Source organism: Pelophylax lessonae (assembly GCF_965119305.1).
Source record: "Pelophylax lessonae genome assembly, chromosome: 2".
NCBI lineage: Eukaryota > Metazoa > Chordata > Amphibia > Anura > Ranidae > Pelophylax > Pelophylax lessonae.
The window spans coordinates 250,027,211-250,171,389 of record NC_138769.1 but is presented as its reverse complement, the minus strand read 5'-3'; the positions used below and the strand labels follow the sequence as shown (position 1 = coordinate 250,171,389).

Here is a 144,179-nt window from a genome sequence, read left to right as displayed (position 1 = left end):
CACCTGGAACGCACCCTATTCATTAATGCATTCCAGCAATCCGGAAATGCTTAGACCGAGAGAGACGAGGAAAAGTTTTAAACAATCATCTCACAGTGCGTCCCTCAATGGGGTGATGCCCCCAATAGGGTTTCCTTTTTTCAAAAATTGAAGGTTTTTTTTCCCATGTCTCAGATGTGCAATTTGTGTGCAGCAAGTTAACCACTTGCTGACTGCCCACAGTAATATTACTGCGGCAGTGTGGCTCCCCTGGGTCCAGTCACGTAGTACTACGTGACTGGAGGGGGAAGGGGTTTCAGCAGCGCACGCACCGCCGGAGGTGTGCTCCTGCTGTGTTTAGTTACAGCGGGAGGCGGGCTGCGGGAGGAGAGGCGGCGATTGCCGCCTTCCTCCCATGATCATCCGGTAAACGGATAGAAGGCCCGCCTGCATATGTAAACAAAGCAGGTGGATCTTCTGTGAGAAAGTCAGGGACAGATCTGAAGTTTCAGCTAAGCTGAAACTGCGATCTGTCTGTGCCTGTCACAGAAACCCCCCCCCCCCCACACACACACACGCACACACAGTTAGTAAGCATACAGGCATACATTAATCCCTTTGATCACCCAGAGGATTAACCCCTTCACTGCCAATGGCATTATTACATATTTTTAGCACTGATTACTATAGTAATGTCACTGGTACCCCCAAAAGTGTCAAAAATGTCAGTTGGGGTTCCAATCTGTCCGCCACAATGTCACTGCTATTACTAGTAAAAAAAAAAAACAATAAAAATGACATAAATCTTTCCCGTAGTTAGTAGAAGCGATAACTTTTGAGCAAATTGCAATTTTCTTTTTACCAAAAATATGTAGCAGAAAACAAATTGGCCTAAAATGTTCAAAAAATTAGATTTTTAAATTTTTTTTTTTTGGGAATGTCCTATAGCAGAATGTGAAAAATATTGTTTTTTTTTTGTTCAGAATTGTCACTATTTTTTTGTTTATAGCGCAAAAAATAAAAACTGCACAGGTGATCAAATACCACCAAAAGAAAGCTCTATTTGTGGGAAAAAAAGGACACCAATTGTATTCGGGTACAGCGTCGCATGACCATGCAATTGTCTGTTAAAGTAACGCAGTGCCGAATCGCAAAATAGGGCCTGGTCATTAAGGGGGCAAATCCTTCCGGGGCTGAAGTGGTTAAAAAACGTACAATTCAACACTGCCACAATTGTGTGACAGGTCATCCTTGCTATCTGGGGGCAAGGCCCACTTTACCAGGATGGCATCTGCTGAAGAGGTGACTAATTGATATTGGGTATAGTCTATCTAATGAGATGTACTTGTTCAGCATTTTACGTAGGCAAAACGAAACAACGCTTATGGCAAAGGTTACGTGACCATGTAGGCTATGTAAAAGGGGGCGATTTGGAAAGCCCCATAGCTCATCATTTTGCACATGTTACTGTGACATACAGCCTTTACACACAGTGCTGTTCTAATCTGCTTTTCAAAAATCACCAATTTAAAGGGAAACATTTTTTGATTTTTTTCCTTTATATGTTACTGTGAGATAAAGCCTTTAGACACTGCTGTGTTCTAATCAGCTCTTCAAAAATCACCAATTAAAGGGAAAAATAAAAATTTTTCATTCATATATCATTCAAACTCCAGCAGGGTCCTCGATTTAAAAGTGCTGCCCCTACCAAGATGGCCACAGAATGTCACAAGGAAAGACAGCCTCTAATCAGACAGGTGCTCTCCCTGAGTTGCCTGAGGAGGCCCCAGAGGAAGAACATTCCTCTGAATCTCAACTCCATCAACATAACAGCAGGACGCCACCTGCTGGATGGAGTAGGAACTACACATACCAACAAGCACTACACCATCACCAAGTCATCTGTCACCCATCAATCAACTAAGACAACACTGGAAGAAGAGGAGAGGAGGAGGGTGTCAGAAATGAACAGCACCAGGAGTGAGGTTCTCATCAGATCTACTACCACCATAGGGTAGATACCAGGACATGTAGTGTACAGGGAGCTGGACTATCTCTGTGGCACACACACTGGGGTTGGGGTAATGTAGGTTACCAGAATAGCTCACATTGCCCTCAGTAGTCACCAGTATGTCAATGTCCTTCAGCCCCCCCCCCTTCCCTCCCTAGAACCATATAGAGCCCTTTAGTTCAGTGTGCCCAAAAAGCCTCCAGCCCTAGCCCCCCAGGTCCCCTCCCCTTCATACCACTGACACAGATGCCAAATTCTCCTCAGATTTTTATCACTGACGCAGCAACATTTTTTCCTCCCATTGTCACTGACGCAGACACAAGCAGTTATCACCCACTGGCCATAGGAAGTAATAGCTGTGGGCCTGAGACCTAAAGTACTGTAATTTGTTGGAGATCCAGGGCCTGTGCCCCAGGTTCCAGGGCCTAGCAACAACCCAAGTGTTATGCATTGGCCATAGCTCCAAACGGTCCCTGATTTCAAGGGACTGTCCCTAATTTGGAACAAAGTCCCTCTGTTCCTCTTTCCTCCTCATTTGTCCCTCATTTTAGTCTGATCTATATAGTTTTCTTTATAGTACATCACGGGACACAGAGCTGGTAATAATAACTAGTTGGGTTATACGCCACCTATAGGTGAAAGGACACTGGCAACCAATAGACAGGAAGTTCCTCCTATATAACCTCTCCCATACAGGAAGAACATCGTTTTTTTCGCCAGTGTCTTGAAGGTGGTGGTCATGGCTGTTAAAGCTCTCCAAGTTTCGTGTTGTACCAGAAAAAGGGGCGATCTAATCGGATCCATTCAAATGGCTAAGCACTAAAAGGATGGTACCCGAGCCTCGGCAGCCAAAGACCCGAGGTTCAGCCTGTAATGTGGCCCTTTGGGCGCTGGACCCAGGGAAATGGAGCCCTGGTTAAATACTTACCCAAGGCGATTCCAGCAGGATGCTCTACAGGTCCAAGGGGGACCAGATCCTTGATGGTCATGGATGGAGCCCGCTGTGATGGATGAAGTTTGGGTCCTATTCAGGGTCCTGCAGAGGGACTGGTAAGTGTTCCTTTTCCGTTTTTGCAAAAAAAAAAAAAAAAAGACGTTGGGAAAGGAATAGCACAACATTTTCTTTAGCCGCAGTACAGTTTTTCCACCAAAGATGGCACTTTTCGGCAGGTTTGTTTGTCTGCATTACAGATCTCAGTTAGCTTGGTCCATGTGCTAAAGCGCGCGCGCGCGCCCCCCGGCGCATGCACAGTGCGGAGCGGTGCTCATGAATGACGTCACGGGCCAGCACGAGAACTCAGTTTTTTTCAACTGAATGCTGCTAAGGCAGAGGAGCTCAGGATTTCTGGCTGGACGGTCGGCTGATCAGGGGAAGCAGTGCAGGTCTAATAATATCTGTTTGGGCATGTGTCAAAGTAAATGGCAAAGAAAAGGGTGTTTTTTTTTTGTGTGATAGCTGTTAATGCTGGATCACAGTAGATCTACCTTGGTGCAAACTTTTTTAATTCTCTATGTTTAAAGCAATGTCTTCCAGAAAAAGAAGCGGGAGCACAGCAGGGAAAGGGTCAATTACCCCCACACCAGGATTCAATTCTCCTTTTCTGGTTCCCACTGCATTTTCTTCCCCAGAAAGACCTAAAGTTACTGGCCAATCTGAGCCTTTACATCTATCAGATATTGCTGCTACCTCTGATGCTCCTCTTTCTCCCTATGTTACTAAGGATGACTTGGCCTCTGCCCTGGCTAGCCTAGAGGGTAAAATAGCCTGGATGACTCCTTTTGTTTATCAGGGTGGGAAGAAAAGGGATAGGTCCCCCTCTCCTGCACCTGGGCCCAGCAAAGAGGTAAGGCCTATAGCCCTAGATCCTATGGGGGTTTATAATCTAGAACCAGATTGGGCAGTAGAAGATGATGAGGAGGTAGCCATTGGTAACATGGAGGAGTCACAGGCTGAACATATTTCTTCTTCAGAGGATTCTGATTCTGAGGAACCATTTATGGCATCTCACTCCCAAAGATTGCTTACTCAACCCCTTACTGAAATGGTGCGGGTTGGGTTTAAATTGCCTCCTTTGGAGGTATCTGATGCGTCTTGTTCCTCGCTAGGCTCTTTACGTTCTCAGCAGGGTGTTCAGGTATTTCCTTTTCCCCCTTTGCTGCAGCAGTTGGTGTATGCAGATTGGGGTTATTCAAGCCTCCAAAGAGATTTTCTTTGCTATATCCTATGGAGGAGAATTTAAAAAAAAGCGAGCTATGCCGTCTGTTGATGCTGCCATCTCTTCTGTGAATAAGAATTTAACCTGTCCGGTTGATAATGCCCAAGTGTTTAAGAATCCAACAGATAAGAAACTGGAGTCCTTATTTAAGGCTTCCTTTGCTGTTGCTGGCTCTACTGTTCAGCCAGCTATTGCAACTATAGGGGTCTGTCGGACCGTTTTAAGAGGCTATCTAAGGATCTTCCTATTCGGAGTGAATCTGAGGATGATTTAGCAGAGATTTCTCGAACTTTGTTGTTTTTTTTAATTAATGCACTTAAGGATTCTATCCAACAAGTATCCCTGGTGGCCCTCCTCTCTGCTCATATGCGCAGACTTCTGTGGCTGAAAAATGCCTTGTAAAAAATTGTTGACAACTTTCCCCTTTCATGGGGAACATCTTTTTGGTGAAGATCTGGATAAATATATCCAAAAAATCTCAGGGGGGAAGAGTGCATTATTACCTGTTAAGAGAAGGAATAAAAACCCGCCTTTCAAGGCTCCGAGTGTCACTGTCCCTACCAATGCAGCATCATCGAAGCAGTTTCGACAGCCTCAGCTATCTGGTTTCAGAAGGCCTCAAGGTCAATAGAAGCCCTGGGTCCAAAAGCCTGGTAAAACAGGTTCTAAGTCCACCTTATGAAGGGGCACCCCCACTCACTTGGGTGGGGGGAAGACTTTTACAGTTTTCAAAAACGTGGGAACGAGTGGTTCAAAACAGATGGGTCTTATCAACTGTAGCTCGGGGCTACATGATAGAGTTTCGAGAGTTTCCTCCCAATCGGTTTCTGGGCTCAAATATTCCTACATGCCCAGAAAAAAGGAGGCCTTAGAGCACCTGTGGATCCAGGGTGTTATTGTGGAGGTTCCAGTCAGCGAAAGATTTACAGGGTTTTATTCAATCCTCTTTAGAGTGCCAAAACCAAAAGGCGAGGTGAGACCCATTCTGGATCTCAAGGCTCTGAATCGGTCTTTTCGCATGGAATCAATCCGCTCGGTAGTAGCCTCTCTAGGAAAAGGAAACTTTATGTCCTCCATAGATATCAGGGATGCATACCTTCATTTGCCAATCTTAAGGCCCGTTTAAAAGTTTCTGCGTTTCGCAGCGGGGATGTGCAATTTCCAGTTTGTGGCCCTGCCTTTCGGTCTTGCTACAGCTGCTCTAGTGTTTACAAAGGTTTTGGTGTCAGTGTTGTCTTCTCTAAGGCATCAAGGCATCTCAGTAATAGGATAACTGGATGACCTGCTGCTCAAGAATCATTCAAGCCCAGGTTTGACACAAGATGTGTCTCTTACAATCCAGTTCTTAGAGAGTCTGGGTTGGATTATCAACAGAGAAAAGTCGGCCTTAAGGCCTTTTCTGGTCCTGGAATATCTAGGTCTAGTTTTAGACACCGCTCAGGCAAAGATTTTCTTGCCATCAGAGAAGGTTCTGGATCTAAAGAAGCTAGTTCGGTTTGTAAGAGGGGAAAAGTTTCCCTCCATTCAACTGTGCATGAGGCTGCTAGGCAAAATGGTGTCCTTCTTCGAGGCGATTCCTTATGCGCAGTTCCACTTCAGACTTTTTCAGAACAATATTCTTTCGGCTTGGAACAAGAAGGTCCAAGCCTTGGATTGCCCAATGTTCCTTCCCCCAAGAGTAAGGCGGGATCTGATTTGGTGGTTGGTTCCCACCAACTCAATCTAGGAGAAATCTTTTCTGCCAGTAGCCCGGAAAGTGGTAGCCACAGACACCAGCCTGCTGGACTGGGGTGCTATCCTGGAGGATCTGTCTGCCCAGGGAACATGGAAAAGACTTTACCCATCAATATTCTGGAAATCCGAGCTGCCCGTTTGGCACTGAATTATTGGACGTCCAGAATACAGGGATTTCCTGTCAGGATTCAGTCCGACAACTTGACCCTAGTGGCTTCTATCAACCATCAGAACGGCACCAGGAGCCAGTCGGTTCAGAAGGAGGTGAATCATATCCTATCGTGGGCAGAGAGGTATGTTCCATGTCTTTCAGCAGTATTCATTCCAGGGGTGGACAACTGGCAGGCAGACTTTTTAAGTCACCAGCAGCTGTGTCCAGGGGAATTGTCCCTACACCCCAAAGTGTTTCGGCTGATCTGTCAACTTTGGGGTACTCCTGATGTCGATCTATTGGCATCCAGGTTCAATAACAAACTGGACAACTTTGTTTCCAGATCCAAGGATACGATCGTGATCGGAATAGATGCTCTGGTGACTCCTTGGTGAGCGTTCAACCTGATTTATGCATTTCCACCAGTTATGCTTCTACCTCGGCTGCAGGATACAGGTGGAGGAGAAACTAATGATCCTGGTGGCCCCCAGTATGGCCCAGGAGGCCTTGGTACGCAGAAATCGTAAGGTTAGCAGTGGGGAAGCCATGGTTGCTGCCATGTCATCCGGATCTGCTATCTCAAGGTCCCATATTCCATCCTGCTTTTTGGTCTGGCTATTGAAACCAGAATATTAAGAGACTGGGGTTCCAGTCACATTGATCAATACTTAAAATTGGCATTAGGAACCATTAAAGGACAAGTCACCACCTTGTCAATTATTTTCCAGAGACCTTTGGCTACGCACTCTTTGGTACAGACTTTTTTGCAAGGTGTGATTCGCATGGTTCCACCAGTTAAACCACCCCTATATCCTTGGGACTTGAATCTGGTTCTCATGGCCCTGCAGAAGCAGCCTTTTGAGCCTATCAGGCATATTCCCTTACTACTGTTGTTGAGGAAGCTGGTCTTTTTGGTTGCTATATCCTCAGCTAGAAGGTGTCGGAGTTAGCGGCTCTTTCTTGTAAAGAACCCTTTCTAGTTCTGCATCAGGATAAGGTAGTTTTTGGTCCTCATCCTTCTTTTTCTCCTAAGGTATTTTCTGGTTTTCACTTGAACCAGGACATTGTTCTACCTACCTTTTTTTCTAATCCTCAGTCTACTGAGGAAAGGTTGTCACATTCTCTTGACGTTGTACGTGCGGTTAAAGTCTATTTAACCAGGCAGCAACTTCCTCCACTATTTCTAGGTGCATTAGTCCGGTCATTTCTCAAGCTTATGGCTTGAAAGGTAAGGTTCCGCCTTTTAACTTAAAGGCCCACTCTACCAGAAGGGTAAGTGCTTCATGGGCAGTGCAACATCAAGTATCTTTGGCCCAGATCTGCAAAGCGGCTACCTGGTCTTCAGTTCATTCGTTCACAAAATTCTACCAAGTAGACATTGGAGCCTGTAAAGGGGCTCAATTTGGTAGTAGCGTACTGCAAGCAGCTGTATAGTCCTAAGTTTTTTTCTTTGCTCAGGGGCAAATTTGGGACTCTGTGTTCCCTCCCCTCAAGGGCATTGCTTTAGGACATCCCAAATAGTTATTATTACCAGCTCTGTGTTCCATGATGTACGATAAAGAAAATAGGATTTTTCCTACAGCTTACCTGTAAAATCCTTTTCTTGGAGTACATCACGGGACACAGAGCTCCCTCCCCTCTTTTTCTGGGATCTTCATTGGTTGCTTCAAAAACTGATGTTCTTCCTGTATGGGAGGGGTTACATAGGAGGAACTTCTTGTCTATTGGTTGTCAGTGTCCATTCACCTATAGGTGGCATATAGCCTAAATAGTTATTATTACCAGCTCTGTGTCCCGTGATCTACTCCAAGAAAAGGATTTTGCAGGTAAGCTGTAGGAAAAATCATTATATTTACCTTTCAAAAAGTGTTTTACAGTTAGAGTTGCCACCTCCTCCCTTTAAACCTGAACACATTAATTACACAGATTCTGAGGCTAATTTAATGCAGATAAGGCACCAAGTGAATTTAATTACCACCTTAATCATTCACAGAACCTGTGTAATAAATATGTGTTCGGTTAGAAAGGGATGAAGTGGCAATTCCCAGTGCTAAACGTTTCATCCAATTTCTAAATTGCTGCATTTGTAAATGTCAAAGTCAGTATAAAGGAATAATAGTGGTACAAAAAAGCACTTGTGGGTTGAAGTAATCATTTTTTTTGTATCACTCTCCTTTAAGGGCTGTAGCCGGTGTTGTGTCCTACGCCTACATGCTTCTGATAATAGGCGTCCCTCATTCCCATCTCAAAAAGTTGGGAGGTATGAAATAGTACCTGGTTTGAACAAGGGTTACTACAAGAAAACCCAAAGAAAGTGAAAAAATCAAGAGTGAGACAAAAACTGATCAGATACAACAGATTACAAGTGGTTGGGTTCCTCTTCAACCTGCCACAACCTTCCACTAAGAGAAAGCAAATCTCTAGTCTCTAACAAAAGATGTCAGCCTTCAAACTACCTCTCTCATATGTTTAAGCAGTATTCATTCATTTTAAAAAGCAAAGAAGACAAAAAGCATTCATCTCCTTCATGAGGATTTTCCCTATTGACCCAGAGCCAGATAATGGAGACTAGATCATGAACAATCTGATGGTCATCAGTGAATAATTTATTAGTTTACCAGAGGTCATTTTTCAAATGCCTTCCAAATATAGGCTTTCCCTCTGTAGAGGACATGTGTCTCTTTCAGGGCTGTAGATAAGTGGGTATCACCAGTCCTTCTATACAGGGCCCAGGCCAGAAGGGGGGGCACAGGCAGCAGGATGGACCAGATGTGAGCAGGGGAGGTGACCTATGTGGCAGGGGGGCAATTACTGCAACCGATCCCCTGTATGGCTCTCTTTGCAGCAGCTGAAAACTATTTTTTTTCCTTTCCCTCCCGACGGATTTCAGCTGCTGCAGGGAGAGCCATACAGGGAATTGGTTCCAGTAATTGCCCCCTGCCACATGGATCCCCCTCCCTGTGCACCATACGTATCCCCCTGCTGCCCAGTGTGCTACCCCTACCCCCTCAGTGCTAAATACGGGCACCATATAGTAGCCGCCAATGATGGGCTATGTGAGGTGTGGGAAGCGCCACCATCTAAGTGCAGTTAACCTTTACCAAATAAAAACAAGGATGTTTAAAAAGATTGCACTCACATTTATTTGTAGAGTTAATACATGTAGCCTAATGGAAGACTTGCAGAGCATGGCAGGGTTGCGGCTGGGTCTTTAGAATCAGGCTGCGAAAGCCGCTGGAAGGGGATGTCTGTCTGGCTGTGAAGGTGCTGTGGATGGCGGCAGGTTAGCCGCAAGGCAGAGACGACAGGAGTCTGTGACCGGGCATCCATCCCCTCGTTCCATGCCTCCAGATGATTATCACAGACTCCTGCCTTCTCTCCCTTGCCGCTGACCTGCCTCCATCCACAGCAACTCCACAGCCAGACAGACATCCTCTTCCACGACCCTGCTGAGCTCTGCAAGTCTTCCATTAGGATACATGCTTTTAACTCTTCAAATAAATCTGAGTGCAATCTTTTTAAACATCCTTGTTTTTATTTGGTAAAGATTAACTGCACTTAGATGGCAGTGCTTCCCACACCTTTTTTTTTTACACAGATCCTAAGGTTTTACAATCGTTTTTGGGGCAGCTTCAGCCAGATCTTTAGTGCTCATTATACTGACCCTGGAAAAACCCTTCTCCCAGTAAATAAGTCCATATCCCACACACCTCCCCCTACTTTATACCATAATTTACTTGTTTTTGTCCAATGATGGGCTGTCTTTCAGAATTATTTTGTACCTTTGTTTTTTTTATACTTTTAGTTTTATGTCATACATGTCTCCTAAATGCAGTATCATATCTAATATTTAGGCATGGACCAGCCATGGCCTCTCTATTGGTTTGATTTACTAAAGGCAAATAAACTGTGCACTTTGCAAGCACAGTTGCTCCAGAGCTTAGTAAATGAGGTAACTCTTGGCTTTGCAAAGAATACCCAATCACATGCAAGGAAAAAAACAAAAAAACAAAATTTTTGCTTGCACATGATTGGATTATGGAAATCAGCAGAGCTTCTGCTCATTTACTAAGCTCTGGAGCAACTGCACTTGCCAATAAGGCTCATGCACACAGGACATTTTTTCAGCTGCTGTTAGGGGTGTCTGAGTTTTTTTTTTTTTTTTTTTTTACTGCCTCTAAACTCCCCTCCATGTTAGCCGATGTGTCCATGCACAAATAAACTTTCAGAGGCATGTGAAGGTGTAGCACTGTACCCTAAGGGCTTGCTGTATGATGACTTGTTGGGCCTCCTCTGATTACCAGCAAACAGTCACTTAGGGTACAGTTCACACATTCAGCTTTACTCCAAACGGCTCGTTCCTCAATAAACAGTCCAGGGGTGTTGGTTTTTAGTATTTATTGTGCAACTTGGATAGGAGAAGGGAATAGCGGGATACTCCAACTGGAACTATTTACATTGGATAAGAATAACTCTCACTTGGCCTCTCCAGGTTGCTTGTGGAAGCAGTCACACTGCTTAAACCATACTGCCACATGTATGGAAAGGGTAAAGTCTCCTTGCTCTTTCTCCAGCAATAGACTTGGTAATCTACCTTCTCGTCAGGACACTCACCAGCATCCCCTTTACTGACACCCGTCCACTGACTCTTCTAGCTGCAGGGATGGCCCCCATCAGGTCAGGCCCCTTGACACAGATCTGTACTCACTGTACTCCTGAATCAGATCCTCCAGTGTCTCCCCTTTCAGTCAACTACAGAGGACCTTCGGGTTCAGTTCCTCTCTAACTCTTTAGGCCCTCAGGTCAACTACCTAAGGCCACATTGCACCTCAGAGGAGGAGGCAGCAGCCCCCTCTCTCTGGGACTCCGCTATCCAGATGAAAGACCCTGAGCACATGTGCTCCTGGCATTTATACAGTATCCCAGCATGCACAGAGGCACTTTCCTCTGTCAAATCACCAGGGCTGTACCAAACAGCTGTGTACCCATTTGTTAGGTTTCCTCCCACTGTTCAATATGCCTCCCTATCGGACCAGTGTGAAACACTCTGCAGACAGACTGATTTACAGTCACTAGCAGATGCTGCTCTCTGGTAGGCAGAGAACAATATAGATTTACCTGCAATCCCTCTGGTAAGCAGAAAGGATTCAAAACTATACTTTCTCTCTAGCACCTATCTAGGAGGGTGCTACATCCGCATAAGCATTTAGGAGCTGTAGAAAAAAATGACAACCTGTGCGTCCAGGAGCAGAGGATGTTGAGCTGTAAAAACGCAAAATGCCACAAAATGCTGCTGAACGCGACTAAATACTGTAACAACTTTTAGCCACGTTTAACCACTTTTGGCATTTTTAGACATTTTTACATTATATGGAGAGTTTTTACTGTAAAAACGCACAAAATGCTAACGCTATAAAACACGCATAAACACGCATAAACACCCATAAACGCTAGTCAAATCTGTGACTAAAAGCACGTTTTTACAGATGCTTTTTCCTGGCAGTAGCACTGGCGATTTTTAAATGTCCTGTGTGCATGAGGCCTCCTTAGGCTCATCCCTAGTAGTCAATTACAAAAGGAATGGAGCTTATAAGGTAAGGTGACACTAGTAACCCTGCCCTTCACTAGCCAATACAACTGAAATGAAGCCATAGGAGAAAATTCAATATAGAGACAAAAATATTATATAAATGGCCTGGAAATATCTTGGAACTCATGAGAATAACTGGAGTCAGTGGTTACTCAAAGAGAATGTTCACCCTAATTTCCCCACACATTTTATAATATAAAGCAGCTATAAAATATTTTAATGTGTTATTTATTGTATTATAAAACACACATGATTATACAAAAGCTGTATCTAAGTAGCTTCACAAAAACAACTAACCAATGCATATTATGTACTTGGATGGGTCTTTTTGCCACAGCCCCGGGTAAGGCTTGTGGCTGCCGCCCCTTCTTTTTAGATACTGGTAATTAATTTAATAATTACATTTTTTATTTTAATTTTTTTTTTTTTTGTTGGAACCATTCATTATTTTCATACATGTTTTCATTTATTTAGATTTTTAGATCTCTTTGCATTATACTCTTGAAGAAGCTGGTAGATATTGATTTTTAGATCTCTTTGCATTATACTCTTGAAGAAGCGGATAGGGTTCCGCAAAACGTGCCATTTGGCCTCACGCAAAGTTCAATGACCTCCTTTATATTTTTTTTTGTATACATATTTAGGGATGGAGGCCCCCACTGTGATTGCTCCGGGTCACTAAACTGTTTTTACATGTTATGTACTTCTCTGTGTATGACAATAAAATATCCATGTTCTTCTTAAGAAAACAATGATTTCCAGATAATGGGATCATCAAATGCACCATGAGTCCATCACAGTACTGTACAGTTTCCAAGTATTACTTTCTCTCCAAGTTAATTCTTTGAAGAGAAATGACTGAGTCTCATATTGTGCTGCACGTGCTTTCATCTATTGTGTCCTGTTAAAACTGTCCCAATCCTCTTAACAGTGCAATCACATCTAAGACCTTGGAACATTTATAGAAACAGGTCACTAAATTGGCATCTAACTTATAGAATGAGATATCATTCTTTCTTATTCACATTAATATATTGTATTATTTTTACATAACAGGTTACTTTTCTTATTCAATTGAGTGCTTCAATTAATTACATTACCAGGATCTTAGAGTTAGGTAACCATATAATTCATACTGTATTATAAAAGATTAACAACTTTGTATTATAAGCTGGGCATTATGTAATACATCTTAATATATAAGAAGTCAATAGCCATCTAAAGTGCTTGACGTGTATTCTCAGGGCACATGGGTATTTTGTAAAACATTGATTATAGCACGTGTGGGTATGTAGCTTTACTAATAACTTTGTGCACTGCTATGAGGATTTTTTGTTCTAATTTATTTTATTCAAATTGCAGTTAAGCAGTTTTAGCTCTGTCTCCAGTGTATATAAATTCTGCAAAAAATAAGAACTGTAAAATGTTGCAGGCTTTGATTTAAAGGGAACATTTAGGGACAAAAATACTGTGCTGCTATTGTTGACTTGCAAGGAAAAAAGAAAATCTGTGGGCATAAACTCACAACATTCCAAAAAGAGAAAGTGGATAGGTCCTTGTGTTTGTAGGGCTGCTTGTCTTAAGGCCCGTACACACGATAAGAAAATCTGCCGATTTTTGGATTGTTAATATGGTGCTTTCGACAGCCAACTCCGACTTTTCGGCTGACAAAATCCTGATGTGCAGGCTATAACATTTTTGTTGTCCGTAATACAACGTCCGATTTTTGTCTCATTAGTACAGATTTCGACAGAAAAATATCTTAAGAGCAAGACTAGGCATGCTCAGAGAGAAAGAACACATACAAAGCAATCCAACACATGACATCACTTCTGAAGTAGAATTCTGTCCTACGGGAAAATTTGTATGAAAATAACCTCTTCACTTTCCACATCAGATTAGCATGCCACAAAAAACGGACGACAGATCGTTCAATAATCTGATCGTGTGTACGGGGCTTAATGCCCCATACACACGTGCAGATTATCTGAAGACTTTTGTCTGTAGATTTACCTTTTCTATGTAGTGCAAGGGCCTGCCGGATTGCATACAAATTGAAAGTGTTTAGGTTTGATCTCATATTATATGGTTTTGGTAAGTCTACAGACAAAAGTCTTCAGAAAATCTGCACGTGTGTACGGGGCAGGTATATTAGACCATGACATGAATAGGCAGTTTGTCCTTCCAGTGTTTTACAGCACCATTACTGATATACATGCAACACTTCACTTCCGAAGACTTGCTGGTAGGTAAATTGGCCCTAGTAAATGAATGTATGCATATGAGGATTGGACACGATTGTAAGCTCCTAGAGAGCAGGGACTAAGTAGTGGATATACAGTGTGTAAAGGTAAAAAATAGAGCTGCTGTAAGTATAAAATAGAAGTAACATATCTAATTTACATCTGCTACAGGCAAAATTCTAAAGCCTGGTACATTCGGGTAGAATGAAAAAAGGAATGACAGCTCCAGTTGGAGTCGTTGTACTAACGATCCGACGTTAGTACAGCGATCTTTCCCACTGAGCTGTTGTATTCTGACAGGGGTCTCCCTGCCAAAACATTCAGATCAGCGCTCTCAGCCATTGGCTGAGAATGCTGATAGGGAGGCGGTCTGCTGCTGGTTTTTTGTTTCCTTTGGACCGGCTGACATACACTCGGGCAGAATGTCAGCAGGTTTTTGTTGAACAGGCCAATGTCTCACGACATTAGGCTGTGTGTACTAGGCATAACTCTTCTGGGTAGTGTTGGTTCTTTCCTCTGCTTTCTCATTCCCCCACATTTCTTTTAGACCATTTCCATAATGGGTAGCTGCCTTGGCTGACAGGAACGTGTGAAAGGTTGTGAACAAGCTCAATCCCTTACAGTAAGCACATGAGCATTACTTGGTCAGAATGGTCAGCATTTGGCTATACCAGAGGTTGCATAAAGTAGTGAAGGGTTACAACATTGTCCAGATTCTACGGTTGTCTTTTGACTTGTTTGGAATTTTTTTCACTTTCTTTCCCAGGTGTAACAATGTCAAGATAGGAAATGGGGGAGAACTCTTTCCAAACTGAACACAATGGCAATAAAAAAGTGAAGAACGGTTAGAACCAGCTTAAAACACACTTTTTTATATTAAGGTTTATCATGTTGGACATTGCGCACAAAATCCATGGCAGAGGAGGAGGAGGAGTGGAGGCCCCAGTAGGTATGTTTGAATTTCACCTTTTACTGCAGAGTGGTCCCTAGCAATACCTATACTAAAGCTGGCCATCCATGGACTGAAATTTGGAAGGTTCAAAAGGAACAAGCCAAATTTCAATCCATGTATGGCAGTTCCTGTTCTATGGCCTATCTTCTCATAAATGGGCTTGATGGAAAATGTTGCTTCAATCAGTGTATGCAGCTAATCGACTGCAGCACTGATCAGTGTATTCAGATTGTGCAAGTCCTGCTTTTAGAATACAATAACACAGTAAGGGAGATTCCCACATCTACCTTGAGTGTGTGGATGGGGGAATTGGTTCAGTTTTAGTCACGTATGGCCAGATTTAGTCTCTTAATGACAGTGTATTGGCACAGGTGTCACCTCCTTCCCCTGTTTTATTCCATTGTTCCCCCTCCTAAGAAGATAAGAGAATTAAGGTATTGGCAAATCATTTGTATGACAAATTGCATTGTTGCACTAAAACAAACAATGGGATCCATCTCTATGATTAAGTCCTGTGGGCAGGACGAAATGCATTACAGGGGCATGGCCTGGCTAAACCTCTGTCTCACTTCAGTGCACTTTGACTGGGTCTCTCAGTGTGCGGAGACCTAATTGTTTGTTTTAGTGCACTTTTGCCTGACCTGGGACGAGCTCTTTTGATACGGGCACCCATCAGCTGTGTGGGACATTTGGGAATTCTTCAGTGGTCCTTCAATTCAGGTCACAAGCTGCATTGTTGTCAGGAGAAGGAAATGTCAAAACATAGTTCCACATAGTAGCTTTCTAGTTTGCAGAGGCACAATACTCACTACAAGAATTACATTTTATTATAGCTGAAATTTTTGCAAAAATATTACCCTCTGATTTTGTATGTACTATGCTGTCTATATACTGAGAGAGGGGGTGAGAGAGAGAGGGGGTGAAAGAGAGAGAGAGGTGGTTGAGAGAGAGAGGGAAGGTGAGAGCGAGAGGGGAGGTTAGAAAGAGGGGGGTGAGAGAGGGGGTTGAGAAAGAGAGGGGGACTCTCCTGTCCCCCCATGCTATACCATATTACATATGCATATAATGTTATAATGTAATCTGTATAATTATATCAGCAGGGTTCCTTGATCACTACATCAGCCGTGGTTAAATAGTCAGTGTCCTTGTAGCAAGGTACAATGACAGCCCGGGACTCCGATCCTCTCTGCCACCATAAGTGAGCTACTTCCGGGATCGGAGACTGCCACTGCCACCGCAGCTTTTTGTTTTTCTCTAGTTATCTTTGGCTGCAGTCTTGCTTTAAACGTGCAGCAACAAATGGAAGATCCAGTCTCATCTAGGGTAGCTAAAGATCATTTGCACTAAACACATTATTCTTTATTATAACCGTATATATAGAGAGTAGTGGTTAATAATTTTTACTCTGAATGGTCTAAGGTTATCAGTGGTGTACCCCAAGGTTCAGCGTTGGGACCCTTACTTTTTAATATCTTTATAAATGATATAGGGTCTGGGAATGAAAATACCATTTCAGTCTTTGCAGATGACACCAAGCTATGCAGTGGAATAACTTCCTTACAGAATGTCTCCAACTTACAATGCACTGTTTCATTTGGCAACTATGTGGCAAATAAGGTTTAATGTGGATAAATGTAAAGTTATGCACTTGGAGGCTAAGAATATGCATGCATCATACATACTAGTGGGAGCACAACTGGGGGAATCAATGATGGAGAAGCATCTGGGTAGATCATAAGCATTGTCGTGCACAGGGGGTGTGTCAGGTACAGTATGCCTGGGCTCACCCTAATCACTATGTGGGGTGCCGATTTCCCCTACTGCCTGGGCTCCCCCCACCCCACAGTGCTTCTAGCATCCCCCCCCCCCGCTGCTCCGGGGGGATGTTTTGGGATGGAAAATGGGGAAAGGGGCTAGTAAATGAGTAATTTACCAGCACCTTCCTTTTCTAAATAAACACAGTGAACACACTCGCTCACTGTGTCCGTCCATAACTGAAGTCTGTGTTTACTAGGCTTCAGTTTCTCAATGAACAGGAAGCCGCTCAGCTCAGACCAATTCATTCACTGCCCAGTGCAGCTGAGGCTGCAGAGAAAGGCATGTGTGTTTGAGCTTTGGGGTGCACACCATAATCCAATAGGCTGTGCACAGCTATGATCATAAGCTCAATAATATCATGCAATGCCAAGCTGCAGTTTCCAAAGTAAGCCAAGTCCTTTCTTGTATAGAAAGAAGTATAAATTCCAGAGAGAGAGATATAATTTTGCCCCTGTACAAATCATTAGTAAAACCTTATCTGGAATATGCAGTTTAGTTTTGGGCTCTAGTTCACAAAAAGGATATCGGGCAACTGGAGAAAGTGCAGAGAAGGGCAACCAAACTGATAAGAGGCATGGGGGAACTATAGGAAAATAATAAAATAAATTAATTTACAGTATTCTCTCTTGAGATTATGATTAAGGGGGGATTTGAATCAACATGTATAAATGTGGTCCATATAGAAAAAACTTGGTGTTGAGTTATTCAATTTAAGGTCATCACAGGGCACAAGGGGGCACTCTTTACATCTGGAGGAAAAAATATAAAATCTCCAAATATTGAAAGGTTTCTTCACAGTAAGAGCTGTGAAAATGTGGACTAGTCTCCCCCAAGAGCTGGTACTGGCCAGCTCGGTAGATTTCTTTAAAAAAGGCCTGGATTCTTTCCTAAATGTACATAATATAACTGATTATACTAACTTTTAGGCCTCTTGCACACTGCAGCTTAAAAAAGCTCAGTACAGCTTGTTTTTTTTTTTATGAGCTAAAATACAGCCGATTCATTGTAATGTGCCTATGCACACAGGCGCGTAAATAAGCACCGCGCATTCTTCAGTAAGAACAAAATAGAAAAATCTGCTTTTTTGGACAGTAATTTATGCCTAATGCGCGCAAATACGCGCGGTTACGAACAAATGAACGCATACGAACATACTGTTGATCTGAAAAATGCTAATTTGCATATTTTACAAGAACCAGAGAATGTGAATTTGTGCAAACAAAATGCACGCGAATGCACGAAAATGCGTGCATATCAAGACAAATACACCTGAAATTTACAGCTGAGAAAGGAGATGCACAAACAGGAGTATCGTGTGTAAGAGGCCTTATAGGTAAAGTTCATCCAGGGATTATCCTATTACCTTTTGGAGGATCAGGGAGGAATTTTTTCCCCTGCTGGAGCAAATTAAATCATGCTTTGCTGTTTTTTTTTTTTTTTTTTTTTTGCGCCTTCCTCTGGATTAACTGTCGCTATAGGATTGTGTATATAAGATTGCATATTTTCTTTTTTTTTTCTTTTATTGGTTGAACTGGATTGACTTGTGCCTTTTTTTCAACCACTAAAAAAAAAAAAAAAAAAACAAGAAAAAAAAAATTAGGTATTGACTTTTACAAAGGCTTTCTGATAGTCTAAATACTACATTTTATATTTAGAAGAAACCTGAGATAGATATGTAGGTAGAGCAAGCTTAAGTACTATTTTGATGTCTCTTACCTCCGTTCAGGCTATTGATTTGTGGACTGCTATAAAACAGACAACTGCTTGTAGATGCACGTTCTTTTTTTTTTTTCCACAATAGATCTTTATTAAAAGTAAGTAAAAATATTACATTATATATGGTAATCTATAATTGTACAACAAAAGTGTATACAAACAAAAATACTAACAACATATATAAGCGCAATACATTTCTGATAGTAATGGTTAGAGTGCATGAGTTTTGATTGTAAATAGAAAAGAAAAAAAAAAAGAAAAAAAATATGGTATGAAAAAAGGTGGACTAAAATACATAAATAAAATCCAAATGAAATCAAATAAAATAAAATATCATAAATGGCCTCATTATTAGGAGTTATAAATGACACATAGGTAAGGGACAATATAATGTTGATATGATAATATCAATATATAAGGGAAATATGTTACTGGTGTTGTTCTCTATATACAAGTTCTTAAATGAGTGAGCCAGCAATCCAAGAGAGGTGTAATGTGGATAAGTGAGAGTGATGATACTCTAGTGAGCCATGCAGCACCTATTTACTTATTGTTTCATATTTTTCAGACAAGGTGAACAAAAGCCAATTACTCCATGTTTTGTGAAATCTGGTGGTGGACTTTTTGCATGGCCAGGGTTTTTTTCCATATAATAGATACTGTTTACCTTTGCCAGCCAATCTTTAATTGTCAGAATATACAAGGATTTCCAGTGAATTGGAATTAAAGCTTTTTCTGCATTTAAAAGGTGCCTAGATAGTGACCTTTTGTATTTCCTATATGTAAAGGAATTTATGTGTAATAGACATTAGGGATGATTGAAGGGTTTGGGTCGACCATCGGTTCGACCCGAACATTGGGTGTTCGAAATTCGGCCGAATTCCGAACTTTTTGCGGTAAAAGTTCGGAATTCGGTCACCAGAACCCCCCAAAATGCAATGGGACAGGAAGTGGGCTTTAAAAGCCTGTGATTGGCCCAGAAACGTCAGTAAAAGCCAATGAAGGGGCAGGAGTCTGCTAGGAACGTGATTGGAGTGACTACGGGGACCAGAGGCCAATCAGGAGTAAGCAAGAACAGAGTCCTTCAAAAGTCTTTGTTTATGTAGTGCCAGAGCAATACACAATGCCTTTAATGCAGGGTCATTGGTGTCAGTTATAGGAACCACCGTACAATGTCACCACCACCAGCTCTGGCACTACATAAACAAAGACTTTTGAAGCACTCTGTTCTTGCTTAGTTGGATGTTTTGGATTATTTATGCAATTTATGCACTTTATTTATTTGCACTTTATGAAAGGAGGGTAACACCATCCCTGCGCTACTGAAATTCTAAGAAAAATAATCATTTATTTTTGTGATGAATTTTAATTTATGTACAGTTGTCACTGAGGCTTTATCAACTGTGCAATGTGAAAATCACCTGCAAGACGCACACTGCTATGCGACCCAAAGTTGTCGCTAAATAAAGCAGATGTGTGTGACGCAGAGTAGCAAAGCCTTTTGCAGTGGACTTAAAGCCTCAGTGACAAGTTAACGCCTATTCTTGTTGTAAGCGTTAGGTCCACTGCAAAAGGCGTCACACACATCTGCTTTATTAGGAGCAAAAGAAAGGCGCGGTTAAGCAAAAAGTCATTTTTGAAGGTTTGGCATGCTATAATTCTGGTTCTGGACATGCTACAGAGCTGAAACTTCACAGGTACACTTTTAGACCCCCCAGACACTTAATCCAAAGAAATCTCATTTTTGTTTTTCAATAACTTTTTCAACAATTGGCTCTCTATCAAAAACGACAATTTTTAAGAACTCTTTTTTGCCTGATTCAAGACCCAGAACCCTAGGCACTTTTTAGGGGCAATTATTAGGTTTTAGGGCTTCAAAATGGTGTTTTTTGATTCCCGAAGTTCGGGTCCCATTGATTTCAAAGGGCTTCGGGAATCCGAACCGAACTTTCAGGAAATTCGGGTGTTCTGATCGAACCAAACTTTTCAAAAGTTCGATCATCCCTAGTAGACATGCCGCAGGATTTAGATCTAATGTGGTTTCACTAATATGTCTGATACATTTTTTAATCTGCTGCCAAAAATCAAACACTGGGGGGCATGTCCATATGTAGAAAGGTGCCCTTGCTTTTGTGCCATCTCCAGCCTCTGTCAGAAGCCGAGGGAAACCAATTTCTTATTTTTAGTGGCGTAATGTACCATTGTGTGAGAACTTTGTAGGAAATTTCCTGCATTTTTGTGCTCAGGGAACACTTGTGGGCAAAAACACATCCTTTTTCCTGTGTAAGCCAGGAAAAGGCTAGCGATGTAGTTTTGCTGGTATGCAACGTGTTATTGCAGGTAACTTCTAATTGTGTCATGGGTTAAGTAAAGGATGCTCTGTGCTGGTTATTTTGAAGAAAGTCATGCAATTGTACATATAGCCAATAGTTAAAAGAGGTACCATCAAAATCCCTCTGGAGAGAACTAAATGATTTTAATTTACCTTTGTGGAAGCAGTGATAAGCCAACAGAGGTGTGTCTTGATCGATTCTTTGTATATTTTTGTTGTGAATGCCTGGAGGAAAATCGGAATTATCTGCGATTGGTGTTAAGGGGCCAGGAACAGATGCCAGGTTATGTGATGTGGTGACTTTATGAAAAATGTTAAGCGTGATTTTAATTAAAGAGTATTGTTTAGTAGTTCCTAAGGTGTTTTGAGCCAATAGTCCAGGGGAAAAATTGTAGGGTGTGAGAGGAGCATGAATTTTCTAGTTTTACCCAGTCTTTATTATTGGCATGGCAGTGCCAGTCTATTACTCTTGTGATGTGTGTGGCATAGTAGTATTTTTTAAAGTCCGGTAATCCCATTCCTCCTTTTTTTTTGGAAGGGTAAGATGGTAGAAATTAGTCCTGGGTTTTTTTTGTTTGCCCATACGAAGTTGCGTTGTAAGCTGGTTAAGTGATTAAAAAAAAGAGTTAGGGATTGTGATTGGGAGGGCATTAAAGTAATATAATTGTCTAGGTAAGATTGTCATTTTCAGAATGGCTGCTCTATCAAACCACCATAACTGTTTAGAGTTCCATCTTTTTAGATCTGCTTCTATACCTTTTAATAGGGGTTTAAAATTTAAATCAATTAGGAAGTTAAGTCTGGGGTTAGTTTGATACCGAAATATTTCAAGGCTTTTTGTTCCCATCTATATGGGCAATTTTCCCGAGTGAGCTGAAGTAAATTGTTGGGTAGGGATAGGTTAAGAGCTTTGGATTTGCTGAAGTTATTTTTAAAATTTGAAATATAGCTAAAGGTCTTAAAGATCTTATTTAAATTTGGTATAGAAATGTGGGGTTGTGATATGAATAGCAGTAAGTCATCTGCGTAAGCTACCGTTTTATCATCTCTATTGTCTAAGTGGAAGCCGTAAATAGCTTTTTTGAGATGTATTGTCCTGATTAATGGTTCAAGTGTTAGGATGAAGAGGAGGGGGGAAAGTAGACAGCCTTGTCTCGTCCCGTTGCGTACGTTAATTGGGTCTGAAAAAAATGTTGTTAATTTTAATCTTCGCTTGTGGGTTCTGGTATAGGGATTCAATCCAAGTCAACATGTTATCTCCAAAACCAATGAATGAGCAGGTGGGGAAAATGTAGTCCCATGTGACTCGGTCAAAAGCCCTTTCTGCATTAGTGGACAGTAAGAGCCCCCCAATGTTTGATGTCTTTGCTCTGTAAATTAGATTTAGAGCCTTGATTATATTATCCCTGGCATCTCGTCCAGGTATAAAGCCTACTTGCTCTGGTCCTTTAACTTTGGATAAAAAGGGTCTTAGTCTATTCACTAGGATCTTAAATAAATATTCTTATGTTAATTTTTGTAAAAACAAGTAAGTGTGTGTCTCCTCACGAATGGTTTATGTAGGCTAAATGTTTTTTGATTTCTGAGTAATTCATTACAGACTGGAATTAATCATTGCCCAATAAAACAATATTTTCTATGCAAACAATGCTGTAACTTTTGCCATCTCATTTGATTTACAGGAGAGAGAATGTGACCTAATCTTGGAGTTAGTTTGGTAAAGGAACAGCAAGGATGCTGATCATGGACCATCTGGGAAAGAGGCAAAGTAGAACTGATCGTGACTGTGAGGAAGAAAGAAGAGAAGACATAATAACAGTTATTCACGAACTGGGTGTCGGGAGGGATAGAGGCAAAAAAATAACTGGATGTGGACTAAAGTCAGAGAGGACAAGTGGAAGCATATAGAACATTGGAGAACAAGACACAGCAGGTGCTAAGCGGAGAAAAAAGTAGTGAGGCTGACTGTGAGCTGATTATGTACAAAAAGAGAGGATTGGTAGGCTGGAGCTGCTTGATAGAGGCCTCCTGTTGTCCAGGCTGTTAAAACAGTTCCCAAACATGAGGGCCCAGGAATACACAAGCTTTTCAGAGATGGTGAGCCAGCTGGTTCCAGAGTACATTTCCTACACCAGTTGTTTCTCAGGCTCTTGGCCTAGATAAGAGTACTTAATTGACTTCAGAGGCCTCTGCTTTTCTTGTAGTTCCAGGTTCAGTTCCTGAGTGTCACATCCACACCTTGAACCTGTACCACACTGATGTCCAGGTGACATGGCTGGTGCACTTCCGGAACCTTTCAAGTCATTTACTGACTGGCCGTAACTGACTGAATGTAACAGACCACCACCACTCCTATCCCAAATCAGCTGCTATTTGGGGATTCCCCAGTTATTGGCTGAGCACCAGTTTTACACTAGTCAAGCATATTGTAAGGCATACTGCTGTTGCCCTACTGCATGTAATCATATAGCAATTATATCCACTTTGCATGCTAATATCTTCAACACACATTAATCAGGATATTTCCCTCTTTCTTTTCTGTTTCAATATTTTTATTGAAATTTCAGGAGTTATAACAAGCAATGGTTTGCCCATGCAGGGGCAACAACGAACAGGTATGTAAATAATAACTAAAATAACAATGAACAGTTACCAGGACCATAGAGGACCAGGTTAAAAATGAGGCAGATGACAGACTATTTTACTCCGTACCCTGGAGTACAACAGTTTACATTACTAGCCTTCATATCAGGAAGGAAGAGAAGAGGAAGGAAACAGAGAAAAGAGAGGAAAAAAAGGAGAAAGAAAACAAAACAGAATTGAAGAGGGGCCCCAAGAGAGGACGAGTACCACGGATGCGGGACCTGTACAAACAAGGTTTAAAGCCTACCATAACTAGTCAGGGGCAGGGATGGGAAGGAGTGATTTATCCACAGTTCCCAGATTTTCAAAAATTTTACATGCAAATCCTTCAATATTCTGGACATCTGCTCATCAACCATCGGAGCTGTCATTATGGTTTTCACCCCCTGGAAAGCAACAGATGGAGTCTTCCAGGCTTGGGCAAAGGCTCTTAGCAAAGATAAAAAGGTATGTGGTTAATTTCTGCTGGGGTGCCAAGAGGCCCAGTATAGGGCAATGAAGAGCCAGCCTGGCATCCTTGCAGGCTGTTATATGAAATAACATCTGCAATAGGCCAAAGTCCCTGGACCAGAAGCCGATCAATTGTGGGCAAGACCACCATATATGTAGGACATCCCCACTTTGACCACAATCCTGAAAACATCTGTCACTGCTGCCAGGATAAGGGTGAGCAAGCCTAGCCAGGACCCAGTACCACCGCAGGAGCACTTTTTAAGAGGCCTCTAGGGTGGTAGAGTTGAATGAACATGGTTGTCCAAGCCTTACTCCAGTCCTCCCTTTCAATACCAGATCCAAGGTCTTGCTCCCATTGTGTAACATAGGAAAGGGTCCATAAAGATGACCTACTATTAAGAGAGTCATAAAGCGATGAGATAAGACTAGGGGAATGTAGACAAGTATGCTCTAAAGACGTCTTGCAAAAAGGAAATGTATAACTACGACAAATAGACAAAATCCAGTTGTGCAATTGTAAATAGTGGAAGTCTTCCTGCCTGGGAATCTCGTACATCTCCTGAAGGGCCTCCCAGGATGCATATGAACACTCAGTTAAAAAGTGATGCACTCTGGTGAAGCCATGGGAGGCTCACCAGGAGAAGGAGGGAGGTTGCTCCACCATGGTACAAAAAGGAGATTATTAACGATTGGTAAAAGAGGCAATAAAGGGGATATTACGTTTCTGGAATATCTAACAGAATCCCACAGCTTCAGGCTATGAAGTATTAGAGAGACGTAGTCTATGAGGGAGCCAGAGCAACGCTTCTAAAGAAATCGGGGCACACTTAAGTAATTCCAAAAGCACCCATAATCGACATCAGAGGTGGCATGTAGCATGGAAAGTTGAGAAATCTGAGCTGCCAGATAATACTTGGCCACAATAGGAGCTCCCAAGCCGCCTTGTAATCTATGAGTGTAGAGCATTGACCTGGGAACTCTGGGGCATTTGTGAGCTCAGATAAACTGAAGGATTCTGTTCTGTAAAAGATGTAGAAAGATGTAGAGAGAAATAGAAACAGAAATGTAGAATTAGAGGGCTTTGGGCAGGATTGTCATTTTGACAGTATGGATCTGACCTAGAGAGGTCAGTGAGCACAGCAGAGGATGGTAGTTGGCTGCAAACAAGGTGGAGTAGGAGGAAGTGAGTTTAATCCCCAAATAATCTATGGAATGGGGTGCCCATCGATAGGGGAACTGGGTCTGTAGGTGCAGGACCAGGTGATCAAGAAAGGTGATGTTCAGCGCCGTGGTTTTAGAGAGATTTATACGGAGGCCGGAGATAACAGAAAAGTTATCCAGCATCACCTGAAGGTTTAGAAGAGTAACAATAGGATTGGTAAGGATCAGGAGGGCGTCCTCCGCAAAACAATTCATCTTATAATGGTTATCTGCGTAAGCAACGGCGGAAATGTTGGGGTTTTCAAGGAGAGCCATGGCCAGTGGCTCCAGTGCAATAATAAAAAGTGCTGGTGCCCTGTCTCATGCCCTGAAAAATCAGAAAAGGTGAGGAAAGAAACCCAGTGTATTTAACAGAGGCTGTGGGGGACAAGTATAGGGCTGTAATCCAGGCCAAGAAGTCTCCTCTAAAACCCCACCACGTGAGCGCAAATTCTAAGTAATCCCAAGAGAGCGAATCAAACGCTTTGTATATGTCGGGAGACAATAAAAAGCCTGGTATCTTGTGTTGGTGTAAAATATGGATCAAGTGTATAACCTTGCGAATGTTAACCCTACCTGCCAGCCTGGGACAAAGCCCACCTGGTGTAATGTTCCGGTACCTTTGGTACCCTAATTACTCTTTCATAAGTGTATGCGCCCCACCATTCTCTTTTGGTAAGGTGCGCATACACCTTTAAGACTGATGCTGTCATCACTCAGCGCCGGACTGGATGGCTATTTAGATCGCCGGCTCTCACTCACATGTGTTCGTTCAAACACCCTTGCACCTTGATGCTAACTTGGCTTGAAGCTCTCATGCTTGCAAGCATACCTCGCTGACGGAACCACGCTGCGCTGATCCCTGTATCCCGCTACTGGATCATCCGCTCTTCCTGAACCTCCCCTCGGCTACATTGCTATTAGTGATAAGTACCCCTTAGGGGAGACCTCTATAAACTTTATACTAAAGCTTACACTATCTAGCTCTGCATAGTAAGGACTGTTACCACATCTGCATATCTAGATTGCTAGCTCTTGAGCCTACTGCCACCTATTCCTGCACTGGGTTGATCTCTCTTGTATGTCCACCTGCTACTCTGTCATCTGCTACCATACATGATTGCTAAACCTATCTGCATCCATCTGCTACTATCTTACCTTCAAGTGTCTGTCATCTACCATCTCCACCCAACCTGTCTCTTCAGTCTATTATCACTGTGTTACTATATACATAAGTCACTCTAGGAAACATCTTATTGAGTGTGTGTATTTATTTGCTGAATTGAGACCTTCCACACATGATAAGTCATTGAGGGTTGGGAATGGTATCTCAGCGTTTCTCTTACATGACTACTGAAGTGGAATATTTCTGCAGCTGAAAATCCACACCATACATAAAACACAGGAGCGTTACAGATTGAACGAACCTACAAATGGATTCAGCAGAAATAACCACTCAGGTGACACAATTAAAACAGCAAGTAACTGCGTTAATACACGCACTTGCTGAATTAAAAGAAGACAATCAGGCTCTGTCGCAGCAGGTAATTAGACTGACACAACTTACCTCTGCTCAGTCCCCTGAACCCAAGATAAATCCTCCTTTGGTATTTACAGGCGATCGCAAAAAATTTCGCGAATTTAAAAACGCATGTGAGTTACTTTTTTTGCTAAAACCTCGTACCTACCTTACTGATCACATTAAGGTTTGTACTATTATTTCTTACCTAACAGGTGATCCTCGAGCCTGGGCAGACTCTCTTTTTGAGAAAAACGACCAGCTTCTCAACTCCTATGCCTTGTTCCTAGCAGAACTCACTAGCCTATATGATGATCCCAATAGGCAGAGTACTGCCGATCTTCAATTAAGATCCTTGAAACAAGGTAGGAGACCTGTAGAAGACTTTGTCGCGGAATTCAAGAGATGGACCCTTGATTCAGAATGGAATGATGCATCTCTGAAAACCCAATTTAGGCTTGGCCTATCAGAAGCCGTTAAAGACGAGCTCGCCCGAGCGGATCTGCCAAAAACCCTGGATGCATTGATACAACTCAGTATCACCATAGATAGAAGACTACGTGAAAGAAAGGCTGAGAGAATGGGAATGCCATTATCCAGTTCCTCTTGGATTTCGGCCGTTGACCCCGTTCCTATGGAGGTAGGAACCATACGCCCACCTCTATCAACTATGGAAAGAGCCAAAAGACGATCTGAAAATCTCTGCTTGTACTGTGCATCTCCGGATCACAAGATAAACGTCTGTCCCCTAGTCAACAAAAAGAAGGGTGAGTGTTCACATGTCCTCCTAGGGGGATTGACAACTTCAATCACTAACCCTTACATTTCTGTTTGTTTGACATTACAGTGGGACCAGAACAGGATTACTACTAAGGCCATGATTGACACAGGATCTTGTGGAAATTATATTGATATATGTTTTGCTGCTTTAAATAAAATTCCTATTATTTCTAAACTTAAACCTGTCTCAGTAAGTCTTATTAACGGTGTTCCGTTATCCTCTGGTCCGATCACTGATCAGACACAAGCACTCCTAGTCACTACTAACGGGTCTCATAGGGAGACCACTACCTTCGATCTAATACCTTCACCCCACTTTCCCATTGTGTTGGGACTTCCCTGGTTGCACACACATCAACCAACCATAGATTGGAAGGAACGGACCCTGGCCTTCCTCTCTTGCTATTGCGAGGGTACGTGTAACCTCCCGTCTTTCGGGAAGATCCTGTCTGTGGTGACAGATGAGATTGCACCACTATGTTATCAGGATCTCTCTGAGGTTTTTCTTGAGAAAAATGCTCAAGCACTACCTCCCCATCGAGACTATGATTGTAGCATTGATCTGCTCCCAAATAGCAAATTGCCGTTCGGTCATGTTTATCCTCTTTCACAGGATGAACTTTCCTATCTCAAAAACTATTTGGATGAGAATTTGGAAAAAGGTTTTATTAGACCTTCCACTTCTTCCACAGCAGCAGGACTCTTTTTTGTCCTCAATAAGGACTCAAGTCTCAGGCCTATCATCGACTACAGGCAATTGAATGCTATCACAATAAAAGATCGCTATCCACTACCGCTTATCCCTGAGCTCATTGAGCAGGTGCGTGGAGCTACCTATTTTTCAAAATTGGACCTGAAAGGAGCATACAATCTCATTCGAATCCGTGATGGACACGAGTGGAAGACTGCATTCAGAACCAGATACGGATTGTTCGAATATCTTGTAATGCCATTCGGGCTATGCAACGCCCCTGCAGTTTTCCAACGATTTATAAACTATATTTTCAGAGACTTACTAGATGTCTGTGTTGTGGTATATCTGGACGATATACTTATATATTCACGATCCCTGTCTGAACACATAAGACATGTAAGACTAGTATTATCGAGATTGCTTGCACATAACCTTTATGTGAAACTGAAAAAATGCTTGTTTCATAAAGAAGAGGTACTCTTTCTAGGCTACATCATATCCAAAACAGGAATCGAGATGGACATGAGTAAGATATCCTGCATTCAGGATTGGCATACACCAACCACACGCAAGGCGCTACAGCGATTCCTTGGATTTTCAAATTTCTGCAGGAAGTTCATTAAAAACTTCTCTGCCATTGTGAGACCTCTCACACAGCTCACTAGCATAAAAAAAACATTCAAATGGTCAGATGAAGCAAATAAAGCTTTTCACTTGTTAAAGACAAGGTTTACTTCTGCACCCATATTACGCCATCCAGACCCATCCCTCCAATACATTCTGGAGGTAGATGCGTCAAACATGGCAGTAGGAGCAATACTCTCCCAACGACCAACCCACACTTCACCACTTCATCCAGTCGCCTTTTTTTCTAAATCCCTAAGCAGTCCCGAGATAAATTACCCCGTGGGTGAAAAGGAACTGCTTGCTATAAAATTGGCTCTGGAGAATTGGCGACATCTACTCGAAGGCACCCAATTACCAATAATTATATACAAGGACCATAAAAACCTCCAATATCTTCAGACTAGCAAAACTCTCTCGCACCGACAGGTACGATGGTCACTATTCTTTTTAAGGTTTAACTTCCTAGTGACCTACACACCTGCAGATAAGAACAAAAAGGCGGATGCACTATCACGACTAACTGAAGAAAACTACTTTGAAATCCCTTCCGTTCCTATAATACCTCACAAACGCATTATTGGAGTTGTCCGTTCCTTGAAGGAAGAGGTTTTGCATGGTATAAGTTTGGATTCACCCCCACCACAACTAAATACTGATGCAGAAGGCTTCCTCTACTACAACGACAAACTTTACATACCACCTACCATACGCACCAAGATCTTGGAATTATCGCATGATGTGCCTATGGCAGGACATATGGGTATGACAAAGACTCTTAATTTGATTACCCGGCAATTCTGGTGGCCTGACATGAAAACATCTATACAAAAATTCGTCTCTTCATGCAATGTCTGTGCCAGGTCCAAAATTGACACTACGAGACCATCCGGTCTACTATGCAGTCTACCAATACCCCAAACTCCATGGGAAGTTGTGTCCTTGGACTTCATCGTGGAATTGCCTCCTTCCAAAGGATTTAATACCATCTTAGTGTCAGTGGACCATCTGACAAAAATGGCACATTTCATTGCTATTCGCAGACTACCTTCGTCCAAACAAACGGCAGAACTCCTGATGAAACATGTCTTTAAGTTACATGGTATCCCAAAAACTCTTCTGTCTGACCGTGGATCCCAATTTATTTCTAAGTTCTGGCAAGAACTATGTCACATACTACGGATTGAGCGGAAGCTCACTTCTCCTTACCATCCGCAGACCAACGGACAGACTGAAAGAGTCAACCAATGCATCGAGCAATATTTACGTTGTTACACTTCTTACCAACAGGATGATTGGGTGGATCTTCTCCCTCTGGCAGAATTTGCCTACAACAACGCAACCCACAGTACAACCAAGCAGAGTCCGTTCTACTTGAACTATGGGTTTCATCCCTCTATTCTTCCACCACGCATCCTTCCTTCAAATAACCCAGTAGCCTAAGACTATCTTACCCAAATAAAGGATTCTCTGGGTTTACTTAATACTACCATTGCACACGCTCATAGTCAACAAAAGAAGTACTATGATCTTCGCAGAAGACCTTCTCCTCAGTACACTATCGGGGACCTCGTTTGGCTCTCAACAAAAAATTTAAGACTGAAAATCCCTAGCAAAAAGCTTGGACCTCTCCCAATCAAGAAACTTATTGGAAAAGCTGCAGTTCAGCTTACATTGCCAATAGACCTAAAAATACATCCCATTTTCCATGTGTCGCTACTGAAGCCCCATGTTCCGGACCAAGGAATAAGGCCTACTATTCCACCTCCCCCTCCTGTACAAGTTGAAGGTGGAGAAGAATACGAGATAAAAGAGATTCTGGATTATCGTATCCACAGAAGAAGACTTCAGTACTTGGTTAGATGGAAGAACTATGGGCCCCAAGACGACACCTGGCTAAACACCTCTGACATACATGCCCCTAGATTAATCCGCAATTTTCATGCGAAGTACCCAGACAAACCAGCTCCAGAGGCCTTCAGGAGCCGGCCTTAAAGGGGGGGTACTGCAATATTCCGGTACCTTTGGTACCCTAATTACTCTTTCATAAGTGTATGCGCCCCACCATTCTCTTTTGGTAAGGTGCGCATACACCTTTAAGACTGATGCTGTCATCACTCAGCGCCGGACTGGATGGCTATTTAGATCGCCGGCCCTCACTCACATGTGTTCGTTCAAACACCCTTGCACCTTGATGCTAACTTGGCTTGAAGCTCTCATGCTTGCAAGCATACCTCGCTGACGGAACCACGCTGCGCTGATCCCTGTATCCCGCTACTGGATCATCCGCTCTTCCTGAACCTCCCCTCGGCTACATTGCTATTAGTGATAAGTACCCCATAGGGGAGACCTCTATAAACTTTATACTAAAGCTTACACTATCTAGCTCTGCATAGTAAGGACTGTTACCACATCTGCATATCTAGATTGCTAGCTCTTGAGCCTACTGCCACCTATTCCTGCACTGGGTTGATCTCTCTTGTATGTCCACCTGCTACTCTGTCATCTGCTACCATACATTATTGCTAAACCTATCTGCATCCATCTGCTACTATCTTACCTTCAAGTGTCTGTCATCTACCATCTCCACCCAACCTGTCTCTTCAGTCTATTATCACTGTGTTACTATATACATAAGTCACTCTAGGAAACATCTTATTGAGTGTGTGTATTTATTTGCTGAATTGAGACCTTCCACACATGATGAGTCATTGAGGGTTGGGAATGGTATCTCAGCGTTTCTCTTACATGACTACTGAAGTGGAATATTTCTGCAGCTGAAAATCCACACCATACATAAAACGCAGGAGCGTTACACCTGGTCTCTATGTATGAGCTTGTGGAGGTATGTGTTGACACTGGTGCTCAGAACCTTCCCCAAGATTTTAAGATCCACGTTCAACAAAGAGATGGGTTTGATCTGATGTTTTAGGGATCATAGTAATATAAGCCTTAAGGGATTCGGAAGAGGGTTGAGAACCCCGTTTTTTAATGATTTAAAATATGTAGCAAGATGGGGGATCAGAAGGGTGGCAAATTTTTAGTATTAATAGTAAATTCCCTAAAAACCCATCCAGGCCAGGGACCTTGGAGGGCTTTAGTGACTTAATGGCCCTGGCAATTTCCTCCCCAGAAATGTCTAAATGTTGCAGGCCGCTATGGATAAAGAGGAAAGATGTAGGTGTTGAAAAAAGCTTTCAGCGCATTATAGGTCAAATGAGTTTGGTTTCCCGTATAGGGCAGACAGGAAGGTAGCAAACTCTGCCGTAATCTTCATTGGGTTGTAGGTGAGACCACCACCCCGGGCACGTAACTGGACAGGCTTGTGTGTACAGCCCACTGGTTTAAGTTTCCGGGCCAACATGGGTCCGGGTTTGTTAGCACTTATATAGAATTTATGTCTGGCCCAGCGCAGGGCTTTTTCAGCCTGCTCAGAGGTAAGAAGGTCAAGCTCATTAGCCAGGGCATCACGGGCCTTACGGTTAGCCACAGTTGGCCATGAGCTAGGCGGGAAGTCAGCTTCCATACCCTCTTTTCCCTATCCCGTTTTCTGGAGGTGGCAATGTGGACCAGGTGACCCCTAATGGTAGCCTTATGAGCCTCCCATAAGGATACAGTGATTTGGAGAAATCAGTGGGCGGTAAGAACACAAACAACATCCTGAAAATCACTGTAACGTAACATAGGTTAGGAACTTGAGTTAAATAAAATAGCAACCCGTATATTGCAAAAACATTCACCACCCCTCTGGAGGTGTAACCGCTCTGAGTTACGGGCCCACCCAGCATTGGGCAGTTGGAAAACCAGCTATATGGGTCCTCAAGGCAGAGGTACAAAATGCAGAAAGAAGGGGTAGTCCGATCTCAACAGATAAGGTATAGTTCTGGTCTCAAGCAAGGGAAATTCAGCAGCCAGACAGAGAACAGCTTCTGGAAAGATAACACTGACCGTCACTGTTTATGTCATTCAGGGCAAAGTTCAAATCAAAATGAAAACAAAAAAGGGGCCCCAAATGGGTAAATCAAGGGACATGGTGTCCAACAATGGGCAGTCAAAGCCGTTACGCCAGCCTGGTCAAGAGGTTCTCGACCAAATGGCCAAGCCTTTCAGGTGAGAAACAAGGCTTACCCGCTCTCTTCTCATCTCAACCCGGGTCAGATTATGAGGATCCTGATTGCGGAGGGGTATGAGGGAGGGAGCGCTTACGCCTTCCAACTTTCTCCCATATGAGACCCAGCTGGTTTAAATGGAGGGGTAATGAAGGATAGAAGGTGTAGCGCCCCAGGGTTGACTTGGCCTCCTCTAGGTTGTATACCGTGTGACTCCGGCCCTGGTCGGTGAGATGAGCTTGAATGGAAAGCCCCATTGGTATTTGATGTGATGATTCAGAAGGATCGATGTGTAAGGCTTCATCAGATGCCGTTTCTGTATAGTAGAGTGTGCCAGATCTGCAAAAAGTTGTTACGGATGGCCCTGGAAGCAGAGGTCTCGTTTGTCTCGAGCTGCCTGCGAAAGTGTTTCCTTCGTGTGGTAGAAGGTGAACTTCATAATAATGTCCCTGGGGGAGCCAACCAGCTTTTTCGGCCCCAGGGCCCTATGAATGCAGTTGAATTCCAAAGAGTCAATCGGTATGACAGTTACCAATTCTTGGAAGAGTGCGGTGGCGGTGGAGGTAAGATCTTCAATGGACTCAGGCAGGACACGTAAACGCAGATTGCCCCGGCGGATCTGTTTTTAAAATCCTCCAGCTTCAGTAGGGCCACTTTGAGTACTTTCTTCATATCAGAGAGATCCTGCTCATGGTTCTCTATCACTGTGACAGTGGCATCCATATTATCCTCCTGGACATTAGTGCATTTGCCCATCTCTCTGATTTCCCTAGTCAAGTTGGCTGCCAGTTTAGATGTGGCCGCAGAAAGTTCACTCTGCAGCATGGTCTTGAACCTTGCCAGCAGGTCCGCATCCTGCAAAGCTGGTGGAAGGTGTTCTGGCAATGTTTTCGGCAGGCTCTCAGCATCGGATGAGGCATCCGAGTCGCTGGAGAGGAGCAGTTGGGAAGGATCCATACTGAGGCCGGGACTTCCAGATCCTCGGCCGGCGGGAAGGTCATGGCTCTGCACGGGTCCGCTGAGCAAGTGCAGAGGCTCCGGTGTGCATAGTCTGCCATCCCATATGCAGCCGCAGGGTAAAGGGAAGGCAGGTGGGCCAGAGAAAGGGGGGCAAAGCTCTCCTTATGGCTCTAATTATGGCCGATGTGCCCAGCAGTGGAGGAGCGAGGTTAGTAGGCAGCCATTACTGTTCGCTGCTCCGATGTGCATAGTCTGCCTTTCCATATGCAGCCACAGGGTAAAGGGAAGGCAGGTGGGCCAGAGAAAGGGGGGACAAAGTTCTCCTGATGGCTCTAATTATGGCCTATGTGCCCAGCAGTGGAGGAGTGAGGTTAGTAGGCAGCCATCACCGTTCGCTGCTCACCCTATTTATTTTAACTCTTTACTAAAGCAAACTTGTTACAGATGTTAATCAAACTAATCTGTCAGTTTTCTACAAACTATGTGTAGCACTGCCCCCTAGAGGACTGCTGAGAATTGCACTTCTTGGGTCCCCTGGGTTACCATTCACAACTGACAGTAGATAAAACGGCATTAAAAGTTCTTGGCTCAGTCAATGATCAGTCCAGGGGATGTTGTTTTTGTGATTTTATTTAAAACTGGGATAGGAGAAGGGATGAGTGGGATACTCCAACTAGTATCTATGCACAATTCTGAGGACAACTGACTGTAGAATGCGGCAAGGCCGCTGCTTCACCTTGCCACTGAAGTGAAGATAAGGTTACCGTTCCCACTTAAATACTCTCTTCAGGGTCAATAACTTGGCACCCCCTTTACTCTCACTGCCTGTGTGCTGACAACCGTCCGCTGACTCTAGCCACTGGAGTGGTCCCCTTCCTGAGCAGACCCTTTGGCAAGCTCCCCTGTACTCACGGACACTGTTTTTCCAGAGTTGCTCTGCCTTCACCTCCACAGTCAGCTTCCACTGGACCTCTGCGTTCAGCCAGACTTCCTGGTCCACTAGGCCACAGCAAACAGGAGGAGAGACAGCCGTCATCCTCCGCCTGGGACCTGACTTCCGGGCCAAAGACCCCCTGCCACATGCGCTCCTGGCTTTTATACCCTATCCCAGGATGCAGCTCTCTCTACCAAACCCACTGAGACGGTACAAAAGCCTGTGTGTCATTGGCCAGGTTTCCTCCACTGTCCAATGAGCCTCCTCATTGGATACAGTGGAGAAACTCCCTCAGCCCACATGAATCGCACATCGAGCACATCCAGCAGGCTCCCCTGATAAGCAGATAGAGCGACTTCATTTACCTACCTGGGTGCTACATATGGACGCGTCACAAATATGTGTTCAACAGGAACACAATACAGTATTCCTGCTTTGGGTGTTGAGGAGGTTCTGCTGCAGTGTGTTGCTTCTCAAATTAGCCAATGCATGTCCCACTATTCCATGGACCCAAGGGCCGACGGTAGGCCCCCCTCCCTAAAGAAAAAGAGCCCCCTCTCACTCAAAATCTATGCATGTATGCCCAGCCTTAGACTTCACTACTATTTCCAAGAGTTTTAAACTCCAATCTAAATCAAAAGTAGTTTAATGCCATCATTTCAAAAAACCCCTTTAAGATATAGGCACACGTGTGTTAATGTATGCATTTTAGAATTTTGGGTGGGACAAACAGCCCCAAAAGTGCAAGCAAATCCAGTTCGGGAGGAGGAAACTGGAGTGGAGGAGAAAGTCAGCTAATGGGCCAGTAGAGTGAAGGGGGAGGAGCTCTCCCCTGCATGAGGAGGAGATGTGAAGACAGAGTCCCCATGTCGGGAGAACTGTTACAGGAGTCCAGACTTAAATAGCACTGAGCATGGAGGGGGATCGACTGACACTGAGAACAGGTAAGTGCCAGTATCAACAGCCCATCCCCCCACCATCCATCTGCCACTAATCCCATCCCTCTGCCACAGATCCCATCCCTCCCACCATCCCTCTGCCACTGATACCATCCCTCTGCCACTGATACAATGCCTCCAGCCATCCCTCTGCCACTGATTACTATCCCTCCCACCATCCCTCTGCCACTGCTCCCATCCCTCTGCCACTAATCCCATCCCTCTGCCACTAATCCCATTCCTCTGCCATTGATCCCATCCCTCCCACTATCCCTCCACCACTGATCTCGTCCCCCCGCCACTGATCTCATCCCTCCATCACTGATCTCATCTTTCTGCCACTTATCTCATTCCTCTACCACTAATCCCATCCCTATGCCACCAATCCCATTCCTCTGCCACCAATCCCATTTCTCTGACACTGATTCCATTCCTCTGCCACTGATCCAATTCCTCTGCTACTGTTCTTATTCCTCCGCCACTGATCCCATCCCTCCCACCATCCCTCTGCCACTGATCTCATCCCTCTGCCACTGATCCCATCCCTCTGCCACTGATCCCATCCCCCACCACCATCTCTCAGCCAGTGATCCCACTCCCCAATACCACCCCTCTGCCACTGATCCCATCCCCAACCATCATCCCTCTACCACTGATCCCATCCCCCTACTCCATCCCTTTGCCACTGATCCCATCCCCCACCACCACCCCTCTGCCACCCCTCTGCCACTAATCTCATCCCCCCACCCCCCCGATCCTATCCTCACCCACCACTACCACCACTGATCCCATCCCCCCACCACCATCCCTCCACCACTGATCCCACTGCCACTGATCCCACCCCCCAGCACCATCCCTCTGCCACTGATCCCACCCCCCCCCACCACCACCATTGATCCCCCCACCACCACCACTGATCCTATCCTCCTACCACCACCACTGATCCCATCCCTCCCTCCCACCACCACCATCAATGCCACTGATCCCATCCCCCCACGATCAATACTGCCACTGATCCCAAGGGGGCACTCAGGAGGATGTAAGGGGCACTCTGGAGGTACTCTTCCAGAGTGCTTCCTTACATCCTCCAAAATGCTGAGTAGTAATAGTAAGGTCAGTGGCAGAACTATCAGGGTCTTAAAGGTTGCACTTGCGACTGACCCCTGGCGTTCCATCACCATGTGGGGGCCTCAAGACATCAGGAGGGGGCCCACTGCAGAACTTGAGAAAGGGCCCTGGGATGGTTTCTTTCAACGGGGTCCTGAAGGTTGTAGTTACACCTTGGCATGTTGGTAGGTTAATCTGCTCCTGTCTAAATTGGCCCTAGTGTATTAATGAGAGTTAAGGACTTTAGATTGTTAGCTCCTCGGGGGAAGGGCCTTATGTGAATGTACAATATATATGTAAAGCGCTGTAAAAATGGTTGATGCTATATAAGTACCTATAATACACTGCCTGGCCAAAAAAAAAGTCGCCACCAAAAAAAAAGGTCACACTCTCTAATATTTTGTTGGCTTTGATTACAGCATGCATTTGCTTTGGCATGGCTTCAATAAGCTTCTGCAATGTCACAAGATTTATTTCTGTCCATTGTTGCATTCATTTTTCACCAAGATCTTGTATTGATGATGGGAGAGTTGGACCACTGCGCAAAGCCTTCTCTAGCACATCCCAAAAATTCTAAATTGGGTTAAGTTATGGGCTCTGTGGTGGCTAATCCATTTGTGAAAATGATGTCTCATGCTCCCTAAACCACTCTTTTACATTTTGAGCCCGATGAATCCTGGCATTGTCATCTTGGAATATGCCCGTGCCAGCAGGGAAGAAAAAATTAATTGATGGAATAACCTGTTCATTCAGTATATTCAGATAGTCAGCTGACTTCATTCTTTGGGCACATGCAGTAACTTTCCAATAAGATAGTTACTGCATGCTTAGTTTAGTTAGTTTCCTTAGTTAATTCCAGATGGCGACTTTTTTTTTTGGCCAGCCAAAGTAGATTAATCATGACAGGCCACTTTGATCTCACATACATAGTGCAGGCCAAGGTGCCGAATTCTTCTGTCACTTGAGGGTACTTGGCACTAGGGATGATCGAACGGTTCGGGTCCACCATCGGTTCGGCCCGAACATTGGGTGTTCGAGGTTTGGCCGAATTTAGAACTTTTTGCCCAAAAAGTTTGGAATTCGGCAACCAGAACCGACCAAAATGCAATGCTTCAGGAAATGGGCTTTAAAAGCCAGTGATTGGACCAGAACCATTAGCAAAAGCCAATTGAAGGGGCAGGAGAATGCTAGGAATGTGATTGGAGTGACTAGGGGGTCCCTAGACCAATCATTAGTGAATACGCCCCCCAGTATATAAGATCGCCCCCCGCCATATTCCTAGCATTGTTATACTGGACATGGAAGAGAGTGGAAGCAGTTCTGTTAATTTTACTTTAAAAGTGTCATTTAGCTATTTATTAGTGTGAGGAAAGGGATATCTAGTGTAGTTAGAGTGCTCCTTTACACTTTAGTTAGCTTCAAAAATGTATTTTCTGTAGGGAAAGTGTTAAGTGTCAGGGGACCGTAGTGTAGTGTAGGGTTAACTGGCAGTGACTGCCATGGCAGGGTGACAAAACCCTCCCATAGCAGGGTGACCGCTATAGAGAAATGATCATTTCTCTGAATTGCTTCGGGACACCCATATGGCTTCTCACCAGCCAAGCATTTTTAATGCTGCAGGGGCTGCCACTGCCAGTGCTTTTTTGAGGACATGTTTGATGTCAGACATGACATCTGAACATGTGTATAGGGGGTATATATAGACATATATGTCTGTATATATACCCCTAGCCATATATAGGTGTGATAGTAGCAGAAATAAATGCTTGCGCTAATGAAATCATTTACAGTAATATATTTCTGCTACTATCACACCTATATATGGCTAGGTGTCTATATACATATAATTATGTTTGTATATATACCACTATACACAAGTTCAGATGTTTTGCCTGCCTCAAAAGAACCCAAAAAAATGCCAAAAAAACGCTAGCGTCAAAAAAAAAAAAAAAATGCCCAGGTGTGTTTTTGCTGGCATTTTTTGGGGGGTTTTGGAGGCAGGCAAAACATCTGAACTTGTGCACAGTACCTCTATACACAAGTTCAGATGTTTTTCCTGACTGCAAAGAACCCAAAAAAATGCCTGCTTTGAAACCGGCAAGGTGTTACAGCAGAGAAGCCATATTCCTGTGCTGAAAGTTTTCTAATACATACAATCCTTTTTTTTTTTCTGGTTCTGGACATGCTACAGAGCTGAAACTTCACAGGTACACCTTTTAGACCCCCCAGACACAAAATCACACAAAAAAAGTTCTTAAAAATTGTAATTTTTGATAAAAAAGCCAATTATTGAAAAAATAAAAAAAAAAGAGAGATTTTTTGATTTTTACTTTGGATTTCAGATCTGGGGGGTCTAAAAAGTGTACATGTGAAGTTTCAGCTCTGTAGCATGTCCAGAACCAGAAAAAAAAAAGATTGTTTGTATTAGAAAACTTTCAGCTTTCAACTGTGCTGAAAGTTTTCTAATACAAACAATCTTTTTTTTCATGGTTCTGGACATGCTACAGAGCTGAAACTTCACATGTACACCTTTTAGACCCCCCAGATACTAAATCCAATCCAAAAAAAAAATCAAAAAATCTCTTTTTTTTTCAATAATTGGCTTTTTTTATCAAAAATGACAATTTTTAAGAACTTTTTTTTGTGTGATTTTGTGTCTGGGGGGTCTAAAAGGTGTACCTGTGAAGTTTCAGCTCTGTAGCATGTCCAGAACCAGAAAAAAAGATCATATAGGTGTTAAAGGAGGGTCCCACATCCCTGTTCTACTGAAAAATTATCTTTTTTTTTTTCATGGTTCTGGACATGCTACAGAGCTGAAACTTCACATGTACACCCTTTAGACCCCACAGATACTTATTCAAAATAAAAAAATCTTTCTTTTTTTTCTTTTTTCAATAATTGCCTTTTTTATCAAAAATGACAATTTTTAAGAACTTTTTTTTTTGGCACTACACATCTTTAACTTTGGAGTGGAACACAAGCTGATACAAAGCTAGGCAGTGCAGTAGCCCTTTCTAGCACCAACTTCATGTTAGAGTCCCTTTTTGGACTACAGATGTCACTTGTTGTTTTAATTCTGTTCTGTATTAAAGAATTTTTGTTGCACAATGTTAAATGCGTCATTATTATTTTATTATATACAGTGCCTTTGCGAAAGTATTCGCCCCCCCCCTTGAACTTTGCGACCTTTTGCCACATTTCAGGCTTCAAACATAAAGATATAAAGCTGTAATTTTTTGTGAAGAATCAACAACAAGTGTGACACAATCATGAAGTGGAACGAAATTTATTGGATATTTCAAACTTTGTTAACAAATAAAAAACTGAAAAATTGGGCGTGCAAAATTATTCAGCCCCTTTACTTTCAGTGCAGCAAACTCTCTCCAGAAGTTCAGTGAGGATCTCTGAATGATCCAATGTTGACCTAAATGACTAATGATGATAAATAGAATCCACCTGTGTGTAATCAAGTCTCTGTATAAATGCACCTGCACTGTGATAGTCTCAGAGGTCCGTTTAAAGCGCAGAGAGCATCATGAAGAACAAGGAACACACCAGGCAGGTCCGAGATACTGTTGTGGAGAAGTTTAAAGCCGGATTTGGATACAAAAAGATTTCCCAAGCTTTAAACATCCCAAGGAGCACTGTGCAAGCGATAATATTGAAATGGAAGGAGTATCAGACCACTGCAAATCTACGAAGACCTGGCCTTCCCTCTAAACTTTCAGCTCATACAAGGAGAAGACTGATCAGAGATGCAGCCAAGAGGCCCATGATCACTCTGGATGAACTGCAGAGATCTACAGCTGAGGTGGGAGGCTCTGTCCATAGGACAACAATCAGTCGTATACTGTACAAATCTGGCCTTTATGGAAGAGTGGCAATAAGAAAGCCATTTCTTAAAGATATCCATAAAAAGTGTTGTTTAAAGTTTGCCAAAAGCCACCTGGGAGACACACCAAAGATGTGGAAGAAGGTGCTCTGGTAAGATGAAACCAAAATCGAACTTTTTGGCAACAATCCAAAACGTTATGTTTGGCGTAAAAGCAACACAGCTCATCACCCTGAACACACCATCCCCACTGTCAAACATGGTGGTGGCAGCATCATGGTTTGGGCCTGCTTTTCTTCAGCAGGGACAGGGAAGATGGTTAAAATTGATGGGAAGATGGATGAAGCCAAATACAGGACCATTCTGGAAGAAAACCTGATGGAGTCTGCAAAAGACCTGAGACTGGGACGGAGATTTGTCTTCCAACAAGACAATGATCCAAAACATAAAGCAAAATCTACAATGGAATGGTTCACAAATAAACATATCCAGGTGTTAGAATGGCCAAGTTAAAGTCCAGACCTGAATCCAATCGAGAATCTGTGGAAAGAACTGAAAACTGCTGTTTACAAACGCTCTCCATCCAACCTCACTGAGCTTGAGCTGTTTTGCAAGGAGGAATGGGCAAAAATTTCAGTCTCTCAATGTGCAAAACTGATAGAGACATACCCCAAGCGACTTACAGCTGTAGTCGCAGCAAAAGGTGGCTCTACAAAGTATTAACTTAAGGGGGCTGAATCATTTTGCAAGCCCAACTTTTCAGTTTTTTATTTGCTAAAAAAGTTTGAAATATCCAATAAATTTCATTCCACTTCATGATTGTGTCCCACTTGTTGTTGATTCTTCACAAAAAATTACAGTTTTATATCTTTATGTTTGAAGCCTGAAATGTGGCAAAAGGTCGAAAAGTTCAAGGGGGTGAATACTTTCGCAATGCACTGTACATATGTAGCACCCTACAGGTAGGTGCTAGGTAAAATGTATGGTGGGCATTGTCTGCCTAACAGCAGGGCTGTGATTTGTTAGGTAGGGTGTTAGGGCTTCCAGATGTGCCTCCTGAGGGGAGAAGTATCCCCACTGGCTCCTGTGAGAGGCTCATATGGCAGTGTGGGAAGCCCAATCAGGGGACACATCCCAGCTTGTAACTTCCCCAGGAGGCAGATTAGGCTGTAAAGGATTCGGGGAGTGGGTATAGGTTTGGGGGGAAGTGCGTGGCACAGTGTCTTTGAAAAGAGAGTGCGGCTGTCTCTCCTCCTGTCTGAGGAAGGTGGATGTCTCAAGGTGTCGCCTGAGAATCCAGAGAGTGCTGAGTTGAGCTGAGGGGATCCGGTGTGCCGAGAGCCTGCAGAGAGAGAGAGGGGTCCAGTCCCAGGAAAGCCTACACAGGTCGTGATTACTGTGGATTGCCCCTGGGGGTCTGCCTAGAATCAGAGGGGACCACTCCAGAAGAGGTTCGGGGATCCAAGGTCAGCTAGCTGTAAAGGGGGTACCTAGGTTGAGGACCCTGAAATGTAAAGGGGGTACATAGTCAGTGGACCCTGAAGAGTTCAAGGAGCAAAGGGGGCACCAGAAGTCTGGGCCGTGAATTGCATTGTGTGTGCCAGTTACCATGTTAGCTATTTGGAGTTCTGCAAAATACTACCTCAAGCTGTGCCAGGCGGGGGAGAAGTATTCAAAGACTTACACAGTGAAGCAGTGTCAGGAGGTTTACAGTTCTCAGTCTTGGATCTACTGGACTATAGGTCGGGGATTCAACACTTCCTCTGTTTTACAGAGTGTTCTCAGAGTCAGTGAGCTTTGGCTGGCGCTGGCTAGCATCAAGGAAGCGCCAACGGGCATTTTTACAGGATAAATTGTAATTAGTTCAAGCTAAGAGGAGTATCCCACTCATTCCCTTCTCCCATCCCCTTAATTTATAATAAAAACCACAAACAAAGATGCCGGAGTTGTCACTGTTTCAATTGTCACACCTGGGGACTCAGCTCACATGGGCTGGAGAGGATTCCGGTACTAATGGCAGACCCACATTAGGCCACAGGCCTAGAAACCTTGCTACACATAAATATATTTAGTGATGCGCTTTATGTTTGAGTCGAAAGTAAATTCGACTCGAACATCGTGTGTTCACTGAACACATGAACACCCGGGAACTGGGTGCTCAGTGGGAAGTTTGCCTTCCGACAAGCGCCCCATAATGCACTGCGCGATTGCAGTGCATTAAGTGCTTGTGATTGACCGAAGCATGCACCTGACCTGTATGCTTTGTCCTATCACAGCACAATGTCCTGTCAGAGCCATGATTGGTCAAAGGCAGGGTGCCTATAGCCAATCATGGCTCAGGGGCTAAGTCCACGCCCCACACTATATAAGGCTGCTTACATGGCAGCCGTGTGTAGTATGTTAGGAGTGGAGATTAGGCAGGGTAGTTAGTGGAGTGTGATTTCAGTCAGTTTAATGCAGTTAGTGAAGTGTAGTGCTGTGCTAATTCTTGTGTAACACAGTTTAGTGGTGCCACTGAAGTGTTGATGTATACAACATGTCTGTGTCACCCCACTTATCCCATTTTTTTTCATTGATATATTTTTATTTTATTTCATTTTCATTTTTTTTTTTTTTTTTTTGCAGCATCAGGTTCTGTTGCTGCAATATTAGTACTCCTGCTTCGACGGTGCTATTCCTTCTGCGTCAGCAGTGATTTTATTTTTATTTTTTTGTGGGGCAGCAGCACTAATAATATTTCAGGAATAATTGCTGTTTCCCCTTTCTGCGTCGCAGGTGCCATTCCTTCTGCATTAGCAGTGTTTTTTTTGTGGCGCAGCAGCATTAATAATATTTAGGGTATACTTGCTGTACCCGCTTCTGCAGGGTTTTCTTTTTTTTGTTTTATGAACTTTTTCTTTATTAAAAAAAAGATATATATATATATAATAAATTGGTTTATAGTGCACCAAGCACAAACATATTGAACCCAAGCACCATATTTCCTTCCCACACTCTAAAATAAAAAGTTATAAAAATCCCCCCCCAAAAAATCCCCATCATGTCAGAAAGGCCAAAAAGGAGAGGCAGACACTTTCAGGCCACTAAAGAGGGCAAGCAGCCTCTGTGTCCACAGTGAAAAGTGGTGGTCGCGGACATGGTGCATCCTCTGCAGGCGGCGCACGCTTGTCCTTCTTTTCTGCTGTTTTTAATAATTCTTTAGTCCTCACTGCCCTGGGTTTAAGCAACCATCAGCAGTGTCTGCAGCATAAGTGCAGGATTATCTAGGGGCAAGAGCAAACTTGGAGACCTTTCCAACTGAGCCTCCACTCGGTTACTGGGTCCTGAGGATGGAACACTGGCCAGAACTTGCTCAATATGCAATCAAGCTACTGGCTTGTCCTGCTTCTAGCATGCTTTCCGAATGGACATTCAGTGCTGCTGGAGGTTTTGTGATGGATAAAAAAGTTTGTCTGTCCACAGACTCTGTTGACCGGCTGACATTTATCAAAATGAATCAGTCCTGGATCAACAGTAGCTATCAAGCCCCTGATGCTGATGTAACTGATTAAATTTGCTAGGGATCTGGGATCCCTTGAAGACTGCCTATGCTGCCTATTCTATTCCTGAATCTTGATTATGCTAGCTTCCAACAATGTTTTTGGTTCAGGGCACCACCAACACCCAAGGCCCAATTTTTCTGCACCTGTTTGACAGGTGCATGTAATTTTAATTTTTTTAATCTAATTTTTAACAGCAGGGCCCGTTCCTGTGCTCAGAAGGAGTAACTGTGAGGGGTTACAGTGTTCAGGCACCACGAACACCCAAGGCCCAATTTTTCTGCACCTGTTTGACAGGTGCGTGTATTTCAATTTTTTTTAATTTTATACAGCAGGGTCCATTCCTGCACCCAGCAAGAGTAACTGTGAGGGGTTAAAGTGTTCAGGCACCACCAACACCCAAGGCCCAATTTTTCTGCACCTGTATGAAAGGTGCATGTCATTTCAATTTTTTTTTACATTTTTAATAGTAGGGCCCGTTCCTGCACCCAGCAAGAGTAACTGTGAGGGGGTTACAGTGTTCAGGCACCACTAGGAATGAGTGAACAGTTTGGGCCAAGCATAAGTTTGGCCTAAACATTGCCCATTCAGGTACTTGACTAACATCTGAACTTTCTCTGCACTTAGCGGGATGTTCGCCCACCGAGCGCACAGTCAATAGGTTGTTAACGCTTAGCTGCTGAGAGCTGAATGTTAAAAAATAATTGTAAAAAGAAAATGTAAATTAAAAAAAATGGGGTAAAAAAAGCCTGGGTCTTGTATGGCTTTTAAGGGGAATCCCATGATAGAATTAGGAAAAGAAAACTGCGCGTGCCCCCCCCAAAATCCATACCAGGCCCTTTGTGTCTGGTAGAGATTTTAAGGGGACTCCATGTAAAATTAAAAAAAAAACAGCTTGGGCCCCCCCCCCCCAAAACCATACCAGACTCTTATCCAAGCATGCAGCCTGGCAGGCCAGGAAAGGGGGGGGGCGAGCCAGCATCCTCCTTCTGAACCATACCAGGCCGCTTGCCCTCAACATGGGGAGGGTGCTTTTGGGTGCCCTCCAAAGCACATTGTCCCCATGTTGATGGCAACAAGGGCCTCTTCCTCAAAAACCCTGGGCTGTGGTTGTGGGGGTCTGCAGGTGAGGGCCTTATCAGAATCTGGAAACCCCCAGATCCCAGCCCCCCCATGTGAATTGGTATCGGGTACATCGTACCCCTAACCATTTACCAAAAAATGTGTACAAAAAAAATAAACACACAAGACAAGTCCTTTATTTAGAAATAAAATAGCGTCCCCCTGATGTAAATCCATGGGGGGACATCCATTGTCAATTACGCCGCCCGTTGAACCCATCTGCCCAAAAAAAAAGAAAAAAAAAGCTCCGCTCTCAGTGAACGCATCCTGGCAGCCCCACCCCTCGCAACATCACTGACCATTTTGTGATGTCATGAAGGAACATCCCGGCGACATCACAGCTTGGCCCCTCCCATTCCCTATATAAGAACTGTCAAACCACAAACAGGCAGTCCGCGGGAAGCGTTTACCGAGTACTGAGCTTTTTTTTTTTTGTTTAATTCTCTCGGGTCGGCAGGTGCGGCGGGCGGCATGACTGATGATGAATTTACATCAGGGGACGCTTATTTTTAAAGGGGGCTTCCAGATTCCGATAAGCGCCCCACCCGCAGACCCCGACAACCATAGCCAAGGGTTGTCGGGAAGAGGCTCTTGTCCCCATCAACATTGGGACAGGGTGCGCCGGGGTGGGGGGGGTGGCCAGAGCCCCCCTGCCCCAGAGCACCCCTTCTCACATTGAGGGCATGTGGCCTGGTATGGTTCAGGAGGGGGTGCTCGCTCTCCCCTCCCCCCCTTTTCCTGACCTGGCTGCAGGCTTGGATAAGGGTCTGGTATGGATTATGTGGGGGACCTTTCGCTTTTTTTTTTTTTAATTTTAGCGTGGGGTTCTCCATAAAATCCATACCAGATGCCGTTTTTTCCATTTTTTTAAAGCCGCAAACATGCTTAAATTACTTTTTTTCCTTTAGAAACGTCACTATTGCTGCAGCAGGCTCCATACATCGTACAGATGCACCACTTTCCAGGCTCATTAGGGGATCCCCCAGGCACGATATTTACAGGAATTTTTCATTTTTATTGTTTCACTTTAAGAATCACTAAAATCACTGCTCCTTTAAAAATGATCTTTTTAAAAACATTTTTTTGCATTGATACATGTCCCCCAGGGCAGTTCCCAGGTCTCCTCACACTTTTTATGGCAATCTATAAGCCTTTAAAATGAGGACTTTTGATTTTTCATGTTCGTGTCCTATAGCATGTTCGCTAGAACTTTTTCCCTATTCGAGATGTTCTGGTGCGAACCGAACGGGGGGGGGGGGGGGGGAGGGGATGTTCGGCCCATCACTAATTATATTTCCTGTTTTAGACATGCAATTTATTTGGAAAGCATACAGACACAATATTGTGCCCTGAACACAGGCTTGACAGGAGAACATCTAGGTCTTTATGAGATTCTTCTAATTATCTTAGATCTTCTTATCTATTTTAGCCAACACATGGTGCATTTAGTTAAGCAGTGTCACTCCTTCTGCTGTGCTCCTTGCAGCAACCAGCCACAGCAACATAGGAATACAGAACTACGGAAATCAACAGAAATTGAACTGAACTAAACTACCAATTTCCTAAATATAAACCATTGCTGATTTGTGGATTTATGCTTTAATCATCCTTTAACTTATTGAAGATGGAAGACAATGAAAAGACTTGGAGCAGCACAGAAACTCTGGATGATATTTTGAGTCTGATACAAACAGTTTTTAAATAAACTAAGCACAGTCTCTTTCAAGAGTACATCTTGGACCTATTACTAAGTTCCTATTGAACAGAAGAGGAAAATTCAACAGGGAAATCTGAGGTTGTTTATCATATTTTTGACCCTTGCTCTAATTTTTTATTTATTTTTTATTTTTTTACTGAAAAGAAGAGCACATTTTCAACTAGAAGGAAACTGCAAGGATACGACTACATCTAGGATCTAGTTCTAAATAGCCTTTTCTGCAGATTGTGAAGCTTGCTTTGATTGTTCTGCAAGACAACAGAAGACACATTGAGAACTCAATGTGGAGGCTGGAACTCTGGTCACATGGGTAATAACATATTCTTTCTGGATCATATTTAAAGACAATAAAAAAAAAAGGAGAGGGTGGAAGGGAGGCTCAGTGAATAAGATTAGAGACTGAGAAAGGAGACTGCTCGTATTGCAGGATTTTCTTAAAATGGGTCAGCATCTCAGCGAGGAGTCTAATAAAGTTGAAATTGACGTAGCAGAGCTCCAGGAGTGGTATAAGAAATTTGTGGTAGAATGTCCCAGCGGAACTCTTTTTATGCATGAATTTAAACGTTTTTTTGGTGTGCAAGACAACCAAGAGGCAGCAGACTATGTGGAGCATATGTTCAGAGCCTTTGATAAAAATGGGGTAAGTTTTGCATACATTCTGTAAAAATATAGTTTTGATAATATTATTGCTTGTGTCTTTTAACTGCAAATAATTAATTGCCACACAAATCTAACTTAGTTGATTGGTTTGCCAAAAAGCACAAAAAGAAGATATCCACATACATGATATACCACCACACATATATGTATATGTTCTTTGTTGTTCTTCCAGGTGCTCTAGCGTGCTGTTAGTAGAAAAATATTCAGTTATGATAAATTTCTTCTGTTTTAATTGGTTCTAAAATGTGTATGATATGTATGAAGTAGGTTTATTTGGGAAGGATTGTAATGATTAGTAACATACTGTATACTATGTAATTATTATTATTATACAGGATTTATATAGCACTAACAGTTTATGCAGCGCTTTACAATAAAAAAGGAGACAGCAGAATTACAATACAGTTCAATACAGAAGGAATAGGAGGGCCCTCTGCAATGAGAAAATAACATACCAACACAGTATAAATGGGCAAAATAAATATTACTTTTAATGTAAATATATAATATATATATATATATATATATATATATATATATATATATATATATATATATATATATACATATAAATATACATATATATATATATATATATATATATATATATATATATACATATAAATATATATATATATATATATATATATATATATATATATATATATATATATATATATATATATATATATATATATATGTATATATTTATACATATACTGCTATGAAGATCTCTGGGTACAACCATTTATTTGATTCCTGCATCTAGCTTTTTTTTTTTTTTAAACATTTTACCAGTGTGAGCTTACAAATTCTGTTTACTTGTCAATTAGCCTTGGTATTTTCAGCTTAAACAGGAAAACTAAATTTGGTATCTGCAAATTTATGGTGCTTGAAGTACCATGAAGCATTGATTACCCTGCAGATTGAACCCAAAGTTCCCAGAGCCAGATTTACATCGCTGGAACCTGTAGGCACATGCGTTTTGGCTTTTACAGTAACACCCATAGGTCACCATGTCAAATAAAATGCACTTGTTTTCCCACTCCTGGCTTAGAATATTGTGATACTGTAAAACCCTTTATGAGATGACTATTCCTACTGATAATGATAAATACAAATTGTTGCCAATTATACAGAAACAAACAGCCTCTTTGCCTCTGCTGTCTATTTCATGTGCCTACTCTGTGCTTAATCTGGCTCTGAAGTTCTCATAGTTTATATACATCTTGTGAAACTAGGAGACATACTCACTAGGAATTGATGGTTTAGGTCATTGGCAACACCAGATCAGTGGATAATGTTTAAGGCATTGTGAAACTTTCTAACTTTATTAGGTGCAAACATTGGGAAAACTGTGTCTGTACATTCTCAAACTGGTAATGCAAGTACAGACTAGGGAAAGCTTGGACCAAGAAACGTTTGTATGTCTGTAGGCCTTTATAGAAGCCTGATGGCTGAACCTACTGGCAGGAATGGATTTTGTCAACCGTTCACTATTGTTTTTCCTTGTGACAGGTCAGCGTATGCAGCGCTCCCCTCTTCCCTCCATAGGAAATTGTACAATCTCCTTTAGATCTACCAACAAACATGTAGTACAAGGGCCAGCCTGAATGGATAGAAACTGTTTTCATATACTAGGAAGGTCCTCGTAATAGTTTTTGTACATCTAAAGTTGATTGTACAAAGATTATATGATAAGATTGTAACGTGTATAGTGACCCTTAGGCTCAGTTCACACTACTGGGACCTGAAAGCCACATGACCTACAGTGCGACTTTGCTAGGCGACTTCTTGATGATTTGCTGGTGACTTCCTGGGGATTTCCTGGTTACCTGATGCAATCCGAGTACTACTTTGATGCAACTTGATGCAACTTTGAAACGAGGGAGGGGCTACCCAACAGAGGCGTAACTAGAACCTTCAGGGCTGCGGTGCTAGAAACCATGAAGTGCCCCCTTGACCCCTGGGGAGACCCAGCCCCATGCGCCACCCCTTTACACCTGGATAGGAGGGGCGGTGAGGGCGGAATATAGAGGAACTGATCCCCTCCCTTTTATTACTGCAGCAGAGAGGGAATTGATTCCTCTACATGCTGCCTCGCCGCCCCTACTATCCAGGTGTACAGGGGTGAGGCAAGGACCCCCTGGAGCATGGGTTTGGAATAAATTGCAGCAGTGGTGGTAGTGATGGGGGGATGGAAGGGGATCAGTGGCAGCGGTGGGGGGATGGGATGAGTGGCAGTGGTAGTGGGTGGGATCAGATCAGTGGCAGCGGTGGTGGTGAGGTAGACGGAATGGGATGAGTGGCAGTGGAGGTAGTAGTGATGGGGGGTTGGGATGGGATGAGGGGCAGTGGTGGTGGTAGTGGTGGGGGCTTGGGATGGGATGAGTGGCAGTGGTGGGATGGGATTAGTGGTAGCGATGGTGGGATGGGATGAGTGGCAGTGGTGGTGGGGGGATGGGATTGGATTAGCGGCAGCGGTATGGGGGATGGGATCAGTGGCAGTGGTGGTAGTGGTAAGATGGGATGAGTGGCAGCAGTGCTGGTGGGATAGGATGAATGGCAGCAGTGGTAGTGGGATGGGAATCAGTGGCAGCGGTGGTGGTGGTGGGATGGGATCAGTGGCAGCGGTGGTAGTGGGATGGGATGAGTGGCAGCGGTGGTGCTGGGATGGGATCAGTGGCAGTGGTGGTGGTAGTGGGATGGGATCAGTGGCAGCGGTGGTGGGATCAGTGGCAGCTGTGGTGGGATGGGATGAGTGGCAGTGGTGGTGGTGAAGGGGGTGGGATGAATGGCAGGGGTGGTGGTGAAGGGGGTGGGATCAGTGGCAGCAGTGGTGGTGAGGGGGTGGGATCAGTGGCAGCAGTGGTGGTGAGGGGGTGGGAGCAGTGGCAGCGGTGGTAATGAGAGGGGTGATCAGTGGCAGCGGTGGTGGTGGTGAGGGGGGTGGGATTAGTGGCAGCGGTGACGGTGGTGAGGGGGGTGGGATCAATGGCAGTGGTAGAGAGGGGGGTGGGATCAGTGGCAGCAGTGGTGCCATCCTCCCCCATCACCACCTCTGCATCTTACTGATCCCACCCCCCACCACCACAGGTCTCATTTCTATCCCCCATTACCTCTGTTGTAGAGGTGATGGGGGGGATAGGGAGGTGATCTGTGGTGGTGGTGGTGGGGGGAGGGGGGGTGGGATCAATAAGAGGCAGAGGAGGTGGAGGTTGGGATCAGTTGCACTAGTAATTTGTCACTTACTTAGTCAGTCAGTCGATTCCTCCTCAGTATTCATGTGCCTCCAGGGATGCCTCTGTGACATGGGGTCTCCTTGTAGAGGGGAGAGCTCCTCCCCCTTCACTTTGTTGAGGTCTATTGGCATCTCTATTGGTGTCCATTGGTTCTCCTTCAGTGTCCGCCTCCGCCTCCCATGGCTTCCCTCTCTCTCTCTCTGAAGAGGATAGGCAGGGCGGTCCAGACTCCAGTGAAGTGATAGTGCTCAGCTCAGCCTCCCCTCAGTGGCCGGAATGAATAAATGGGCGGGCAGGCGGTTGGGCCCCTCACAGTAGCACAGCCAGAATGGGCGTTTGGGCCCCCCACAGTGGCGGAACTCCAGGGCCCCGTCGCAAGTGCTGAGAATGTCTGGGATAATCTTCTGTAATGTCAGATCCAAATTACATTAATATAGATGAGGACCTGACTTGGAGACGACTTCCGTTAAAGTCTATGGGCACAAGATGGATAGAAATCACCTTGAAGTAGTACAGGAACCTTTTCTAAAGTTGGAGCGACTTCAGTAATACTAAGACAGCTCTCATTGATTTACATGGGATTGCATATGTCATATGACTTGGGGGTCTCACAAATCGGATTCCAAGTCATGGCAATTTAAACTGAGCTTTAGGCTCTTCAAGGTTACTTCTATCCAACTTGTGCAAGTCAGATCCTCATCTACACTGATGTGATTTGGATCTGACATTACAGGAAGATTATCCAGGCATTCCCTGCAGTGTAGCGCCTCCCTCGCTTCAAAGTCGCATCAAGTCACCAGCAAATCGCCAGAAAGTCGCCTGTCAAACTCACACCAAAAGTCGCATGGCTTTCAGGTCGCAGTAGTGTGAACTGAGCCTGAGACTGCTTTAAAGTGATTGTAAAGGCAGAAGATTTTTTTTATCTTAATGCATTCTATGTATTAAGATAAAAAAAAAACCTTCTGTGTGAAGCAGCGCCCCTCAGCCCCCCTAATACTTACTTGAGCCCATCTTTATTCAGCGATGTTGCAGGAGTGTATCAGGACTCCTCTCCTCATTTACTGAGACAGCAGCATGGCACGATTGGCTCCCACTGCAAATCTCTACTAAATGTGGCTAAAAATCGTGCATCTATAATTGGACAATATAATTATTATATGTTTAAAAAATATCTAAACCCAAGAACAGTTGTAGAATGTTCAGCCATGTTAGCCATTAACAAATTCAGAATGTTTGACGTTCAAGTGATACCCTTTATTGGCTAAACTGAGTTATTAACAGTGGCGAATGGTGCATTTGGGGTACAGGGGTGCCGCTCCCCCTATGCATGCATCCGACCCCCTAATCTACATGCAGAGTGCCGGAAGCATGGATTCCAATGGGTTTTTTTTTTGAAGGACGTGATTAGAGCCAGAGGCTCTAATAGGCTTCAAAAAAGGGTGTGCTCGGGGCGCAGAGCACTGCGCCCGAGCCCATCCAGTTGTGTGACAATAGCGAATGAATATTCATTATTATCACACGGATTCTCCTCCCAGCCAATCAGGAAGCGAGTGCTGAGACCGGTTTCCCGATTGGCCAAAAAGAGAGGCCATGCTATTGGCCAAGGAGGGAGGAGACGCAGGGGAAGCCGCTGCCGCCGCTGGGGGAAGCCATTGCCACCTGCTCTCCACTTCAATTCAGGGTGAGTGACAGGGGGATGGTTTGGTGTGCGAGTGAGCTGGTTTGTTCCGGGGGGGGGGGTAAGAGGTATGGTGTGGCTCGTCTGCCGCCCCCCTGGGCCCATGGAGCACCAGCCGCCACTGGTTATTAACCACTTCCGCCCCGCCCACCGCACATTTACTGCGGCAGTCAGGAGCTCCTGGGCAAAGTGACGTAGTACCCGCTCGTTAGCTGGGGAGCCAGTGCGTGTGACTGGCGGCTCCGATGGCCGCTGGCCACTCGCGATCTCCCACAGCAGAGAGAGAAGGACAGACGGCTGATGTAAACACAGCCGTCGGTCATTCTCCCCGAAGTGATCACAGAGGCTATGTGATCCTGCTATATAGGATCGCATGTCTCTGTGATTACTTCACAAGCCACCCCCCCCACAAGTTGAAATCACGCCCCTAGGGACACATTTAACCCCTTGATCACCAGTACAGTTAACCTCTTCCCTGCCAGTTTCATTTTTACAGTAACAGTGGATATTTTTAGCACTGATTACTTTAGTGATGTCACTGGTACCCCCAAAAGTGTCAAAAATTTCATTTAGGGGTCAGATCTGACCGCCGCAATGCCGCAGTCCCGCAAAAAAAAAATCGCAGATTGCCGCCATTACTAGTAAACAAAAAAGACAGTAAAAATGACATAAATCTTTCCCGTAGTTAGTAGACGCAATAACTTTTGCGTAAACAAATCAAAATACGCTTATTGTGATTTTTTTTTACCAAAAATATGTGGCAGAAAACAAATTGGCCTAAAATGTTAAAAAATTTTGATTTTTACATTTTTTTGAGAATTTCATATAAACAAAATGTGAAAAATATTGTTGTTTTTTCAAAATTGTGCCTCTTTTTTTTTTTTTATAGCGCAAAAAATAAAAATTGCACAGGTGATCAAATACCACCAAAAGAAAGCTCTATTTGTGGGAAAAAAAGGAGGTCAATTTTGTTTGGGTACAGCACCGCACGACTGCGCAATCGTCCGTTAAATTCACACAGTGCCGAATCGCAAAATAGGGCCTGGTCATTGAGCAGCCAAATCCTCTGGGGCTAAAGTGGTTAAAGATGATAGCTTTCGGGATAAGGGTTCTTTCACGCGGGCTTTCCACCCGGTGGACTCCGTTTTGCTCAGCGGGGGATCGATCTGCCGATCCCTGGTAAATAGGCAGATGACAGCTCCGTATCCGCTTACTTTGCAGAGACAGACCTGTCAGATCCCCGCTCTCCTCTATGGGAGATCGGATTTCACAGACAGGATTGGATCGGATAGCAGCGGACGCCAGCGGACATATCACCGCTGACATCTGCTGCTCCCTAGAGGTGCATGGAGTATCCAATCAGGTCCACCTGTCAGTTTTTCAGGAAAGTTTGTGTGAAAGGGGCCTAACTCTTCATCAGGTTTCATCAGCCCTTAATCAGGTTTTATACATATCTGGAAAATGGTTCTGACACTCAACTATTTTTTCCTGATACAATAAAGGTCTAGTGATATGAAAAAAAAAATTGCATAGCCATTCATCCAGTAAATCTGCATATACATTTGTTCAGTGCGAATCGGGCAAAAGTGAATGTTCTTCAGACTATTTTCTCTTATGAATGAATTGTCTTTTATTACGAGCAGAAGTAAAATACCACATTATGGCCGCTAGATGATGCTGAAAAACAAAGTACTGTAAATCTTAGTAAAAAGAGACAGAATATAATAATTCTAGAGAACATATGGTTACATTCATTTTCTATATCCCTCTAGCATTCATTACAATTGTTACATTGTATCTCTTGTTACAAAGATGTATGTATTTTGCATGCTCCTCGGCTCCATCTTGTGGTCATAATGCAGTATTTCACTACTGTTCATAATAAAAGTCCATTCAAAAGCTCAGAACATTTGTTTTTATTCAATTTGCACAGAATGAATGCACATGCTGATTCGGTGGACAAATAGCAATGCAATTTTTTTTTTTAGATAAAAGATCCCTTTGTGTAAAGGCTTGTCTCTGACAATAGCCTTTACACCTAACATGTGTCAAGAAAAAATAGTTGTTTATATTGTTTTAAATGTGCATACTTCAATATTCTTCTCTGTAACTATCCATATGAATATTTGAGTTTCAGAACCATTTTTCAGAAAAGTATGCAACCCAATGAAGGGATCTGAGTTATCCCTAAAGCTTGTATCTTTAATAATTAAGCTAGCTAATGAAGAAACTTTCTGTATGAAATCAAGAACAAAAATATGAACAAAAATATGATATACAGTAATACCATGGTTTGCGAGCATAAATCTTTCCAGGAGCATGCTTGTAATCCAAAGCGCTCTTATATCAAAGTTAATTTCCCCATAAGAAATAATGGAAACTCAGATGATTCGTTCCACAAACATTTATTCATATAAAAATGGTTATGGCAATACAAAATACAGTATAAAGTGTATTGCGTAATTTGGCCTGTGTCAGGTGCCTGCCCCCTCCCCTTATAATGCTGAAAAACATTTTATTATATTATATAATCCTCTTTGTTTTCCAATTCTAGCTGCTCCTGTCACTGTGTTTTGACAGCCAGCTCTCTCCTTCTCTCCTCCTCTTTTCCTCTCCTCCTCCCCTCCTGACTGATGTCAGTGTGGGGAATCTCGGCTCCACTCACTGCAGCTGTCAGGCGGGGAGAGGAGAGAGGCAGCGGGTCACATGATGGTTGATCGGCGCTCTGAAATCGGGTAAAGCCAGCCTTTTTTTTTTTAATATAAAACACAGTGACAGCTAGCATTGGGAAAAAGAAGGTTATAGTGGTGTGTGTTAACAAGCACTTTAACATTGTGAGTGCCATCAGTCTGGTGGGATAGGGATGACAGTGATGGCAGTGGGATAGGGACGACAGTGGTGGTGGTGAGATAGGAATGACATCAGTGGCAGTGGTTGGTGGTGGGATAGGGATAACATCAGTGGCGGTGGGAGAGGGATGACATCAGTGATGGTGGAATAGGGATGACATCAATGGCAGTGGGATAGGGATGACAGTGGTGGTGGTGGGATAGGGATTACAGTGGTAGTGGTGGGATAGGGATGACAGTGGTAGTGGTGGGATAGGAATGACATTAGTGGCAGTGGTTGGTGTTGGGATAGGGATGACAACAGTGGTGGTGGGATAGGGTTGACATCAGTGGCAGTGGTGGGATAGGGATGACAGTGGCAGTGTTGGGATAGGGACGAAATCAGTGGCAGTAGTGGTGTTGGGATAGGGATGACATCAGTGGCAGTGGTTGGTGGTGGGATAGTGATGACTTCAGTGGTGGTGGGCTAGGGGTGACATCAGTGGTGGTGGGATAGGGAAGACATCAGTGGTGGTAGGATAGGGAAGACATCAGTGGTGGTGGAATAGGGATAGGGATAACAGTGGTGGTGGGATAGGGATGACAGTGGTGGTGGTGAGATAGGAATGACATCAGTGGCAGTGGTTGGTTGTGGTATAGGGATAACATAAGTGGTGGTGGTGGGAGAGGGATTACATCAGTGGTGGTGGAATAGGGATGACCTCAGTGGTGGTGGGATAGGGACGACAGTGGTAGTGGTGGGATAGGGATGACAGTGGTGGTGGTGGGATAGGGATGACATCAGTGGTGGTGGGATAGGGGTGACATCAGTGGCAGTGGTGGGGTAGGGATGACATCAGTGGCAATGGTGGGACAGGGATGAAATCAGTGGTGGTGTTGGGATAGGGTATCAATGTCTTGTCTTGCCTTGCCTTCCTGTTGACAGCCATCTTGGACATGTGCAGACTGCTGTCTCATATAAACTCTGTTTGCATCATCACTTGTCTGCTGACTGAGCGTCGCTCAGTGATGATGTTGCACACCTGGCTATATATATCACCTGATGGCTTTCAGACCTTGCCCTTGCCTTTATGCTCCAAGAAGCATCACTGCTAGCAGTCTTCTGGTCTCTGTGGTTTCTCCGTGCATTACTTGGCTTGGCAGATGACCTTCCTGGCTCTTGATTCCGAATTGGCAAACGACCCAGCTTCAGCACACTACTCGCTCCTGGACTCGATCCCGGCTTGGACGACTACCTGCTCCTGGACTCGATCTTGGCTTGGACGACTGCCTGCTTCCGAACTTGACCCTGGCTGTTCTTGATTTCGCTCCTCTCTCTTGCTGTGCGTTTATTATTGTTGCATTAATTAACTGATTTATTTTACTTGCATCTTCGTGTGGTCTGGTTTCCTGGCACACTGAGATAGGGATGACATCAGTGGCGGTGGGGGAGATAAGGATGAGATCAGTGGGGGTGGTGGTGGGGGGATAGGGATGAAATCAGTGGGGGTGGTGGTCTTAGGGATGAGATCAGTGGCGGTGGTGGTGGGGATAGGGACGAGATCAGTGGCGGTGGTTGTGGGGGGATAGGGACGAGATCAGTGGCGGTGGTTGTGGGGGGATAGGGACGAGATCAGTGGCGGTGGTTGTGGGGGGATAGGGACGAGATCAGTGGTGGTGGTTGTGGGGGGATAGGGATGAGATCAGTGGCAGTGGTGGTGGGGGGATAGGGATGAGATCAGTGGTAGTGGTGGTGGGGGGATAGGGATGAGATCAGTGGCGGTGGTGGTGGGGGGGATAGGGACGAGATCAGTGGCAGTAGTTGTCGGGGGAAGGGGGGTAGGGATGAGATCAGTGGCAGGGGTGGGGGGATAGGTAGGGGATTATTGGTGATTGGGGGAGGGGTATAGGGATGATATTAATAGCAGAGCCTGTGCCACTGATCTGTTCCCTATCCCTCTCCCGCAATCACCACTGATCTCATCCCTATCAGTGAGCAGTGGTGGTGGGGAGGATGGGATCAGTGGCACTGGTAATTACTTGCTTGCTCACTATGTCAGTTGATTCTTTCCATGATGTGCCCCAGGGATACCTCTGCTAACATGGGGTCTCCTTGAAGACCAGAAAGCTCCTCCACCTGCACTCTAATAGCTGTCAGCTGACTTTCTCCTATTAGTTTCCCTACCGACATGGCTTCTCTCTCTGAAGCTATGTGCGGGGAGGATAGGCGGGGCAGTCTGCAGTGACAGTGCTCAGCCCAAGCCTCCCCTTAGCTGCGGAGTGTACTTCCATCTTGGCTCTAAGTAGAATAGGTAGCGGGTGAGCTACCAAGCGGTGGCCGCTGCCCCCCATCCCACAGTTGCGGGAAGAAAGTGCCCTCTCACAGTGGGACTGCTGCAACTCTGGTAGTTCCGCCACTGGCTTGGATATTGCTCGTATATCAAGACAGAGCTCGCAAACCAAGGCAACATTTAAAAAAATACTTTGCTCGTCTTTCAAAACGCTCGGAAACCGTGTACTTGTAAACCAAGGTTTTACTGTATTACAATTTAGCAGTCTTCAGATGTGGTGGCTGCATATGTTTTATTTTTTTTATTTTTTTTTTAGGATAAGTAAATTTCCCACAAATACAGAAAAGTACTTGTTGATCTTGCCAGAATTCTTGTCAATCCCTGTGAAACAATGTTATCAGCTTTTCCCGCCGTCTTCTGCGAACTTAAAAACAGTAATTCCTCTATGTGAGGAGAAGGTGAGATGTTTGTAATCCAAATCAGGAGGGCAAACTAGGGCAACAATCTGCACCTCCATAGATAATCACAAGAGAATCTGGCAGGCTGCTTGTACCCAAGTTGATCAATCGATCAACCTGGTACTATCTGCCCATTAATGGTTCAAATATCAGTCGGTTCCTGCTGAACCGTACAAGATTTGAATTGTGTATGGCCGGCCTTAAATTTTCTAAGCTGCAATAAATGAAATAGTTATTTTCAGCTTTAGATACAATTTAACTCTGATCGTGGTTGGTAAATAAACACGCACGGGTATATGGTAATTAGAAATGAAACATTCTGATTCTTGACTTAAAGTGTATCTCAACCCAATAAACATAAATGGCTTTATAGTGCAACTTAATGGTCGTTAGATGGGGTGCTTACAATATTTTTTTAATTTTCAGTCTTTTTTCCCTTTACTTTTACCTGGTAATCCTGCAAATAATACACTTCCTGCCTCTATGGTAACAGACATGGTTGCCACCCAGGCTAGATTTCAAACTAGTCTGTCTTAGTTCATCTCTATTACATGGAGGTTTACAGGATTAGTATTTTACAGTATCAAGATAGGTTTATTTTTTTCTGTCTAACAAAATCTGGCAAGATCCACAGGGATTTTCTATTCTTTCTGAAAATCTTCTTAGCCTGAAAATGAAAACTTATGAAGCCACCACATCTAAAGACTGCTAAGTAACGATCTAACAATGTTTGTTTAGTGCTTTTAAAGCCCAGATTAAACTTGGGTACAAAACAGAAAAAAATGCTTCCCAGCATCAGTTACAATACTAAAAGCTTTTGGTCTGGAGCACCATCTGTGGTCATGTGCCTCCATCCCTAAATCTAAACATGCAATGTAAAATATCATTACCCTGGGACTTAAATGAATTTCAGGGTGCCAGGAAACCAGACCACACATAGATGCAAGTAAAATAAGGCAGTTTATTGGAGCAAACAACAATAAATGCACAGCAAGAGACAGAAGCAAGATCAGGAAGGGCCGTGGTCAAGTCCAGAAGCGGGTAGTCATCCAAGCCAGGATATATACTAATATTTATAGGTAAAGTTGATCCAGGGAATATCCGATTGCCTCTCGGGGGATCAGGAAGGAGTTTTTTTCCCCTACTGTAGCAAATTGGATCATGCTTTGCTGGCGTTTTTTCACCTTCCTCTGTATCAACTGCAGGTATAGGATTGTGTATATGGGATTGTATGGTTGGGTTTTCTTTACTGTTTTATTTTGTTTTTTAATGGTTGAGCCAGATGAACTTGTGTCTTTTTTTTCAACCTGACTAACTATGTAACTATGTAACTATATATATATATATATATATTTATATACTGTATACACTTTTATGCAAATGATTACACTACAACCGTTATATATCAAACATAGGATAGCCCATTACTGGGAAATTGGATAATGTAATAATGTAGTACATAGAAACATAATAATGATGTGCACAGTGCAACAGTTTTATCGAGAGTCGAGACAGTAGCAGCAAGAAACAAACAAACATAATGGTAGCTGGTTAACTGGAGGAATATTTTATTTTATTTGTGACTTTTTCTTGAATTAGAAGAATTAGAAGGATTTTTGCTTTGGTAACACAGATGTCCACACAGTTTCCCACAACATAGAATTCTTTCTTATTGAAATGCAATCTTTAATTTAGAAGTTCCTAATTAGTAATGATGGATACATAATGGATGTCAAAAAGCAGTGTACAGGTATCTTTATAGTACTTAAAAAGAAAATAAAAAGACAAACAGGCGTTGGATCCAGAAGAAACGTCAAAAATAGACAATCATTTCTTAGATACTAATCACTCAACTAGCTATTGCCAAAAACAAAAGGCAGTGTAAAGATTATGAGTTTTTAGGCTTGCAACAAAGTCCTAAACCTGCCATAAACCTGGCTAATGCTCAGAATCCTGCTTAAAACATTTCTGAATTAAAATCTTGACTTTAGAGTCGGCCTTGAACATGATAATTCCAACCTACCAAATGTCTGTCCTTCACTGTAAGGCGCCTTAATGACCAACAGGAGAATCTTGAGAGGTAAAAAGGATGGGGCCAAGCTTGCCTTTTAGGGCTCATGCTGATGGGTGCCGAGTCCCGTCCTACGTGCAGATCCACTTTTTGCTGCATCTGCATCCACCTCAGAGCTGCGTGCAGGCAGTTTATAGAAGTTAAATTCAGACACAGGGGCTGCATGGACACATGCAGGCAGGAGAGTGTGCACAGATGCAAACATAATAGTGAAGTTAAAGCAGAGTTCCACCCAAAAATGGAACTTCCGCTTTAAGGCCTCCTGACCCCATGACATGCCACATTTGGCATGTCATTTTTTTGGGGGGGATGGGGGGGGGGCGCGTACCTAGATTTGACAGGTACCTGCTCCCACTTCAGCCCGAGCGGAAGTTCTCCTCTCTCCCTTACTCCCTGCAATCTTCTGGGGCACGTCACAGGTCCCAGAAGATTGCCCGTCCACTCATGACGCGCAGCGCGACACGCACATGCGCCATGCAAACCCGGCTGTGAAGCTGCAAGCTGCCAAGCTGTCACAGCCGGGTGCCCACACTAGAGATGCCGGCACCTCGGGGGAAAAGTGGGAGAGAACGGAGGCTCCCGCTGGCCATATCGCTAGACCGTGGGACAGGTGAGTGTGTGTTTATTAAAAGTTAGGAGATAAACTTTTTGTAGCTACTGACTTTTAATAAACACAAAAATGGGTGGAACTCCTCTTTATCTTCTGCAGTTTTTCATTATATTTGAAGTTCAAGAAAATAAGTATTTACAACTCCAAAAGATGTTTTAGGAATTCACCTTTTTAACCACTTCAATACCGGGTACTTTCAACCCCTTCCTGCCCAGACCAATATTCAGGTTTCAGCACCGTCGTACCTTGAATGACAAATATGCGGTTATACAACACTGTACCCATATGAAATTTTAAAAAAAAATTTCCACACAAATACAGCTTTTTATTGGTGGTATTTAAACACCACTGGGTTTTGATTTGTTGCTAAAAAAATAAAAAAAATTCGAAAATGTTTTTTTTTTTTTTTACAAAATGCATTCTCTTCATTTCTGTTATAAAATGTTGCAAATAAAAAATCTTTCTTCATAGCTTTAGGCCAAACTGTATTCTGCTACAATTTTTTTTTTGGTGAAAATAACGGGAATAAGTGTTTATTATTTAGTCTGTAGGAAAGTTATAGAATCGACAAACTATGGTATATAAAGTATATCTGAAAATTGATCAATCCTGATGTACTGATGGATCTCATTTCTTGAGGTCTGAAAACACCAGGACAGTACAAATACCCCCCCCCCCCCCAACTGACCCCTTTTTGGAAAGTAGACAATACAAGGTATTTAGCGGTATGGCAAGTTTTTTATGAAGATATTTGAAAACATTTTTTTCACATTTTTTTTAATTTACTGTCAACAGTGCAGTACACTGTCATCATGATGGTGATCGGGGACACTGATTGTTGGCAGCATGTAAAAAAAAAAAAAAAATATATAATAATTTTTTTCAATTTTTTTTTTCTTTTTTATTACATTTGTTTTCTTTTTTTTACAATTTTTTTTAAACACACTGTGACCAAAGCAATACAGTGTTACAATAATCACATTGTACTACTCTGGGTGAAGTGATCAGGATTTTTACTTTTTCTTACACATGATGATTGGTTATACTAGTGAATTTCACTGTTATAAGCAACCATTTTTACTGAATAAAAGAGATTAATGAATTGTTTACTATTGTGGTTAGCTGTGATTGGCCACAGTTAATAACATGGTACAGATGGGCTGTGGTTGGTCCTGTCTGTACAATGTGATCAATCACAGAGATCAACACAATAGTACACAATGAATGACATGAATGAAAGCCATTCATTGTGTACAATTGTTATGTGATCTGCTGTGATTGGGCACAGCGATCACATGGTACCGGCAATGGCTGGTACACTGATCAGTCACCCACTGTGTCCAGTGGGGCACGTGTGGGGCGCACTCAGTGAGGACATCATATGGCATCCACCTAGATTGGTGATTGTCCTACCATTTATTTATTGGCCGAGTGGGAACTGGTTAAAATGCTACTTTTACAACTACCCTGCCATGAAAGCTCATCTCTTCAGGGATGTCTATGCATCCTTTACCTTTATTTTATACAAACTGTTGATCACAGAATATACTCCTGTAAATTATGATATCTATATATATATACAGTATATTCTCCCGCTGCTTCACAGTGTACCCTTATCCCTACCCTCATACACCCGCACACACCCAATGATACTTGGACTACTCCATTCATCCTTCTGAACTATGGATGGAAACACTGTGTAAGTAAGCACTGTGTTGGTCAGTGTCAGAGCTTACACAGGGGTCTACACATGGTTGCTCCCATCTCCTATGTGTTAAGGCCTGGGAAGGAAAGGCAGAAAATCACATGCTCCTTCATACCTGGAAGCACTGGCTAGTTTTTAGGGCTACAGCAAACAAAGTGGCTGGGGATTCTATGAATGTTGGGTATCAGTGAGTGAGGATGTGAGCTCTCACGGGAACCCATTGTGGTCAAAGATGCAGATTCTCTTTAATTGGATCAAACATAGATTTTAGGTTATACTACTCTTAAGATCCTCATTTGCCAAGTTCGATGTAATGTCTAAAAAACAGGCCCAGATAAAATATTGCTCTCAGAACATACAGATTCAAGGAAATATTTGCATGAAATTTCCCATTGTGAAATTGATCATAAGACCATCCGGTACTTGAAGTAAGTCATTTTAAGTTTCGCTTAAGCTGGCCATAGATGACTGCTTTTTTTTTCAATTTCTCCATCCACGTAAGCCAGGTGGTAGAGGAATCCTCATTGCTGGATCAGTGAAATAGTCCTACTGTCAGTATACAATGGAGGATTACACTGAGCTGATTGGCTGCAGTCACTGATCGACAGAAGTTGTTCAACATTTTCGATCGACAGTCAATAGTTAGAGTGTCATAAATGGATCGAAATTCACCCAGTCCCAGCTGAACCAGCGTAATTTAAATCTGTCTATGGCCAGCATTACTATTACAATCAAATAATATCCATTGCTAGAGAAAATCAAGTATAGGAGGCAAGCAGAATTTAAAGGTACGTTTTTGAGTAGATGCCTATTTTGAGTAGAATGGAGCAAATCTGCCTGGGTTCAGTTCACAAAGGTGCAGCGAAGCCTATTTGAAATTCAGTTAACTTGGACCTAGTAGTGAATGTACATTTAATTCTATAGTAAGCAATTCCTGTTACTAAAACTGACCATTTTTTAGGACTAATAGGTAAGCGTTTGTAAAAATAAAAGAAACCTTATTCTATACAATGTGTTATGGAGTAAGTAGTAGAATTTTTATGAACAGCCTCATCGAAAGTGTAAAATGATGACTGTTGTCATCAAACCTATCACAAAAACTAACTGACCCTAATATCTCCATATTCAGTTTGTCAGTTTTTCTGATCATCTACCCACAGTGCCTTCCAATACACTATGGGAATGCAAGCAGCTATTTTTTAAACTTCCAGACATCAATAGAAAACACAGACACTTTGGTTGGATAACTAAATGGCCACGGCCTTTATTTATTGCTTTTTTAAAATGTATTTGTTAAACCATATATCAATTTATTTATTAAAATTTTAACAAATAAATAATTAATCCATAACACAACCCAGCTTTGAAGCTCCTTACCCCATTCAACATCCCTCGCAGCAGCCAGGGGGAGAGGAGGGGCACCAGCAGCACTACGGTGGGGCGCAACACGGGGGGGGGGGAGCCTGGGCTGTAGAGGGAATTGTCATCCGCACAGAGTGATTAGGGTGTGCCCAGACACACCTGGCACACCCCCTGTGCATGCCTATTTTCAGGATGCGCAGTACTTAAGGAAATGAAATGTCACTTCAGTTACGGTGTGTTAATGTGTGTTGCGCTTAGACACCCCATTCATGTGAATGGGGTGTCTAATGCACCAAAATGCATGAACCATCTTTAGCAAAGCTGTGCACCACAACAACTGTAGTGTGTCACCATGCATTGTGGTGCACTGCGAAAGAGTTGCATCATGGAGGCGCGCTTGGGGGCCATTCAAAATTAATAGCACTGCAATTCATGAACACGCATAATATGCTTTGTTCTAACATGTGAATCTGGCATTAGGACTACTATCTATTTTTACGCTCCCGTTTCATTTTTGCCCGAGATGGGTTTAAATTACATATGTAAATGGTTTTCTGTCAAACTGCAGAGCAATGCATAAAATAGATACAGAATGTAAATGTCCTTTGTTAAGGGATAGTGAGCTGACATTCTATTCACATTACCCTCATATTTGGCATGACAGTCAGCATTTTTCGCAATTGCTTTTATTAATTTTATTTTCAGAAGCAAAATGTATTATCACTATGTCTGACAGTGTCTGCATAGTACTGTAAGAGACTAGGGTGCTTTTGGAAATTTTTTTCAATGGTGCAACGGACTCCTGAAAATTACACTTTTTTTTTTTTTTTTTTAGACTAAGCAGCTATGAGTAAAAGTAATAACTTCTATGGCTGCAAAATTTTACTGGCTGGATAAATAAGTAATTTTGTAGCAAAATATGTCTTAAACCCTCCACTTTGCCCTTCATAATAACTGACCGAGATTCCAACCTCTTCCCATTTCACTTCCTGCATACTTTTTCAGTATTCTTCCTTTACTGTTAATGCTGGCTATAATAAAATTCAACAGCTGTTCTGCTGATGTGGCATCTAAATAGGAAATCGCCAGCAGAAGTTTGCAGATAACTGTTGATCTATGGGTGTGATTAATGCTTAACGTGTTTTATGGTCCAACAGGTTTATGATCCAAATTCTGGATATGACCATTTTTTTGTGATTCATTTACAGTCTAGGGTTTCAGTATTCTTCACTTTATTTTCATTCATTTTAATTTTCATGTATTGCAAAATACACAGCATTGTAGTGGGGGTCTCTCCTGTAGTGAAAAAAAAAAATACTCATCCTATTCACTATATGTTGCCACAATGTAAAGGAGAATACAAGGCAAATAAATATGTTGAGCTGCCAATAGATGGACAAATTCATAGAAAGCTAATAAAATAATAATCAATATGCTTATTAAGCAACAAATAGTCACATATACAGCATCTATCGTCACAGCCAGTGTGATGACATCACAGCTGTAACTCTGCCCTCTATGTTTCATCCGAACAGACATCATCACTAGGGCAACGGGCACGAAACGCATTGAGTTACAGCGGTGACATCATCACTCTCGCGTTGGATTCTGTATATTTGATATGCTGATATACTCTCTTTCTATGTAAGTAGATATCTAGAAAAAGAGAGCAAAACAAGGACCGAGGTCCTGTCCAAACCACTCAGCGCTTTATGGAAACTATACAATCCAAAATTTCTAGTGACTACTCACTACCGATGGATGAATGTGAAAATCTCAATTTAAATTATGAATATTCAAACACAGCTGCTGCTATAAAATTAATAATATCTAAAAAAGGTGCGTACATAAACAAAGTCCACATATGCACTAGCAGCGCTAATGTACCCTTGCTTATACAAGCGGCGAATATGTTAGTATGATATCAAGTAATATCAACATATATCTAGTGGCTGGTTAAGAACACAAATAAATAAATTGCTGTGGAAAGTCTCTTTGTCCAATAAAACAAGGTGAAAAAAGGTGCAGATCTAGGATAGTCTCTTAAATCACCAACTCAGCCACCAAGAGCCTTCACCACACCGCCGTGCTCCCCCCTAGGTAATGAACACGTACCCTTGCTGTAAAGGTCAAGCGCCTTGTACCAAAACCAGTGATCTTCCACTGTCCTATGGTGATCCACCTTTTGATCCTGATACCATGGAAATCAGTGCCTCCTCATGTCCACTCATTGGAATGACATGCAATAAAAACGATAGGGACCCATAGCGTAACACGCTTCACACCAAAATATTTATTGATAAAAAAATCACACTCACATGGGATAAAAGATTCCAAGCAGATCTGTATACCAAGGTAGAATGCCTGCTCCTTCCGCCGTATACGATGTCTCCACTGTATCGCAAGGTCCGGGTGCCTCTGCTTCCGACTTCCCAGCTCGCGGCAGACGTAGTAGATATCTAGTTTTAAAAAATAGTTTTTATAATATTGCACCATGGGCGATTCTCTTCCTCTTGCATGTGGCATTCTGGTATAATTGACTCCTTGACCGTCTCAGTCTGACATGGTGGGAGAGGGCAGTTTGAGTAGCAAGTAGTGGCAGTGCTAGCGGAAGCCCACCTTTCATACACCCATCCATCAATTTTGTTGGACCTGAGGACATTGTTTACTCATCCATCCATCCCTGCTCGCATTTCTCCCTAAAATACTGGCAGACCTCTTATAATTTGAGGGTTTAGACATTCGGTATGTAAGTGACTTTGATGTTGTTTCTGGTGGTGCGTACTGTGGTGAAGACTTTGAAGTAGCACAGGATCACTGTGGCTGTTTTTCGCTTACATGAGTGCACCTTTTTCATAAGAAAATGTCTTTAAGCACTTTATTGGTCTGGACTATCTATCGATTAATTCTGGACTTTTTTAGTTATTTATTTAGCACTCTATGTGGTTCAGATTATTTATGAATTCTGTCTTCTTATTTTTTATACTTATTTATTTTTATTTGTTGTTTAATATGCATTTTAAATAATATTTTATGAACTTCTTATGAATTAATTAACCCAATGGCAGCGCAGCGCAGCGCATTTATTTGCTTTATATCCAATTTAATTAAGTGTGTGGATATAGTGAGTGCTGCTGTCAGCTGCTTGATGCACTTATGTTCTTTGGCTAGCACTTTGTGATTTTGACAATTTTAGCGCAAAAATTTTGTTAAAATTCCCCTTTATATGCATGGACATTCCTGCCCATATGAGGGAAGTACATATATGACCAAGATTGAGTTTATAAGTGAGATGAGGCAAGATTTTGCAAAATAAACCATAATGAAGAACACTAAAAAAAAAACTTAAACTTATTGCCAATGTCAGCAGTATTTAAAATAAATAAATGAAAAGAAATTGTTTGAAATGTCTCTATTCACAATGATGTGTTCTTGTTTTTGATTTTATTAAAATGATGCATTGTCATTTTATAATTCATGAATTATGAACCATAAAAGTACTGAAGTACTGTAATGCCCAGCCCGATGTGTAACCTGTTACCTGTGTTGACTAAAAATGATTGCCAATGTCAGCATTTTAAAAAAAAATAAAACTAAAAAAATAAAAATAAAAAAACATTGTTTGAATTGTCTCTGTTCACAGTGATGTGTTGTTGTTTTTGATTTAATTCAAAAGATACATTAGTCATTTACATTTCATGAATGATGAACCATAAGTACTATAGTGCCCAGCCCAATGTGTAGCCTGTTAACTGTGGTGACTCCTTAAATTTCCCAAAGCTTTCACTAATAAAATAAAATAAAAAAAAAAATACCTTTTAACTGTACTGGAATGATCATTTTAAAAAAAAGGCCAATAGAGAGAACCTTTTAGACTGCTTAGCTGGAGGCTATTCTTAACAATAAAGTAAAAAAAATAATGACTTTTAGGCCCCATGCACACAGGGCGTCAGAAAAAACAAGCAGCAGAGCCACTTCTAACGCCAGGGAAAAGCAGCTATAAAAACGTGCTTTTAGTAGCTTTTTCCATTGGCGTTATTGCACGTTTGGCCACGTTGGCTTTTAGCAGCGTTTTTCTGCCTCCTTTCAAAATCAATGGTTGCCTAGGAGCCGTCTTCGATACGGCTTTCAGCCCATTGATTTGAATGGAAGTCGCATCACAAGTCGGATCAGGATGATCCGACTTTTGTTGCGACTTGCGCTCTGAGGATCTTTAGGGGGAACTCCACACCAAAATGGGAAAAAACGGAGTGGGGGTTTCCCCCCAGGTTCCAAACCAGGCCCTTCAGGTCTGGTATAGATTTTGAGGGGAGCCGCACGCCGAAAAAACGGCATTGGGCCCCCCAAAATCCATACCAGACCCTTATCCGAGCATGCAACCCAGCAGGTCAGGAAAGGGGACAAACGAGCGGCCCCACCCCCCCTGGACCATACCAGGCCACACGCCCTCAAAATGGGGGGGTGGGTGCTTTGGGGCAGGGGGAGCTCTGCACCCCCCACCCCAAAGCACCTTGTCCCCATGTTGATATGGACAAGAGCCTCTTCCCGACAACCCTGGGCAGTGGTTGTGGGGGGTCTGCCGGGCAGGGGGCTTATTGGAATCTGGAAGCCCCCTTTAACAAGGGGGCCCCCAGATCCCGGACCCCCTCCCTATGTGAATGAGTATGGGGTACATTGTACCACTACGCATTCACCCCAAAAAAAGGCAGTATATGTAAATAATGACAAGACAGTTTTGAGAAGCTTTATTACAAATCTTCCTCCAATCTTCCTCCGATCTTCTCCCCTCCGATCTTCTCCCTCTGGTCTTCTCCCCTCTGATCTTCTCCCTCTGGTCTTCTCCCCCGATCTTCTCCCTTTGGTCTTCTCCCCTCTGATCTTCTCCCTCTGGTCTTCTCCCCCTGATCTTCTCCCTCCGATCTTCTCCCCCCGATCTTCTCCCTCCGATCTTCTCCCTCTGTCTTCTCCCTCTGTCTTCTCCCTCTGTCTTCTCCATGCATGGACACATAGGATAACATGCTGGGGAGATTACTGGCTGCAGAAATAAACACCTGAAGCCAAAAAGGGCAGCTGTAAAAACGTCCAGTGTGCATGAAGCCTAATTGAACAAGCTACCATGCACGGCTGCACCAGATTCTGTGTGCACCAGTTTAGTAAATCTCCCCAATAAATAAAATAAAATAGTAATAAATTGCTGTATTATATCCTAACTAAGCACTTACGGTGATCAGTTTTCAAGCAGTTTTTGATTGCAAATACATTGGCTTAAATAATTGCCCAACAAACAATATAATTGCTTTACTATTTCAAAAGAAATCATTAATGGCAGATTACCTTGATCCATTCCTACCTGCTGTCCTCAGTTAACTTCTTATAAGTAGTATAGCAATAATATGTCAAGCCATGTTGCTATAATATCGGTTCTATCACGGATGTTAGTTTGTAACACTTGTATTTCTCTGTATTTTGTTCATACAGTCAACATGGCAGCTCCCTAAGGGTCCTTTCACACAAGCTTTCCACTCGGCAGACTCTATTTTGCTCAGCGGGGATCGATCTGCCGATCCTCGCTCGCTGAGCAGGCGGATGACAGGAACGTCTCTGCTTACTTTGCAGAGACAGAGCTGTCACATCCCCGCTGTCCTCTATGGGAGATCGGATGAAAATGAACCGTCTGTCCGTTTTCATCAAATCCGATCCTCCAGACGGATGAAAATAGGGTTTCCATCTGTCTGGATTTTACAGACCATATCGGATTGAAGAGCAGCGGGTGTCAGCTGCTCCATAGAGGTACATGGAGCATCCGATCAGGTACGCCTGAAAAACTGACAGGCGGACCTGATCGGAAAGCCCGTAAGAAGGGGGCCTAATTTTCCAGCTCTTCCACTGGTGGATCTGTTGTGACAGTGATTGTGTTTGTGTCCAGAAGGCCCTGGACAAGGAAGTTGAGGTTGGTATGGCAAAGGATTGGGGGGACTGGGGGGTGCAGAGAAGGCCCTGGACTAATTCTTCAGAACATTCTTTGTTAAAGTGGTTGTAAAGGCACAAGGTTTTTTATCTTCATGCATTCTATTCATGAAGGTAAAAAACCTTCTTTATGCAGTAGCCCCCTCCAGCCCCACCTAATACTTACCTGAGCCCCCTCTTGATCCAGCAATGTCCTTGGCTCTCCGGGGACTCACACTCCTGATTGGCTTTTGGCATCAGTGGATGCCATTGGCTCCTGCTGCTGTCCATTACAGCCAAGTGGGCCAATCAGGAGACGGAGTGGGCAGGGGCAAGCCATGGCTCTGTGTGTGAATTGACACAGAGAGCTGGGGATCAGGACTGCGCCTGCTTGGGTGCCCCCATAGCAAGCTACTTGCTGTGGGGGCATCCGGCAGAAACTAGGGGCGAGACGCACCAACGAGGGACCTGAGAAGAGGGGGATCCAGGTTACTCTGGAAACCACTACACAGAGCAGGTAAGTATAACATGTTTGTTATACAAAACCAAAAAACAAAACAAGCCCCTCCCACTGTTGATGAAATCTGACCACACCCACAATTTTGGCACGGCGCCGCTATATTGCCACATACAATTTTTCTATGGGGGGAGGTGCAAAAAATGACCAGCCCCGGGTGCCAGATGTGCTAGTTATGACATTGCTTACATAAATATGATAAATAACACAATCTGAAGATCTGTGAATGCCACTACCAAGATAGTGCAAAAGATGAAATGGTTATATAAAAAACATATAAATATATAGATGAATCCAACTCGAAATTTCTTATCCACACCGTGTAAAGACACCCAGACAGCCAGTGACCACTTATTTAAAAGCAGTTAGTAAGTACTTTTTTTACCTCCATGTATTCCAACCAGGAATCAGTGTAGACATTTAGGGGATGTTCCTTCCATGCATCTCATACATATATAAATATATGGAGAAAATACATTTCCCATAGTACAGTACGTTTATTAATAAAACAAAAAGAAAATAAAGACAAATACAGTATCTCACAAAAAAAGAGTACACCCTCACATTTTTGTAAATATTTTATTATATCTTTTCATGTGATAACCCCGAAGAAATGACGTTTTGCTACAATGTAAAGTAGTGAGTGTACTGCTTGTATAACAGTGTAAATTTGCTGTCTCCTCAAAATAACTCAACACACAGCCATTATTGTCTAAATCGCTGGCCACAAAAGTGATTACACCCCTAAGTGATAATGTCTAAATTGGGCCCAATTAGCCATTTTCCCTCCCCGGTGTCATGTGACTCGTTAGTGTTACATGGTCTCAGGTGTGAATGGGGAGCAGGTGTGTTAAATGTGGTGTTATCGCTGTCACTCTCTCATACTGATCACTGGAAGTTCAACATGGCACCTCATGGCAAAGAACTCTCTGAGGATCTGAAAAAAATCGCCATGGTCAACCAAAGAAGTTGAGTACAAATGCTCAGTGTCATATCCAGAGGTTGTGTTTGGGAAATAGACATATGAGTGCTGCCAGCATTGCTGCAGAGGTTGAAGGGGTGGGGGGTCAGCCTGTCAGTGCTCAGACCATACGCCACTCACTGCATCAAGTTGGTCTGCATGGCTGTCTCCCCAGAAGGAAGCCTCTTCTAAAGATGATGCACAAGAAAGCCAGCAAACAGTTTGCTGAAGACAAGCAGACTAAGGACATGGATTTTAAAAAAGAATAGCGCGCAAATGCAAAAGAAATTACTACCAAATCTGAAGAGAGTCCATAAATAAAAATGGGGGTTTGGTCCCACCATATGGCCATATCGTGCTCAAGCCCACTACTGCGTCAAAGTACCCCATTATCAGTGGGTCCTACACTATCCATGAAAAAGAGATGAATCCAGCCCTTCTAACCCTTGGAGACAACACTCCTTGCTGGGAAAAATGTGCAAATGCACTACAGGGGACTCCTCCTATATCCATTTGATGGTGGACACTGATTGAGTACAGGTGTATGTGGGGGGTGGGGAGGGCTGCTCAACCTCGATAGTCTGGTCAGACCGAATACATAATAAACAGGCAAAAAATTTGGGGGAGCATACCCATGTATTTCCAAAGCTGCTGCAGCTATGAACCAAAAGACATGTATATTAAAAAAGAATAGCGCGCAAATGCAAAAGAAATTACTACCAAATCTGAAGAGAGTCCATAAATAAAAATGGGGGTTTGGTCCCACCATATGGCCTCTCTTCAGATTTGGTAGTAATTTCTTTTGCATTTGCGCGCTATTCTTTTTTAATATACATGTCTTTTGGTTCATAGCTGCAGCAGCTTTGGAAATACATGGGTATGCTCCCCCAAATTTTTTGCCTGTTTATTAAGGACATGGATTACCATGTCCTATGGTCTGATAAGACCAAGATAAACGTATTTAGTTCAGATGGTGTCAAGCGTGTGTGGCGGCAATCAGTACAAAGACAAGTGTGTCTTGCCTACAGTCAAGCATGGTGGTGGGAGTGTCATGGTCTGGGGCTGCATGAGTGCTGCAGGCACTAGGGAGCTACAGTTCATTGAGGGAACCATGAATGCCAACATGTACTGTGGCATACTGAAGCAGAGCATGATCCCCTCCCTTCGGAGACTGGGCCGCAGGGCAGTATTCCAACATAATAACGACCCCAAACACACCTCCAAGACGACCACTGCCTTGCTAAAGAAGCTGAGGGTAAAGGTGATGGACTGGCCAAGCATGTCTCCAGACCCATATCCCTATTGAGCATCTGTGGGGCATCCTCAAACGGAAGGTGGAGGAGCGCAAAGTTTCTAACATCCACCAGCTCTGTGATGTTGTCACGGAGGAGTGGAAGAGGACTCCAGTGGCAACCTGAGAAGCTCTGGTGAACTCCATGCCCAAGAGAGTTAAGGCAGTGCTGGAAAATAATGTTGGCCACACAAAATATTGACACTTTGGGCCCAATTTGGACAATTTCACTTAGGGGTGTACTCACTTTTGTTGCCAGTGGTTTAGACAATAATGGCTGTGTGTTTAGTTATTTTGACGGAACAGCAAATTTACACTGTTATTCAAGCTGTACACTCACTACTTTACATTGCAGCAAAGTGTCATTTCTTCAGTGTTGTCACATGAAAAGATATACTTTAATAAAACAGTTACAAAAATGTGAGGGGTGTACTCACTTTTGTGAGATACTGTAGATGGCCTCTCACATACTTCAGTGCCCGCTCAGCACTAACACAGCCCAAACAAAGAATATGAACCCGCACCGCTGCTCCGTCATAACCGGGAAGTGATATGACAGGAAGTAACGTACCAGAAGCTCAACCTCTGCGTGTTTCATTAAGCTGACGTCATCAGGAAGCAGACTTTTTGGTTTGTGATTTTGGACCATGTAATTTAAGAATACAATTTATATTTTTACTTTTCATTTTTATTATCACATGTGATTGAAAATATATCATGGGCAGTGGGTTTGTTTACCACTAGAGCCCCCCTACATTTCACATTAAAAAATGATCAGCAGACATAAACTTTTTCACCTCTTTGAGCAAGCCACAAAAACTGCAATTCACTTAAGCATAACACATGCTGCGTTGTCATTATCATGGATTATCTCGTCATTTTTGTTAAAAAAACTCACTAAAGATTGAAAAATAAAATTTATTTTTACATTGTATTTAGTTGTAACAAACAATAAATACTTATTTTTATTTTTTGTTATTAAATGATTTTCTATTTGAAAGGTAGGTAAATCTAAGAACAAATATGTAATGTATTGCAGAGTTCCAGCCCTTTGATGAGGTAGTTGCATTAGTTTTAAATTTTCATGCTAATAGCATTATCAACAAGTACAGAAAATACCTGCTTGCTGACCTTGACAAAAGTGCAATGTCCTTGTTACTTTCTCTGAACTAAACTGATATCACAATGTTTCTTCTGTAAATCCCCCTACTTCTCTTGTAATGGAGATATAGAGAGGTAGATACATCAATCAGCTATCACTGTGACTACATTACTTTATGCCCACTTATCTAATAATGAGTAGGCCCCCTTCTGCCCCCAAAACAGCCCTGACCCATTGAGGCATAGATGCCACTAGACCCCTGAAGGTATGCTGTGACATCTGGCACCATGCCATCAGTAGCAGATACTTTCAGACCTGTAAGTTGTGAGGTGGGGTGTCCATAGATCACACTTGTTTTAATTGGGAGATCTGGAGAATTTTCAGGCCAAGTCAACACCTCAAACTCGTTGTGTTTCTTAAACCATTCTTGAACCATTTTTGCAGTGACAGGGTGCATTTTTCCTGCTGAAAAATGCCACTCCTATTAGGGAAAAACTGTTTCCTTGAAGAGGTGTACTTGGTCAACAACAATGATTACATAGGTGGTATCAGGGCCAGACTGGCCTACCGGGATACCGGGAAATTTCCCAGTAGGCTGCCCGCCCTGGGGCCGCTTTGGGCTGTGGGCGGCTGCAGAGGTGCCCAGAACCGATCCTGGGTGGGTGCACAGCACAGCAGGTGCCCCGTGAGCTGAGACAGAGGGGAGGGGCGTCAAAGTCCTCTTCTCTCTCCTCCTCTCCTTGTGTACGGCACACACAAGGCTTGAGTCTGAAATGTAAGAAAGTCCCGCCTCCTAGACCAGGTCCTGTGATAAACGGAACACTAATCCAATGCCGTGAAATTGAATCAGTGTGACGTGTATCATAGGAGCCGGTCTAGGAGGTGGGACTTTGTTACAGTGGCAGCCCGGGCAATTCAAATGCAAGCTCCCTGACAACGCAGCAGATTGCTGATGTGTGTGATCCAGGCACTGGTAGGCTTCATTTGGTGGGCACTGATTAGCCTGCATTTGGTGAGCACTAATTAGGCTGCATTTGGTGGGCACTGATTAGGCTGCATTTCGTGGACACGGAATAGGCTGCATTTGGTAGGCACAGATTAGGCTGCATTTGGTGGGCACTAATTAGGCTTCATTTGGTGGGCACTAATTAGGCTGCATTTGGTGGGCACTAATTAGGCTTAATTTGGTGGGCACTGATTAGGCTGCATTTGGTGGGCACTGATTAGGCTGCATTTGGTGGGCACAGATTAGGCTGCATTTGGTGGGCACAGTTTAGGCATCATTCGGTGGGCACAGATTAGGCTGCATTTGGTGGGCACTGATTAGGCTGAATTTGGTGGGCACAGTTTAGGCATCATTCGGTGGGCACAGATTAGGCTGCATTTGGTGGGCACTGATTAGGCTGCATTTGGTGGGCGCTGATTAAGCTTGATTTGGTTGGCGCTGATTAGGCTGCATTTGGTGGGCACTGATTAAGTTTCATTTGGTGAGCACTGATAAGGCCAGGGGCAGACTGGCCACTTTCAGCCCAGGGGGCAAGTACAAACCACAGGCCCATGGTGCAGTGACATGGTGCCGCTCCCACTCTCCCTCTTGCTGTCCTCCTCCTGACCCTCATTCCAGGCTGAAGCTCTGCTCTCGGTACTCTCTACTTACCGGCTGAATCCTGGTTCCCAACCTGGCCAGTAGGGGGCAGTTGGGGTGAGCTGGGACAGCTTGGTTGGGGTTGGCCGGGGGAGGAGAGTCTCCAGTGGGGCATTAAACCCGCCTCTGCTCAGACACAATTCAGGCCATCCATGCTGGGGTGGGGGGGAGGCCTGCACTCTGTCCTTGTCTTCAACCTGCACTCGGTAGGTCAGCGATGGGGGCTTTTTACTTCTCTTCACCAGGAGTCCTTTCGGCATGTCTGTAACAGAAGTGGTGCAGCCTTTTTACGGGGCATCAGAGTGGCCCAGGGGGAAATTGCCCCCCTGCCCCCTGGCCCAGTCCTCCCCTGGATAAGGCTGCATTTGATGGGCACTGATTAGGCTTCATTTGGTGGGCACTAATTAGGCTTCATTTGGTGGGCACTGATTAGGCTTCATTTGGTGGGCACTGATTAGGCTGCATTTGGTGGGCACTGATTAGGCTTCATTTGGTGAGCACTGATAAAGGCTGCATTTGATGGGCGGGTAGAGGAAAAAAGGGGAGAAACAGAGAGACTGTTCCTAAAAGAGGTTGCAAAAAAAAGGGATGCTCGACACTGCTAAATATCAAAAGTAAACAACTTTATTGAAAAATAAGGCACTGTTTAACATATTGGAACACGCCCCAAACCCTGGGGTCATGACATACATTGGAAGATCAAATGCAGTAGAAACATATGTGAGACAGCATTAAAAACATCACAATGACAAACAAACACACACTACTGGCCACACCACCCACTGGGAATAGAAAGGCACAAAAACAGCGATTGGCAGTATATGGCCCAAACGGACCCTGTAATACTATCAAAAAACGCTGAGAAGGTGCCGGCATGCCACAAAAACCCTGCTGCAATGGAAACAATGCTAATGGAAATACAGCCCGCACTACGTTAGACTGAAAGGACTATATGATTGTGATCCAATATCACTAACTGACTGCGGTGACCAGCCAATGGACATAGGAGGGGAACTACTATTTAGAAAAAAGGGGGGGTTGACAGCCACATCAGTCAGTCGCTAATTGGAAGAAATAGGTAGATTTTAAGATGAAAGATAGTGTCCCACCAAATATGCAATGACTTGGGAACCTCCTTATCCTATTCCAAAGCAGCAAAAACAGTGCGAGGCAGGGGGAAGATAAACAGGGCAGTAACTCTTCTAAAAGTCTCTAGTTCATCAGGAGTCATGTGTGACTTGACTATAGTAAATGGAGTAACATTGAAGATAGCAGATTGAGCAGCCAAAAGACCAAATGCGTCCAGTAGGAAGATAAAATAAACCATATGGAGCTATGGAATCACCAATTGTGTACCTCAAACTATTGGGAGATACTAGGGAGAGACGCTGTATATGGAGACAGCGAGGGCTCGCGCCTACCGTTTGAGTCTATCCGGTGCGAGCCCTCGCTGTCTCCATATACAGCGTGTCCTCAGTTTCTAAATATCTGTATCATGTCTGCAGTCTCTGACCATCTCTTGTATCATGTCCGCAGTCTCTAACCATCTCTTGTATTTATGTCCGCAGTCTCTGACCATCTCTTGCATTTATGGCCGCAATCTCTGACCATCTCTTGTAACATGTCTGCAGTCTCTGACTATCTCTTGTATCATGTCTGCAGTCTCTGACTATCTCTTGTATCATGTCTGCAGTCTCTGACCATCTCTTGTAACATGTCTGCAGTCTCTGACTATCTCTTGTATCATGTCTGCAGTCTCTGACTATCTCTTGTATCATGTCTGCAGTCTCTGACCATCTCTTGTAACATGTCTGCAGTCTCTGACTATCTCTTGTATCATGTCTGCAGTCTCTGACCATCTCTTGCATTATGTCCTCAGTCTCTAAACATCTCTATCATGCTTGCAGTCTCTGACCATCTCTTGTATCATGTCTGCTGTCTCTGACCATCTCATGTATCATGTTCTCAGTCACTAACCATCTTTTGTACCATGTCTGCAGCCTCTGACTATCTCTTGTCTTTTATAATGTCTGCAGAGAGGAGGTCAGGGACAGCGCCACCAGGCCAGTCTGAGGGGGGGGGGGGGTCAGTGATGTTAGGGGGGAGTGAATACAATAATGTAAGAGGGCATTGATATAATGGCTCCCTTTTATATCACCCCCCCCCCCCCCACACACACACACATTCCCAGATTTCCTGGGGTCCACCTGGATTGCTCTTTATGCTGTTGGGCTGGTATAATAATGCTATGGGGCTGGTATGAAATTATTTCCAGGGCTTGTTTTTATTCCCAGTCCGGCCCTGGGTGGTATGTGTCAAGGTAACATGCACATGAATGTCAGGATCCAAGGTTTGCCAGCAGAACATTGGCGAAAGCACACACTGCCTTCACTGGCTTGCCTTCTTTACCTGGTGCTATCTCTTCTCCAGGTAAGCAATGCACACACACCTGTCCATCCCCACAGTGTAAAAGAAAGTATGATTCATTAGGCCAGTGAATTTAAACCCGCTCTAAAATCAAATATAGTGCTAAAATATAAATAAATAAAAAAGGAGTGTATAGAACAAATGAACAGATGTTGCAGCTGCTGCTCACCAAGTAAAAACTCGGAAGAAATAATAAAACAAGATAACACGTGGTAAATTAAAAAGGTGCAAAATATTTCATGTATAAAATACAATATGTGATTACAAATATAATAACTAATAGTAAAATAATGTCCAATGAATTTATAAAGTCCACAAATAAAATTTCCAGTGCACTAAAGTGCAATATAACTAAAATTAGCATATAAGCAAAGTGCAATGAAGTGCTCCAGTGCAAAACATAAAGGTGCTGAAAGATGATCACTCGTGCCCTCGTGCCAGGTGACTTGAATCCCTTCAGGAACCCTACTCACCAGAGAGGGTGGACCCTCAAAGGCGCTTGTATATAGGTAGGATCATCTAATCTGTACTTATAGTTGGTAAAGTGAATGGCATGCCAGATCTTCTCCTTAATAGGAGTGTATATATTTAAGGCATTCTTCTGCACCCAACTTTTTTGTGAGTGCATTGTATGACTCCAGATCAACTTTCTTTACAGACATTCTGCAAGTTTGCTGCAAGTTCTGATTCAGTTATGTTGTGCAATAGTCATCCCACCACAGGGGTCACTGTGGGTGAATTTTCATGCTGTAGACTTGCAGAGCTCTTGCTGTAGACTTACCACTGCAATTTTGCTCTTGCTAGAGACTTGCCATGCAAATCTGCTACAAATTGGAAAAGTGTCAACTAGAACTTGTGCTTCAAGTGCTATGCAAGTGTAAAACTTGCCAGTGAAAATGTGCAGCAAGCTAACAGACTTACAATTCAATACTGCCAGAGATTTGTGGCAAGTTATCCTTGCTATCTGGGATGTAAGGGGGGCTCCGGTGACCAGAGAACCTGTTACTTTAGAGTTCCCTTTACACCAGAGTACGCAAAATTCCTCCTTACATCAGGTTCTCCAGAGTTCCCCTATACATCAGGGTCCACAGAGTTCTCCTTTACATCAGAGTCCTTGTAAGGCAAATCCTGCGTACTATTATGTTCGATTAGAGGGGAACTCAATCTCAAAGGGGCTCTTGGAACTCTCATTTAAGTTGAGATTCTATTGTAAGGGCAGGAAGAGGGCCTGCTGCAGAACATGCGAAAGGGTCCTGCTGCGGGACTATAATGAACGGCCCTGCAACGGCACAAAAGGACCTGGGCTAGGAGGGAAGGGCCCCGGGCTTGGGTCGGGGGCCCTTCACGGTTTTCTACATCGGGGCCTTGAAGGCATGCACAGTAGGAAACAGGCTTCCTGTTAATTAATTCCAATGTCTGGCAATGAAAATCCTCATCAGTCATGATGAATGATGCCTGTCGAACTCACTGAAAGAAAAAAAAAGTCCAAAATGCCTGCTCCTGTTGCGCACATGCCAAACCAGTCTCTACTTTTACTTCTACTTATTTTTTCATCCAAAAGGATAAAAACAAAAAAATATTCCCATGTGGAACTCATGGACCATATACAGCCAAACAGAAATTCAGTTGTTTAGTAAATTAGTCTCCCTCTTTTAAATCAGGGAATCCCCCTACCTGGTTGCAAAATGAACTGCTTTCAGGACCACCTATTGAGGCCTTCTATCATAACATAAAATAGCAAGAGACAAGGATCTCAGCACAAGAATCCACTGGCAGATTTAAGAGTCGGTTCACACTGAGGCGACACGACTCCTTACTACTTCGAGGGCGACTTGTGCATTACATTGCACCACGACTTCGGAGCGACTTGCAGGGACTTCACATAATGGAAGTCTATGCAAGTCGCTCAGAGGTCGCCCCGAAATAATACAGGACCCTTTTTCTAAGTCGGTCCTATTAGAACGGGTCCTGTAGCGGTCAACGGACTGCGAGGGAGCGCGACTTGTCAGGCTGGCTCTCAGTCTACGGCTTTTTTTGTTTACCCAAATTTACTTTTCATCAGCAAATTTGTACACAAAGTTTTCCATCATGTGGGATACACCAAACAGGACACAAATGATTTAGCCCTCCTGGACTACAGTTCCAATTGTCTGTTGGCTGACACAGCTATTCAGGTTATTGTGGCTTGCTCCCTTGCTTGTTTGGCTCCACACATTTAAAGGAACCTTGCTTTATTCCCTGTGGCTCCTCAGCCAGGTGCAAAAATTTGAGTCATTTACCTCAGGAACAAGCCCAAACACAATATAAACTTGACTTGACCCTGAGGTAATATATGGCGATATTGCAAAAAGATGTTATAGAATTTAGAAATACAGAAATATCAATACCATTTTTATATACAGTAACTCAGCCCTTGACCTTTATCTTAAGCTTACCCCTAACCTTCACCTGTAACACAAAATTAAGCCGTTCCAATCTGTACTTACCTTGCTCTGGTTAAAACTGCTTTATTATCTTGCACCAAGGTCAGCACAGACGAAACCTGCAAAATACACTGATTTTAAACCTGTCACTTACATAGCTGGAGATTACTGGGAGCATGCACTTGGTTTTCTAGAACTTCTTACGTGCACAGAGAAGACATTCAAGAGATGAAAAGGTTTTGGTTTAGATACCCCTCCAGGCAAGTCACATTAGGGGCATTGAAGAACAGACTAAGAGCAATGCTAAAATTGCTTCTATGCTTTTAATGCAATGATGATAATGATAATTGACGTGTTACTTTAGCTTGTGGGTAATTTGTTGGTGACAGATACTCTTTATTGGCAGTTTTCTGTCCTCTTCTGTATAAAAGAAAAGTCACCATTCCACGAAAATATAGAATGTATGTTCCCTTACTTACTATATTCAATATAGTAATTGATTGCACATCTTAAAACCACTTAAGGACCAGGCCTGTTTCTGACACTGGTTGTTTACAAGTTAAAATCAGTATTTGTTTGCTAGAAAATTACTTAGAACCCCCAAACATCATATATATTTTTAGCAAAGACTCTGGAGAATAAAATGGTGGTAGCTGCAATATTATTTGTCACGCGGTATTTGCGCAGCGGTCTTTTAAACAACAATTTTTTTTTTGAAAAAAAATACATTTCACTGCATTTAAAAAAATTAAACAGTAAAGTTAGCCCATTTTTTTTTCTATAAACAGATACCCAACATGTCATGCTTCAAAATTGCGCACACTCGTGGAGTTACAGAGAGAGTCTAGGGCTATGATTATTGCTCTTGCTCTAATGATCATGACAATACCTCACCTGTGTGGTTTGAACACCGTTTACATACAGTGCCTTGCGAAAGTATTCGGCCCCCTTGAAATTTGCGACCTTTTGTCACATTTCAGGCTTCAAACATAAAGATATAAAACTGTAATTTTTTGTGAAGAATCAGCAACAAGTGGGACACAATCATGAAGTGGAACGAAATTTATTGGATATTTCAAAATTTTTTAACAAATAAAAAACTGAAAAATTGGGCGTGCAAAATTATTCAGCCCACCTTTTGCTGCGATTACAGCTGTAAGTCGCTTGGGGTATGTCTCTATCAGTTTTGCACATCGATAGCCTGAAATTTTTACCCATTCCTCCTTGCAAAACAGCTCGAGCTCAGTGAGGTTGGATGGAGAGCATTTGTGAACAGCAGTTTTCAGTTCTTTCCACAGATTCTCGATTGGATTCAGGTCTGGACTTTGACTTGGCCATTCTAACACCTGGATATGTTTATTTGTGAACCATTCCATTGTAGATTTTGCTTTATGTTTTGGATCATTGTCTTGTTGGAAGACAAATCTCCGTCCCAGTCTCAGGTCTTTTGCAGACTCCATCAGGTTTTCTTCCAGAATGGTCCTGTATTTGGCTCCATCCATCTTCCCATCAATTTTAACCATCTTCCCTGTCCCTGCTGAAGAAAAGCAGGCCCAAACCATGATGCTGCCACCACCATGTTTGACAGTGGGGATGGTGTGTTCAGGGTGATGATCTGTGTTGCTTTTACGCCAAACATGACGTTTTGCACTGTTGCCAAAAAGTTTGATTTTGGTTTCATCTTACCAGAGCACCTTCTTCCACATGTTTGGTGTGTCTCCCAGGTGACTTGTGGCAAACGTTAAACGACACTTTTTATGGATATCTTTAAGAAATGGCTTTCTTCTTGCCACTCTTCCATAAAGGCCAGATTTGTGCAGTATACGACTGATTGTTGTCCTATGGACAGAGTCTCCCACCTCAGCTGTAGATCTCTGCAGTTTATCCAGAGTGATCATGGACCTCTTGGCTGCATCTCTGATCAGTCTTCTCCTTGTATGAGCTGAAAGTTTAGAGGGACGGCCAGGTCTTCGTAGATTTGCAGTGGTCTGATACTCCTTCCATTTCAATATTATCACTTGCACAGTGCTCCTTGGGATGTTTAAAGCTTGGGAAATCTTTTTGTATCCAAATCTGGCTTTAAACTTCTCCACAACAGTATCTCGGACCTGCCTGGTGTGTTCCTTGTTCTTCATGATGCTCTCTGAGCTTTAAACGGACCTCTGAGACTATCACAGTGCAGGTGCATTTATACAGAGACTTGACTACACACAGGTGGATTCTATTTATCATCATTAGTCTTTTAGGTCAACATTGGATCATTCAGAGATCCTCACTGTACTTCTGGAGAGAGTTTGCTGCACTGAAAGTAAAGGGGCTGAATAATTTTGCACACCCAATTTTTCAGTTTTTTATTTGTTAAAAAAGTTTGAAATATCCAATAAATTTTGTTCCACTTCATGATTGTGGCCCACTTGTTGTTGATTCTTCACAAAAAATTACAGTTTTATATCTTTATGTTTGAAGCCTGAAATGTGGCAAAAGGTCGCAAAGTTCAAGGGTGCCAAATATTTTCGCAAGGCACTGTATGTGGGCGTGACTTGTGTAGGCGTTAGCTTCTACACGGTGCTTTTTTTTCTTTGCCTATTTATTTTACTTTTTATTTTTTATTGTTACGCTGTCCCTTTTAAAAAAAAAAAACATTTTTGATTTTTGGGGGGGGGCAACCTCTCCCACCGCCCATAAAAAAGATTTTGTGGTGAATCTGCCGCTGGGACCAATTTTATGTGAAAGCGAACCGCCCGCCATTTAAGAAAATACCGGGGTATTGGCAGCCATCTGTACGTCAAAGTAGCGACGTAAATACACGGGTCCATAAGTGGTTAACAAAGAAATCTCTAGGTCTACATTGAATATTTAAGCTATTGGTACTTGAAACCATGTATTATGTAAATAATAATGGTGCTATGTAAAATACACTGTATTACCAAAAGTATTGAGATGCCTGCCTTTACCCACAGATGAATTTTAATGCCATCTCAGTCTTAGTTTGTAAGGTTCAGTATTGAGTTGGCACACCCTTTGCAGCTATAACAGCTTCAAATCTTCTGAGAAAACTGTCAACGAGGTTTAGAAGTGTGTCTATGGGAATGTTTGACCATTCATCCAGAAGCGCATTTGTGAGGTCAGGCACTAATGTAGATGAGAAGGCCTGGCTCGCAGTCTCGGCTCGAATTCATCCCAAATGTGTTCAATCAGGTTGGGGTCAGGACTCTGTGCAGGCCAGTAAGGTTCCTCCACCCCAAACTCGCTCATCCATGTCTTTATGGACCTTGCTTTATGCACTGGTCCAAATCATTTGGTGGAGGGGAAATTATGGTGTGCGGTCGTTTTTCAGGGGTTGGGCTTGGCCCCTTAGTTCCAGTGAAGGGAACTCTTAAGGCATCAGCATAACAAGACATTTTGGACAATTTTATGCTCCCAACTTTGTGGGAAAAGTTCGGGGATGGCCCCTTCCTGTTTCAACTGAACACCAGTGCACAAAGCAAGGTCCATAAAGACATGGTTGAGTGATTTTAGGGTGGAGGAACTTGACTGGCCTGCACAGAGTCCTGACCTCAACCTGATAGAACTCCGTTGGGATGAATTAGAGTGGAGACTGCGAACCAGGCCTTCTCATCCAACATCAGTGTCTGACCTCACAAATGCACTTCTGGAAGAATGGTCAAACATTCCCATAGATACACTCCTAAGCCTTGTGGACAGCCTTCTCAGAAGAGTTGAAGTTGTTATAACTGGAAAGGGCGGGCCAGCTTAATACTGAACCCTACGGACTAAGACTGGGATGCCAATAAAGTTCATGTGCCTGTAAAGGGAGGTGTCCCAATACTTTTGACAATTTAGTGTATCTAAAATATAATCTTTGATTCAGGTTCTTTATTAGGGGCCGAACAGAAAAAAAAAAAATCTAGTTAAGTGACATCTAAGGGCAGATAAGGTCATGCTGTTAGGTCCATAAAGTTGATGTCTTACAAACTTTTGGAGATGCAGTATTTATTCATAAATGATGTTATACTTTCTGGTAAATTAATGTTTTGTAGTGTTGTGACTGAGCAACAGAGAGCTGATTGCTTTTTATGGAAGTGTGCAGTTTTTAGTAAGGGCGGATTTGTCACTAGGCCACATAGATTGCGCCATGCATCTGAATGACAGTGTCTCATAAAAGTATATATTAACTTAAACATGTCCTTACTTAAAGCGGAACTCCATTCTCTTAATCAACATTTGGTTATTTGTAATCTTTATGCTGCTAACATTAGTAAATAGATAGGAAAGTACGATATATCACATTTACTTATTTTAAACATTTGGTTTTTTTTTTTTCATTTCTTCAGTTACTTCCTGGTTTCCATGCCTAGGTAAATGATGTCATACATCCCAGGAGTCTGCAGGAGGGAAGGAGGGGTTTGCTGAACTAAGCACACCCACCTGCCCGTATGCCTGAGCTAAGGGCAGATGGGTTCCAGGAAGTAAATGCTACGTGAATCATCTGCCCTTACTTAAGATGGCCACAACCAGAATGCTAGGGGGGTGTTTTTCAAAGTGATTTCTCAGATACAGTGTAGTTCCGCTTTAAAGTCTATTGTGTGGAACAAAGTCAATGCTTGCATGCAACTCACATAATCTTGTGTGTAAACAATGGAGGGGTCAAATCCCATTAAGACAATTTCAGTATCTATTGATCATTGAATGACTAGATATTTCTTAAACAAGAAAGTAAGAAACCTCTTAAACGCCAAAATTAAAATGTACCAAGAAAAGCTAAGCTTAGCAGGGATCATCCGAATTTTGATCCATATCTATTGATCCATATCAATATCATATCAATATCCATATCTATCGATCCATACAGATCCATATCTATCGATCGACTTGTATACAACCAGCCTGTCAGGTTTTTCCCAAACGATCAGTGTCACCAGCAGATTATATTAACTCAGTGGGAGTGATTCAACCAACTGGTTAAATGAAAAAAAAAAAAAAAAACAACACAGTCTTTAGCTTATTTTATGTGAGGTCAGTCCCTCACAGGCAAAGCGACGTAGGGCTACGTCACTAGCCTGTGAGGCTCTAGGGAGCGAGCGCGTGCCGCCGGAGGCACGCTCCCGCTCGGTCACAGACCCCCCCACGCGTGTGCCCGGCGGACCCGATGTCCGCCGGGCACTCGTGATCGTCCGTTACACCGGAAGAAAGGCAGGCGGCTAATGTAAACAAAGCCGCCTGTCATTCTTCCCTGTGTAAGAATGGAGATCAGACGGTTCTACTATGTAGGACCGTTGATCTCTGTTCTTACACTAGTAGCCACAGCCAATCACAGTTAGAAGCACCCCCCCCTTAACCCCTCCCTCTCCAATACAGTTAACTCCTACACTGCCAGTGTTATTTTTGCAGTAACAGTGCATATGTATATCACTGATTACTGCAGTAATGTCACTGGTAACCCCAAAAGTGTCAAAAATGTCAGTCAAGGGTCCGATCTGTCCGCCGCAATGTCGCAGTCCCGCAAAAAAAATCGCAGATCACCGCCATTACTCGTTAAAAAAACCCAACAAAAATGACAAAAATTTTCCCTTTGTTAGTAAACGCGATAACTTTTGCGCAAACCAATCAAAATACGCTTTTTGCGATTTTTTTTTTTTTTTTTTACCAAACATATGTAGCATAAAACAAATTGGCCGAAAATGTTAAAAAATTTAGATTTTTACATTTTTTGGGGGAATTTCATATAAAAAAATGTGAAAAATATTGTTATTTTTGCAAAATTGACGCTCTTTTTTTGTTTATAGCGCATGATCAAAAAATCGCACAGGTGATCAAATACCACCAAAAGAAAGCTCTGTTTGTGGGAAAAAAAGGACATCAAATTCGTTTAGGTACGGCGTCGCACGACCGCGCAATTGTCCGTTAATGTCACGCAGTGCTGAATCGCAAAATAGGCCCTGGTCAGGAAGGGGGTAAAATCTTCCGGGGGGTTAAGTGGTTAAAGTAGAAAAGTTAATGTACGGATGATTCGCTCCCTCCCCCCAGCCTGTAACTGAGTTACAGTTTTTTTTTTGGTAGGGGAGGGGGGTGGGGAATTATTATTTTACCCCCTCTGATGTTGCATCCCAGCGGTTCCATAATTGGGCTCCTGCAGCCTACTGGGATATGTGAGAGGGAAGTCCCAGGAGGCTGTGGGAGCAGGACATGTCATTCTGGACTAGGCCAGAATAATGGCAGGGGATGGGGACTCCAGAAAAAAAATGAAGGAAATAGAACCCCCTAAAATAAAGGGTATTATTACTGAGGCGGTGGGTTGGAGGAAGACAATGCAAGTCAATTTGCAGTGTAATGTTCCGCTTTGCATTCTATTTACTACATTTTTCCCATGAAAGTGGAGTTACCCTTTAAATGTTAATATCATTGTGATAAAACATTTAAAAAATAGTGGTGACATTCACGCATTGCCTTAGCCACAGATGCACATTTCAAGAGAACTGAGATATTCTGTACAGCAAAGACACGTTTTGGAAAGCATTTTTTCACAGTTGATAAAATTTTAATTTTACATTGCCAAAAAAAGAGCAGGGTTTCCTTATCTTTACCTATTACATTTGGCTGAATTTTTATGATAATACAATATAGCCCCAAACATTTCAAATGGAGAGCATGAATGAAGTGTGATGATTTTTAACGCATATCGGTAATTTCTTTAAAACATTGTTGTATTGGGATAAATACGTTCCAAAGTTTTCAAAAGTTTTCACCATGGAAACCTCAGTAAGACTGCCATCTTGTGGTGGGAATAAATCTTTTCTTGCAACAGAAAATGTATTATACTTGTTCAGCAATTTATCAATATTCTATGAAACATCTACTCTGGAAAAATGGCATTTACAGAATATATGCAGTCAAAACATTTTTGTATAAATCAGATAAAATGTATGAATGCAAAATGAACAATAAAATACTTAACCTAAAAAAGGGCATTTTTATGGTTTTCTATTAAACACTTCTAGACCAAAAGATTTCCCCCTTAACCACTTCAGCCCCAGAAAATTTTACCCCCTTCCTGACCAGGCCCTATTTTGCGATTCGGCACGGCGTTACTTTAACGGACAATTGCGCGGTCGTGCGACGCTGTACCCAAACTAAATTTAAGTCCTTTTTTCCCCACAAATAGAGCTTTCTTTTGGTGGTATTTGATCACCTGTGCGATTTTAATTTTTTTGTGCTATAAACAAAAAAAGAGCAACAATTTTGAAAAAAAAAAAACAGCCCAATATATTTCACATTCTGCTATATGACATTCCCAAAAGAAAATATAATAAAAATCAAATTTTTTTTAAATTTTAGGCCAATTTGTTTTCTGCTACATATTTTTGGTAAAAAAAAATACCAATAAGCGTATTTTGATTGGTTTGCGCAAAAATTATCACATCTACAAACTAGGGGAAAGATTTATGTCATTTTTGTTTATTTTATTTTTTTTACTAATAATGGCGGTGATCAGCAATTTTTAGCGGGACTGCGACATTGCGGCGGACAGATCAGACTCCTAACTGACATTTTTGACACTTTTGGGAGACCAGTGACATTACTACAGTAATCAGTGCAAAAAATATGCATTGTTACTGTACTTATGACACTGGCAGGGAAGTGGCGATCAAAGTGTTAAATCTATGCCTAGGGGGTGCTTTCTAACTGTGGGGGGGGGGGTGGGCTTATGGAATCATCACAGGGACCTGTGTTCCTAAATAGGAGGAACACAGGAGCCATGTGATGATTACTGAGAGAACAACGGTCTGCTGTGTTTACAACAGCAGATAGCCCTTCTCTCCACAGGGAGAGATCGCGATTGCCGCCGGCCCAGCGCCTCAGCTTCCCCGCTAGGGAATTGGTGCGCGCCCCCAGGATCGCTCCCACAAACAGCTGTACAGGTACAGCGATTCGCAGCAACCTGCCATCGTATATAGGCTGTGGCTGGTCGGCAAGTGGTTACATGATGACCTTGTATTATTTTACATTTGTGGCATCTGAATGTCTTAATCTTCTCCATACCCTCACAGTCTAATATTTCTAAATATATTTTGAAAAAGATATTTCCACCCTGGAGTTCAGTCTCTTTCTCATTATTCTAGCTAAATACACAGCACATTTTGTGAATGAATGCCGTGCAAGACAGCTCTATCACACTGTAGCTCCCTATAACCATCACAGTCATACAGTGTATTATTACAGGCAGAGTAACGTGAATGGACAACTTGGAATGATCTTGTTTAATCCCTGATAAAGGGAGCAGAGATAAGGAAATACAGGATCCAGAAGGTTCTTAAAAAAGAAGTTTGTTATTTTTTCTAAATCTTGTAACTATGTAACTATGTAACTATGTACTTACCTATGTGGATGCAGCATCAGTCTGATGCTGCATCTGTCTACCACCGGCTCTAAGACTGAGAACCAAGCAATCAAACACTGCTGATCGCTCAGTGACCAGAGAGCCAGTGACTACCAGTCACCAGCTCTCTGCACTGCCCCCCCCCCCCCAGTTATCATTGGAGTGCTGGGCTGTGGAGGGGGCGGGAGCGGCGGGCTCAGGCTCTCAGCGGTTTGCTGAGAGGCTGAGCCAGGTGTTGGTCCAGGGTTGTGGGAGGATCCCAAACATATTGTTGCGATCTTTCTCTGCGATGTCAGTCGACAGCGGGCTTCAACCAGCTGTCAGCTGAAAATGGGTCACAGAACTAAATTTGCACTCCTATGATCCACAAGAGAAGTACAGCCAAAGCTTTTCCTTTCAAAATAATTTTGGGAAGTAAGAGATAAATTCAAATCAAGAACCTCTAAAGTGATATTTTCAGAAAATACAACAAAGTTCTGGTGCTACAACCCAAATAAAATGAAGAGATATCCCTGAGCAGTCGGGCGCAGGATGAGCAGTCACAATCTGCAAGCAAAGTGTTAAGAAATCCGCAACTCCTTACTTGCTCTAAAAATTTTAAATGTTTATTAATTCTCCATGAACGACGTGGTTACATGCAGCGGATGATATTTTCAGAAAATACCATAACCACCTGCTACACTAGGGGAGGGAGAGTGCAGGTCCTGTTAAAAATGTGACCTTGTCAAAGTGCTTAAATACTGTGTATTAATGCAGTACTATATTTACCTTGCTTTTTGCAGTTAAATAATATACTTTAACCACTTCAGTTCCGGAAGGTTTTACCCCCCTTAATGACCAGGCCATTTTTTGCGATACGCACTGCTCTAACTGACAATTGCACGGCCGTTCGACACTGTATCCCAAAAAAAACTGATGTATTTTTTCCCCACAAATAGAGCTTTCTTTTGTTGGTATTTGATCACATGTGCGATTTTTATATTTTGCACTATAAACAAAAAAAGAGCGGCAATTTTGAAAAAGACAAACAATATTTTTTTGCTTTCTGCTGTAAAAAAAAAAATATATATATAAATAAATAATAAATAAAAAAAAATGAAATCTAATTTTTTCATCAGTTTAGACCAATATGTATTCTGCTACATATTTTTGGTAAAAAGAAAATCCTAATAAGTGTATTTTGATTGGTTTGCACAAAAGTTATAGCGTCTACAAACTATGGGATAGATTTATGGACTTTTTATTGTTTTTATTAGTAATGGCGTCGATCAGCGATTTTTTGCGGGACTGTAAAATTGCGGTGGACAAATCTGACACTAACTGACACTTTTTTTGGGACCAGTGACACCAATACAGTGATCAGTGCTGAAAAAAATGCACTGTTACTGTATAAATGACACTGGCAGGGAAGGGGTTAACACAAGGGGTGATCAAGGGGTTAAGTGTGCTCCTAGGGAGTACTTTCTAATTGTGTGGGAGATGGATGTGCTAGAGGAAAAGAAAGATCTGTGTTTCAGCTTAGCTTAGCTGAAACACAAGATCTCTCTCTGCCTCTGTGATAGAACAGTCGCCTGCCTTGTTTACAAAGGCAGACGGCCGTTCTGTCATTTCCCTGCGTGATTTCGAGTGGCCAGCAGCCATCGCGGCCGCCGGCCAAGCTGATTGGCTTCCGCTGTGTCTGATCACAGCGAGAGTGGTGTTCTGGCGGCGCACGCGTGCCCCTGAAACTTGTACGTGATTATGCGCAGCCGGGCCGCCCTGTCGTAGGATATATGCGATGGGCGGTCCGGAAGTGGTTAAGGTTGATTTTGTAAATTACTAATTGCATATTATCTCCCTGTGATACTGCGGCCTAGTAAAATCTGCTTACATAGTGTTCATTCCCAGTCACCAGCATATACAGTATTATATATATTATTATATATATTTAATTAAAAAAATCCAAAAGGGGTGTTGTGCAGTAGTGTGCTGTAACATGCTGCACACAAAGGGCTGCCTTGCCTGTATTAGCAAAAAGTGTGAAACTAAGGCCACTTTGTGAAAGTACGGCAAATCTGTTCCCATTAGGTTTCCAGTTGAGGAAAGTGGAAAGATAGCACTGGACCCGTAGGTTTCTTTTACAGGTATTGTTATCTTAAGGTATTACTCTTGGTGTAAATGATATGCTTCCTGCGCAGGCAGCTTCTGCACCCCAGATAGGGTTGCCACTTTTTCTTCATGCCAAGCCCGAACACTTTAGGGGGGCACACAGTAATTTTTTTTTTGTCTTAGCATACGCTATAGGGTTGTACCAGGCCTGGGACACCTTTGGACACTCCAAAGAGAATAGTAATGATGTGCACATGATGCCACCTTACCCTCCTATCAAGCCCTGTTCCAAGCCACATTCCTGTCTGAACAATGTGTTTAGGTTTCAGGTGGACTGAAACCCGAACACATGATTCAATTCCTGGACTGTCCGGGTGAATCTCAGACAGGTGGCAGCCCTAACTCCATCTAGATCTACACAGTCTCCTTGGCTTGTAGTGTGATGTAAAAAGAGATGAAATTATAGCACCACGCCACCGCTAAAAGGTCCAGATACAACTTTATACCGTTAAAGGTTGGGGGTACAACAAGTAGCCAACGCATTTCAGGGGTCTAAGTGCCCCCTTCATCAGGGAATGTTATTTTTTCCGGTGTGAATTCAAAGCACAGGCCAAGTCAGACAAACTGTATGAATTCAAAATGAACAATAAAAAATAAATACAAAATGAATAGTAAAAAGGGTCTGACTGCACCAGCTGGAATAGGAGCAGTTTTAAAGCCAGTTGGTTTGCCAAGCTGGCACTGATCAAATAGGCATGAGGGTGATTAGAGGACAAGGTTTTTTTGAAGCTGTAGAAGAGATACCTGTCTGGTCAAGGATGCTGCTGGAAATTGCAGAGTGAGGAATGGGCTATGTTCAAGCCTAAGTTTGGCATTACTCAGTGTGACACCATTTTAACCCTCTTCCCTGCTTGATAAACCATATGGTTAGCCTCTGAAAACTCTCATCAGATTTCATTCTTCCTATTGCTTGAGGCTGCAGATGTTGAAGCAGAATCTTGTAGACAGAAGAGAGAGACTAAAAGTGAGGGACCAGGAAGAGGAGTGCGGGTCTTTTATTGCCTACTGGCATCATTAGGAGGCTGCTTCCACAAAATTTTTTTTGTGCATAGTTATTTGTTTCTTCATGCATGTGGTACCCAAATGGCTGGTACTTTTACCATGGCTGATACACTGCGGGCAGAGGCTGCAGACCACAACAGTATTGTCAGCAGCAGAGGTCTTTAAATATTTAATCTATTCAAGTACTCACATACAATCATGATGCTAGGTAACTGGGGATAGGAGGGTATTTGTAGAATGTTGGGTTGTTATTTTGAGTGTTTTTGAGCACCTCTTTTTGAAATATTACTAAACTTTTAAGACAATGCAGTGTGGTATTGCAAAACAAAAAAAAAAAAGTAGCTCGAAACTACAGTATCAAATTGATGTCCCACTGGTAAATTTTTACAAGTTGAGGGCTTGAGCTTTACTTTTTGTATTGTACAATTTTGATGCGCTTTGTTTTAACAATCCCTTGCCTACTAGCCTTGGCCATGGCCAGAATTGATTTTCAATATTTGCCCCCATGGACTTTAATAGGGGTTTGGATTTAGGTTTGCAATTTTCTGACTTTATTGTGGGTTCTACGAACACCCTGCAAGCTTAATCCAGGCACATTTGCTCATGTTAACTGTTAGCTATGAAACAACTGGATCAGGAAATCATCATCGTCTATTAGTGCCTTAAAGGCATCATTACATACTTCTAATAGAGGTGGCAACCCCCTACACACCTCTGTATTAACAAGCAGTGAGTAAGTAACCAGAGAATGAAAACGTTGAATTGATTGGATATTGAATATCTGTAATTGTTGCCTGATTTGTACTGTACAAAATATTCTTGTTCTTGCAAAATAAAATGGCCTCATTAGCATGTCCTAACAAAATCATTACCAACTGCTAAAGTTCACAACTATTAACAAATAGTTAAGTGCCATGACTCAGCTCAATTGACTGGCTAGGAGAGGTAAAGTTTTCAAGCTGCAATTATTTATTTCTGAAACACTACTGTCATTATACCTCCAAATTGTCCTTTAAGTATACAGTATGTCTCCTACTACTTAATGCATAAACCAAACGCAAGATAAAATTGTTCCTAGATTTTTTTTTATCTAGTAATGCATCCAAAGTAAGCAAATGCTCTTGCTTGTCATTTACAGGACAATACTATAGATTTTCTGGAATATGTGGCAGCTCTAAATCTAGTTTTACGAGGAAAACTTGAACATAAATTGAAGTGGACTTTCAAGGTTTATGACCGAGATGGAAATGGCTGCATAGACAAAACAGAGCTCCTAGAAATAGTTGAGGTAAGCTGTTTTATAACTGTATTTGCATTTATTTGTGTGTATACTGTATATACTGTATATTGTGTGTTTATCTGCCATTTAAATTACAAATGTTGTATAGTATCATAAAGAAATAAAATTACACAAGGATTTTGTATATCTGATGATAGAAAAAAATTTGAATTTCAGTACAAGATGAAACATTGAAAGAGGAAATTCAGTCACATTCCACCTCATCCTCAGTCTTCATCAGTCTGTACCTCCTCCTGATGTGTCCATGCCCTCTTATTATATGAATGCTGGTCCTGCACTACAGTGCAGGTGTGATGACATCAATCAGAAAGGCAGCAAAATGACTGCATGCAGAGTGGTTTCAACAGATTGGCCCTTCCAACTGAAATTAGTGAGGCAAAAGATCAGAAGATCGCAGGACTGCAGATTAGGATGAATGCTACTGGTCATTAGAATACCTATTTTAAAAATGACATACAGATTGATAAAACTTGGGTGGGAAGGGAGCTTAAGTTTCGCGCTTTAACACTGTCTAATAACATACCCAATTAACAATTAAATATTTTAACTATGGCCTTAGAACCAACTCCATGAATCTCATTATCTAAACCGGGGTTTCTCAACCAGGGTTCCGTGGAACCCTAGGGACCCTCCTCAGGTTGCTAGGGGTTCCTTGAGTAATGGGTAATTTCTGCCTCTCAGATAAGTTTCTAATGACACCATTGTTCCTTTTAGCTATCTGTAATTCTTCCCAATGATGACACGAGTAAGGAGCATTCTTCCCACTGACTGTCACACTAATGTGTCATTAGTTGTAGATTTTTAATCTTTACCAGGGGTTCCCCCGAGACCAGAAATTTTTTTCAAGGGTTCCTCTGTGTTGAAAAGGTTGAGAAAGGTTGATTTAAACTTTAGAGTTAAAGTAATTTAGGTGGGTTGACCATTTGGAAAGGGTTTCCACCATAACAGTCCAAAATAAATGGCCACTGCCCCCACCTATAACTGGCCATCCATTCGGCCATCCAATTTGGTTGGTTGCAGGCTGATTGGTAAGTTGAGCTGGTAATTTTCTTTGGTTTTGTTTGACATGCATCACCCTTCCATGTGCTCCTTGCTACAAAGGGCAGTTATAGGTGGGGGCAGTGGCCATTTGTTTGTACTGTTTCTACTACTTTCACCTTGATCAAATCCATTTAAATAATTTGTTTTAAAATATGTGCTATCCATGTCTTGCATTGTACTCTTTGTCCCATTACTCATATTTCTAAACATTTTCAAGAATTATGGCTTCCCTTTTGTATGTGCAATTTCCAGTATTTTAATTTACAGCTTGATTGCCCATCAACAGTGTTGATTTGCTAAAGGAGTAAAGCAGGGCTTGACAAATTTGCCTGAAATCTAGGAGCCAGCTAAAAAAGTTAGGAGCCAGTTTTTTTTTTAAACTAACAACCAAGCTTTAGTTAATAAAAAGGATACTAAATTTACACATAAATACGACTAGAACCCCACTCTCCTCTATAGCGCAATTGGATGGAAACAGACTGTCTGTCTCTTTCCATCCAATGCCATCTGATCCGATCCATGGGGTGGATAGAAAATAGAACCACCATCCGTCTGTTTTTGGCGGACAGGATCAGATGGCGGAAGATTACCGCTCCATAGAGGAGAATGAAGGGTCCGATCAGGTCTGCCTGAAAAACTTACAGGTGGACCTGATCAGACAGCCCGTGTGAAAGGGGCCTTCGGCTGTGGCATGGCGATGAGGGAAAAAAAAAAAAAAAAAAAGATTATATATATATATATATATATATATATATATATATATATATATATATATAAATTTTTTAATAATAATAATTGAAAAAAAAAGAAAAATACATTTTTTTTTAATAATTAAAAAAAAAAAGAAAAAAATTATTATTATTATTTATTTTTTTTTTAATTTAAAAAATAAATTAATAATAACCACACTCTCTATCCACTTACCTTTAAGCAAAGGTAACTGGACAGGGAGATGAAGCCTGCAAAAACTTCCCTCTCATCTCCTCTTAGGAAGGAGATGGGAATGCATTAACAGGCAGTGGAAACAGTCATTACTCCCAGCCACCACAAGAGGGCGCCAGTTCCCCAGCCTCTCTCATCTTACAGAAGAAGGCCGAAAAGCCGGGGCCTCAATTTTCGGACGGCGCGGAAGTCCGTGCACTCGGGGAGGAGGTGGGGGCGCAAAAGGGACAGGACACCTCCTGCAGGGCACCCCAGGCGCCAGGTCGCTAATTCTAATGTTCACTAGCTTAAAAATATAAAGTGAAACTGTGCGCACTTTATTCAACCTATCACGCCCTAGCAAAAATCCTAACTCTAGATCAAGCTGGTCCAAACAAACTATTTCATTTACTGATAGATGTACCTACTGGGAGTGGTATATAAACTGTAGGTAGCATCAGCTACATACATTATACAGCGCTGTGTGCTGGCAGTGGTTCAGGGACTTCCCTTCCCATTCCTGGAACAAAATTGAGTTGTGCTGATTACTGCTCAGCTTTTCACAGTAAGCCTTTTTTATGGATGAATACAAGGCTTTCTCTGATTGGCTGAAGGGAAAGACAGGTGGATGACATCACAATATCCACTTAAGCCAATCAGAAGAAGCCTTGTAGTCATTAATAAAATACAAAACTTCCTATGAATGGCTAAGCAACGCTCAGCCCGACTCAACAGGGTGGGAGGTCTTCATTCTGCTGCTGGAATGAGGTATTATTGAGAAAAGAAAAATGTTTTGCATGTAAAGACAAAATGTTAACTAGCTAACCAGCAAAATGTTTTTACACAAATGCAAACAGGTTGAATATTTTTTTTAAATCATTTTCTTGCAAGTAGGAAATGTTCTCAATTTACAGAAATTTCTTATGATGCCCCTTCAAAAAATGAATCAAAATTAAGAAATACTATTTTCTTGAAGGGGCTTGAAGTGGCCCAATAATTGCATTTGTGTTTATGTTACAATAAATCTTATGTATAGTGAGATCCAAGCATCACAAATGCATATCTTTCAGTCACATACTGTGCCTATACCACAACTTGAATAAAATGCTTGCCTCAGAATCACTAATGGCAAATGGCTTAGTGTGGCTGGTTGAATAAAGGCAAATAGGCTTTTCACTTTGTGTCAGGGACCATAAACCAGGCAGAGACAGAAAATGCAGTTAAAAATCACACCTTTAATGTAATAGTAAAATAATACAAATCAAAAACGTAGTCAAAAACAGAAGCCAGGGTTAGGAAGCCAAAACGGGTAATTAGCCAGAAACAGGGAGCAAGGAATCAACGTAGTCAGAAGCCAAAGATCAGGATCAGGAACCTGAAGAAATGTCAGCCAGGCAAAGTCAAACAGGAACACAGCAGAGAGACACACTAGATATGTTGACCATGGAAAAGGCACCGAAGGATTGAGCCAGACAGTTTAACCACTTCCCGCCCATCCTATAGGCAAATGAGGGCGGTAAGGTGGTTGCATTATCCTGACCGGACGTCATATGACGGCGGCAGGATAATGCGCAGAGCAGCGATCGGTGCTGCTGTGTGTCACTCTGACACACCGCATCTCCGATCTCGGTAAAGAGCCTACTGATGTAGGCTCTTTACCATGTGGCCAGCTGTGTCCAATCACAGCTGGTCACATAGTACACAGGAAGAGCCGTTGATCGGCTTTCCTTAGTTCGTGCCTGACAGGGGGGGGGGGGGTCTGCACTGGTAATCAGAGCATTGATTACCAGTGCAGACCCTTGGGGGGTGCTACTAGAACCACCAGGGATGCCCACCCATGACCCCAGGGATGCCCGACCATGACCACAGGGATGCCCACCATGGCCACCAGGGATGGCAACCAGGGCTCAGGGAGCCCGCCAGTGCCCTCTCCATCAGTGCTGCCTGCCAGTGCCCTCCCCATCAGTGCTGCCCACCATTGACCATTATTGCCATCTATCAGTGCCGCCCACCAGTGCCTATTAGTGCCCATCAGTGCCGCCCATCAGTACTTATCAGTGTCTCCTATCAGTGCCCATCAGTACCACCTATCAGTGCCCATCAATGCCAACTATCAGTTCCCAGCAGTGCAGCCTATCAGTACCCACCAATGCTGCATATTAGTGCTACCTATCAGTGCCCATCAGTGCTGCATATCAGTGCTTCCTATCAGTGCCGCATATTAGTGCCACCCCATCAGTGCCTCCTCATCAGTGCCTGTCAGTGCGGCCTCATCAGTGCAGGAAAAAACATATCTATTTACAAAATTGTATAACATAAACAAAAAACTTTTTTTTTTCAAACTTTTCTGTCTTTTTTTTATTTTTTTATTTGTTTAGCAAAAAAGAAAAAACCTTGCGGTGATCAAATACTACCAAAAGAAAGCTCTATTTGTGGGAAAAAAATGACATAAATTTGGTTTAGGTACAGTGTACAACTCATAGTGTCCATAGTGCTGGTGCCTAGTGGTGTTTTATCCTTCTTCCCTTGGTGCAACAGGTTAATGGTGCAGCAGAAATCCGATCCTCCACCTAGTAAGCAGTGGCCACTCACTCCTCTCTCTTTGGGACCACTTCCTTCTCGGGGGTGGGTCAGGATCACGTATGTCCACTTGTACTTTAGTCTCAAATAAATGTAAAGAATCCCTTAACCTCCCTGGCGGTATGATTCTTTCGGATTTTAGGTGCTGAAAGCGGTACCATTATTTGCATGTAATTCTTAAGAACGAGCAGCCCAAACCAACTATTTACATATGATTTTTTTTTCTGTGCGTTCTTCTTTATAACATCTCGGGTATGATAAAGTTTGAAACACAAAATCATAAATTATAATATAATAAAAAACTATAAATAAGTTAAAGTATGTATGTATGTATACATATATATATATACTGTATATATATATATATATATATATATGTATATATGTATATATATATATATATATATATATATATATATATATATATATATATATATATATATATATATATATATATATATATATATATATACATATGTATGTGTGTGTGTGTGTGTGTATATATATATATATATATATATATATATATATATATATATATATATATATATATATACCTAAAAAGTACAGTAAAACTGCAGGAAAGGAGCAAACTAATCTAAATTTATTTTATTTTGTAATGTATCAGTGTGTTTGGTGTGTTTTACATTTGAATTTGCCGCCGGTTCCACCCCCCTGCGAACGTCACGTCGCAGGAGACGGAAGCCGGGACACAGAGAGCATCAGGAGGAAGATCCGCCGCCACACACCGCCAGGATACATCGATGGATCCCGGTGACAAGGTAAGTAACCCCTCTACCAGGATCCACCGATCTTCCTAGTGGTACCCCGAGTGTGGCTTGGGGTTACCGCTTTTGGCACTGAAATTTAACCCCGAGCCACACTCGGGAATACCGCTAGGAAGGTTAATAGTGTAATATGTTTTATTAAAGATTTGTGCAGAGTTTAACCACTTTAAGACCGGAAGATTTTCCTGCTTAATCACCAGGCCCTATTTTGCGATTCGGCACTGCGTTACTTTATATAAATCATGAAATACCTCCAGAATTTATTTTTTTTGCTATCCTCTGACAACCTTTGTGTGTTTGTCCTTTTTTTTCTGGCTTTACCATCTTTGGCACATATCTGGCATTCTGGTAGGGCAAAGCTTAACGTCCAGGCCTTGAGGGTATTATGGTGGATACATTTGCTCTTTATTTTTAGTTCATTCCCCTTTTTTCTGCATAAGAAAGACTGGGGATCCAGTATCCCTCTGTGCAGTTTCACTGATATCCCCGTGACCATCCTCCTGATATGCAGTACACTAAAAATGCTTTATGCACAGTCAGGTAAGAGGGCCCTATAATGATGACCTTCAGGCCATATGCATTTTTGATAAATCAAAAATTGATGTGTTATAAAATTGGTGTGAGAATCTACCTTTATACATGGTAGTTGTTTCTGTGACTAATATATTGTTACTTTTTTTATAGATCAACTTGTTTTTCCTGGTACCCTAAAAATCCTATTTCTCTGCTTTCTCAATTTAATGAATGAGGGGATTTCTGCTTCTTTCATCATCCAATCATGTGCAAGCCAAAATACTGTAAATTCCCTTGCAAAGTGAATATTTCCTTGCAAAGTGAACATCCTTTTTGCCTTTAGTAAATGAACCCCACTGGGCTCAGCTTACAAAGTATATTAACAAAATATATGACATCTCTAATCAAGCTTATTTTTCATTTCAGTCTATCTACAACCTTAAGAAAGTCTGCCGCCAAGGTCAAGATGATCGAATTCCCCTGCTATCCCCAGAACAAGTGGTAGACCGGATATTCCAGTTGGTGGATGAGAATGGAGATGGTATATTATTCATACATTGTAACTTATTTGGCAGTCTACATATAATAAATAGGATAAGATAGTAGGTTAAATTATGGCTTTTTACATTATTTAACAGAAACCTGGTGATCTTAGGTAGGAAGGTGCTGAATGTTTCCAGATAAAAAGACAGTATAGCTCAGGAGTTAACAAATTAGTTCAGAATTTAGAAGCCATGAAGTTTATTTTGGGAGTCAATAGGCAGGGTTAAAGTGGACTCCTAACCAAACCCTAGTTATTGCCGTTTGTGTCTCCATTGGAGAAATATAAATTTTCTTCCTGTCCCAGACACACAAAACAAGGTGAGAGAAGAAGTTGTCACTGAAATAGATGTAGCCACTGTAAGAGTTTGCCTCACTTTCTGTTGCCAGTTTCAACATATTTTATTTTGCTTTTGTTCCCAAATTCAGTGACTATGGTCAATAGAGTGAATAAGTGCCCATTCACACTGGCGCGACACGACTTGCTGGGGCGACCTGTGAAGTCGCGGTGCACAGCGTGCACCGTGACCTCGGCGCGACTTGCACGGACTTCATATCATTGAAGTCAATGCAAGTCGCCTCCAGGTTGCCCCAAAGTAGTACAGGACCCTTTTCTAAGTCGGAGCGACTTGTGTCGCTCCTATTAGAACGGATCCTGTGTTAATCTATGGCAGACGACCCACCGCAACTTCTCAGGCGACCAAGTCGCCTGACAAGTCGCGCTAGTGTGAATGGGGTCTAACGCCAACTTACAAGAAGACAGCAATGAAACCAGATCAATATTTAGGAAAAAGATCTACTTTACGGAGTTGAGGAGTAGTATTGCCCTACACTACCAGTTGTTTTCAGTAATTTGCTACTTCTTTATTGGCTGTTATACACAAATATTGATACATCTGCCTTAAATTTGTTGAACTGTTGCACATAATGTATACTTTTGTTCTTGTTTTGCTATTGTGGTAACAGTTATTTTTTCAATGACTTTCCTTTTAGGTCAGCTATCGCTGGATGAGTTTATAGACGGGGCTCGCAAAGACAAATGGGTGATGAAGATGCTCCAGATGGATGTCAGTCCTGGTAGCTGGATCAATGAGCAAAGAAGGAAGAGTGCTTTGTTTTAAAGTTGTATGGCTCAAATGCTTCCAAGAGACCTGAAGAAATCCATTGAGAATGGAACTTCTCAGCAAGGGATTGGGCAATTAGGGTTTTGAAAGCAGGCATTCACTGTGACTGAGACCAGTATAGTGGATTCAAGAAATTGTAACATATGCAAGTTTTTTTTCTGATTCACAACTGCTGCTAGGAGTTTGCACGTGCCCGTGTTTTTCCACAGTACAGTGCAATATGACATGTAATGGGATACATCATGTCTATGTGTAGGCAAATCTACATGTGGACTGCTCAAATACCTTTGCACCACCATCTTAAACAATCCATCCATTGGCACTACAGCCTAGGTTGGGGCTCAGCCTCCCGTAAGAGTGTCTGCTATTCCTTTTTGTTGGCAGCAACATCTTTCCAATTTGTACATTCAATGTGTGAATATCAGAAAAGTACTAATGATTTTGCATATGGTTATTTTGCATGTCATATGTAAGTGGATTTGACTTGTAAACAATATTTGGTTTTATAGCTTACAAAATGTATAACCGGAGACAGTGATTTGAAAGTTTTTTTTCAAAGTATGCAGCTGAGTGGGTTATTTAAGGATTGGATGGAAAGTTAAAAGAAACACGACTAAAACGACCAATCAACAATGTTAACATTTTGTGTGCATTCTAGTGGGTCCGGTCACCAACTAGTTACTGACAACAATGGAAAAAAACAGCATGTAGCTATCCTCAGTGAGAGGCAGGTTTTACCCCCTCCCTCTTCTGTAATTGTAACTTTTCTTGCTTACATTAATGCAGAGCAATGGTGCCACCCTGAACATGGTTTATAGTCCCTCATGGAGAGACAGGTTTTACCCCCTCCCTCTTCTGTAATTGTAACTTTTCTTGCTTACATTTATGCAGAGCAATGGTGCCACCCTGAACATGGTTTATAGTCCCTCATGGAGAGACAGGTTTTACCCCTTCCCTCTTCTGTAATTGTAACTTTTCTTGCTTACATTTATGCAGAGCAATGGTGCCACCCTGAACATGGTTTATAGTCCCTCAGGGAGAGGCAGGGTTTACCCCCTCCCTCTTCTGCAATTGTAACTTTTGATGCTTACATTTATGCAGAGCAATGGTGCCACCCTGAACATGGTTTATAGTCCCTCAGTGAGAGGCAGGTTTTACCCCTTCCCTCTTCTGTAATTGTAACTTTTGATGCTTACATTTATGCAGAGCAATGGTGCCACCCTGAACATGGTTTATAATCCCTCAGGGAGAGGCAGGTTTTACCCCTTCCCTCTTCTGTAAATGTAACTTTTGATGCCCTCATTTATGCAGAGCAATGGTGCCACCCTGAACATGGTTTATAGTCCCTCAGGGAGAGGCAGGTTTTACCCCCTCCCTCTTCTGTAATTGTAACTTTTGATGCTTACATTTTTGCAGAGCAATGGTGCCACCCTGAACATGGTTTATAGTCCCTCAAGGAGAGGCAGGTTTTACCCCCTCCCTCTTCTGTAATTGTAACTTTTCTTGCTTACATTTATGCAGAGCAATGGTGCCACCCTGAACATGGTTTATAGACCCTCAGGGAGAGGAAGTTTTTACCCCTTCCCTCTTCTGTAATTGAAACTTTTGACGCTTACATTTATGCAGAGCAATGGTGCCACCCTGAACATGGTTTATAGTCAACCTATACTTATGGAAAGTACAGGATGGGGAAATCTGCAGGACAATATACTGTAAATCACAACTATGGTATGGGGATCTTCTTAGATGGATCTCACTTTGAGGGTCCTCGAAAACTTGATACTGTGGGGGTTGATTTACTAAAGGCAAATAGACTTTGTACTTTGCAAGTGCAGTTGCTCCAGAGCTTAGTAAATTAGGTAAACCTTCACTTTGCAATACCCAATCACGTGAAAGGCAAATTAAAAAAAAAAACAAAAAAAAAACAGCATTATTGATTGCATATGGTTGGACGATAAAAGTCAGCAGAGCTTCTTCTCATTTACTTAGCCCTGGGGCAACTGCTCTTGCAAAGTGTACAGTCTATTTGCCTTTAGTAAATCAACCCCTTAATAAATATGTATGTAAAAAATATTGTTACAGTTTAGAGCTATGCAGATGTGTTCAATGTGGAACGTTTTTCTTATTTAAGGCATGTGTTACCTGCATACAGCGGTGGAATAATTTAATAAACTGACCCAAGTATTAGCCATTTAATTGACTTGGGACTTCTCTGTGGCAATATATGCAAAGTCAATCATTTTATGCTAACTGAATGAACCCACAGAAATGTAAAGTGTAAAGGCAAAACTTTTTATGTTTAGTTTTGGATAAAGTGGAGAGGGATTGGAACACCTGTCCATTTCTTTTATTGATATCTGTGCCCCTGTTATGGAGATTCACATCACATTCATTTGTCCTGTTTACCGTTATCATTGAAAGGGAAAGTAAAAGAAAACCCCAAATTTTGGGTTGACACCAGAACAGTAATAGGGGGAAACCTTCTCATGGGGACACTAGTTCTGATGACGCTGGTGACACCCCGGGATTCCCGTATTGTGGAGGGATTTATTTTTATTTCCTGTTTTGGTTATGGGAGAGGAAGTGAAGGGAAATCTCCCCTATGGGACACAGATGGCATCCCTTAGTCTTTCCAAATGTAGTTTTTCCTAAAATCTATATATTTTTTTAAAGTGGTTGTAAAGGCAGAAGGTTTTTTTTTTTAACCTTATGCATTCTTTGCATTAAGCACTTCAATCCCAGGCACTTTACTGCTTTCCTGCTCAGGCCAATTTTAAGCTTTCAGCTCTGTTGCACTTGAATGACAATTGCACAGTCACGCAACACTGTACCCATTAGCAATTTTTTCACACAAATAGTTCTGTCTTTTAGTGGTATTTAATCACCACTGTTTTTTTTTTGTTTTTTTTTTCTACATAAACGACAAAAAGACCAACATTTATTTTTTTTCCTTATCTCTGTTATAAAATGTGGCAAATAAATGAATTCTTCATAAATTTAGACCAAAATGTATTCTGCTAAATATTTTTGGAGGGAAATAACCCATATCAGTGTATATTATTTAGTCTGTAGGAAAGTTATAGAACCCACAAACTATGGTATATTTCTGAATTTTTTTTTTACACATTATGATTGTTTATACAGTGAATTTTACTGATATAAGCAGCCATTTTTACTGAATGAAACTCATTCATTCAGTGTGTTTTGTTGTGATTATCTGTGATTGCCTACATCTAATCACATGGTTCAGATGGGCTGTGATTGGCCCTGTCTGTACCATGTAATCACTGTGTCCATCACAGCTAGCAACAAAATTGTACACAGTGGATGGTGTGAAAGAAAGCCATTCATTGTGCATAATTGTCATGTGATCTGCTGTGATTGGTCACATCGATCACATGGTACTGGAAGCGAGCCGGTACACTGATCAGTCATTGGCTGTGTCTGATGGACATAGCTGGTGACAGGTCGTGCTGTAGTGTGGCCCCAAGGCCGCGGGCCAGGTGCAATCCGGGAGGACTTCATACAACATCCACCCGGATCAACTAACGTCTGGCCTGCCCGTCATTTTGCTATACCCCGGGTGGGAACTGGATCGGTTAAAACAACCTTCTGTGATCAGTTTGCCCCCCAGCCCCCTCTAAATACTTACCTGAGCGCAATCTCAGTCCAGCTCTGTGCTCGAGAGCAGTGGTAATGCTCTATCTCTCCCTCCTCAGAGGACATGGAGGCATCAGCGGGAGGCATTGGCATCTGCAGCTGTTAATCAAATCCTGTGAGGGGGGGGGGGCAGGGGTCAGGGCCAAATCACACTGTCACAGACACAGTCAGCCAGGCTCGGGAACGAGCCCACACGAATGCCCCATAGAAAGCAGCTTGCTATGGGGGCACTCAGAAGGAAGGAGGAGCCAGAAGCACCAATGGGGAACCCCAGAAGAGGAGGTTCGGGGCTGCTCTGTGCAAAAACAGTTGCACAGAGCAGGGAAGTATAACATGTTTATTATTTTAAAAAAATGCCTTTACAATCACTTTAAGTATCCCTTTGTGTAGACTACTTTAACCTTAGCTATCCATTGACTTTAGTACATTTATTACCAGTTCTTATAACTTATTTACTACCAGTATTTGTTTTTAAATCTTTTCCAAGCAATCTATCATGTTCTAAATGTCTTTAAAAATTTACTTAAACTACTGAATACATGATTTTGCTAAACTGTTTAATGAAGTTACATTATACAGCAGAAAGAGTAACCCCCTGGGGTAAACATACCACTGGCTCAGAGCCAATGTTTTTAGACACCAACATAAAGGAGAAATTTACTTGTCCTACTTGACATTTTCAGCCAACAGCCATTTTTTATTTTGCCATTTCAATGAAGAGATAAATAGGTGCTGCAGGTCACAGCACTGTCATTTTATCTCCTAGTGAGTCAGTAGAGCATAGTAGATCAATAGAAGTTACTACTTCATGTGTGAGCAGACGACAGGTCCAGATTTCCCTGTTAGTTAAAGTATAACTTTACTGCATATTGTGCAAAATGTATTGCATACTGTATTCTGATCTCTTGTACAGAAATAAAGAAAATGTCTAACTTCATTCATTTCTAAGATGCCTTTTAAGTTATCAGAGCACACAATCAGCGCATTAACAATTACACCAACTATGAATAGATATTTCAAAAGAGAATTGTATAGTTATTTGAAAATAGAACATGAAACTGCTTACGATGGTCATTATGCATGACACGTGATTTTATTCAGTAAAAAGTGAAACCAGTCAAGAAAAACACACAGAGGCTGCCATTACCGACCCCTCCCTCTATAAATGATGGTAACAAAATCAATGGGAAGAATTTCTTGGGACTTTTAAGGTGCCATCAAAACCAAATAAAAAAAAGTAGTTAAGACCAAATGCTTATTGTATAAATGTTAAAAATGAATTAAAATAATGCATATATGAGCAATGTACAGGTAATTCATTAAAATGCAAGTAGTCCTTAGTTGGATTACAATAACCAAAGTACCCCCAATGTATATCTTATTATATAGGTTTAACACAAAGTACGTTGTATGATAATATTGAAAAACACTTCTACTACGCGTTTCACATCAAAGCTTCATCAGAAAGATGTAAAAAAAGGAATACATTGCTGAAATCTGTAAACATACTAAACACAAATATTGAATAAGTACAGATTATATTTTATTTTAGATTAGTGCAATCATAATAACACCATTGCTACCAGACACTTACAACCATGGGCTGCAGGAAAGAAAATCACTCGATCCTCTAGGAACAGTCAGTGTTGATGGGGGTCAATGGAAAGAATGGCTGCACACCATGCTGGAGTCCAAGTCTATTTATTTTTAAAAGGCTGTAAGACACACACCAGACAACAGAGACAGTAGACAGTAGAAGGTTGACACATTTCACACAAATATCATGTACAATATATATTGGTAATAGGGGAATGCCTCTTTCAGCACTATTGTGTTCTGCCAACAGGGGGGGGGGGGGGGGTCATTCCCTGTCTGCAGAACAAAATGATTACTGCTAGCGTTTATAGCTTCTGGCAGTAATCACATGGCAAAAAATCTGACAAAGCAGCAAATGTTTCAATGAGTAATGGGCCATACACACTATACAATTGTCTTTAGATTTTTTCCTTTAGATTTACCAAACCATATAATATGAAGTCAAACCTAAACACGTTCAATTTGTATGCAATCTGGCAGGTCCTTGCACTACAAAGTTGAAGGTAAATCTAAAGGAAATCTAACCACAAAAGTTGTATATGTATATGTATATGTACATGTGTATCCAGCTTTACTTTCATCCAAATACAGGAGGATTTGTGCCAAGCTTTGCTGTGGAGAATTACAAAAACTCAGATCAAAGTGGACTTCCTGTCGTTAACAAATGGATGGATTGAGCTGGCAGCACTGTAGACGGTAAAACAATTTATTGGTGGCTGGTTACAAAGGAGTAACAATAAAACAAAAAAGCTTACAAATTTCGGCGAGAACCTTAGTCGTTCCTGTCTTTAACACAGTTGATATGTTTCCTGGATCATTATTTGATCAAAAAAATGTTGCCAACTGTAATTATTTAAATATTATTACCAAGCATGCCCATTCATGAGTGAGTAAAAATGCCCATGGTAGAGGGATAGTGGCCAGATTCCCCCTGTGCAAGGCCATCTTACAGGGAAACAATAATGGTTGCTAAAAACATGCTAGCCTATAAAATACTTGTTATGAAAAAAATAATTATTACCTATAAACTTCATCAACGTTGTCCAATCCAACCAAAATTAAAAGGCTCAGTCAATGATAATTTTCAACATCTGATTTTCATAATGAATAGTAACTGTAAAGCCTGTTGTGTAGAAAGTCATTCATATGCCAGGGCACATATTCTGTTGATCATTATATTCACCCATTACAATCCAAAAAGGGACATAAAGTCTACAAAGAAAATATTGGCATTACATTTTCTTATATCTGCTGTCAACCTGCTTTTATCAATTAGTCACAGTAGAAGGTTATTTACAGCAGTATCAACTCAAGTACAAAAGATGGTTATAGAAATTCAAAACATATTTGTAAATTTTTATCTTAATTGTGAAATGTTCTTATTAGAATGAGCAGATAGCTATAGTTTGGACTCCTATATAAATAAATTAAAAAGTATGTATTGCTTTTGATACAAAATACCCCTCATTGCAAGTTTTGTAATCTGCTCATACATTGGGAAGGCTAATGATGGGACTATAAAAAGAGGAGCCCTGTTGTTACCATTGCTCATGTAGCAAAAACCTTATTAGATTTGAAGTCATATACAAATGTATTCTGATATCTGGAAAGGTTAATGATACATTAATGTTTCAGTGTTTGTCAACATTTGTTATACTTTAAGCCCCGGTTCACACTACTGCGTGTGCGGGGTTCGCATGTCATGTTGGAGCGCACTGCTCCAACATGACATGCGATCAGCTGTGCGGTGCGAGTTTAGCCATACAGTTTGTATGGCTAAATTTGCATCGCACCCGCAGCAAACACGCACAGGAGGCATTTTTGCTGCCGCATCAGGATCGGATCGCACAGCGGTTCACACTTGTGCGATCCGATCCTGTGCGAACTGCACGATCGTACTGCGATATGCGATCAAACTGGGGGTGTCGTTAAGATTACATTGACACCCCCAGCGGATCGCATATGGCAGTGTGAACTGCTGGGGGTGCGTGTGCGATGCGGGAACAGGCTGCGAATTCGCAGCCTTCCCGCATCGCATCAGTGTGAACCGAGCCTAAAAAATTACTTGTAGCATGTCATATTTCTAACACACAATGTAAATGAAGTATAGACTGATCAAAAAAAAAAAAAACGGATGAAGTTTACATCAGTTGCTCATCAGTTTTTATATCAGTTGTTTTACATCCACTACCAATGCAAAAAACGAAGCAAAACTGACCTTTTTTAAGTTTACATCCAATTTTTGTCCGTTCTGAAAAATAGAGCTTTGATCCGTTTAAAAAAACAGATGTTGACGGATGCAGATGTAAACTGATGTAAATGGATGATCATCTGTTTATATTCGTTTTTTCATCTGTCGACAGATGGGTAAAAAAACAGACAAACTAACTGCATGTGTGAAAGGGGCCTAAGGCTCTGCTCCAATCATTTTTAATTCAATCAATTGCTGTCTTTCTTTTTCAAAGCTTCATCAGGAAAAAAGTAGTTGGTTGATAATGGTAACATGTCCATTTTTATCTGTTCTATATATTCACATGGCACTAATATACACTCTATATTTACAATACATATAGCACTAATGCTAATTTGCTGTAATATATATATATATGTGTGTGTGTGTGTGTATATATATATATATATAGATAGATACATGTGTATATATATATATATATATATATATATATATATATTTATATGTATATATATATCTTTTATATCTTAAGTTGTAATGAGTTTTATCTCTTAATTTGTTTAAACCCATTAGTCATTTTAAACATCAACCCTGACCAGTGTGGCCTTTAGGCTAAAGTAACTATGACCTGTAGTCATTCCTTTATTCTTTGAATTCCTCTCTTTAACAAATACTGTTGCATACTCTACATATTCTCTTTAGTTCAGGTAATAACAGCTTTTCGTTTCCAGTGTGGACTAGCAGATGCTAATCCACTTTATGATTCTTCCAAACTTGACTTCACCTCAACACGTGTTCTAATCCAATGGCAATGGATTTTGTACTGATCCGATTTCTTAACTGACCCAAATTAGAATCCAGAAGAGGATGGGGGGAGCTATGAAAGGACACAGACCCTTGCAAAGGTCAGAAGCACCCTTAAAGAGAACCTGTCATGATAGAAATATGGGAGCTACCACAGCTGCCTTGTTTTTGAAGGAACAAGTTCAGGGATGTGCCTAGTGAATCACTGGAACTTGTGCAGTGAGCATGCGATGGTGACATCACTAAAGTAAATATCTTCTAAATGTTGCACATTTAGGAGATATTTACTGTACCTACAGGTAAGCCTTGTTATTGGTTTACTTGCAGGTATAAATAAAAAAGGGGACTTTACTACCACTTTAAAAACCACAACTATGGCACTATGGAAGACTCAACACATTGAAAGTCAGTCCTCCAAACAAAAATCATAATGCAATTTTTTTTATTCCAGCATGCTACCATAAGCTCATCTTCCAAAATGCACAGCATAAGATAGACAAACAAAACCAAAGAAAATTCCCAGCTTAACTTACCGACCAGCCTGCAACCAACCAGATTTTAACAGTATGGGATAGGAACCAGGGTTTAGTTTTCACACATTTGCAAATACATGTGTAAGCTGTAGAGCCACTTTGGCAGAAAAGTTGAACTGGGAATTTTCTTTGGTTTTGTTTGTTTTCACCCTTCCATGTGGTCCTTGCTGCAAAGACCAGTTAGAGGTGGGAGCAGTGGCCATTTGTTTGTACAGCATAGGATAGAGCCTATTGCCTTATATACAAAGCTTGTATTCTTGAATATGTAGCAAACTTATCAAACCATATTCCACCACACTTAGAGCCCATTCACATTGAGGCGACACGACTTCGGGGGGGGGCGACCTGTGAAGTCGCGCGCACCGCTGTGCACCGCGACTTCGGCGCGACTTGCAGAGACTTCACATAATGGAAGTCTAGGTCACCCCAAAGTAGTACAGGACCCTTTTTCTAAGTCGGAGCGACTTGTGTCGCTCCTATTAGAATGGGTCCTGTACTAATCAATGGACCGCGACATACCGCGACTTGTCAGGCTGACAAGTCGCCTGACAAGTCGCGCTAATGTAAATGGGCTCTAACACAGCACATAATGTTTGTTTTTATTAAATTTTGAGCCCAATGATGCCCTGTGTCTGAATCAACAATCAGTCAAAAAGAAAGCAATGACAAAGGAAACCAGATGTTTCTTTAGTTAGCAGACTAGTTTGCTCATATGCTACATGGATCTTCACGAACCGAGATCTTCCATCTGTAATGTTACCAAAATTGTTTGGGTGCCATGTAACAGTATTTGCAACAATGCAACATCACCCAAAAATAATTTACCAGCTTCCATAATAATGCCTATAGTTGTACCCATCACCCGTGTCTAGATGAGGACGATGTCATCATCCTTCTACCAAAATCCCAGGAAATGCTGAGTGTTCAAATTTAACTAGAAGATGCTCCTGCATAGAACTTGTCTTCTCATGAGATTTGGGATGCTTGGCATTCTTGGGGATGTCAACAGAAGGATCATGATATCAACTCCTGCGCAGTATGAAAGCTGGCAGAATATTGAGTATCTGTACTAACATTTTTCCCCTATATGTTTTTTTTTTTTTTACTTTTCAAAGCTACTAAATATAAGGAGAAAGGGGCCTGACACATTAAGCAGACCTTGCATCGTACTGATAAAAGAGATAACAATCCAGTTCCTCCTTACTGGATGGCTCTCTATGATGTGGTATATATATTGCTATATAATAATAAATAGGAACACAAAAGGACAGCTGCACATTAGCATACTGGGGTATTGGTTAGCCTATGTTAAGAAATGTATACAATTTGTGTATTCTCAAAATTGGGCAATTTCTTTGCTTTTATAAAAAATGCAGGCTTGCATTACTGAAAGCCTGAAACTGTAAGTACACACACAGTTACAGCTATGGACTTAATAGGGTTTAAAAGAAAAAACTGTCATCTTTGCAAGGTAGTTGCAATTTACAAAGGGAATTTTCCCCAAGCTTGGTGAATGAGGTGAAGCTCTATTGACTTCCAGTATCCAATCGTGTGCTTGCAAAAATACTTTTTTATTATTTATTTTCTGTGCATTTGTTTGGATATTCAGATATTCTGTGCAAAGTGACACTTCATCTCATTCACTAAGCTCATGGGCAAATTCCATTTAAAGTCCATTTTACATTGCAAATGAACAGCCTGTTTGCCTTTATTAAATTAACCCAAGGGATACAATAAAATCGTTATTTCATAGGTTAGAAAACTGTGAGGTAATGTGATAGGTTATAACAGCTTTTAGCTGTTAGGTGACCTAAAGGGTAAGTTCTGGTTATTTAAAAAAATGCTTTACCACCCCTGAACCAATACAGTATTGATGTTCTCCTGCACTTCCAGTATCATCTGAAGTCATGTGCACTAATGAACACCCGTATTCAAACTTAGACTGCAATAGTCTGTCTTTGACCCATGTCAGTGGTGTTTGGACCATTACCTTGGACCAGTTAGCGGCCTAAAGTCTGTGCACATTTATATATTGTTGTTTATAGTATGCCAGCTGATCTATCTAGCTGAAAAAGATTCAATATTCCATTTGTAATTTTACAACTAAACATATATAGAAGTTGTGAAAATTGCCTATTTCAATAGCCAGTTCCAAAAGCTAAATCCCCAGGTACCAATCTGAATCACTGTGAATTTTCATCATGGGCTCATACCTTCATTTTTAAAAATGTGTTTATGTAGGTTAATACTTACCTAAAAATATACATTTTGAACACTTGATAAGCCAATTTATTTATTTGGCTAGCTGGATCTGTGGACTGTACTGGGCCAATATATAGCTGGATAGTCATTCTGTACAAAATAATATATAATGTGGATGGCAATGGGTCATCTTATTTTAAAATCTCAATAAATAACACTATAAAGATCATTTTCATTTAGAGTTAATGGTTTAGAGTGAAATTTCTCACATCTGCAAGTTCCATCCAATTTTTAAGCAATGTATGTGTAACTCTAGGACAAATTGACATTGTCTCTTCCATGAAAATACATGAAGAAAAAAGCATTTAATTTTGACCCCCCCCCCCTTTTTGACCCCCCCCCCCCTTTTCTTGAAAATTGCCTATTTCAATAGCCAGTTCCAAAAGCTAAATCCCCAGGTACCAATCTGAATCACTCTGAATTTTCATCATGGGCTCATACCTTCATTTTTAAAAATGTGTTTATGTAGGTTAATACTTACCTAAAAATATACATTTTGAACACTTGATAAGCCAATTTATTTATTTGGCTAGTTGGATTTGTGGACTGTACTGAGCCAATATATAGCTGGATAGTCATTCTGTACAAAATAATATATAATGTGGATGGCAATGGGTCATGTTATTTTAAAATCTCAATAAATAACACTATAAAGATCATTTAAATTTAGAGTTAATGGTTTAAAGTGAAATTTCTCACATCTACAAGTTCCATCCACTTTTTAACCAATATATGTGTAACTCTAGGACACATTGACATTTTCTCTTCCAGGAAAATAAAAGAAGGAAAAAGCATTTAATTTTGACCCCCCCCGCTTTTCTTGTTCTATACAAAAAAAGAGTCCAAACAGTTCAAAAGCCAACTGACATACACTGCTCAAAAAAATTGGATTTAGGTCAGGCGAGCATGGGGGCCATTCAATGGTATCAATTTTTTCATCCTCCAGGAACTGTCCGCATACTCTCATCACATGAGGCCGGGCATTGCCATGCAGCAGAAGGAACCCAGGACCCACTGCACAAGCATTGGGTCTGACAATGGGTCCAAGGTTTTCATCCTCATACCTAATGGCAGTCAGGGTGCCATTGTCTAGCCTGTAGAGGTTTGTGAGTTCCTCCATGGATATGCCTCCCCGGAACATGTTACAGGCAGCATAACTTTCTCCACGGCTTCTCCAAACCCTTTCAAGTCTGTCACATGTGCTCAGGGTGAACCTGCTCTCATCTGTGAAAAGCACAGGGCGCCAGTGGTGGACCTGCCAGTTCTGGTGTTGAATGGAAAATGCCAATCCAGCTCCATGGTTCCTGGGCAGTGAGCACAGGGCACACTAGAAGACGTCATGCCCTCAGACCACCCTCATGAAGTCTATTTCTGATTGTTTGGTCAGAGATATTTACACCAGTGGCCTGCTGGAGGTCATTTTGTAGGGCTCTGGCAGTGTTCATCCTGTTCCTCCTTGTACAAAGGAGCATATACCGATCCTGCTGATGGGTTAAGGACCTTTTATGGCCCTGTCCAGCTCTCCTAGAGTAACTGCCTGTCTCCTGGAATCTCCTCCATGCTCTTGAGACTGTGCTGGGAGACACAGCAAACCTTCTGGCAGTGGCACATTATGACGTGCCATCCTGGAAGAATTGGACTGCCTGTGCAACCTCTATAGGGTCCAGATATCGCCTCATGCTTCCAGTAGTGACACTGACCCTAGCCAAATGCAAATCTAGTGAAAAACAGTCAGAAAAGATGAGTAGGAAAAAAAAATGTCAGTGACTTTCACCTGTAAAACCACTCCTGTTTTGGAGGTCGCCTCATTGTTGCCCATCTAGACAGACTTAGTGAGGAATCTACTTTTAAACAATGAGGCTTCTATTGAACTACTATAATGCAATCTACCGTACTTATGTGGGGAAGAAGCTTTGAAGAAGCATTACGTGCCTACAAAGAAAATATAGTCCAGGTAATAAATGTTACCTGGTATATATTACACTTTTAGTGAGAAACTTGAAAATGTATCAGATGTGACATGTAAACCAGGCAAGGATCAGTAGCAGTGGAGGTCAGCGTATGAATTATGACAGGCAGGAGACATAAACCATACATATATCATTGACTACCGTATATCAAAGAAGACAGGCGGTGATATGATGGACATTTTATATCGAGCTGCATTTTATTATTTGTCTTTTTTTTTTTTAATTTTAGATATCTTTTGCATTGTATAATAAATACAGACATCACACAGCAGTCAACAGTGTACAGCAGATAGATAAGGCATCCGCACACAAACGAATAAAACAATTTTCTCTTCTAGCTACGCAAATAGATGTGTTCTGGCCTCCATAAGGCCTTTAATTATGGTTGGATTAAACTTCATACACAGAATGAAAGGTAAAGTTTTCTAGCCACATGTACAAAATACAGTGACAAGTAAATTTGTTCACTCAAACCCAGATATGCATTGAATCAGGCCTACCCACTGCAATATTATACACGCCATAGAATGTCAACTAACTCCACTGGGAGGACCAGTGTGTGTATGAACTGGTAAAGGGAGCGTCTGGATCCCGTTTCAGTTCATGTCTTGTTTACATAGTGACGTGGGCTACCTTCACACTCAATTCTGAAGTACACCCTCATCCACCCAAGCTGGCCAGACAATCCATCACATGATTGTGTCTTGTATTGATGACATTGCACACAGCTTTATGGATTTTGTATTATCATGAACCTAATAATTTTATTTGGCCTTTAAAGAGGAAGTAAACCCTCGTAAAAAAATGAGAAAAAAAAAACCTGTAAAGACAAAGGCATAATGAGCTAGTATGCATTGCATACTAGCTCATTATGAAATACTTACCTTAAAACAAAGCCCTCGCAGTGCGTCCCTCTCAGGGAAAGGGCGGCCGACATGTCCGGCCATCCTGCTTCCTCGTTCGCGTCCTCCAGCCATCTGATTGGCCGGGGGCGCGATTACATCATTCATCATCATGCGCGAGGGAGCTGCCATTCACGGCATAGGGCTCTGAAGGAATGGCACGGGTGGCCGTTCCTTCATAGCGCATGCGCCGATTACGTCATCGGCTACATGCACTGTAAATATCTCCGAAACTGTGCATGTTTAGAAGATATTTTTAGCACCTATAGGTAAGCCTTAATATAGGCTTACCTATAGGTTAAAGACTTTAAGGTGAGTTTACAACCTCTTTAAGCTGATACATTAAAAAAAAGGAAATGGACTAAAAAAGAGTTCAATTCACTTAGGGTTCCCTTACACACAGGACATAATTTAAAGAACAGATTCAGCATGGAGAAGGTGTTCCGCAGAAGATGCTTTTCATAGCATAGCAGGTAAAGTACACCCAAAATGCTATTATGTATTTGGGGGCAAAGCACATCACATATAACTGCATAGATTTAAGTAGACCTTAAGTGAAAAAATCCCCCTTGCCGCTCCAATAAAAAAGGAAATCTAATTTGTCCAAATACTCTCTAGAGGCAGCACCTCTTCCTTATACATAGCCAACCCATGGTCTAGAAAAGCATAAGGCAGAGATGTAGTGACCCTTGCGAACCTTGCTCCAGAAGAAGCATGTTTATTTGAGGAGTCAGATTGCCATTTTTTTTAATTAGGTCTGATAGTAATCAATTAAATGCATTAAAAATATTCTGACCCTAAAGTAGATGACAGGATTTGCTGGATCACCAACTTTTGGAATATCAAGAAATTATCTTATCAACATTGATGTATTCATTATCTATCAGGAATTTTCTTAGGCCTGGAGCTTACTTTAAGGGTCCATAAAACCATGTGAAATGATTAATTTCAGCATATTTTGAAAAGTCCAAGGGTGAAAGATAGGCGACAAAGAAAAATTTAAAGAACCAGTCAACAAGTGTACACTTGCACACTCAAATGAGGCACCAAGCTAGATAAATTCAGATCTGTTTAATCCACTGAACCTTGCTGCTGGAGCTCCACATGTGCTGATTGTCACACAACTCTGAGCTGCTGTTTCTTTTTATCAATGTGACAGACAGCAAGCTACTGGGGAATCCCTGGCCTGCATTTTCATACCGGTAAGCAACTGGTGTCCTCATATCACATATTATTGGCAAGAGTCGATTCTGAGCAGTGGAGTGGCCTGATGCAATATTGCTAGATCTGGATGAAAAACAGAAACCTTGGACAGGTGGACTAAGGTCTATGCATATATTTCAAGGCTTAGCTTTCATTTGCAACTGGAAATCAAAGCCTGAGTTTGAGGTATGAAATAAATGACAACAGAATGTCATAAAATACACACAGTTTCATTAGGCGGCTACAGTATGCTTATGTTCAATTTATCTGATGATTTAAAAAATCTTCTAGCATTTAGAAAGCTGAATGACAGTGCCACTTTTTTAACAGAGGAGTTCAACTGAAAATTTCCAGTATTCGCCAATTCGGAAGGAGCTAAGAGGCATGTGGCTCTCAACTTAGATGTTTCTCTAGGAAATCACATTAATATCTATCTACAATTTCTGCAATAAACAATTCCCACACTAAACATATCCCATAATTTAAGCAAAATTGCCTAATCTATTGGATTTTATTTAGTGGAAGAGTTTATTTTATTTGAATAGGGTAGGCAATAACCTTAGGAAGATGTCTGGATCCCCAATGAGATTTCCCCTCATTTACTGTCTCACTAATCACAGAGGAAGTGAAATGAAAGTTACACAACAGGGAGTCAAACAGCAAACCTTACCCTCAGTAAAACCTTAAGATCAGGCCTTCACCCCTCATTCACATTGACTGTGGCTTTAAAATTGTGCGAATTCATCTGAAATCGCGCATTTTCAAAGCCACATTTTAGTGCGACTGTGGGTGCGACTTGTAAGACATCTGTGCGGCTTCATGCACAGATGTCTATGCAAGTCACTCCCAAAATCATCAAAAGTAGTGCAGGAACTACCTTTTAATCGATGCAGCACTGTAAAGTGGGCGTAGCACCGATTTGAACAGTACAATTGCCAGCAATAGGGTGCAACTTGTCACGCGATTTGACCTGTCAAATCGCATGACAAGACGATCCAATGAAAACCAGGGCTAAAGGTACAGTTCAGAACCAACAAGTATCAGTTAAGAGTCTGCTCTCTTTGAGAAACAAGTATCTCTTAAAAAATATGCAATCATTGTGTCCAAGGCAAATATAACATGCCATGATAGAATCACAATAGCTAGCCTAATAAACCCTTTAAGTTGTTGTAGGGTTCTAATAAATAATATGACAGCTGCCAATTTTCAAAGTGCCATTTAGTTATGGGAACTGTATCCTGGAGTATCTTGTCCTATACAAACCATCCAGGGCATGTCACAGGCAAATTCCAGGGTAAAGGGATTACAAAAAATAACAAGCGCGGACAAAAGTTCTGCAGGTTCAGGTAGGCGAGTTTCCAGTTGTAATTTCCTGTCGGGGGCGCTCTGAGATTTCCATCCTTTTGCCATCGTTTTGTATCATGTAGACAATATGCTTCAGGTCAAGACTACGGGTCAACACTTCCAAGAGAAGCTCATCTTTCTGAACACCTTCAATAAATTCCTCCAATGATAATTCACCTAATGAGAAAAGTTAAACGTGAGATAGATGGATACCCACATCATACAGCCAATAATTCAATAGAAATCACTGCAAACAAATCCATAGCGTGTAGCTATACTTGTTCAGATTTCCTCTCAAAAATAGAAGATTTTTAAGGTTATGCTTAAAAAGATTATCAAGAGAAACCTGAAATTGTAAAAGCATCTCATGATTTCTGGTGTAATGCCTCGTACACACGCAACGATTTTGGCCGACCGATTGGCCGTCTTTTGTCCAGTGTTGTTGTGTTGGTTGGAATGTGCCTAGACTGCACACAAATTTTCTCGGCCAACAACAACCAACTGCAGAAGTGATGTCATGTTCTGGTTTACTTTCCGTGTGTTTTTTCTTCCCTGAGCATGCCCAGTCTTGCTCATCTGATTTTTGTCTGCCGAAATCTGTACTGACTGACGGAAAATCGGCCGTTCTGTTGACGGCCAACAAAAATTTTATAGCATGCACACCAGATTTTGTTCGGGCCGAAAAGTCGCAGTCGGTTGTCGGAAGCATCATACTAAAAAGCCGAAAATCGGCCGATCGGACGTTGGCCGAAAGTTCACGGCCAACAATCGTTGCGTGTGTACGAGGCATAACAGAGCCAATAAAAGATAGGGCATTTTCAAAAATGCTTCCTTGCCCATATGCCCCCAACCCTCTTCTGCTGAGCACTTGTGGACAACTGGGATGAATAAACTGGAGGCAGGTCTTGGTGGTAAGAACTTAATTTCTAAATTTGTATGGAGCTTCTCCAGCTCACAAAGTATAAGGGAAAAAAGGGGAATAAAGAAACTTTAGAGATGAGTGATCTGAGGTCTGTCTTATTTATAGTCTGCATTAGGCTGGGTTCACATATGTACGGCCGCGGGTTCGTGCCTGGGATCTGGTGCGTGTCTGTTCACCGGTTCAGGTGCGATTTAGGTCCGCATTTTTGCCTGAATTCGCACATGAACCTAACCCAAACACGCACAGGACCCTTTTGGAATCCACTACATGGCCACCCCGGACCTGTGTGAGCCAGCTCTATTGAGCCGGTCACACTCGCATGTTTTGCGAATTGGATGCGGAGAAACCCACATCCAATTTGCACATATGTGAACCAAGCCTTAATGTCTGTGAACACATGCATGTACATTAATTTACATCCTGTTGCCTAGATGACAGTGATGAGCTTATAGAATACTGTTTTAAGGATCTGTCTCTTCAAACTGTTCCATCAGGGCAGTAAATTAAATACTGTATTTTCTGGCGTATAAGACTACTTTTGAACCTCAAAAAAATCCCTCAAAAATGGGGGGTCGTCTTATACGCCGAGTATAATATCTCCAAGGTAACCTAAGTATAAGTATTACCAGTAGATGTAATCTCTCAAGACGCTGGCTGTGTGGGAATCCTGTACCGGTATACCGTATGTACCGTAGCTTCGGCTACATACAGTGTACCGCACTGAGCCAATCAGGGAGAGCGATGTATTCTATTATTGAATGCAAAGCCTGCTCGGATTGGCGGAGTAACATCAGCCCGCCTCTCTGACTCTGCCAATCCGAGCAGTCTTTGCATTCAATAATAGAATATACCGCTCACTGTGATTGGCTCAGCACGGTATACTGTATGTAGCCGAAGCTACAGTACATACGGTATACCGGTACAGGATTCCCAAACAGCCAGCGTCTTGAGATTACATCTACCGGTAATACTTATACTTAGGGTACCTTGGAGATATTATGAGAGATTACATGTATTACAGTACTTGGGGTACCTTGGAGATCTATGAGAAATCTGATGTTTTTCAATGGTGTTGCCTTGCTTCGGAAGGGGGTTAGTCTTATACGGCGAGTATAGCCCAAAACCTGTTTTAACTTGAAAATTAGGGGGGGTCGTCTTATACGCCCAGTCGTCTTATACGCCGGAAAATATGGTAGTCAAATTGGGGCATAGCAAAAAACACTGCAATGAAGTGCAGAGAAAATCTTTAATCACTATATGCAATTTTACAGTTGGTCCAGCAGAGGGAGCTATTTAAATACTGTGCTCTGTTTTCAATTTGGTTGTCTAATTCTGTGCACAATGCTATAAACTCGGATTGTGACTGCACGCTGAAGAGGTGAGCTGTGTTTTATGATGTCAGCAAGGGTCCCTATTCTACAGAAATCAGTCACTGTTGATGTTAACCACATCTGTTTCTTTGTGGAGAGTGGGTTGAGGCCTTGCTTGAGGGGCTTAGTATTGTAGGGGGAAGGTTAGAAATGTGCAAATGGATGGAGAGTTACAGAAGAATATGCTGTACCATGTACTTGTATGTGAAAGTATCCTGTTCTTCATGCATTGCTTCCTTTGTCTGAAATACCTGGTGTTCCTGACAGTCCCTTTGCGTTCCTATTAAATAAAACTGGCCACACTAAGCAGGAGAACACACCATGGTCAGTTCTCTAGCTATGCTGGGAACTCAGCCTGCTCTCCTCTAATGATGAGACTTGTCCTGACACCCCCCGGCTGCACAGCCATTCACTGAGAAGTTCAGTGTGCTGCTGTTTCTCCTTCCATAGCTCTTATGCAGATCAGAGGGAATGTGTTCACTTATAAAAAAAAGGGAAAAAGAGTATTTATAAGGTTTTTTTTATCTATACACAAATGTTTTGCCTTTCATTTCCATTTTAAACTAAATGGGTTGTTTTACAATGTGAAGGTTTTACAATGTGAGGGTTTACAATCACTTTAAGCATATATTTTCAAGAAATTGTCTTGAATATATATGCTTAAAGTGATTGTAAACCCTCACATTGTAAAACAACCCATTTAGTTTAAAATAGAAATGAAAGGCAAAACATTTTGTTCTTCAAAAAATATTTTAAAGCCCAGTTCTGGCTAAAGCTCAGTTCTGTACATGTATTGTGGTAAGGCAGACTACCAATAGACATAGACACAGTTCTCATTAGAGACAGGCTACCAATAGACATAGATACAGTCCTCCTTAGAGGCAGGCTACCAATAGACATAGATACAGTCCTCGTTAGAGGCATGCTACAAATAGACATAGACACAGTCCTCATTAGAGGCAGGCTACCAATAGACATAGATACAGTCCTCGTTAGAGGCATGCTACGAATAGACATAGATACAGTCCTCATTAGAGGCATCCTACAAATAGACATAGACAAAGTCCTCATTAGAGGCAGTCTACCAAATGGCATAGATACAGTCCTCCTTAGAGGCAGGCTACCAATAGACATAGATACAGTCCTCGTTAGAGGCAGGCTACCAATAGACATAGATACAGTCCTCATTAGAGACAGGCTACGAATAGACATAGATACAGTCCTCGTTAGAGGCAGGCTACAATACACATAAATACAGTCCTCGTTAGAGAGAGGCTACCAAAAGACATAGACACAGTTATTGTTAGAGACAGGCTACCAATAGCTATAGATACAGTCCTCGTTAGAGACAGGCTACCAATAGACATAGATACAGTCCTTGTTAGAGGAGGCTACCAATACATATAGACACAGTCCTCGTTAGAGACAGGCTACCAATACACATAGACACAGTCCTCAATAGAGACAGGCTACCAATACACATAGACCCAGTCCTCCTTAAAGACAGGCTACCAATACACATAGACACAGTCCTCGTTAGAGACAGGCTACCAATACACATAGACACAGTCCTCACTAGAGACAGGCTACCAATGGACATAGATACTGTCCCCTTCAGACTTTTGAATGGTCTCTGATGCAAATGACCTTCTTTTGTGAAAAATTGTTCCATTAACACTATTTATTTCCTGTGCTGAAAAAAATGTTTTCTATTAAAGTAAATGTGCAGCCATATTACATATAATCGTCTGATTTTACTAAGTTGAGACAATGGAAATGTAAAATATTGCTTGTCCGACAAACAATGGGAAAAATGTTTTGACTTAAAATAGTTAGAAAAATTGTGCTATTAAATGTCCAAAGCCAGCCACATGCACTATTATCTGTATAACTTCTGTTCAAACTCTATTAGGTTTGTCAGCAACTATGTTGTTCAAGGACCGTCCTAAACCAGATATATCATTTGTATTTAGTCAGGTAGGCCCTGATAGAGATTGTATAGATTACATGGCCAGCTTAATGGTAGCTAAAGGGGTTTACATCCAACTTATAGAAACTACAGAGATAGTGACATTTTTATTTAGGATAATTGATTCATGCAAAAGAGTTCAAAGATTACTCACCATCCCCATTGATGTCTATTTTATCAAAAACCATATCAGTGAATTCTTCCGCAGTCATCTCATCATTACATCTGTTAATAGCCCTAATAGCCTGAAATAAATATAAACATTTTAATTAATCAAAAATGTTAGTGTATTTTTTATTACAATAGGCAGACATTTCAGAAAGTGTCACAACAGTCTTTGTACTAATGGTCAACACAGAAAAACATTATGACAACAGCGCTTCAATTGTGTTAAATCTCCCTCTCTCCTCTTTCAAGAACCTTCTTTAACAGTTTATTTTTAAATGTAATTCTTCATTTATGTCCATTTTAATGTCTCACATCTAATCTCTGTCTCCAATAATGGAAGATATTTTAAGAATGTCAAAATTTTACTCTACATGAATGTCAGACATCCCTGACTCTTTTGTTTGTTAAAACTAGTTGCTGTAGTAACCACAGATATTGCTAAACGCATATGCTAGCAAAAAGTAGTTTACAAAATTACTGTTACACTCAGTGCATATTTGTTTATCCAAATTGGAGAAGTTTAGGATGCAGAAAATATATAAAGGAGGTCATGGGACTTTGAGTGAGGCCAACCACTTTACAAAAGTAGATATATAGAGTATATACGTTAACAAGTTGGTTAGAGAAATAGAACAATACAGCGAAAATAAAAAACAATTCCTGAATGAAGTAAAAATATATATGTATTTGAGAACTGACATATAACAAATCATGATAGATACAGTAAATATATAATACAATGACATTATAATATATATAATAAATAAATACATGACTGATATAGACATGATGAATTAAACCATTTGGCCTATGACGCGTTTCTCGGAACCCTATACACTTCTTCAAGAGTATAATGCAAAGAGATCTAAAAATCAGTATCTACCGGCTTCTTTAAGAGTATAATGCAAAAAAATCTAGAAATCAGTATCTACCAGCTTCTTCAAGAGTATAATGCAACGAGATCTAAAAATCAGTATCTACCAGCTTCTTCAAGAGTATAATGCAAAGAGATCTAAAAATCAGTATCTACCAGCTTCTTCAAAAGTATAATGCAAAGAGATCTAAAAATAAGTATCTACCAGCTTCTTCAAGAGTATAATGCAAAGAGATCTAAAAATCAGTATCTACCGGCTTCTTTAACCACTTAAGCCCCGGAGGATTTGGCTGCTAAACGACCAGAGGGCATTTTGCGATTCGGCACTGCGTGACTTTAACGGACAATTGCGCGGTCGTGCGACGCTGTACCGAAACGAATTTGGCGTCCTTTTTTTCCCACAAACAGAGCTTTCTTTTGGTGGTATTTGATCACCTGTGCGATTTTTTGATCACGCGCTATAAACAAAAAAAGAGCGTAAATTTTGCAAAAATAGCAATATTTTTCCCTTTTTTTTATATGAAATTCCCCCAAAAAAAAATGTAAAAATCAAAATTTTTTAATATTTTCGGCCAATTTGTTTTATGCTACCTATGTTTGGTAAAAAAAATCGCAAAAAGCGTATTTTGATTGGTTTGCGCAAAAGTTATTGCGTTTACTAACAAAGGGAAAGATTTTTGTCATTTTTGTTGTTTTTTTTTTTAACGCGTAATGGCGGCGATCTGCGATTTTTTTTGCGGTACTGCGACATTGCGGCGGACAGATCGGACCCTTGACTGACATTTTTGACACTTTTGGGGTTACCAGTGACATTTCTACAGTAATCAGTGCTATACATATGCACTGTTACTGTAAAAATGCACTGGTAGTGAAGGGGTTAACTTTATTTGAGAGGGAGGGGCTGTGTGTGTCCCTAGGGGCGTGATTCTAACTGTGATTGGCTGTGGCTTCAACTGTATGAGGAGTGATCAATGGATCTACATAGTAGATCCATGTGATCAGCTCTCATACAGAGAGGAGAATGACAGGCAGCTTGTTTACACAAGCTGCCTGACTATCTCCCTCTCCCCCGCCGATCGCAGAGTGGCCGGCGGCGATCGGGTCCGCCGGTCACGCGCGCGGGGGGGTCCGTGACCACGCGGGAGCGGGAGCGCGCCTCCGGCGGCGCGCGCTCGCTCCCTAAACCCTCACAGGCGAGCGACGTAGACCTACGTCACTTTGCCTGTGAGGGGCTGACCGCCCACGTAGATAGTCGTGCGGCGGTCGGCAAGTGGTTAAGAGTATAATGCAAAAAAATCTAAAAATCTGTATCTACCAGCTTCTTCAATAGTATAATGCAAAGAGATCTAAAAATCAGTATCTAACAGCTTCTTCAAGAGTATAATGCAAAGAGATCTAAAAATCTAAATAAACTGTTTTTAGAAAGTTTAAGATGTAGAATAAATCTTGCTTTGTAAATGAATGTGATTCAGTTGAACATTAAACACTTGATTAAGGTTGTATTATCATTTTTCAGTTTGGTTTACAGTTTCATATAGATAGGGATACCAACCATCCCAGATGTGAATACATGTGATAGGGTTGGGGTTTGGTTGATGATCGGCTCAAATTTAAAGAAGAAAAGCCACAACTTATCCTCCAGAAAGATCAAACACGATTGATATTCATCTAGGTTTTTGCTGTAAAGACCACTACTGCAACATTGATTTACTAAGCTCTGTGATTTACTTAACAACATTATTCATTTTAACTAATCATGATTTTCACATCCATGTCCAATTCATAAAATGAAAAAAATTGCATTATTGTGGAATTTTTGGTTAAGAAATGAATAATACCATTCAAAGCCATTGTTCCTGAGTTGTGTTTTTATCTTCACCTGGAATGGCTTCTTTTGATTGAACATAAACATACTGCGAATACTGGCTAGTTATATTTTTAGGAGCAAATACCAGTATAATAATTAATAATTTTGAATTAACCTTTATACTCTAAAAATCTATAGTATAACATAAAAGATATTATAATTGTGAATAACACATGTTCTGAGCAAATATTCCTAAATATAAATACTCTTAGGCCCCTTTCACACTTGTGCGACTTCAAAGTCACGCAATTTTACAGCGATTTTGCCACAACTTTGTTGCCGCGATTTGATGCGAGTTTGACTGTGTTTGAATGTCTTTGGCCTTAAAACGCTACAAAATCGTGCAAAAGTAGTGCAGGGACTACTTTGAAGTCGGTGCGACTTCAAGTCGCACAGATATGAATGGTACTCATTGGAAATAATGGAGGACGACTTATGCGATTTTGCATTCCCAAATCGCATGATAAGTTGCACAAGTGTGAAAGGGGCCTAAATGTGTAGAAAAAACCTTTACTATGTGTAAATATTAAACACAAAAAAAAATCAATATTAAACAAAAATAGTGTGTGGTGCTGCTTCCCTTTTAAAAATCAAACAAATTAAATCAGTGTCTGAAAAATTGTCTGTTTATTTAATTTTTTTTCAGACACTGATTTGATATAGTATAGCATACATGCAATAAATTAACTAGGGATTAACTAGGGAGGTACTGTAACTAGGAGGGTAAATGTTCAATATACATTTTAATCCACTATATTTTATACTGACTAAAAAATATTGTCAAAGTTCAACCATTTTAGGATAAAAAAGTATTGCAATATAAAAATGTTATTCAGGTAAAAGAACATTTTCCAGAATTTCTTACCTTAATTATATTGAGGAGCTCTCCTCTGTCAATACAGCCATTTCCATCAACATCATATAACTTAAAGTACCACCTGAGCTTCTGCTCCACTTTCCCCTTCAGGACCAAGCTCAGAGCCGCCACATACTCCATGAAATCCATGTAACCGTCCTGGAAAATGTAATGTACAATTCATGCTAAGATACAATTTAAATGCATTTATCCTGAAGCAAAACTGTGTTTAAAAAATGTAACTTTCCATTAATAAAATATCATTCATGATATTAGCACTTGTGACACTAAACATGCTATCGGTTTGTATCTTGGGAATTGTTGATAATCTCCAGGTGGAAGAAGTCACTAAACAAGCAACAGCTAGGGCCCTATTTCAAGCCCATATACTGATTCTTAAACATTGGAAGTCATCTGACCCTCCCTTCTGGAAGGAGCGGGTAGTTCAGAAAGGCAACATACTACGCTTAGAAAAATACATTTTCCTACAGAGAGGGTGCGTGGGAAAATACCAAGCAGTCTGGTATCCCTGGCTGGATACGCCAAGCTTATCCCCTGTAGACTTAATTTTGGACAGACTTTGTGATGTATTGGTGCTTTAAATGCTTGCGGTATAGTCACAAACATAGGAGATAGTGCTAGATTAACTGGTTATACTTCTATTGGAGTGGTTTTGAAAAAATATATTTTTGTGTTGTTTTGACAATACTGAATCTTGTTTTTTTTTGTATAGTCATGCATATTGAAACCTCTATGGAATGGACATTTGTTTGTATTTTGCTGTATGTTCTCAATAAACTTATTTTTTGAGATAAAAAAAAAAAAAAAACATGCTATTGGGCTTGCATCTGCAAAGTAAGCACCAAAAGGTGCTTGAACATCATTTTTGCAATCTGTATGAGTGCCTGGGGAAACTTCGAAAATCCCCACTTTGCTCCTCTAAGTGTATGTCTAGCCAACAATTGTCCGTTACATTTTGTATAGTTGGTAAGAGTTAGAGTCGATCTTAGATTTTTATTGCTATATGACTTTTTTAGTAGAGTAAGGGGAAACTAGAACCTTGTCAGCTTTTTCTTGTTCTCTGGGTCCACATTGCAGGTTTTGCCTCACTTGTTTGTCTGTCAATTTTTAGCAGGAAAGCATAAGAAAATGTCTTTAATGGAGCTGCAGGTGGTAGTAACAATCCGACAGGGGTTGTAATACTTTTCTACTGTATTTAAAATACAAAAACAAAGTTTTTGCTGGATAAACAAATACAGTACTTTACATATACAGTACTGTAATCAAAGCTCATCCCTGCCCCTTCCTGCCTTGTGTATCTTACAAATGATTGGTGAAATCGTCAATCATAGGTTTGGGCCACCAAGAAAAAAAATACATGGTAATCACATGGCATGATCATTCACTGTTTGATTTTCTTGAATACTTACATACAGTTTAGACTGATCTCCAGAGAATTATAGAATGAAAGAATGCATTCAATTGTGGTTCATTAATATTATTATTATATTCAGATTGCATTTAAATGCATGTGGATGTTCAGCCCAGTATAAGTATAAGAGAAAACACATTTTACCTGGTATTCAAGTTGATTTAGTCATATCTTAGGGGAGTGAACATATCGTTTGGAACATAGTCACTTGCAGTGAATATAGGTAAAGCTCTACTTTTCTGGCAATTCTAATAAAATAAACTGTGTACTGATATGTATTTAGGTAAAGAGACAGAAAGGTACTATTTCAATCATTGTCTTTAGGGAAAGACAGGTTATAATTATTAGGAGGTAAGTTTGATCACATGCTATGGCTTCGAACCACATTTGGTTACATAAACTGCAGTAAATCAATCAATAATTGAACTTGATGGCCATGAGTCTTTTCAACCCAATTTGCAATGTATACTAAATGGTCAAATGATTGTGGATACTTGACTATCACACACACTACATAGCTAAAAGCATGTGGACATCCTTCCAAATTATTCATGTTCATGTGTTTCCAGTTAAGAGTACAGTTAAAGCTATAACATACAAAAATATGAAAGACAAATGGCCACTTCCAATCTTGAGGCAACAGTTTAGGCATGCTGTTCCCCTGTGTACAAAGCCAGGTCCATAAAGACGTGGTATAATGAGTTTTGTGTGGAGGAACTCAAGAGGCCTACACAGAGCTCTTGCCTCAACCCTTATGAACAGCTTGGAATGGCAGTTAATGAACCAGGTGTTCTAATCCAACATCAGTACCTGATCTTGCAAATGCTCTTTTGTCTAAATTTACTCCATTTCCGATAGACATACTTCAAAAACATCTGGAAAACCCTCCCAGAAGAGTGGAGGCTGTTATAGCTGCAATTGGGGGACCAAATCCATATTGATGCCTATAGTTGTTGAATGGATTTCCAACAAGCTAATATACTATTGCAACATACAGAAGATGTCCCTGTATGATACCATCATGCCAATCATGTGAAAAGGTGATTTTCGGACTCCTATTTCTCTACTACATTTCTCTGTAATGTCTGTTTTTATGCTAAATACAATACTCTTAGTGATGCTACCTATGAAATCTCACTAGTTCTTTATTTTTTAATATTTTTTTATGTATCAAATTATTACTACAGATTATTTGGTGCAAAAAGTCACTTCTATAAATTTATGCACAACAATACAAAGAATTTAATGCTCAGATTATCAAATTATCCAGGCTGGCGTAGAACCTACCAATGTTGACTTTAAACATCCAGCCTATTTTTTTATAGTTATACAGAATCAAATCTGTAGATTTGATATCATATCATCTTATGATTAAGCCATATGGTGCCATGGTTTTGTGATTGTGATTAAAACCTTTTTGTAGCGCAAGAATCACTGTAGGTCACACAAACCAATGTATGTATACATGTATGGATTTAAAGCTTGCCAATTGTGCTTGTATGTTTTCTAATTAGTAATGAGTTAATTGATTTAAAATCATGTTTTTTGCAAATAATACATATTTCTATTTTCTTTAAAATACTTGTATGAATACAGACAAAATCCCAATCATGCAATAAATGAATCACGAGTTACTGGATTCCTAGAGTATAGGCCAGTGATGGCAAACCTTGGCACCACAGATGTTTTGGAACTACATTTCCCATCATGCTCAACTGCACTGTAGAGTGAATGAGCATCATGGGAAATGTAGTTCCAAAACATCTGGGGTGCCAAGGTTCACCATCACTGGTATAGGCTTTACTGTAGATCAGACAGATCCACGTGGAAATAATTTAGCAAATGAAAAATTGGCAATCAGTAAATCTCGAGATCTGTACATCACTATTTACTATATAAATGTAGGAAAAATGTAAAAATAACATATTTTGAATCCATTTACATAGTAAGAACTTTTAGTTGCTTTTTACAGATAATTTCAAAGTTAACATGTAAAATACTCTTTGTATATATTAATAAAACCAAATATGGATTGCTTTCTATTTAAAAGTCTTTCTAAATGTGAAACTCAAACCTAGTGCAGAATAGTATATATAGTATCTGAACAGAACCTGTATCATCTGTTGTTATGGCAGTCTACATTCTTTGTCAGACAAACTAGTTGTGCCACTCAAGGTTATATGGCGCTAAATAAACAAAACAAAGCACAGGTATTCAATATATGGTGGAATGTCATAAGCAGGTGTATAAGATTTACCTTGTTAAAGTCGAACGTGTCAAACATTTGTTCAATATATTCATTAGATGCCGGGCTGAGGTTCTTGAGGCCGAAGAATTGCTTAAACTCATGCTGAGTAAGTTGACCAGATGGACACTCGGTCATAAATTTTTTATACCATCTGTGAATTTCTGTAGCACTTAGTTCTTCAACAGCTTTTCCATCCATGTTCCCCATATTTATTTTTGTTCGCAAAAGACACTTAAAGAATTCTAAAAGTTTTTTCTTCTTAATCCTTGAAAAGGAAAAAAAAAAGAATTGGTTTTATCAAGGCAAAAACCGAATTCTTTTCAATAAATAAAGGGCCCCAATCCTTGGAGTAGATGCTTTGGAAATAACGATGTAGAGCTTTAGATATTCCAGAGTGTGCTCTTCAAAGGTCTAAGTAAAAAGTCATTGTTAGGTCAAGAAAATTCCTTTTTGAGAAGCACAGGAAGTCACTGTTGACCAATCACAGAGCCTTAGCTAGGGAAACCCCTCGTGTCCATACAGATGGAACTCCAATAGAGAAAAAAAAAAAAAAAAACATACATAGGAAAAAAAAGCTTGACAACTATCTCTAGTGATTAAGGAGAAACAAGATTAAAGGAGGTGGCGTAGGATGCCACTCAAAAGATTTGTAATCTTTTAATCGGGATCTGGCTCTGACATTGTTAATGTCCTACGAAAGCTCTATCTAGGACATTGGATAAAATTAGCACTGCTTCATTCTCTACCTTGACAATGATTAATAAAATGGCTTCACTGGTTCGAAGCCAAGACTTTCATACTGTAAGATGCACAGTGGGGAAAATTGAATTCAGAGATAGCATGGGACTTCAAGAGAAGAAAAACAGTTATACAATGAGCGAAGTTGATAGTAACGCCATGTTTACCAACGGTGTGCATTTCTACTTTATTTATTTGCTGAAACAGAGGAAAAGGGCATTAAAAAAGTAATCTGCGGGACTGCGTGGATCATTCTATAGATAATATAGCACTACTTTTGTATTATTATTATATGTTGATCAATACTGGTCAACTTTTGAACCTGAAATACTAAATTGTAGTTGAAAGTTCTTGGCATACAATTCATTAGATATTTGACAACTGAATTAGCATGAGAAAGTGTATGTAAACCCCAACAATAAATTTGTATACAATTGGAAGCATTTTACCATCTCTGTGCTAAATATGCAAAAAGTCCTGATTCTGACAGAAAACTAGTAATTTTTTGTGTTCTCTGCCTCATTTCCTGTCCTAGAGTGGCAACAAATGCTCTTCCATGGAAACAGTGGGAAAAAAATGCAGCCAACTGAGGACTGGTAAGCTGCAGCATATTACACTTAAATTCTTGAGTTTAGATTTTTTTTTTTTCGATTTTTGAAACCCAAAGAAATACATTCAGTATTTCACAGAATGCAAGTCCTTCCAAATCAAATCAGTGGGATGATTTACTAAAGCTGGATAGTGCAATATCTGGTGCAACTGTGCAAGGTAACCAGTCAGCTTCTAACTTCAGCTTGTTCAATTAAGCTTTAACAATAAAATGTTAAAGCTGATTGGTTTCTATGCACAGTTGCACCAGATTTTTCACACTCAAGTTTTAGTAAATCAGTCCCACTGTTTTGTATTTAAATGGCTTCTGTTACATTTGTAAGCAGTTGTAGATTGTTTAGGAAAAACGTTCTTTAGGTTTCGGAATTAGCTACAAACTTTATAAAACTGTCTAGCATTTAATGCTGTCCTCCCTGCAGAGAAGATGGCTGATGTGTGTGCATCTCTGAGCTGCATTTAGGCAACACTTAGAAGTGGATGCACATTCAATGGCTGCACGGACACAATTGCATGTCAAAAGTCATGGGCAAGGAGCAAGTGCACAGACCCAAACGCAGACCCTGTGCATGTGGATCTGTCCACCCGCCCCTGCCAGCATACCAGATTTTAAAATGCGATTGTATTAATTCAGCCACTGCATATGCACCCACTTCCAAGGGGGGGGAATGAACACGCATGCACCAGAGGTGGATGCACCCGCATCAGCCAGCAGCTCTGCATGGAGGATGACACTATTTGGCAGACTGAATGAGCCCTAAGTCACATGTTAGACTATCTATACCCAAGGAAACATTTTATCAGATTTATCTTCCTGTAAATGCCAGGGCCAAAGTTTCATACCAGAACTTTTTTTGTTTACCAACTAATACGTTTTTTTTTTTTAAATCTAAAGAAAGGAGCAACTGCCTCTTACCAAACTCAACATTTGACTGCCCATTTTTTGACAGGATGGTACAAAATTCCCCTGACATGTTTCATTGTTATATCATATGAGTATATATCCTAATGTACCTGGAACTTTATAATACAGTGCACACAAATAACCTATAACCTATACAAACATATTTATATATAAAAAAGTATAATGTATTAGGTACAAACATAAAAAATACCCTAGCACACACATTTGGGGTATATTATTCATGAATACTTCAAAAACAATCAGACAAATGTTGTACATCCTCAGGACATAGACTGCCATCAGGGTATACTATTATGAAGTGCCATTACATTTATTTCCATATGATGTGTCAATGTGTAAAGAGAATATTGTTCAGCTGCAGGCATTACCTTCCGGTCCAGTCACCTTGCATCAGGAGCAGGCCCCCCACGGTTATGAAGCGCTCCACATCCAACACCTTAGTCTTCAGAAGAAAGGGGGAAAATGCTGGTTACAGTAAAAGCCAAAGGTAAGTTTACTGAAGCAAATGAATGCACAGACAAGCTCACTGGGCGCAACCAACATTAATGTGTTTCATAACTAGAGCTTAATTGTAGTGTAGGAAAAACTTGTCTCCTAGCTAGCCTCTATAAACTGGATGGATGGTTCTCACTACTGGTCAATGGAATCAAAAAACTAACTCCACACCATAATTTTTAATCCATATTATATCAACTACTTGTCATGGTCAAAATTTAAAGCGAAGCTCCACCCAAAAAGGGAAGCTCCACTTGTTTGCACAAGGCTTCACTTTCTGTTTCCCTTACTAGAGATGCCAGCACCTGCACCCGAAGCCGATTGCGGGAAGCGGGATCCCTGGACAGGGTAAGTGTCGTTATATTAAAAGTCAGCAGCTACAGTATTTTTTCTGAAAAAGCCTGGAGCTCCTCTTTAACAACAAACTACATTGTAAAATTTGTCTATAACCTCCTAGCAAATCATGTAGTTAATTTAAATGGAATAGAGTAAGTCACCACCTTCATAGTTGTTATTAAAGCAGCTAGTATGATATTATCCATTCTCTCATATTCTCATATCCTTAACACTTAATGTCTAAAGCACTTAAATTAATAATAAAAAAGTAAATATATACTTGTACTTCAATGTGTGCATGACTATTCGAATTGCAAACTTCATAAATGATCCTGTTCAGTTCATGGGTCCAGCCTATTTTATCATAGAATCATCCAACCAGGTTATTCATCTAATTCGGGATCATCATATTTACGTATTCACAAAAATGTTTTTGCATAAAACCATTGAACAATCTATCCATCATAGAATGTATGACCTAACAATAAATCCATCAAACACCAAAATTGATTTTTTTGATGCTTCTTAGTCAGTGTCCTCAATAGTGAGGCTTTTTATGTGAATACTTAACCACTTAAGCCCCGGAGGATTTGGCTGCTAAACGACCAGGGGGTATTTTGCGATTCGGCACTGCGTGACTTTAACGGACAATTGCACGGTCGTGCAACGCTGTACCTAAACTAATTTGACATCCTTTTTTTCCCACAAACAGAGCTTTCTTTTGGTGGTATTTGATCACCTGTGCGCTTTTTACTTTTTGCGCTATAAACAAAAAAAGAGCGTAAATTTTGCAAAAATAACAATATTTTTCACATTTTTTTATATGAAATTCCCCAAAAAAAAAATGTAAAAATCCAAATTTTTTAACATTTTCGGCCAATTTGTTTTATGCTACATATGTTTGGTAAAAAAAATCGCAAAAGCGTATTTTTATTGGTTTGCGCAAAAGTTACCTCGTTTACTAACAAAGGGAAAGATTTTTGTAATTTTTGTTGTTTTTTTTTAACGCGTAATGGCGGCGATCTGCGATTTTTTTGCGGTGCTGCGACATTGTGGCGGACAGATCGGACCCTTGACTGAAATTTTTGACACTTTTGGGGTTACCAGTGACATTTCTACAGTAATCAGTGCTATACATATGCACTGTTACTGTAAAATTACACTGGTAGTGAAGGGGTTAACTTTATTTGAGAGGGAGGGGCTGTGTGTGTCCCTAGGGGCGTGATTCTTACTGTGATTGGCTGTGGCTTGAGGTGTAAGGACACTGATTAACGGTTCTACATAGTAGAACCGTGTGATCAGTGTTTTTACACCGAGGAGAATGACAGGCAGCTTGTTTACACAAGCCGCCTGACTTTCTCCCTCTCCCCCGACGATCGCCGAGTGACCGGCGGACATCGGGTCCGCCGGTCACACGCGCGGGGGGGTCCGTGACCGCGCGGGAGCGGGAGCGCGCCTCCGCGGGCACGCGCTCGCTCCCCAGACCCTACCAGACTAGTGACGTTAATTAACATCACTCTGCCTGGCCGGGGCTGACCGCCGCAGTAAATTTACTTGCGGCGGTCGGCAAGCGGTTAAAGTCAATCAGAGGAGGAGAAGAAAAACATTTACTCCAAAGTTTTGGATAGAGTGGAGAGGGATTAGATCCCGTGTCAGCTTTTATTGCTGTCTGTGTCCCTGTTAAACTAGAGAAATTCATAGCTATGCTGTTTTGGTTCTTTATCTAACCAACAACTTGTTGACTCCTGAGTTCTTTGGGCTATGTCAGGCCTTAAACAAAGTCACTAACCCTTGCATGTGGGGTAATACTTCACCCGAAGGCGTACTCACCAATGCCAGGGGACCAGGCAGGAGCCGCGCTCATGCAAAAAGTTATACATTAAGGCAGTCTCCCAAATCGACATGAGCCACATGTGTGCAGTACCAAAAATAAGGAATTCTTCCTTAAGCTTTTCATCCCATGTCCTGCACACTTGTACTGATGTATGTGTTGCATTCAGAGGGACAGACTAAGCTGCTTCCCACTCCACCAGTCAGCATACCTCTATTACATCACTCCCAGTAACGGAATAGGGTCCCGCTGAGCACATAGCGCTGACCTTAAACGTGCCCTCACTTAACTCTCCTCTTTCCGTACCAAGAGGCCAGGCCATAGATCTCCAAAACGCTAGTCCTCTCCTGATGACCGATGGGGATGGAAGCTAGGGAAGGAGTCAGAGCACTGCCCCCTCTCTACCGGAGAACCTGTCACCTAACCAGGTACCATGCCAACGATTGGTTGCTGTTTCTCTGCAGTTACTCCTGAACCTTTGCCGTAGGGTTGTTACACATACCCCATATTGTAGTTAGGGACCCAAGTTCTTTGATGATATGCCAAATCCTCAAATGCACCCCTTAAAATAACTTCAGACCAGGCTCTGAGTAGTTGATTTAACTTTACTGTAAACTTGGCAGAACATGTATAACATTCTGTTCCTAACTGATCCGAACTGAACCTAACTGTGGCTACCCCAGGTTACCTGGAAATGTGAAGTCCAAGCTTGCCAGTGCTCTAACAGAGAAGTTCATGTATCAGGGTTTTTCTGGTGAATTGGTATTCCAGAGCAGACCATAGGTCCCAGCATATCTTTTGCGTAGATTTCCTATGCCTTTCTCTAAAAGCTCACGGGAACCCCCTTAGGATCTTGGACCTCTTCCTATTTATAGAACACAGGAGGGAGGTTGGACCCGAGCGTAAGCCCACTCACAACTGGAGAAGGGCAGCAAAAACATTAACCCCTTTTCCCCTGACCTGGGCAGCTGGGTGCTAGCTAAGAACCCAGGTGGCTACCTGCCTACAAGCTTTTTATGAATTTGATCCCTTGAATTTAATTCTGAATCTCTAAGTTTTGTTGCAGTTATTTGCTGTCTAATTGCCACAAAGTAGTGAAAAACGCAAAGATAATCACAGATGATGATCTACTAACTCTCCATGACCCAACTGACATTTTTTGTTCTTTATCTTTATTACTTTTCAAACTATTGTGTTATAGAAGCTTTGTAGCATTTATTCTTTCAAGCTAAGCATGCAGCCATCTTAATTTAGAAACAATACAGACACATTTGGATTGATTGACTAAAGGCTATTAGGCTGTTCAATTTGCAAGGGAAGTTGCACCTTACAAGGACATTTTCCACAGAGGTTAGTGAATGAGATTTACTAAGCTCTGGGGAAAGTTTTTTGCAAAGTGCAATTCTCCTTCCAAAGCGAATAGCATATTTGCCTTTAATACATTAAACCCTTCCTGTTTTGAACTCGCCCACTCAAAAAGATTAATGTTTCTATCACAGGCTAGTATTGATGGAATTTGTATAAATTGCACAGTACTTCCAGATTTACACAAAAACAGATTTGTCAAAGTGTTAGAAGCCGTCAGGCTTATATTAATACCCACTGAAATCATATGGTTGAGGTTGGTAGATAGTACTTTACTAATGATATAATAAAACAATGACTTAAAAGTGCTGTAAATATTGTGTGATTAATAATAACCCAAGCTAACCTTTTATCCAGGAAATTCCACGCTCTTATGTGTCTTGGAAATGCAACATATTTGTCACCTCTTGCCTGCCGCTATGTGTCAAAGAGGGCACTGTGTCTAAATTGGACACAGTAGCCCAAACTCAAATGGACATGGTACTACTTCCTGGGTATTCTGGTAAGCAAGGACTGCCTGTCAGGCTTTGAAACAGTTGGTAAACAAGCTTCTGCTGGTACTCTGCACACTTTGAAAGGGTTGATCAGACACCAGCTTGCTCTGAAAGGCTCCTAAAACCTAAAAGCAAGGTAAAAGAAGCCTTCATTTTCTGCACCATCACTGTGTATAGGGATAAAGGGAATATTATGGTCACAACTACCTAAAAGGGAATTACCTTCACTTTAGAGTGGATCTCCGCCCCCCCCCCCCCCCCACACACACACAAGAAAAAATTAAATTCAGCAGCTACAAATACTGTAGCTGCTGATGTTTAATATTAGGACACTTACCTGTCCAGGGATTCTGCAATGTCAGCACCCCAGCCGATTTATCAGCTCTCGGGTGCTGCGCCCACCATTCATGGTAAGGGAGAACGGCAGTGAAGCCTTTTTGGCTTTACAGCTGGTTTCCTACTGCGCATGCGCAAAGCGCTGCACTTTCCAACTGGCCCAGTGGGGGAGGAGGAGAGGGGACCAACTTCCAAGGGACCTCGCCACAGCGTAATCTTATGGAAGTGGGGACAGGTACCTGTCAAAAACAGGTACCCGTTCCCCCTCCCCCATAAAAGGAGCCAAATGTGGCACCGGAGGGGGGGGGGGGAGCAGATAAGCGGAGCATCCACCTTTGGGTGGAACTCCACTATAAAGTGATTACCTCTCACTTCCTGTTGTGTCTAAAAATGCAAAGTGATGTCAAATCTCCCCATCGGGACACAGATGGCAAATTAAAATTGACAAAACATTTTTAACCATTCCCTACTCTTTTCAAAATGAAAAAAAGCTTTGGCTTTGGATATACTCTAATATCAACTTGACTACTAAATCTAGCCTTAAACTTCAAGTCCATAGTTCCTAGTGTGTACCAAGAAAATAACTGTAATAGTGGCTCAGTATTAGAACAGTTTTTCTGATGCTGACTATATTATTCCAAAAAAAATAACCCACTAGTGATAATAATTGCACCAATGATTTATTGTGACGTATAAACATGTAACTTACTATAGAACATCTGAAAACATCGGCACCCAAATGTACACTAAAAAATAGAATCTAACATATTCTTTGCCAACTACTGCTGCTGCATCCGTACTTAGCAATACAACCGCTTCTTTGTACTGCTGTCTACTTCTGCCATACTATGCATATTTACAAGTTGTCTTAGAACAGCATAGGAGCTGAATCATTTCATTTTGATTTAATTCGATTTTTAGTTAGCATCTAAAAATCTGTACAAACCTGACCCTATGCTCACCGTGGGATTAAATGACTTCCTCCGTAACTGACATCAGGAATGCACATTAAGGGTATTTAACAGCACTTGTACATGGGATAATTTACATGTGCACTTCCGTAGAAAACAACCGCAGGGATAGTCTGATAAAAAGCAGTTTAACCGAAAGAAGATTAATCTCCTTAACAGTGCATTGCAGGGGTCAGTGAGCTCTTCTCCAGATTAAATGCATGTTTTAATCCTGTTGAATCTTGATTCCCTTGATTGATCATTTATAGCTTAAGTGGACTTGCAACTTAATATAAGTTCATTGTTATGAGAAAAATAAACCCACGATGATACCATGAGCACTATTTTGAAAGCTTCATTAGGACATCTAAGAGAGCTATACAGTAGGTATATTCTATAAAGAGCTTAAGCTCCATTTTCTGAGCAAGTAGCAGCGTAAGAATTGCTGGTACTAAAGCTAGCCATAAACAGTTTGATTTTCATTCAAAAACGTTCATTTTTGAAATGTTGATTTGATTTTCTAACAGGTACTGCATTGGGGTTATAGAATGACTGTTTTCAACCCGGTTGAGCAGAAAAATTGAAGGAGAAGGCTGGAATTGTTTTCTTGTTTTTATTTAACCACTTCTGGACACTTTTGCCCCCTTAACCACTTAGGGCTCTTTCACACGGCCGCTCCGTGTGAAAGCTCCGCTGCGGTCCTTTTTTTTTTTTTTCACGGAGCGGATGACATTTCTGTCATTCGCTCCGTATGCCCACATATCATCCCATCCGTTTGCGGATGTTATGCGGACATAATGTAAGTCTATGGGGATTGCGGATGTCAGCGAATGACACCGCTGACATCCGATTTTCCTTCCTTTCCGTTTTTTGAACGGAACAAAAATAGGGTTCTGTTCCGTTCCAAAAAACGGAACAGAACTGACAGGAAGAAAATCGGATGTCAGCGGATGGTATTCCGCTGACATCCGCAATGCCATAGACTTACATTATGTCCGCAAATCATCCGCAAAAAAATAGGATGATTTGCGGACATACGGAGCGCCCGTGTGAAAGGGCCCTTCAGCCCCGGAAGATTTTACCCCCTTCCTGACCAGGGCCTATTTTGCGATTCAGCACTGCGTGACTTTAACGGACAATTGCGCGGTTGTGCGACACTGTACCCAAATTAAATTGACATCCTTTTTTTCCCACAAACAGAGCTTTCTTTTGGTGGTATTTGATCACCTGTGCAATTTTTTGATCATGCGCTATAAACAAAAAAAGAGCGTAAATTTTGCAAAAATAACAATATTTTTCACATTTTTTTATATGAAATTCCCCCCCAAAAAAAAAAATAAAGTAAAAATCAAAATTTTTTAACATTTTAGGCAAATTTGTTTTCTGCTACATATGTTTGGTAAAAAAAATTGCAAAAAGCGTATTTTGATTGGTTTGCGCAAAAGTTATTGCGTTTACTAACTAAGGGAAAGATTTTTGTCATTTTTGTTGTTGTTTTTTTTAACGAGTAATGGCGGCGATCTGCGATTTTTTTTGCAGGACTGCGACATTGCGGTGGACAGATCGGACCCTTGACTGACATTTTTGACACTTTTGGGGTTACCAGTGACATTTCTACAGTAATCAGTGCTATACATATGCACTGTTACTGTAAAAATGACACTGGCAGGGAAGGGATTAACTTTATTGGAGAAGGAGGGGTTAAGTGTGTCCCTAGGGGCGTGCTTCTAACTGTTATGTGATGTGGCTGTTTGTGTAACAACAGAGATATACGATCCTGCATAGCAGGACCGTATGATCTTTGTTCTTACACAGGGGAGAATGACAGGCGGCTTTGTTTACATTAGCCGCCTGCCTTTCTCCCTCTCCACCCGACGATCGCGATTGACCGGCGGACATCGGGTCCGCCGGTCACACGCGCGCGGGGGGGTCCGTGAACGAGCAGGGGCGCTCACCCCCTAGAGCCTCACAGGCTAGCGACGTAGTACTACGTCGCTTTGCCTGTGAGGGGCTGACTGCCGCAGTAAATATACTGTGGGCGGTCGGCAAGTGGTTAATGACCAGGCCATTATTTTGGATTCGGCACTGCGTTACTTTAACTGACAATTAAGGGGTCATGCAACGCTGTATCCTAATAAATTTGAAAAAGCTGTCAATTCAATTCGGTGTCACCACCGTATAAGAAATAAATGAAAAAGAAGAAATCGGTGCTAATTCATCATTAAATAGATAGCACTTTCAATAACACAGTGATGAATATACAAATAACAAAAGATCTTGAAGTGCACACACTAACAAAAACATGCAGGAACCTCAATGCATGTACTGAAAGTGAAAAAACAAATAATATCTGAGCAGCTGATCACTGCTCAAAAGAACAATTAATCAGACGTGCAAAATGTGTCCATCAATATCCAAGGAGAAATATAAAAAAAGGTTGGTGCACACAATAAATATATATCAAAAAAAAAAATATATGTCCAAAAGAAGGTAAATGATGCACAGAAGGGGATTCCAATAATAAGTGACTGAAGTGATGATTCCACAAATAAATAAGTGATTAGTGTGATTCATACAAGTGTTGCCTGTAGGAATGGCGTGTCACTCCAGTGAGCTAAAACAAATATGTGCAATGGCCGCTCACCTCCATGCACACTCATATGACCGTGTTTTAATGATCCTGGGGTGTGACACAGACCTCTTTTGACAATTGAGTAAATATAAGCAAGCAGACCGCCGATGCGGTGTAAATCCCTACTTTCGGTTACGTCCGTAAACCGGAAGTGACGTCACCCCGCTCCTCCCGACGCGTTGCGTCACTAAACTTTCTCAAGTTGATATGCGATTTTTGGCGGGACTGCAACATTTTGGCGGACAGATCGGACCCCTAACTGACATTTTTGACACTTTTGTGGGGGGGCAGCAACATTACTACAATAATCAGTGCTAAAAATATGCACTGTAACTGTAACAATGACACTGGTAATAATGATCACATCACCTGGATCTCACTAAAGTCACCTTTATTGATTTTAGAAAAAATAATCACCATCAGTCACTTTGTTTTTTTAATTGCACATGGACTTTATATTGTGAATATTTATAACTGGTTCACAGAGTTTGAAGCACTTTGTTGGCACAAAGACTTTATTTATACTTATATATATTTTATATTGTCTACATAGTTACATAGTTAGTGAGGTTGAAAAAAGACATAAGTCCATCCAGTTCAACCTATGATGTGTGTGTGTTTGCTTTTAACCGTACATTGTATACCCCTGTATGTTGTGGTCTTTAAGGTGCCCATCTAATTGTTTTTTGAAACTATCAATGCTCCCCGCTGATACGACTGCTTGTGGAAGAGAATTCCACATCCTTACCGCTCTTACAGTGAAGAACCCCTTACGCACTTTAAGGTTAAACCGCCTTTCCTCAAGTTTTAGTGAGTGGCCACGTGTCTTATTGTATCTCCTTTCTCTGAATAGTTTGTTCCTTATGCTAGGGTCGCCAGTACAGTATTTGTACATTGATATCATATCCCCCCTCAATCGTCTCTTCTCCAGAGAGAATAGGTTCAGTGCTTGTAGTCTTTCCTCATAGCTGATGTCCTCCATTCCCCTAATTATTTTTGTTGCCCTTCTCTGGACTTTCTCTAGTTCCAGCACATCCTTCCTGAGGACCGGTGCCCAGAACTGGACAGCATACTCCAGATGTGGCCGGACCAGAGTCTTGTAGAGTGGAAGAATAATCTCTTTATTTCTGGAGTGAATCCCCTTTTTTATACAACCCAGTATTCTGTTGGCTTTGCTTGCGGCGGCTTGGCATTGCATGCCACTGCCAAGCCTGTTGTCTACCAGTACCCCCAGGTCCCTTTCCATCCTAGACTCACCCAGAGGTTCCCCCCCTAGTGAGTAGCTTGCTTTCTGGTTTCTGGCCCCCAAGTGCATTACTTTACATTTTTCTACATTAAATCTCATCTACCATGTAGTTGCCCACCCCGTTATTTTGTTCAGGTCTGCTTGCAAGATTTCCACATCCTGCATAGAAGATATTGGCATGCCTAATTTAGTATCATCTGCAAATACTGAGATTGTACTAGATATCCCCTCCTCTAGATCATTTATGAATAAATTAAACAGGATTTGTCCCAGGACAGAACCCTGGGGTACCCCACTTTCCACACCCGCCCAATCCGAGTACTCCCCATTAATCACCACCCTCCTTACTCTCCCCTGGAGCCAGTCCTCTATCCAGGTACTCACCTTATGGTCCATACCTACCTTCCTTAGTTTGTACAGTAAGCGTTTGTGGGGAACGGTGTCAAAGGCCTTTGCAAAGTCCAGATACACCACATCCACAGGCTTACCTTTATCTAGGTGGCAGCTCACTTCATCGTAGAAGGTTAATAGATTGGTTTGGCACGAACGATTTTTCATGAATCCATGCTGATTACTACTTATAATACCGTTTTCATTACTAAAGTCTTGTATGTGGTCCCTTATCATCCCCTCCAAAATTTTGCAGACTACTGATGTTAGGCTGACCTGCCTATAGTTACCCGGGATATATCTCGGCCCCTTTTTAAATATTGGTACCACGTTGGCTTTTTTCCAATCAGCTGGCACCATACCCGTCTGTAAACTATCCTTAAAGATCAAGAATAATGGTCTGGCAATCACCTGGCTGAGATCATTAAGAACCCTTGGGTGCAAGCCATCCGGCCCCGGGGATTTATTTATGTTAAGTTTCTCTAGTTTAGCTCTAAGTCTATCCTCTGTTAGCCATGGCGGCACTTCCTGAGGTGTATTATTTAGTTCGGCCTTACAAGCGGGGTTCGTGTAGCCCCCCGATTCCTTTGTGAAGACTGAAGAAAAGAAATTATTTAACACTTCCGCCTTTTCTCTGTCCTCTGTGGCCATTTTTCCTTTATCATCTTTTATGGGGCCAATGTGCTCTGGCCTCACTTTTCTACTGTTTATATACTTAAAGAACTTCTTGGGGTTCTTTTTACTCTCCTCCGCTATATGTCTCTCGTGTTCCATTTTAGCCGCCCTGATTTCGTCTTTACATTTCTTATTACACTCTTTGTAGTGCTTAAATGCTGCCAATGACCCCTCAGTCTTGTATTTTTTGAAGGCCTTTTCTTTAGCTCTAATATACATTTTTATGTTGGAGTTTAGCCACCCAGGGTTTAGTTTTGCTCTTTTAAATTTGTTTCCCTGTGGAATGCACTGGCCCACCCCCTTGTTAAGTATGCTCTTGAAGCACTCCCATTTTTCCTCCGTGTTCTTTGTTCCCAGGGTTCTATCCCATTTGATATTTTCTAGCAGCGAGCGCAGTTTAGGGAAATTGGCTCTTTTGAAATTCAGTGTCCTTATATTACCCTTGTGTTTCCTATTACTGTAATTAATACTGAAACCAATTGACCTATGGTCACTGTTCCCTAAGTTGTCCCGTATTTCTATATCCGTGAGCAGGTCTGTAATGTTGGTAATCAGTAGGTCAAGTACCGCATTGTTTCTTGTCGGTGCATTCACCATCTGACCCATGAAATTGTCCTGCAAAACATTTAGGAACTGCCAAGCCTTGGCTGAATGCGCGGTTCCTTCTGCCCAGTCTATATCAGGATAATTAAAGTCCCCCATTATAATGACATTTCCCATCCTTGCTGCCAATCCTATCTGTAACATGAGGTCCGCCTCACCCTCCTCCCTCTGGTTGGGGGGCCTATAGCATACGCCCAATATTACCTTCCCCACCGTGCCTTTCCTTTGAAGCTCTACCCATAGGGATTCTGCCTCGTCCATAGCTCCATTATTAATATCATCCCTCATATTTACCTGTATACTGTTCTTAATATACAAACATACCCCTCCCCCTTTTTTACCCTCTCTATCTCTGCGATAAAGGGAATACCCCTGAATGGTCGCCATCCAGTCATGAGAGCTGTCAAACCAAGTCTCTTTTATCTCCACAAAATCTAAGTCCTCCTCAAACATCAGCAGCTCCAGCTCTCCCATCTTGTTGGCCAGGCTTCTGGCATTGGTATACAAGCCTCGTAATTTTGATTGGTTACATTTATCCTCATTTGATATTTTTAGGCTGCTCTCTTGATTTTTCCCCGTACCCACCCTGGGTATAGGAGCTCCGAACACCCTACCGCTAATGCCCCCATTTCTGCCCTCTGAAACTTGCTTTCCACTGGCTAATTCTACATCTGTACCCTCCCCCCCATTCCCTAGTTTAAAAGCCCCTCTAACTTTTTGGCCATCCTCGCACCCAGTACGGCTGCACCCACCCCATTTAGGTGCAATCCGTCCCTACCAAAGAGCCGGTGACCGACTGAGAAGTCGGCCCAGTTCTCCAGGAACCCGAAACCCTCCTTACTACACCAGCTCCTCAGACACTCGTTAACTTCCCTAATCTCCCGCTGCCTCTCTGGTGTGGCTCGAGGTACAGGTAGTATTTCGGAAAATACTACCTTGGAGGTCCTAGTCCTCAACTTAGCGCCTAAGTCCCTGAAATCGTTTAGGACTCTCCGTCTTCCTCTGCCTATGTCATTGGTACCCACGTGTACCATGACAGCTGGGTATTCCCCAGCCCCACCCAATAATCTGTTCACCCGATCCGCGATGTGCCGAACCCGAGCGCCCGGCAAACAACAGACTGTTCGGCGCACACGGTCTTTGTCACAGATTACACTGTCTGTCCTTCTAATAATTGAGTCCCCTACCACCAGCACCTGTCTTTCCTTTCCCTTTCTCCCGGCCTCACTGGAGGAGTTCTTCCCCTGGCAGCTAGGGGAGTCACTCTGCTCCAGCAATGCTGGTCCCTGACTGGTTTCCCCAACATCACACAACGGGGCGTATCTATTGGGGTGCTCCAGCCCAGGATCAGCCTCCTTGCCTTGACCCCTTCTACCCCTCCTAACTGTCACCCCTCTACTCTGCTCTGATGCCTGCACCTCCGATACTCCGCCCACCTCTGTGCAGACCCCTGCCTGCACCTGACTGGTACGATCCTGGCTCTCCTCCGGTATGGACATTCGTCTCAGTGTTGCCAGCTGCTTCCCTAGATACATATTTGATCAAAAATTCTATTTATTTATGTATTGGAATTTTGTATTTATTTATATCCAATATTATTTGTTTCACTTTTTATTTCACTTGGTACTTGAACACTAGGACACAGTTTTATTCATAACATCTTCTCACAATTTTTTTTCACCTGTCATTATGGTATGAACACCACACCTTGAATGTGCCATGAATATATATCACATTTGTTTGTGATTATCTTTTTTATCTCCACTTGCAGCACTTGCTTCATTTTATCCACTTGGAATTTTTTGCTGCTTGATGCATTTTTTTCTCCTTTTATCTTACCCTTTGATATTTGGATCATATTCACCAGTGTTCAGATTACATTTCTTCCCATTCATTGGATAATATATTTATATTTTTTTGTC

General features: G+C 41.7%; 2 protein-coding genes across 3 annotated transcripts; one reads left to right on the top strand and one right to left on the bottom strand.

Annotated features, from left to right (window-relative positions):
• The first annotated feature begins 47,173 nt into the window (after positions 1-47,173).
• GUCA1B (guanylate cyclase activator 1B) lies at positions 47,174-101,647 on the top strand. 2 transcript variants are annotated; one of them, XR_014224922.1, is made up of 5 exons: positions 47,174-47,553; positions 92,796-92,945; positions 99,227-99,341; positions 100,334-101,195; positions 101,616-101,647. XR_014224922.1 is itself a non-coding variant. In XM_082245691.1 (4 exons), the coding sequence occupies exons 1-4, from the start codon at positions 47,353-47,355 to the stop codon at positions 100,459-100,461; spliced, it is 594 nt and encodes a 197-aa protein (XP_082101817.1). In that variant the 5' UTR covers positions 47,174-47,352; the 3' UTR covers positions 100,462-101,278. The 2 variants fall into 2 exon arrangements, 1 of the variants encoding a protein (XP_082101817.1); XM_082245691.1 differs by lacking the exon at positions 101,616-101,647 and having other exon boundaries at positions 100,334-101,278.
• Positions 101,648-116,899: 15,252 nt separating this feature from the next.
• On the bottom strand, positions 116,900-128,842 carry GUCA1A (guanylate cyclase activator 1A; the record flags this gene model as incomplete). Its single annotated transcript, XM_082247440.1, has 4 exons — positions 116,900-117,106; positions 121,345-121,435; positions 124,965-125,114; positions 128,645-128,842. The coding sequence occupies 4 exons, from the start codon at positions 128,840-128,842 to the stop codon at positions 116,928-116,930; spliced, it is 618 nt and encodes a 205-aa protein (XP_082103566.1). The 3' UTR covers positions 116,900-116,927.
• Between the last annotated feature and the right edge of the window lie 15,337 nt (positions 128,843-144,179).

Excerpts from the sequence above, each read along its gene's own strand:
- GUCA1B (XM_082245691.1), top strand. The coding sequence starts at position 47,353 with ATGGGTCAGCATCTCAGCGAGGAGTCTAATAAAGTTGAAATTGACGTA. Across the intron at positions 92,946-99,226 it reads AGCTCCTAGAAATAGTTGAG|TCTATCTACAACCTTAAGAA; the intron begins GTAAGCTGTTTT and ends TTTTCATTTCAG. Across the intron at positions 99,342-100,333 it reads GGTGGATGAGAATGGAGATG|GTCAGCTATCGCTGGATGAG; the intron begins GTATATTATTCA and ends CTTTCCTTTTAG.